A 143849-nucleotide genomic window follows, 5' to 3' on the forward strand; every position below is an offset into this window, starting at 1 on the left:
AGCCCAGCTCCCTCCTTCAGGTCCTCAGCGCTGAGCGCCAGTCCACGGGGGACGCGCTGCATCCGGAGTGTTGGCAGCCCCAGGCAGGGCGTGCCAGGGCTTTCTCCGGCTTATTGTTGAGCATTGCAAATGCATTTTCCCATAGACGAAGAGGTTAGGTTCCCAGGCCCATCCACAAAAGCCCGTGTTTGTTTCATTTGTATATAAATCGCATTACTGCAATTCTTCACGGTACTGAAATGTGGAACTCTCAGTATAGAGAGCTCTACAACACTGCGTTCATCAGAAAATGTCCCCAATTCAGCCTCGGCCTCCAGGAGGTGTGGTTCAGTGATGCAGGTCCTGGGGCACCCACCTGGTCCAGGTGGGGGTCAGTGCATGGGCACTGTGGCCAGCATTACCCAGAAGGTGGTCCAAGGCTATGGTGTCAACCCCGGGGCCAGGGAGGAGAACTGGGGAAGGAAAAGATGGGAAGAACTGAGCCCCAGACTGAGGCAACCTTTCCTACGTTAAGGATATCAGCTGGTCCAGCAATTTCTGCAGGGGGAGCCTTACATGTCCTGCTAAATTTTCTGATACCCCGCACAAGCAAGGGCGGATGAAGTGAATCCAGCCAGACCTCCCCATCAGGACAAAGGGTTTAACCTGGAGAAGGGCAGTTAGGGCTCATCCCACAGGCTGAGTTGGATCAATCAGTAAAGTTATCATTACCTTAATCCATGTCATACCATGTCCAGGCTCAGCAAGCCTGGTGTCCTGATCGATTAGTGATGTCTGCCAAGGCAAAGGGCAGGGACAGTCTGCCACGAGGGCTACCCCCACCCTGGGAAAGTCAGTACCTGCCATATTTCTAGAATTCCCCCTGGAAGGATTTGCTCTTACATACAAGCGGACACTTGGATCTTTTTCAGAAGTCCATAATAGAAGCATTACTTGTCAAAGATTATACAATTGGGCACAGAAGTCTAAAAATATTCTACACCAAATGATATCTATGCAATGTAAAGAAAGTGGTCACGTTCTGGGGGAAAGGTGTTGCTTTTGGGTACACAAAATTAAGTGTAACCTGGATAACTGATATCAGTACTGTTGAAAATTGTATGTTTCTTTCTTCAGTATCCAGAAAAACTTAGTTATGTAGGGCATTTGTGGCCACTGTGTATTGTACCTGAATTTTTACTGTAATTTTATTTTACATACTTTATGCTCCTTCAAATGTGTATATTAATATATTGGGGGAAGTAAAATACTATTTTATTGATTGTTCTGCAACATAATGTAAATGATGCTTTATCCCTAAAATGCTAAAATTCTATTATTGTGGCTTTAAAATGTTTTTCACCTGCAATCACCCCTCATACGGTAGGTTTCCGTGTAGGCTCAGGACCTTCTCCTGATGTAGTGTTTACACTATGCAGGTGATTACAGGCCTCAAGGAGAGCATGGCATCAATCCTGGGATATCAGAGGCTCCTTGGGAGATTTCAATGTTCATGATGCTCCACTGAGAGAGTTTGCTCCAGTGCAGCCCAGGGACTGTTGACCTATGGGCAATCATATGGTCCATGCCCAGGCCCTCCAGCAGAGTTGCGCATGCTGGGCCCAGAGCTTCTGGTGGGAAGCGCTGGCTAGTTCCCTGACCCTTGCAGAGGTCAGCTCTCCACTGAAATCCCCTGCAAACCTTTCATGCTTTTTAAATTAAAAAGATACCTTTTTATTAATGTAGGTGAGTGCAACCCATATGAAGCAATCACACTCAGGACACCTTTCTGAATGAATGAATGAAAGACAGATAGATAGATGATAGATATAGATATGGATGGATGATAAAGGCAGAGATGATAGATAGATAGATAGACAGACAGATACTTAGTTGCACAGAGGTAAATATATATATATATATATATATATATATATATATATATATATATATAGTTGGAAGGTAAGACAAATTTTTAAATGAGTAAACACACAGCTCAGCCCCTTTTGCCAATCTTTATTTGACTTCTGCTCTGAGGTCTGAGTTCTGGGCTGAAGACAAAGCTCTTTCTGGTCCCAGATTTGTTCTGCATATTCTGGAGCCAACTGATTAAGGACTGGCTGCCTTGTTCCTCCTCACTGCCCAGTTGTTAGGGCCTCAGCTGAGAGTGTTGATCACAGTAAATACCTCGGTTTCTCTTTTTGGCCTTGTTGCTAAGGGTCCTGCAGTGCCTCTCTACCTGGTGGAGAAGGATGCAGGCAGTCAGGCCCCCGAGCCCTCCAGCAGCCCGGTGGTGTCAGACTGCAGACGACTGGGCAGGTTGCCCTCCTGGAGCATTGTCACCGCTGCATTGATCCCCATTACAGCTGCTGCATGTAAAACAGACTTGGTGGTACTCACCCCGAAGGCGGGGGAGGAGTGTGCCCTGGTCGCCAGCTTGACACTGGCCTGCAGAGTAAAGTAAAATATAAACATAGAAACATGCACTTCTGATCAGCTGGCTTGTTTGTAATCCCTAATCTGCTTGGTACACTAGATTTTAATATTTCACACTTTCTCTCAAGTAGAAGATGTTTGCAGTTTCCATTATTATGAAAATAATAATTTCTTTTTACCAAGTGTCTTACACATGCCTGGCCCTTCTTGGGCTGGTTCCATGTTTCCTGCACTTCACTCTTTAGGACAGCCTAGAGGTGGGGTATTATTTAGGGTGAGCAGCTGTCAGGTTTTTCCAGGACTCGGAGAGGACGGCAGAGGACCTCCTGGGACGTGGGACTTTCAGTACTAAAACCAGCATGAATTGATCACCCTATATTAGCCCCATTTTATGGATGGGGCAACTAAGGCTCAGAGGAGTCCATGGCTTGTCCAGGGCACACGGTGTGTGGGGCAGCTGGATCCTCATCCTGTTGGTCCCAAGGCTACGGCCTGTACTCCTGGCTACCCACCACTGGCATGTTCTTATTTATACAGAACCATCAAAACATCTTTCCTAACGATTTAGACTCAGAGTGGGCTGAGAATGTCTGTTTCCAAGCCTTAAATTAATCCTGAAGACACAGGAGCAGAAAGTGGGATGGACTTGCATGGAGCAAAGCTGCACATGCAGCCTCCCGCCCCGAGGACACTCCCACACCTTGCTCTGACCCCCGCGCCCCACACCATGCCTCCCATCCCAGGGAATGGCCCTTGTCCTGCTCAAGCCCCAGCCCCTGCTTCTGAACCCTGGCACTGTCCCCACTCCAGGGGGCCTGCCCTGCTCAGCCCACCGGAGGACGTTAGGACAGAATTTTTCAGAAGGGGAAAGGAAGAGGAAGACCTGCTTTTAAAACTAAGACAAAGTATACATACTTATTATAACAAAATAGAGATAGATGAACAAATACTTATCCCCTCTTTACCTGCATCACACATACGAGACACCAGTGTAAAAAGGTTGGTGTATATCTGCTATGGGCTGAATTGTGTCCCCTCAACATTCGTATGTTGAAGCCCTAACCCCCATGTGATGGTTTTGGAGGTGAGGACTTTGGGAGGGAATTAGGTCATGGGGGTGGGGTGCTCATAGTGACATTAGTGCCCTTGTAAGAAAATACTCCAGAGAGCTTTCTCCTTTCTCTCTGCCTCTCAGTCTCTCTGTCTCTCTGTCTCTCTCCCTCTCCCTTGGGTGGACACAGTGAGAAGATGCCATCTGCAAACCAGAAGAGGGCTCTCATCAGAACCCGACCGTGCCAGCACCCTGGTCCTGGGCTTCCAGCCTCTAGAACTGTGAGAAATAAATTTCTATTCTTTATAAGCCACTCAGTCTATGGTATTTTGTTACAGCAGCCTGAGCAGACCAAGACAATATCCTTCCATAACTTTCTCTTTAGTCATAAAATAAGCAATTGTCTGTGTGCACCTGTGTATATGATTTATGTAAAGTATTTGTTTGCTTTTAAATAGATATGGAACTATACTAGACACATTACTTTTTTCCTCACATGAAAGTATTCCATGGCAATATATAGATATCTCCTCAAAGCTTATGTTAGAAAAAAAAGGAGAGGCTAAAATAATAATAAAATGTTTCCAACATAAGAGATTAGAAAAAGAACAAGCAAATAAACCCAAGGAACACAGAAGGAAGGAACTAATAAATGCAGAACAGACATTAATAAATCAGAAGACAAATTGCATCAGATGCCTTAGGCACAGCTCAGGTCAGCCTGGACTCTGTCTGATGCCAGCTGTGGCCTCAGCTTCCGGTTGACGGCCCTCACCTCATCGCTTCCCAGACCTACACCTCTTGTGTCTTCTCTGATGCCATCAGGATTCCGCTCAGCACTCGTCTTGGAAGTACAAGAGGCTACCGCCCCATGGAGTAATTTCCCCCGTGGGAAGCAGGAGTCCCAGTCCTTCATTTCTTGGGCAGAAAATGATGGGACTGAAAACAAGTAACAGGTTCCCTCCTCCGCTCCATCCCTAAGGGGAGGTGAGCTGGGTTGAGGGTAGGGGTGTGTCCAGGGGTCAGCCAGAGGGGTGGTTTAGGTGATTTGCCCACCCCTTTGGTGGTGTTGAGTCCAGGAGCCATGCCCAGTACCCTGTTTTTGCTCCCGGCTCTTCAGAAGTGGCAGCTGGGTTTTTTTGGTCTTTTTGTATCTTTTGGGGTTCTTTGGTGTTTTTGTATCTTTTACCCAGAATTTGCCCCCAACTGCACATTACGCAGTTATTTTTAGTCCCATAATGTCTCTTTGTATTTTGTTGCTGGAGGAGACGTTTGTCCAGGTACCAGCATTACAGCAAAGAGTCCCGGGTCCCAGCCTGTCTCAAAAAGTCTGGGAGAATTCTACACCCATCTCAATAGGTCTCAGATGGACCAAGCTCCAGTTGCCCATAGCAGTGGCCAGCAGAAAATGTTCAAGTGCACATGGAACTAGGTTAATTAACAACAAGTGAAGTGTATTTTTTTTAAGTTTCAACATGTTTTGTTTTTTTTTTTTTCTTTTTGCGGTATGCGGGCCTCTCACTGTTGTGGCCTCTCCCGTTGCGGAGCACAGGCTCCGGATGCGCAGGCCCAGCGGCTATGGCTCACGGGCCCAGCCGCTCCGCAGCATATGGGATCCTCCCAGACCGGGGCACGAACCCGTATCCCCTGCATCGGCAGGCGGACTCTTAACCAGTGCGCCACCAGGGAGGCCCTCAACATGTTTTTAAAATTGCCATCATCCAGAGCACATTCTTAGACCTCAATGCAATTAAATTACAAATCAACAATACAAACATTTCAAAAATGTTTAGAAAATTTCAGTGTTCTCCTAAATGACTCTTGAGTTAGGAAATTATAATAGAAATTGTAAGACGCTGGCTCCTCGTAATGGATGGCTAGCAAGAACACATGATTTCATTATGTTATCCAGTCCAAGCTCATACTGCTAACCAGTAAATCTAGAGATGAGGCGTTGGGGCAGGAAGAGTGACTTTATTTGGAAAGCCAGCAGACCGAGAAGATGGTGGACTTGTGTCCCAAAGAGCCATCTTACCAGAGTGGAGTTAGAATTCAGGCCTCTTTTATACTAAAATAGGAGGGAGTGTGGTTAATTGTTGCAGACTTCTTGGCTATGGAATCCTCTGTTCTTGCAGCTGTTCAAGTAGGCCTGGTTGTGATGTTTCTATAAACCTCCAACAAGACAAATGTTATTCTCTGCTCTGCAACTTTTTATCTCTATGTGAATAGAAAAGTGTTATGCTCTTAAAGGTCAGATCCTTTAGAATGGGCTACCCTGTATATGTCAGACTCTAGGCAACATTCTTAACTTGTAGCAAAAGCAATAGAATACAAAGGTTAAAGTAAAAGAAACAGATCCAGTATGGAGTCAGATTTGTTCTCGCCTATTACAATAACAGTCAAATAACCCTAGAAGCAACAACAAAAAATCAACAAACTTAAAAGTGAGTTCTTTGTAAAAACTAAGAAAACAGGGAAACCTATAGCCAGAATGCTGTAGAAGAGGAGGCGAGGGAGGGAGGGGGGAGGAGGGAGAGTAGGGGGAGGAGAACCAATTATGACTCATAAGAATTAAAAGTGGGATTTAATTGCAGTGCAAATTAAAAACACATTTAAGAGATACTATGAATAACTTTATCCAATGAATCTGAAAACAGCAATGAAATGGATACTCTTTAGAAAAGCAAAAAATCACCAAAATTGAATCAAGAAGAAAACAAAAGCCTGAATAAACCTATAAACCCTTACGTAGATTGAGGCAGGAGTTAAATTTTCCCACCTTCCCAGGTGTCCCAGACAGATTTTCAGGCGAATTTTATAAAATAGTCAAGAACTAGATCATCTTCACCTTATACAAATTGTTTCAAACAATAGAAAAAGAGGGAGTGCTATACAGTTCATTTTAAGATGCTGATACAAGTTAGATAAAATCAGACTAGGAAAATACATATGTGCAACTCAACCACACAGAGTACGTGGACTAGATAAAGAAATCCTACAAACGAATAGCAAAAATAAAATCCAAACAATCTTAACATTTAAAATGTGCAAAGTAGATGAACAAGAAATTCACAGAAGAAACTCAAGCATCAGATAAACATACGAAAAGATGCTCATATTTGTCAGCCGACATGCAACTAGAAAGTAAAACAATGAAATACCATTTCACACTCGTCAGACTGGGAAATGTTTTAAGTCTTTAGATAACAAGTGTCCCTAAGCATGTGGAGAAACAGGATTTCCAGCACATTTTCACGGGGGTATAAAATGGTACAACCACTTTGCAGGGTGAATTGGCAGCATTTGGTGAATTTGAAGATGACTGTCCTCTACAACATGGCTCTTTTAAAGCTAAAGGTCCAGGTACATGGTCAGCTCAGGGCAGGTCCAGGCTCTGTCCATCAGACCATCTGCCTCTCAAATCAGGGGGTTCATCCTGTGTGGTGATCAGTGTCTAATGGCACTAGGACATTTTAATAAGGTAAGATTTTTGCTCACTCTAACCATGTCTCATAACTTAAAAAGAAAACAAACAACAAAAAAAAACCCACTTTCAAAGTGTTTAATCCAAATAGAAGATCTAACCATCAAATGCCATAGTGCGTCAATATAAAGGATGTCAAAATTGCAACTGGAGAAAAAAAAAACAGTGGGTGTAGTTTTAGCTTTAATGCTGACAGGAAGCATCCAGTGCCATCATGTGAAAAGGTTTCCAAGAACATTTTAACCCCTTAAAAAAACGGCCTGTTTTCTAAAAGGAAACCAAGGCTGTTTTGCTGGAGGAGATCCATGTTTCTAAGAAGCCGAATTGGATTTTGGGAGAAGGGCATCCTATAAGGAACCGCTTTTGGGAATTATCTTCCCAGATCCTGCACCCACAGACTGTGTTCTTGAGAGTCAAGCTTTTTAGCTGGAAGGAACGTGGGGAGCCTCTGGCCTGGGCTCTTTATCTTACAGAGAAGGAACATCACTGAGGCATTTCTCCTGCTTCACTGTGAGTTCTTGGGGAGCCTTTGGAGCGTCTTCCCAGCTACCTGGTCATCTTCCTCTACTTTGGGGGAGCATAGTGTCCCTGGGAGGAAAGGCACCAGTAACCCTGAGCTCTTCCAGAGACGCATGGATACCTCACTGTCCTTGGGTTTTGTACGTTCAGATGTTGGACCTTAAAGTCGGCACCACATCGAGGTTCCAGAAAGAATCACGAAAGCAGTTCCATCGTTGCCCCTCTGTGTCTGTGCGGCTCTGGGGGCTGAGAGGGTGTGAGAGCAACCTGATGGATGGGGACTGTGGGCTCTGATCTGTCATGGTGACATGCAGAGTGGGGAAACAGACCACAGGAAGGAAAAGACACATTAGTAAATGCTGAAATGGGTCTTGAGTTCATTTAAAAGCACTTCTCGGGCTTCCCTGGTGGCGCAGTGGTTGAGAGTCCGCCTGCCAATGCAGGGGACACGGGTTCGTGCCCTGGTCCGGGAAGATCCCACATGCCGTGGAGCGGCTGGGCCCGTGAGCCATGGCCGCTGAGCCTGCGCGTCCGGAGCCTGTGCTCCGCAACGGGAGAGGCCACAACAGTGAGAGGCCCATGTACCGCAAAAAAAAAAAAAAAAAGCACTTCTCAAGCACCGGCTCTGATGTAAGCTGTCTTCCAAGGCCGGCACTGTGAGGATACCGAACTGGGGGATACTTGGTCCCCAGCCTGGAGTTCTACAAGCTCACTGACAGTTACACTCTCCAAACACATGACAGATATGAAAACACATGCACAGGTGCCCACATGCATCCAAAACATAACAAACCTTTAACCCGCCTTTGCTCACGCATCGATGTTTTGTAGAGGCCCAAAGAAGAAAGTACTTGCTGTGAGGTGGAGTAGCAGGATGGCTTCCAGAAAGAAGTGGGAGTGTGTCAGGTGTGTATCGGAGTTACATTCGCAGGAGTTAGACAGCCATCGTGTGCAGGGAAGCAGGCTCTTGGTGGAATCACTAAACGACACAGGGTAGGGTCCCTGGCTTTGATGATCTAGAGCAGCTCATCCCTGCTTTACAAAACCAACTTCAAAACTGCCACTGAGCTGTGCGGCTGCTTCCCACTAGCTTTCTCTTTTACACATAGCACAGGGAGATCAGCTCGGTGCTTTGTGACCACCTAGAGGAATGGGATAGGGAGGGTGGGAGGGAGGGAGACGCAAGAGGGAAGAGATATGGGAACATATGTATATGTATAGCTGATTCACTTTGTTATAAAGCAGAAACTAACACACCACCGTAAAGCAATTATACTCCAATAAAGAGACGCAAGAGGGAAGAGATATGGGAACATATGTATATGTACAGCTGATTCACTTTGTTACAAAGCAGAAACTAACACGACACTGTAAAGCAACTATACTCCAATAAAGATGTTAAAAAAATAAAAACAAAAACAAAAAACTGCCACTGAGGTCATTGCTTATAAAAACACATCAGATTAAAATATCTAAATGGCAGCTAAGAGAAGGCACAAGGAGCTAAGAAGCTCTGAGAAGTTGTGACGGGGAGGTGATCACGAGGTCTCTGCAGCACGCAGACGGCCCAGGATGAAGGCGAGTGCACGCAAGGGCTTGACAGCTTTGAGAAAAACATAGACTTTTTAAGAACATTGCCACTGATGAAATAACGTTTATATTTTAAAGCAGGACGAGAAAAATTAAACATACAATTCTCTCTCTCTGTTTGTTTGGGTCTCCCTCCCTCCCTCCCTAATGTGTAGGATTCCTCTGCATTACACATTGACAGACCTCCTCAAAGGTGGAAAGGTCTACTCAACTGTAAAGATCCACTTTTTTCCTTTCTTCTGACACCAGCAATGTAACTTCTTGAAAGAATAGAGTTCTTTCTTAACTCCATAGGGGGTCATGGTGACCTGCTTTTTTCTTGGTACGAGTTTACCTAGGCTATGGATCCTTGGTAAACTTGATGTAAAATATCAATATGTCATTTTGATGGACGATCCTTTGACTCGAAAATGTTTATGACTGTGCCTTGACTTCTAACAGACAGAATGGTCCTCAGAGATTATACGTATAATCCTCAGTCTGGCTCGAATAAAATTCCCTTTTTTTTTCTTCTTAACTTGTTGGTTAATTGAAATTTCACCAACACCGGGAAGAACAGGAATACCCCTCCCGGCAGGATGCAGGTGGTGTGTCAGGGAATTCAGGTAGCCAAGGGTAGCAGGGGGAAAAGTGTAAGTTGCGAAGGCATTCCAGAGCTAAAGCTGCCTCCTTGGAGGTGTTGCTCAATCTCCCTGAATTCTCGAAATCAAGGTTGAGAGTATGTGGCCACAACAAGTGGGCTCTACCTGCAACCAGACTGAAAGTGAAATAGGATTAAAGCACCGGCAGCAAAGACAGCAGGCAACAAGGTTCCTACCGGAAACACAATGTATATTTACACACATGTGGATGGGTTCCCAGACTTCCTCCAGAAAGTGAACGGTGCTGTTTGTGGGCCTGTTAAGGTAATTTCAGAGACAAACCAGGGGCTGAAAACCAGGCTCTAACTCTGGCAGACGCTGTGTGTTCAGCACCCTTCCTGCCTCCCTTCAGGTTACCAGTCCCTGTCCTCAAAGCAGTCCCTCCGTCTGACTTCTTGCAAGCGTGTGGTCCACCTCTGAGCAATCAGAGCCCCTACCTCTCGGCCACGGTGATTGGTTGGAACATGCTCATGTGACTCAGCCCAGCCAATCAGAGTCCCTCCTGGGCTTCTGCCACTGGAGCCAGTGGGAAAGCTGTCTGTGTGCCCGGATGATGAGCCTGGGCTCTGCCAGCCTTCGCCCCAGCCTGGCCTTGAGAGAGGACATCATTAGAGCCCTCCCGGGCCCTGCGTGCACCTGGACTTGCCACTTACGGGAGCCAGGAAGTGCCCTGTTTTGCTTAGGCTAGTGGGAGGTGGCTGCAGCTCGGAGAGAGCCCTGAGTAACACAGCCTTTTATGATAATGGCTTTTAAAATGGCATTTTAAGGAAATTACAGCTAATAATTGCCCAAAATAGAATCAGAACTGGCTATTAATTCAGACCATCGAGAGAGGAATGTTCTACATTTTAGACGTACAAATAAACCTTTGGGTTATACATTATTTCCCCAAACACTCTCTCCTTCTCTCTCTTTCTCTCCCTCTCTCTCTCTCACACGTAAAGAGTGTTATGAGATGAAATCAATTTTCCCAGGTGCTAGGATGTCATTAAGTACTAGAGCGTAGGAATTTACTAAATGGTACCGTCTCGCTTTGGAAGAGTTGATGGAACTTCTGGAACAACACCTGGCTCACTTTCTCGGAGCAGGGGGAAAGCTCTGAGAACAAGGCAAGAACGGCCCAGGAGTCACCAAACCCCACATCCAGACCAGCTGTGCCACAGGGGGCTGTGCAGCCTTGGACAAGTCGCTGAGCCTCTCTGGGCCACAACTTCCCCATGGAGAAGTGAAGGAATTGGACTAGGTCAGTGATTTTCAAACAGTCACTGCCCAAGGCTGGGGCCAGGTGGCCGGGCTGGAGGGCAGGGGGCAAGGCCGCAAGTCTCCTCCCCGCTCTGCAGCCGGGCGGCTGCTCTTCCACCAGAATCGCTGGGCAGTGGGCTCCTGGGCTAAAAGCAGTTTGGAATCCCTCACAGTACATTATTCTCAAAGGCCTTTCCAGGCTGTGATGCAGTGAGTGGGGAAACTGACGGCTTAACCGTCAGTGCACCGGAAGACAGAATCAATCCAGAGACAGTCGGTGATCAGCGGGGGGGCGTTGGCCCCTGCCTGTCTTTGGCCTAAAACACGACCGCCTGATTCCACAGTGACGTCATCCCCCCATCCATGAGTGCTTCGTACATATGTGCTAAATAAAATACGAAACAGGAAGCCTGTTTTCTCTGGGGTTTTTTGTTTTGTTTTAGGAAGCTTGTTGAACTTAATTTCACATTTGAAAGAGAATTCTTTAGCTTTATAAAAAATTTAGGTATGCATTAAAAATCCCTCTTGGGGATAAGTTTTTTTCCTATAATAGAAGGTTAAAACTAGCTGGAAGGGGGAAATATTATTTCAGGGGTTTTATTTATTTATGTGGAAATTTTCTTAAGCACAGTGTTAACATTTGTATAATTCTCCCAACATTTTAAGAATTAGAAAATTACAGAAAGGTCAGCAAACAGGGTAAAATCCATAATGCTCTGATTGTTCTAAATTCAAAATGTGAGCAGAGAAATATTTCTACACCCTCATTTTTGGAAGAACTCCCTGTAAGCCAGCTTTGTCTGTTCCTGGGTCACCCAGCCACTTCGGCAAGTGCTCAGGATACAACTTCAAATCTGCAGGCATGATTCCACATCCCAGACCACTATACAATCCGCACTGTTAAGCAGCCTCTGCTCTAGCTCAGCTACAGAGAACTCTCTGCATTGATGAAGCTGCCCTGGGCCTCAGTTTCCCCAATGAAGTTGGGAGCATTCAGGGCCACAGAGCCTTGAGCAGCAGGCATGGCCTCCAGGCCACTTCCCAGACCAACTAGAGCTCATCGCAAAGTGACCCGCTCTCCCTTCCCATACCCACACACAGGCACCTTTGCTCACAACACAAACACATCTGAGGCCTCCAGACACAATGACGTATCCAAGGGGGTCCTGGAAGGTAGCCAAAGCCTGATTCCGCCCTGAATCCTGACCTGAGACCTGTTAAGGTCATGTCTCTTTGTTTTTTGCCGTTTTTGTTTTTTGTTTTTTTTAACCAAGCCCAAATGGTTTTATTGGTGAATTCTACAAAATATTTAAGGAAGAAAGAATGCTGACTCTCCATAATCTCTTCCAAACAATAAAAGTGGAGGGAAGACTTTCTTTGTTGTTTTATTATTTTTTTTCCTGTTATACGTATGCATGTATCTATTCTTTTTAAAATTCTTTTCCCATTTAGGTTATTACAGAATATTGAGCATCGTTCCCTGTGCTATACAGTAGGTCCTTGCTGGTTACCTATCTAAAATATAGCAGTGTGTGCATGTCAATCACAAACTCCTAGATTGGGAGTTTGGAGGTCATGTCTTTTTGAAACGAGCTTCGGAAATCCATGTTTTCCTCTTCCTGCCTGTCAAATTTTGAATGGGAGGCTGATGGTGAGACTGAGGATAGCGGGGAGAAGGTATCTGTATAAGTAGTTAGAAGGTGGTGTGCACACCTGTCTGCCTGCTAACGTGTGCTCCATCTCTGTTCAGTATCTGTATGTCAGCCATCTTGTCGTTCCTTCATCCAGCAAGTCAGTTGGGAAATTAACTAGTGGTAGAACATTTGTTGAACTCCTCCGGAGCCGCAGGCACTGTGCTAAGGTTACCAGATGAATAGATACTGTTTCGGCCCTCAAGGACTTTATTGCCTAAGTTGGGAGAAGGACAAATAAATAATAACAGTGTAAAAACCCTGAAATCACAGCACAAACTGTACATTCTGGAAGCAAGAAAAGAAGCAATGCACTTGTGTTATTTTGACATTTTGCATGAATGATATTTTTATTTGAAATGCATTTTTTTTCTTTAAATTGTGACTTTAAAAGATCTGCTTTAAAAAATGATGACCACTTATTGTGGGATTCCTAATATATATACAAGTTAAAGGTATGAAACCAGTATTATTGCAGAGGAAGGGGCGTGGAAAGGAAAGCACACAGTTGTAGGTTCTCACACTCTGGGCAAAGTGGTGTAATGTTATCTGAAGGTTAGACAGTGACAGATTAGAGATACAAGAGAGTGTATCTCACTAAAAACAGTAGTGTGAACAAACAGGGGAGCACAACTAAAAAGCCAGTAGTGGAGAGCAAATGGAATTCTAAATAGTACTCTGTTTAAAATGTTATGTATAATTTACTACAAAAAATACCCAATGCTCAGCTGATCAAATAAGGTAGGAAAAAAAAAAAGAAAAAGGAAAAAGATGATAGATTGAAACCCAACCATATCCTAAACCCAACCATATCCTAAATTATCTCAGCTGTAAGTGGGCAAAACATTCCCACTTAAAAAGGCAGATATTGTCAAAGTGAATCCAAAAGCAGAACCTGAATATCTGTTTCTACAAGAAACCCCTTTTAAATATAATGACATAGATAGATTAAATGTAAAGGAATAGAAAAAGATATACCGTGCATATGCTATACATGAGATTAGCTGAACTAGCCATAATCATAGAAACAAACTAGACTTCAGAGCAAGGACTATCACCAGACATGAAGGGTAAATTTCAGAACGATAATGGAATAAGTTCATCATGAGGATATAACAATTCTAAATGTGTACATACCTCATTACAGAGCTTCAAAAATACGTAAAGGAAAAGCTGACAGACCTAAAAGGAAACACAGACAAACCAACAATTATAGCTGGACATTTAAATGTTTCTCTGTCAATAATTAATAGAACAAGTAAAGAGAAAATTAGCAACAATATCACCTTTGCTCTAGAACACAGTAACAATGCACTTCCCTAATTTACAGTTTCAGACACTCCACCCAACAATTGCAATATGCATTCTTTTCAAGTACGCATGGAACATTCACCCAGAGAGACCATGTGCCAGGCCATAAGTCATAATAAATGTAGTGGTTCAAATTAGGTAATGTCCATTCTTTGACCATAAAAGAATTAAACTAGAAATTGATAACAGAAAACTATGTAGAAACTGTCCTAATAAAAAAAGAAACTCTCCTAGATACTTGGAAATGAATAATGCATTCCTAAACAGCCCATGGGCCAAAGAAAACCTCACAGAGAAAATTAGAAAATATTTTAAGTGGAATGAAAATAAAATTATAGCATATCAAAATTTGTTGGAAGCAGCCTAATTAGTGCCTAAAAGGAAATTTATAGTTTTCAAGGCTTTTATAAGAAAAGAATAAAGATCTCAAATAATTGATCTAAGTTTGCAAGTCAAGACACTAGAAAGACAACAGTGAATTAAACCCAAATTAAGAAGAAAGGAAATAATAGGTGGAAATCAATGAAACACAAATAGAAAAAGAACAGAAAGTTCAATGAGGGAAAAAGTAAGTTTTTTGAAGACATCAGTGTAATTGATAAATATCTAGTCAGAAAAATCAGAAATAAAAAAGGAGAAAAGACATAAATCACCAATATGAGGAATTATAAAGAGAACATCAGTATAAATACTACAAACACTAAAACAATAATATAGGAATGTTATGAACAACTTATGCCAACACAACTGATAAGTTACTTTAACAGATTTCTTGAAAAATAAAAATTATCAAAGTAAATAAATAACCTGAATATTCTCATATCTACTAAAGAACTTGAATTTGTAGTGAAAAAAACTGTCCTTAAAGAAAACTCTAATTCCAGATGGCTTCATTAGTGAAATCTACTAAACATTTTAGGAAGAAATAATATTAATTATGTATAAACTCTTTCAAAAATTACTAGCGGTCTTTTTTGAAGAAATTGGCAAGCTGATTATAAAATGTCATAAGGAAATGCAAAGCACCTAGAACAGCCAAAAAAATTTTTTTAAATGAATGAAAGCAGAGGACTTAGACTACTTGATTGTAAACCTCACTAAAAAGCCACTGTGACCAGGACACTGTAGTTGTGTTGATATGAGGACAGGCGTAGACTCATGGAGCAGAATGCAGAGCCTATAATGTACCCTCACATATTCAGTCGATTAATTTTCAACAAAGATGCCAAGGAAATTCAATGGGGGATGGGATCGTCTTTCCAGCAAGTGATGATGGGACAACAAGATATCCATATGAGGGAAAAAAATGAACCTCAAACCTTACCTTGAATCATGTTTATCAGGTGTACTGTTGGCTATGTACACTATACCTCAGTAAAGTTAAGTGTTTAAAGAGCTGTTTATTTGTAACTGATGGTGTCAGGATTAAAAAATATCCACCCTATTGAATCCTTCGTCTTACAAACTAAACAAATAAATGTTGATACGCAAATATTTACCTGGCAAAAAAATCCATCTTATTTTTTTAGTTGATATAGGAAGATATACGAAGGTCTAAAATGCACATGGGGGCTTCCCGGGTGGCGCAGTGGTTGAGAGTCCGCCTGCCGATGCAGGGGACACAGGTTCGCGCCCCAGTCCAGGAGGATCCCACATGCCACGGAGCGGCTAGGACCATGAGCCATGGCCGCTGAGCCTGTGTGTCTGGCGCCTGTGCTCCACAACGGGAGAGGCCACAACAGTGACAGGCCCGCATACCGCAAACAAACAAACAAACAAATAATAAAATGCACATGAAAAGATGTCATTAGTCATTAGCATGAGTCATTGGGAAAATCCAAATAAATCACAAGAGATCACTGCACGCTCACCAGAATGGCTACAGTTTAAAAGGATGGCAACACCCGTCGTCGGTAAAGACGTGGGACCACTGGAGCTCTCATACATTGGGAGGTGAAACAGTATAACCGCTTTGGGAAGATGCTCAACAGTGTCTTATAAAATTAAAAGTACATCCACCCCGTGAGCCAAACTCCCACTCTTAGATATTTACCCATAAGAAGCAAAGGCATCAAAAGGATTATATAAGAAACAGTGGGTTTGTCCTAATGCTGGAATCAGCTTGGGAGCCCATCATCAGGCCCATGCACAAACGGTGGTACCTTCATACAATGGAATAATGCTCTTCAGGACAAAGGTCTGCATCACTAGTACATACAACAGAGTAGCTCTCAGAATATGATGTAGGAGGAAAGAACCCTTACACACAAGAGCACACACCATGCAGTTCTGTTTACATGACGGTCTAGAACTGGCAAAACTATCTATAGTGGAAAAAATCAGAACTGGGTTGCCTCGGTTGGGGGGGATGGGCCTGGGAAAGACCATGAGGAAACGTTCTCTATTTATTTTTTTAGATATAGGGATTTTTAAAAATTTTATTTTATTCAAGTATTTTATTCAAGTTGATTTACAATGTTGTGTTCATTTCTACTGTAGAGCAAAGTGATTCAGTTATACATCTATATACATTCTTTTTCATATTCTTTTCCATGATGGTTTATCACAGGATATTGAACAGAGTTCCCTGTGCTATACAGTAGGACCTGGCTGTTTATCCATCCTATATGTAATAGTTTACATCTATTAACCCCAAACTCCCAATCCATCCCTTCCCCACCCCCCTCCCCATTGGCAACCACAAGACTGGAACTTTATTTTGATAGAGGTTTGGATTAGGCTTAAATTTGATACATTTTGCTGTTTATAAATTTTATCTTAAAAAACCCATAAACTAATAATGAACTCTAATTAATGATATACATGCTGAAGCACTTAACGAGTGAAACGTACTGATATCTACCACTTTAAAATGATCCCAAAACAGTCTGGATTAATAGATGGATAGAGGGATGGACAGATATGTGATAAAGCAATTATAGAAAAATGTTAATTTTAGAATCTAGGGCAAGGGTCGGTAAACTTTTTCTGTAAAGGGCCAGATAGTAAATATTTTAGACTTTATGGGCCATACAGTATCTGATCCATCCACTCAACTCGTTCATTGGTGCAAGAAACCCACCATAGACTATAGGTAAATGAATGCATGAGCTTGTGTTTCCATACAATTTTATTGAGATGCTGAAATTTGAATTTCACATAATTTTCATGTTTCACAAGATAATTGATATTTTTCTTCTTTTGATTGCTTTTCAGGCTTTTTTTTTTTTTTTTTTGTGGTACGCGGGGCCTCTCACTGCTGTGGCCTCTCCCGTTGCGGAGCACAGGCTCCGGACGCTCAGGCTCAGTGGCCATGGCTCACAGGCCCAGCCGCTCCGCGGCACGTGGGATCTTCCCAGATCGGGGCATGAACCTGCGTCCCCTGCATCGGCAGGCGGACTCTCAACCACTGCACCACCAGGGAAGTCCCTCAGGGCACCTTTTTTAAGCCGGAAGTCTGGCGGTGCATTTCAAAAGTGTATGAGCTCTAATCACCATTTACATTTTCACTGCATTAAAAAATGTTTTTTAGCTAAGAAGAAAGACAGTGTTTCCTTATTCTGAGAAAATCTAAAACCACTTTTTCGTATTGCTGCTTGGGTTATTAAAACAGGATGGTCTGTAGATTAAATATGATAAGGTGAGTGAGTCAATCCAATTTTTGATAATGAACAAAATACGAGTAAATATACTTGCTCAGCACAAATAAGTAAAACAAACATCATAGTCTCCGAGTTACGAGTGAGATAAAATAAACCATCATAGTTTAAACAGCATTTCACAAGGAAGCTTCTTGCTCATAGTGACTCAGTTTTACGACAGCAAGACACAGAAAGTAGATTTAGTTTTAAGTACGACCTCACAGAGCTACAGTTCGTTTTGTTCACAATTTGTACATGTTTCCTGCTTGTCTACCCAACACCACATAGTGTCCATCCAGGACATTCTCGAAAACACATATGTCCACCACCTCTTCTCCCAAGGTTCTCATCAGCGTTGTGACCTGTGGCCTCTGATTTCCCCTGTAATTCTGCCCACACTAAACCAAGGTCTGGGGAGTCAAACTAGTCAGTTTCTTTCCCCTTCCTCTGCTCACAGCTCCTCGACTTTGGAGGGATGCCCTTGACCACTGACTGCTGTGGGCAGGAATAAAGGGCCATCCGCCCCTGGCCAGGGTGGGACTTGGACACAAGCTGGCCAGTGGAACTCTCAAGGCTGGGACCCTGACCAGGGTGATGGAGGGGTGGGCACAATTCCTCCCAGGGGGAGTGGTCTGGACACCTGGGGCCGCCTGGAAACTGCCCCTTCTAAAGTTCATTCTTTGGCTGTTCTGTGAGTCCCTGTGTCCTGACCAGCCCGGCTGATTGCTAGGTCCATCCTTGTTCCCAGAGGCCCACAACAAACACCAGGGCCGGACATTAGGTGTCCTCCTGGGCGAGTCTGCAGATGGTGGCTGGGTTTCCTGCTGGGTTAAAGATGGCTTAGACACCAAGGGCAGGAGGGCGGGCCGGGAAGGGGGCTGGCGGAGAGTACTAGATGCCAGCTTTAGGGGAAATGGGTGGGCGCGTGTGAGATCTTTCTGAGTTACTTCTCATAACTGCAAGTGCATCTACAGTTACCTCAAACGAAAAATTTTTTAAATGACAGAAGGTCATCGCCCTCCATCACTAACTGCCCACCATGCTGCCCAGCCCCGCTCTGAGCTGTGGCCTCACCTCTACTGCGCTGGGCAACGGGCCGGGGGCTCGGGCTGCAAGCCCAGCTTCCAGCCACACTCCCCTGAAGCCTCTTCCTCCCTCCCCCCTCCCCGCCCCCCTTCTCAGTTCACAAGCTGGCAGCGCCCCCTTGTTCTTGTTACTGCCCAGGAGTTGCCCCCACTACCCCCTCAGCACCCCTCCCCTCTCCCTCCTTCCCGCCAGGCAAGCCTGCTCCTTGCCCCACAGGCTGAAACAAAACCTTCCTTTAAACTAAGACCATCTTGGGGCTTCCCTGGTGGCGCAGTGGTTGAGAGTCCGCCTGCCGATGCAGGGGACGCGGGTTCGTGCCCCGGTCCGGGAAGATCCTACATGCCGCGGAGCGGCTGGGCCCGTGGGCCATGGCCGCTGAGCCTGCGCGTCCGTCCGGAGCCTGTGCTCCGCAACGGGAGAGGCCACAACAGTGAGAGGCCCGCGTACCGCAAAACAAAAAAAAAAAAAAAAAAAAAAAGTAAGAACATCTCTAGCAGCTGGTTTTTCCTTTGTCTTTCAAGGCCAGACTCCCTAAGAAGCAATCCCCCTGCCTCGACCCCGATCTAACGCAGCCACCTGCACCCGCCCCCTCAGCTCAAGGCCGCTTGCAGAGTCCCAGCTGCCCCTTTGTTCCACCTGCAGGGCAGCCTCCCCCCTCCCCCCTCCCCTCCCCTCCCCCCCCTCTCTCTCCCCTCCCCTCCTCTCTCCCCTCCCCTCCTCTCTCCCCTCCCCTCCTCCCCTCCCCTCCCCCTCCTCTCTGAACTCCTCCCTGCCCCTCCCTCCATCTCTTCTTCCTACCCTGTCCCCTCCCCACAGGGGTGTCCTGAGTCTTCATTTTTTCATATGAAAAACACATGGGAATAATAGAGGCTTCCTCCAGAGACCGTTGGAGTGAGGGGATTATAACCGCAAGTATTTTGAAAACTCAAAGGGGTTATGTTTGGTAGTGTTTATGCAAATAGGAGCAGCCTTGTGAGCAGGGTGGCAGTTCAACTGTCACGGCCACTGGGGGTGGTGTGTGTGCCTGTGTGTGTCTGTGTGTGTGAGAGGTGCCCTGCTGAGTAAACACACGACCCGGGTAACCTCTGCCCAGGAGTTTGTGCTATACCTCAAGCCCATCATGTCTCTGACTGGAAGCAATTCGAATTACATCTGCAGTCGTGGAAAAATCTGACGCCGTTCCCAGCCAGAGCTGCTCCAAGAATACTTCTTGCCCCTACTGACTACCCTGAATTTCTTTGGATTGTAAGAGAATGCAGCTCTTGTGGCCACAGGAATCTGGTCACACCCCGGAGACGCGTGAGGGCGTCTGGGAGAATCCTGCAGCCATGCCGAGCGCTGGTGCTGAGGCTGCTGTGCCCACGACTGGCAGGCCTGGCCCCCTGCTCTCTCCCCATCTGTGTTTCTCCCCATCTCTCCTTCCTGACTGCCCCGGGTCAGCAGGTTTTCCTGGCCTAAGGAGAACTGCTTTCCCACCGCTTCCCAAGTCCAGGAAGAAGCCGAGAGACCTGCTCCTCGTCAGTTACCTGAATTACCACCTGCCTCGCTGCTGGGCCGGCATTTCATGGGTCCGTCCTGATGGGAGGATGGACAGATGGCAGGGAGGCCCACAGCTGGGACGTGGGTCCTCAGGGACCCAGTGGTCCTGCTCCCCGCCCCCCGCCCTTTCCAGGTGGGTGTCGGGCAGGGACAGTAGAGGAGCCCCAGTGAACGCCAAGGACAGAGGAGGTCCCAGGCGTCCCTTGGGGGCTCTGCAGCCTCAAGCCAGGCCAGTGACTTGCAAACGGCACCGTGGTCAGGAAGTATTTGGTGGTGGTCTCAGAGGCTGGGTCTACGAGGCTGTCCTGGTGCTGACTTTCACCAGAGGCAAACCTCAGGCTCCCACCTGTAAAATGAGTGATCCTGAGGGTCGCCCACGCGGGCTTGTGTACAAGGAAGGGGCCCGGCCCAGCACCTGGCATGGCAGGGTGCCAGCCACTGCAGCCGAGTCACTGCCACCTGACTTGGCGTCTCTCCTGGGATCCCATCTGGTCCCTCCCTCACCTCCACCCATCACCGCGCCCACCGGGAACTACACAACCTCGTGAAGCAGGTGAGGCCCTGCTGCTTTCATCAGAGCTTCCCACCAGCTGCCCCGGTTGAGGAGGGGAGGGGAGGGGAGGTGGGGATGGGAGGGGAGGGGAGGGGGGAGGGGAAGGGGCCCACCCGGACCGGACGGATGACCTCCCCGTCTGCGCTGGGGGCTCCCAGGAGCTGTCTCCCCATTAACTGCCTCCCTTTGCTCCTGAGCACACCTGGCCCAGGATCTCAGCTCCCAGGATCCCGTGGGGAGGCCACTAATCTGCCCTAAGCCCTGGGATCCCCAACCCCTGTGGATTCGCATAAAGAAGCCCTTTGTGGGGGGGGGGGGCACGGGGCGGGCAGGCATGGAAGCAGAAGGTGGGGCTCCCTCCAGACACAAGGGGACGGACGGGGTGGGGCTCCGTTCTCTCATTCCCCCCATTGTGCCCAGGAGACCCCATCCCCTAGGGACCGGCTCCCTCCACAACTGTGTCTACATCAAGGCTTCCTCCTGTGTCCCGGGAGAAACTCAAAGGCCTTACCACGTCAAGAGCAACCCCAGCTCCTTCCATGGATGTCTGTGGAGCACCTACTACGTAGGGCTGGTGCTGGGCTCTGCACAGCCAGGGCCAGGGGCAGAGAGAGAGAAGCGAGCCCGGTTCTGGGTGGGGGCATGGGGGGCCGATAGGAGCCCACAGGACGGGCACTCCACCCAGGCCAGGGCCAGGACAGCCTCCTGGGCAAGGTGGCTCCTGCGTGGTGCCTGACGGGCCAGCAGGATCAGCCGGGCAATGGGGCGGGTGGAGCGGGCAGGGGCCATGCCACACTGTGCAAACAGCATGTGTACAGCAGGGAGGATTCTGGAAGATGTAAGAGGTTCAGAGGGCAGGGGCACAGAGCACAGGGGCTGGCGGGTGGGGCTCGGGGAGGGAGGGGTAGGTGGTGGTGTGCTGATACGTGATGAACAACCAGCTGCCTGCAAAGAGAAGCATGAGCACACATACGTGTATCAGTTTATTCTCCATTTTATTGAGATAAAGGAAGTATAGTATGCAGTTTACAGATAATAATAAAACAGACAGTACTTTTTATTGTGAAGTCCCCATGGCCAATTGATTCACACGGAATGCTTTGGTTGATCTTTGCCAAACTCTTGCAGTTGTAGCCAACCTATGGTTGCATTTCAATCCTGATGGGACAATTTTCTGTGCTATGCACAAGGTAACAGTGACAAACAGCACAGCCTCTTAGGTCAGTCTGCATTACTGATATTTTCGCCACCACTTTCTAAAGACTAAACCATCAACAAAAATATCTCAAGCTCTGATTTGTAGCATTTGCCGAATCCCGTGGTGTAAACGGCTGATTTCAAGCTGTTGCCACACAAAGTTGGGAAGGATTGTGTAGTGGAGGTGTCGGCTAGGATTTCCGTCCCTCAGATGCAATAGAGGCAAATCACTGAAAAAGCAGAGATGATGGTAGCATACAGTAATAGAATTAGGAAGTGATGACTTTTGAGCATTTGTTACCTCTGTTTTAATATATTCCATTGCACGTTTATCTACATTAGTAATAACAACTGTTTAACACTCAGTTCTCAAAAGCCAGTATAAGCCAGCCCAGCACCCCCTGCATGTAGAGATGGGACCTTGGAGGGATGGCCAGTCCAAGCACGGAGTGGAAGGTGGCCGCGGAGGGCACAGATCTGAATGTGTCACCCTCCCTCTGAAGCCTCTCCAGGTCCTGATCCTGGAACCTGTAAATGTATTATCTTACATGGCAAAAGGGATTAAAGGTAGCAGATGGAAATGAAGTCGATAATCAGCTGGCCTTAAAATAAGGAGATTATTCTGGATTATTGGGGTGGGCCCAGAGTCATCGCCAGCATCCTTAAACCTGGCAGAGGAAGGTAGCAGAGGGGCTCAGAGTGATGTGATTGATGTGAGGAAGACGTGACCTGCCCGTCTGCCCTCGCAGACAGAGTAAGAGCCACGCCAAGCCAAGAACCGACGGCGCCCCTCCAGCTGGAATAAGCAGGAGACGGGGTCCCCCCCCTGGAGCCTGCAGGAGGGACCAGCCCTGCCGACACCTTGATTTGAGCCCAGTGAGACTCATGTCAGACTTTTAATGCCCAGACATGTAAGATGATCGATTTGTGTAGTGTTAAACCGCTAAGTTTGTGCGGATGTGTTATAGCCACAGGAAACCAGCGCACAACCTTCCGTATTTCTAGCTCTTGTTCTGTGATCTCTGTGAACGGCCTGGTGGGGCAACAGGTGGGGGTCTGAGCTGACCCACCAGGACCTTGGGTGGGACTTAGCTTCTGAAAGAGGACTAAGGACAGCAGTCTTGATCTGGTTGGGCTGTTATGAGGATTAAGGAAGTTCATGCCGGGTGAAGCTCCGAGGGCCTGTGGTCCTTGATTATCTTCACGGTGGTGCGGCTGCAGAAACCGGAGGCAGGAAGGGGCTGGTCTTTATTAAGCCAGCCCCTCTGGGCAAACTGTTCTTCTTCGGCCAGAAACAGCAGCAGTTGAAAGCCAGTCCTCCGGCTGTTCATTGTTTCCCAACAGATGTGACTGCTGAATCTGCCTAATTCTGACGGCGGCTTGGCCCCAGGCCAGCAAGGCCAGTGAAATGTGTGTTTGCCTTAGTGCTTTAATGACTTGGGAGAAAGCCATCTTCAGGCAACACGTCCTTCAGACAGATCCGCAGAGCAGAAAATGCTCCTTTTCTCGACCACAGCTGGGTGACGCAGGGTGGGGTGGCGGGTATCAGGCCTTCCCCCCGGCCTCCGAGCCCACATCTTGGGTGCCCAGGGCTCATGTGGAGGTGCCCACCTCCAGCCCTGTGTGTGGCCTCACCTGAGAGCAGGCTGGGGAGGCGGGGCAGGTGTAAGGCTGGGACGTGAATGAGCACGTCACATGGCCACCAGAGCACCTGCTGAGGGAACGAGGGGTAAAGATCAGAAACCAGGAGGGCTGCCTCAGGTTTCCGAGGTTCCCGCTACACCACGCCTCAACAGACTCTAGTCCCGGCCAAGTCAGAGGCCCTCCGGGTTCAAAGATACAGGCCAAGGGGGAAGCGGGGGAGAGGGAGGGATGGAGTGGGAGTTTGGGGTTGGTAGATGCAAACGCTTAGATACAGGATGGAGACACAACGAGGTCCTACTGCAGAGCGCAGGGACCTCTATCCAGTCTCCTGGGATAAACCCTAATGGAAAAGAATATTGACAAAAGAATGGATATATGTGTATAACGGAGCCACTTGGCTTTACCGCAGAGACTGGCACACCGTTGTAAGTCGACTGCACTTCAATTAAAAAAAAAAAGATACAGGCCTCCGAGTCTGGAAAAATCCACAGAATGGACCTGCTGCTGCAGGGCCAACTTAGGGCAAAGTAGGGAGGTGGGGGAGAGAGTTCTGGGGCGCGAGGCTCCTCCTCCCGCCTGCTCGGGGGTCTCCATCTGTTGCCTCTCCCTCTCCAGGCTGAGGAGCATCGCGACGGATGGGGGAGGGGAGGCAAGACCCTCGACCCTGAGCGTGGGGGGCTGGGGCCTGGGCTGCCTCCGCCCCCTCCGCCCCCACAACCGCTTTCCTCAGGGGACGCTTGCGCCTCGGGAGAAGACGAGGCTCCGCTTGGCAAGGCATCGGGACGGTCCCTGTGCTGAGGTCAGATCCCGGCAGCCGAGGGATCCTGGCAGTCAGATCCTGGCAGCGCCGCCAGGGCTTCGGGACCGTCTGACACTTGGACAGGGTCTGAGGTGTGCTCAGGGACTCCAGGCCCAGTGTCCGTGTCACCCACAACCACAGGGACCCCCTTGGCCTCCCATTTCTTCAGCCCTGCCGAGGGCGACATGCTGGCTGCCAGGAAGAGGGGAGACCCATGCCACCCCTCGGCCATGAGGAAGGCGGCCGCGCTGCCCTGGACCCTAGTCACAGGGCAGCCCGGGGAGGGCCCTCCTGTCCAGTCCTCACGGGGCCCTGCGCGCACATGGGGGTCCAGGGAGAGAGAACGTCCAGAGGCTCGCAGGACCTCAGGTGAGACTCGGGCAGGCGCGGCCGGGCCGGGACATCGGCTCCCACCGGCTTAGGGGACGGGCCCTCGGCTGGGCAGGGAGCACACCCCCCCACCCCACCCCCGCCCGCAGGCCCACCCGCCCTCTCTGCTCCCAGCCCCGCCCCTGGCAGTTTTCTGCTTCTGACCTGAGTTCTGGCTTCTCTTGCTCAGTGAGAAGACCTCAGGGGCGGGCCTGGGTCTCCGCGGTTTTTCCCTCCCCAAACGTCTGTCTTCGCTTCTGCATAGTAGGGGCTCAGCCAGGACTCACTTGATCAGCGGCTCCACGACTGACCCTACGGTGCCCTATAAACTCTGTCTGAGGCTCAGGGCCTTGGGGAGGGGATGGATTCCAGGCCTCGGCAGCCTCTCCAGCTCCCCCTCACCGGAGCCCCCTGGAGCGCTGAGGATCCGCCTGGGGCTCAGAAATCTGCAGATTCCAGCACCTTGCAGGGAAGCGCCGAAGCTTCTGAGAAACCAGGATACAGACGTGGCCTCCTCCCATTTACCGAACCAGAAACCCTGCGGATGGGGCCCCGGGAACCTGTAATACAATCCCCATCCCGGGGAGGGGCTGGTTCCAGTGCCTGTGAAAGTTTGGGAAGACCCTTCTCAGATGGATTCGCTTGCAGAGCGCTCCCGCGTTATGGCGTGTCCCAGGTCCCAGCCCGTTTACAGGCGAATCCTGGCCAGACCCCTCCGAGAGGAGCCCCGCTCGGGTGCTGCCTGCATGCCGCCATCCCCAGACCCACCCCCAGGAAAGGCTCCCTCCACCGAGGGCTGCCCGCCCTCACCTCCAGCCCAGCCAGGCTCCCTGCCCTGCGCTCTGGTTCGAGTTCATGCTCTCCCCAGTGCCTGTGAGAGGGCTTCACGGCGGGAAGGGCTGCCAGTGCCCCCTTGGGCCCCAGGGACCACCAAGGGTCGCTGATGCTGAGCAGCCAGCAGGCTGGCCCTCCCTCAGCTTGGCCTCCGTGGCTGTGCCCTCCTGACTCCCAGCCTTTTGCTCATTTGAGGCCACAGAACTTTCTAGACTGCATTGGAAGGAGAGGGCAAAGCCAGAGGAAGGAGGCTGTGGGCCTTGCTGTCTGCATTTGCTAAGTATTCTGAGATAGTTTTCACAAAACATTTCTTCTAAGGCTGCCAGCTCCAGGTGAGCTCACGCCAACGGTGCGTGCGTGCCCGGCCCTGAACCCTCAGACCGGCCGCTGGCTGTGCCCTGGCCCCTCTCTCCTCCCTCCCCGGCCTCTGTCGTGTTCCCTGTCCCCTGGCTTCTCTGCCCCATCGTTGTTTAAGGCTCTCCTGCATCTGTCTCTCATTACAGGGTGCAGAGGACACACCACTGCATCTTAATACAGACACGGCGTCCAGACTCAGTCCCCCTGCAGGGGCATCGTCTCTCTTACCTCAGCCGGCGTGAATGTGATGAGCTGAGGGCTAGTTAGAACTTTTACAGACGGTTGTAATTAGAGCTCCACAATTTGTGGAGATGCGTGTTGTCGATGATTTGGGGGTCATTTACCAATGAAAATTCTGCATGCTCATTATATTTTTCTCTCCCTCTTGGTTCCTTGGGGTTTTGTTGTTCTTTCTCTCATTCTCTCTTTTTTCTTTCATCACAAAATCCACAGAGAGAATACTGGAGTGAGCTGGTCAACTTTGCAATACTTGGGCTTCCCGGCAACAACTTTGTGAAAAACAAACGCAAACAGATCATCGGTTTGGGCCACAGGGAAGGAAGCCTGGCTGTGCTGCGTGCAGGACTCTGGCCCCAGGTAGGCAAAGCTGGTGCCCAGAGAGCCGGGTGTGGCCTCGGGGGACCAGCGTGGGGCTTCAAAGGTTGTGAAACAGGACAGACCCCCTGCAGGAAGATGAGAAATACTGTGAAAGTTTCAATCCCATTGATTCCACCGGGAACCGGGAATCAAACCCCAGGATAAACATATTAAATCCTGGGTCCGCCTGAGGGGGTTTCTACCCTGCGCTGAAACACCCAAGTCCCCATGGTTACTGACATGTTTTATTTTGCTGAGTTGATGGCAATTTCGGCTACGCTCAAAAGTGTATTTGTAGACACTTTGTGAGATGTGTGAAATGCGATGCAGCCCCAAACGACGGAGACAACTTCCCCTGCACACTCTTGTTGCCTTCACTGGTCGGTGCTGGTTGTTACACATGGCTGGGGTCAGGGGCCGCTGAGCTGAGGCCCCTGACCCCCTTAGCCCAGAGCTGCCTGGGTCCTGCGGTGAGTTCCCTGCTCTGTAAGGAAATCAGAGCTGGAAGCAGGGAGGGGCCAGCCTCCCAGTAGCCTGGGCACCTCTTTAGGAGGACTCAGCCCTCAGAGGGGCCCACGGGTGCCCTCAGACATCTACGCCCTTTGGCACCCCTGGTCCCTGTGCAGTAGAGGTTTAGCTCAGCGGAGGTGGGGTGTTAAACCCTGCACCTTCCCCAAAAGGGCCCGTTTCTGCTGGGTCCTGGGAATGTCCAGCCTGCTAAGAGAATATCTGTGCACTTGGGGCCTGGGACCCTGCCTGGTATTTGTGCTAACGGTGCGATTGATGGAGGGGGGGAACGGGGGCTGAGCACATCAGTTTTTTTCTTTTTTTAAATAAATTTATTTATTTATTTATTTTTGGCTGCATTGGGTCTTTGTTGTTGTGCGCGGGCTTTCTCTGGTGGCGGCGAGCGGGGGCTACTCTTCGTTGCGGTGCACGGGCTTCTCATTGCAGTGGCTTCTCTTGTTGCGGAGCATGGGCTCTAGGTGTGCGGGATTCAGTAGTTGTGGCTCGGGGGCTCAGTAGTTGTGGCACACAGGCTCAGTAGTTGTGGCTCATGGGCTCTAGAGCTCAGGCTCAGTAGTTTTGGCACACGGGCTTAGTTGCTCCGCGGCATGTGGGATCTTTCCGGACCGGGGCTCGAACCCATGTCCCCTGCGTCGGCAGGTGGATTCTTAACCACTGCGCCACCAGGGAAGCCCCTGAGCACATAAGTTTGACCTGGTGGCAGGAGGAAGCTGCAGTCTGAGTAGATCAGGTCGCCCACGTGGGTGCCTCACACCTACACAACTGACCTCCAGTAAAACCCTGGACGCCAAGGCCCACGAGCCTCCCTGGTTGGCAATGCCCCACACGGGTTGTCACACGCCGTTGCCAGAGAATTAACAGTGTCCGCAAGGCTCCACCGGGAGAGACAGGGCGAGCAGCCTGCAGCCTCCTGGCCTCCTCCCCGCACTCCTCTCCCTTGTAGATTCTCATCTGCATCCTTTCACTATAATAAACCGTAACCTCTGTGTCCTGTGAGTCTTTCCAGAGGGTCATCAGACTTACAGGTGGTCTTGGGGACCCCGGCACATCCTTCTCGCCAGAAATGTCCCCCACTGGAGCCTCCATCAGAGCAAGATGAAGATGATTCCTGCCCTTTAGGGGACAAAGGGACCTTCTAATATTCTCATAACAGGAGGATGGATGGACAGCTGTGAAGGGGAGGAAAGTGACATCATCTCCTTTTGCTGCCACTAAGACTTGAGGTCCAGCAGATCCGACCCAGCCCTAGTCCCCAGTGTGAATCCCAAGGGAGGGTGTTTGGCCTCTTGTCCCGGGTTCTAGGACAGTCAGGGCAGTGCGGCGCCCGTCCTTTTAACAGCCTCGGTCTTGCTCTCAAGCTGGGTTCCTACACTGAAGCTGCCCACGGTGGTTGGCCGCGCGGAAGCCTGACATCACCACCACCCATGGGCCTCGTGCGAGGTCCTTCCTCTCTCTGGGCTCAGTTTCTCCACCTGAAGAATGAGCGGCAGGGTTCCTGCCTCAAAGGGTAGATGAAACCGTACGACCTATGCGAAGCACATGGTTCAGTGCCTGGCATGTCAGTGTTAGCATTGGAAATGGTGTCAGGGGTACAGTCTCAGCCCTGAACCCCAATCAGCAAGGCTGGCAGCTGTCACACCCTCCCAGGTTACTCAGCTTCCACCGGCTTCTGTGCCACCTTCGAGATGGGGATGGTAACAGCTCCTGCACAGCACTGCTGTTGGGGGCCATGAACCCCGACACACACCTGAGACGAAGTGCGTCTCCAATAAAAGCCAGCTGTCGTTATCCGAGTTCTAGGGGGATACTAGTCAAGTGACTTTGATCAGCCCCCTATTGTGTCTTAGCATCAGGTTCCTCACCAGGAACACGCCCACTACTTACTTGGTCTTTGTGGGGCTGGGTGAAGCTTAGCCCACGCCTGCCCAGCTCCAGGACCCTCGTCCCCACGGTGGGCCTGGGGGAGGGGTTGCCACCTGGGATGATGCTCCAGGGGTGGGGACTATGGGGCGGAGCCCCTGACAGCAATCCCAGGTCTCTCTCTGAGCGGGCCATTGGAAGCCATCCCGCTGGGATTTTGTCCAGGACAGTGAAGGTCAAGGTTATAGCTTGGCAGGCCTGGGTTGGAGGTCAAGTCCACCATGCAGTCAAGCAGTGGAGACGTCCCATCATAAAAACATCCGCGTGGCCTTGCTGAGTCAACCGTTCTCACATTTGTCTGAACACAAACCCTCTTCTCTGCGTGGTCCACACTTTGGGAAGTGGAGTAATGGCCGTGGCCGAGGACAGCCCTGGGCTGACGTCCAGTTCCTGCACTTACTGCTTAATCAGGGGCACTTAGAATGTCTCAGGGCCTCTGCTTTCTTCCTGTGGTCTGACGCTTGCCTCCCAAGACCTCAGGGTTCACGGTGAGCGTTCTGGAAGCATCGTCACCGCCAGACACACTCAGAGGTTGAGTACCAGGGCCCTGACTCTAGAGGGTAAGTGGTTTCTCGGCATCTCCCTCAGCTGCCACAGGCAGACTCAAAAGAGAACTCACTCAGGCCCACCCAGGCTCCCCCAGGGCCCCTGGGTGCACCACCCTCACCACTGTCGGGGCCCCCGCCTTCCTCCTGGGGAGGGAGTCTAAGTGGGAACCGGGCCCTTCCTGTGGGAACTATCCAGTCAGAAGCCTTTGCTTGCCCACAAAGAACATTCTGGAAGAACGATTTGACAAGGCTGGGTTATTCTTCCTTGGCTCCCAGAAAACATCCTGGGAGATGGAGTCCATGGAACCCAAGGGAGAGAGGCAGACGTCCACACAAACTGATCTCAACCATCTCCAGTCCTCTCCTCTTCACTGGTGCCAGGCCTGGGCTGCGTGAATCAGGAATGCGTGTGTTGATTTCCTGTGTTCTCGGATTGGCCGAAACCGACCAGCATGATGTCACTCCTCCACCTCTCATGGAAATGGCTCTGAGGCCCAGGCCTCAGCGGTCAGCACAGGACGTCCTTCTGGCCAGAGCGATTGGCTCAGGGTTGGGACAGGACACAGGATGTTTCAATCAAGAGATAATCCCAGCCCCTTTGGTCAATAGTTGAGGAGACACTGTCTTTCTTTTGCTGGACACAAATGAGAATTTTGTTCTGGTTACTGCTTACAGGTATTTGGGAACTAAGAAGGAACTTCTGGTTGAAGCTGGAGCTGTGGAAGAAGAGCAAAAGGAGGAACAAAGCCTGGTCCTTGATTGCTGCAGGAGAGAACCGCGCCTCAAGTCCACCCTGCCCTGAACTTTTCACTTGCAAGAGGTCGTAAATTATCGTTATCATTAAAGCCCGTTCGAGGCAATGCTTCTATTACTTGTAGCCCCAAACCCCCTGATTAATGCTAGTACCATCCCCATTTCACAGGTGAGAAAACTGAGGCTCAGAGAGATCAGGTGACAGGCCCTGCAAGGCAGAGCAGGTGCCTTCAGCCTCAACAGCACCCTGACTCCCACAGTCCCTGCTACCTTGTGAGGTGCAAATTCTATTACCTGGGCTGAGGAACCCCAAGCCAAGTCCTTACTGTCCATTTCTTTCCGCCAGAATCGCTTTGGTGTCCAGGATTTCGACAAGCAAGAACCCACAGTCCCTGATGATGGAATGACCTTTCCCTACCCACAAGGGCGCAATGTCCAGGCCAGAAGCACTTCCACTTGTGATACAAACACTTTCCTCCCACGCCGGCTGGATCCCCAGCTTTGCTGGCGGCCCGAGAACCTGCTTTCCCCACCACACCACAGTCCTGGTCCAAGGAAGCTCACTCACTCACCCCCAGATCCACGGCACAGAGACACCGTTTCCTGCTGTGGCTGCCCTTTTCATCCCAGAGACAAAGACGGATGAGAGAGAAGGCGTCCCCTCCCTCGGGAAGTCCAGGCAGGAAAGCAGAGTCCACGCGGGCTCGGCCCCTACAATTGCCCAGACCAGCACCTCTAGTGCCCCTGCTCTGAAGGCACCGGGTCTGTCCACCCTGAAAGACCAGTGATGAAATAAAAAATTCCACTTTTGAGGCAAGACAAGTAAACTTTAAATATAAACATTTTTCTCTGCTGTTTGGCCTGGTCCCTCCCTTCCCTCCAATGTGCATGGTGTGTTAACCAGACCTCCACAGAGCAGAAATACCTGCTCAACCATAAAGACCAAATTTTCTTCTCCTGACACCAGCCACGTAACTCCTTAGAAGACAGCATTCCTTTCTTAATCCTGTAAGGGGTCACGATGACTCACCACTCACCTTGTACATGTAGACATCTTCGGTGACCTTTATGTAAAATGCCAATATGTCATTTCCCTTAAAGATAGCGATTAGAATAGATGGCTCAGATGACCTGGGGAGATACTGGGCCGAACTTCATGGAAGTTCTGAGCTTAAATACTTACTCATGACCTTATTAATGTTACTAGCTGTATTACTTGTATTCTGTCTATTTTATTTATTTATTTATTTATTTATTTATTTATTTGCGGTATGCGGGCCCCCCACCGCTGCGGCCTCCCCCGCTGCGGAGCACAGGCTCCGGACGCGCAGGCTCCGGACGCGCAGGCCCAGCGGCCACGGCTCACGGGCCCAGCCGCTCCGCGGCACACGGGATCCTCCCAGACCGGGGCACGAACCCGCACCCCCCGCATCAGCAGGCGGACTCCCAACCACCCGCGCCACCAGGGAGGCCCATCTGTCTATTTTATAAGACTATTGTTTCTGGCATCACCAAATGTGTGACTGAGCCTCAGATAAAATTAATGATGACCAGGTGACCTAAAATGATTGACCAAACATATAGTCCTATAAGATCAATGATTGTAATAGTGTAGCTCTAGATGTGGGAAGAAGTGACAAGAGGGACCATTTCCTGGACCATAACAGACCAGTAAGACACGTGGTCCAGAGGCTTTCAGCCCCAGTTAACAGGGCCTAGTACAGGGAGAGCACGTTGAGGGGCCGATCAACGAAGTCCTGGCCTGACCTGGGAATGAGCGTTCCTAGTGCTGTGGGATAAATGGGTCCGGAAATGCCTCCCACACTTTGGTTGAAATTAAGACCCAAAGGGAGGGGATTGTAAAATAAAGAACATTGCCCACCCTCCAGTTCTACAAGAATCAAGCCGTCAGCCACTGCAGTCGCTGACCTACCAGGAATTCAGGGTGAAGATCAGGGTGAGGCCCTCTGGGCTCTGGGAAAACTAGCAGAACCGGCCCTCAGATGATATCTTCAGGAGAAAATTTTTATGATGCTGGATTCTTGCCTCTTTCCATACTTAGAAAAGCACCCAAACCATTAACTGACATGTTTGTTCCTGGTGACCAGCGGCAGCCTTCTACCGACGTGTGTGCTTGGTTGCACGTACCCCTTCCCCCAAATCACACATATGCTGACCCCCCTGCCACCTCCTCGAAACAGTTCCCAGAGCTCCTGAAGGGCTGTCTCCTGGCTTATAATCCTCAGGTTGGCTGGAATAAAAGTTTTCATTTCTTTCATTTATTTCTTAGAATGACTGTTGATTACTTTTTCTTGTTACCACCAGCGTGGTTATCTGAGCCTTACGCCAGCATACACATGCGCTGGGAAGCTCTGTGGAATGATTTCGGATTCCCTTCGTTTGCAGGCAAGAGGCTCAAATTGGGCGAAAAAGAACCAACCGGAGAAGCGGGGCTCTGGTTGCTGTGGAAACAACAGGACTCCCGCCCTGGTCTGCGGCGCCATCTCGTGGTGTCCCAGGGGTAGTGCAGCCTGGGCCGGAGAGTGAGAGGCGGGCGCCGGTGGGTCTCCATCGACCCTCCGTTTCCATCAGACCCTCCGCCACAGAGCAGATCACAGGGCTTTACAAGCAGGCAGGCCTGGTTTCAATTCCATCTCCTCTACTTCTAAGCTCTTTGACTTTGGGAAAGTTGCATAACGTCCCCATTTACTCCATTTTAAAGTGAGAAGGAGCGTAATTAATATCTGCAAGGTAAAGGCACAGCGCGCACACAATCCCCGCCCCTCACTGGCGGGAGAGCCCACTCAGTCCGTGAAGGGCTCTTCTGGAGGGTCTCCACGGCTCCCAGGTCTGGCCTCACAGGTTGTGCCTTGCACAGCCCTGGAGGTGACCTCTGCACTGGAGAGCAGTGAACAACCTCTACAGACGTCCAGGGCCACCCTGGATCCCTCCCTTCCTTCTTCTGTTTCAATATGCTTTCAATCTAACTCCGGAGCCATGCCAGCAGAAAGAGTCTGAGATCAGAGGCATTAAACTACAAGCAATATGCAGACTGAGTCTATTCCTACACAGCAGCCTTGACACAGAAGCATCCCAGAGCCCTCCTGTAGAAGTCTGTCTCCCTCCCTCCCTCCCTTCTTGGCCTCCCTGACTTTACTGCATGTAGTATTCACAGGGGCTTTTCTTTAGCTGGATTTTGAGTTCCCCAGGGCAAGCGCCCTACCTCATTCTTTTTGTCTTCCTAATGTCAGCCTAAGAACTGGAACTCAACAACATTCCTTGGTTGGATGGATGAATGGAAGGAAGGACAGATGGATGAATGGATGGATGGATGGATGGGTGGGTGGGTGGATGGGTAGATGGATGGATAATGGTTGGATGGGTGGATGGATGGAAGGACAGATGAGTGGATGGATGGATGGATGGGTGGGTGGGTGGATGGGTAGATGGATGGATAATGGTTGGATGGGTGGATGGATGGAAGGACAGATGAGTGGATGGATGGATGGATGGGTGGGTGGGTGGATGGAGGGATGGATGGGTGTGTGGATGGATAGATGGATGGATGGACGGATGGATGGGTGGATGGATGGGTGTGTGGGTGGATGGGTAGATGGATGGATAATGGATGGATGGGTGGATGAATGGATGGATGGATGGATGAGTGGATGGATGGATGGACAGATGAATAGATGGATGGATGGATAGAAAGACAGATGAGTGGATGGATGGATGGATGAATGGATGGAAGGACAGATGAGTGGATGGATGGATGGATGGATGGGTGGGTGGGTGGATGGATGGATGGATGGGTGTGTGGATGGGTGGATGGATGGATGGATGGATGGATGGAAGGACAGATGAGTGGATGGATGGATGGATGGATGGATGGATGGATGGGTGGGTGGGTGGATGGATGGATGGATGGATGGGTGTGTGGATGAGTGGATGGATGGATGGATGGATGGATGGAAGGACAGATGAGTGGATGGATGGATGGATGGATGGGTGGGTGGGTGGATGGATGGATGGATGGGTGTGTGGATGGGTGGATGGATGGAGGATGGATGGATGAGTAGATGGATGGATGGGCAGATGGGGGGATGGGTAGAGAGGAGAATGGTGGATGCTTAGATGAGTGGAGGGGTGGACCAGTTCAGAGTACCTCACAGCACACATGCACTTGTCCCTCTCAGCACATGACCCCCATCACCTGTTGATCTGAGTAGCTCTCTCTCCCCCACAAGACCACGTGCTCCGTGAGGGCAGAACCAAGCCTGCCTCTCTCACAGTCCTCTGTAGCACTGAGCCCAGGACCTGGTGCATGGTGTGTGCTCAGGAAATATTTGTTGAAAAAAAGACTGGGGCAGTGGAGGGAAAAGGGGGTGGGGGGGACACCAAATTTTCATAATTACAGGAAACACAAACGAATAGACACAGTAGTTACTGAGATTACATGAACACTGTAGATGGAGTTTTTAAATGCACATCAACTACTTTACCTGAGATCCAAAGAGCCACACGGTGATGAGGCTCAAGCCTGGGTTTACTGAATACTTATTGTCTCTTCCTCAAGAAAGGTAAGTGAGAGGTACCAAGCTGATGTCAGAACAAGTGGATGCAGCTCAGGAAGAGCCAGAGATGGGCTTTTGGTCTCCCTGAAACACACAGCACAGCGTCCGCCCTCTTGGATGCTGGGTGAGCACGTGATGTGGATGGAGCCAGACAGAGCAGTCAGCACGGTCACTTGTCAGTGTCACAACAATTTATTCCACTTCTTCAGAATTGGTATCCACGGTATTACATATTGTAATTCTGTACTGACTGTGAGATTATCCAGTAAATCAAAATAGTCACATTTCCCAAATGTTCTGTATTAATGGCAGTTAATTATATTTGACAAAATTAATCTCATCAATTAAAAACTAAGACCAGGTGGAGGCCGAGTCAAGAAGGCAGTGAGGAAAGATGCGGAGTTGGCGTCTCCCCACAACTAGGGCGCCTGCCAGCTGCTGGTGGTGGTATCTGATGCCCAAGGAGATGGGAGGAGCCCCCAAGTGAACCCGTAGGATGTGGGGGGACAGAAGGGGAAGGAGAAGTGGAGGCCAGACAGGATTGGTGCCCCTGAGGCCCCGAGATCAGGAGAGACAGGCGGGAGGGACCATCCAGCAGGAGCAGGAGAGGAGCGGAGGGCGATTGCCTGGCCCACTGGGGCGGGGAGACTGCTGAGCTCCCAGGTGAGGTCCCCACCCTCTGAGGCCAGGGGACACGCCAGGACCCCGTCTGTTCCTTGAGCCTAAGCCCCACCCCCCACAGCCCCCCATAACCTTTTCCAGCCCTGTGGGTCCTGAGCATTGGCCTCGCCCACCACCCAAACCTCACCCTTGCTTAGGTCCCACCCCCACAGCCAAGACCTTTCCCCCCCTTTTTTTTCTTTTCCCTCCTTCTCTTTTTTACTATTGTGGTACTGATGTACCTTCTTGTTGTTGATTCATCAATATTTTTATTTTCATATTCTTTCTAACATATCTGTTAGTTTCCTAGTCTAATTTTATTTTTTACTTTGTTATTGTTCTTTTTTTTTTTTTGGCCACCCCACGTGGCTTGCGGGATCTTGGTTCATGAGCCCAGGGTTGGGCCAAAGCTCCAGTGGTGGGAGTTCCAAGTCCAAACCACTGGACTAACAGGGAAACTCAGACCCCAGGGAATATTCATTAGAGTGAGTTCTCATGGAGTTCCTCATCTCAGCACCAAGACCTAGCTCTACCCAATAGCCTACAAACTCCAGTGTTGGAAGCCTCAGGCCAAACAACCAGTAAGACAGGAACACAATCCCACTCATAAAAAAAAAAAAAAAAAAGAGACTGCAAAAAATTATGTCACAGATGAAGCAGCAAGGTAAAAACCTCCAAGACCAAATAAATGAAGAGGAAATAGGCAATCTACCTGGAAAAAAATTCAGAGGAATGATAGTAAAGATGATCCAGAATCTCGGAAATAGAATGGAGACATGGATTGAGAATATATAAGAAATGTTTAACAAAGATCTAGAAGAACTAAAGAACAAACAAACAGAGAGGAACAACACGATAACTGAAATGAAAAATACACTAGAAGGAATCAATAACAGAATAACGGAGGCAGAAGAACAAATAAGTGAGCTGGAAGGCAAAATGGTGGAAATAACTGCTGAGGATCAGAATAAAGAAAAAAGAATGAAAAGAATTAAAGACAATCTCAGAGACCTCTGGGACAACACTAAATGTATCAGCATTCTAACTATAGGGGTCCCAGAAGAAGAAGAGAAAAAGAAAGGGTCTGAGAAAATATTTGAAGAGATTATAGTCGAAAACTTCCCTAACATGGAAAAGGAAATAGTCACCCAAGTCCAGGAAGCACAGAGAGTTCCATACAGGATAAACCCTAGGAAAAACACACCAAGACACATATTAATCAAACTAACTAAAATTAAATTCAAAGAAAAAATATTAAAAGCAGCAAGGGAAAAACAAAAAATAACATAAAAAGGAATCCCCATAAGGTTATCAACTGATTTTTCCACAGAAACTCTGCAGGCCAGAAGGGAGTGGCAGGATATACTTAAAGTGATGAAGGAGAAAAACCTACAACCAAGATTACTCTACCCAGCAAGGATCTCATTCAGATTTGATGGAGAAGTCAAAAGATTTTCAGACAAGCAAAAGCTAAGAGAATTCAGCACCACCAAACCAGCTTTACAACAAATGCTAAAGAAACTTCTCTTGGTAGGAAACACAAGAGAAGAAAGAGACCCACAAAAACAAACCCCAAACAATTAAGAAAATGGTAATAGGAACATACCTATCAATAATAACCTTGAATGTAAACGGATTAAGTGCCCCAACCGAAAGACTCAGACAGGCTGAATGGATACAAAAACAAGACCCATATATGTGCTGTCTACAAGAGACCCACTTCAGACCTAGGGACACATACAGACTGAAAGTGAAGGGATGGAAAAAGATATTCCATGCAGGTGGAAATCAAAAGAAAGCTGGAGTAGCAATACTCATATCAGATAAAAGAGACTTTAAAATAAAGGCTGTTACAAGAGATAAGGAGGGACACTACATAATGATCAAAGGATCAATGCAAGAAGAAGATGTAACAATTATAAATGTTTATGCACTCAACATAGGAGCACCTCAATACCTAAGGTAAATGCTAACAACCATGAAAGGAGAAATCGACAGTAACACAATAATAGTAGGGGACTTTAACACCCCACTTACACCAATGGACAGATCATCCAAACAGAAATTAAATGAGGAAACACAAGCTTTAAATGACACAGTAGACCAGAAAGATTTAATTGATACTTATAGAGCATTCCACTCAAAAGTGGCAGACTACACTTTCTTCTCAAGTGCACATGGAACATTCTCCAGGATAGATCACATCTTGGGTCACAAATCAAGCCTTGGAAAATTTAAGAAAATTGAAATCATATGAAGCATCTTTTCTGACCACAACGTTATGAGATTGGAAATCAGTTACAGGAACAAAACTGTAAAACACAAATACATGGAGGCTAAACAGTGTGCTACTAAATAACCAAGAGATCACTGAAGAAATCAAAGAAGAAATTTAAAAAATACATAGAAACAAATGACAACGAAAACATGACGACCCAAAATCTATGGGACACAGCAAAAGCAGTTTTAAGAGGGAAGTTTATAGCAATTCAATCTCACCTCAAGAAACAAGAAAAATCTCAAATAAACAATCTAACCCTACACTTAAAACAACTAGAGAAAGAAGAATAAAGAAAACCCAAAGCCAGTAGAAGGAAAGAAATCATAAAGATCAGATCAGAAATAAGTGAAATAGAAATCAAGGAAACAGTAGCAAGGATCAATAAAACTAAAAGCTGGTTCTTTGAGAAGATAAACAAAATTGATAAACCCTTAGCCCGACTCATCAAGAAGAAAAGGGAGAGGATGCAAATCAATAAAATTAGAAATGAAAAAGGAGAAATCACAACTGACACTGCAGAAATACAAAGGATTATAAGAGACTACTACAAACAACTATATGCCAATAAAATGGACAACCACGAAGAAATGGACAAATTCTTGGAAAGGTACAATTTTCCAAGAATGAACCAGGAAGAATTAGACAATATAAACAGACCTATCACAAGTAATGAAACTGAAACTGTAATTAAAAATCTTCCAACAGACAAAAGTCCAGGACCAGATGGCTTCACAGGCAAATTCTATCAAACATTTAGAGAAGGGCTAACACTGATCCTTCTCAGACTCATCCAAAAAATTGCAGAGGGAGATATATTCCCAAATTCATTCTATGAAGCCAAAATCACCCTGATACCAAAACCAGCAAAAAATATCACAAAAAAAGAAAATTATAGACCAATATCACTGATGAACATAGATGTAAAAATCCTGAACAAAATACTAGCAAACAGAATCCAACAGCACATTAAAAGGATCATACACCGTGATCAAGTGAGATTTATCCCAGGGATTCAAGGGTTCTTCAATATATGCAAATCAATCAACATGATACACCACATTAACAAATTAAGGAATAAAAGCCATATAGATGCAGAAAAAGCTTTTGACAAAATTCAACACCCATTTATAATAAAAACTCTCCAGAAAATGAGCATAGAGGGAAACTACCTCAACATAATAAAGGCCATATATGACAAACCCACAACAAGCATCATACTCAATGGTGAAAAACTGAAAACATTTCCACTAAGATCAGGAACAAGACAAGGATGTCCACTCTTGCCACTCTTATTCAACATAGTTTTGGAAGTCCTAGCCACAGCAGTCAGAGAAGAAAAAGAAATAAAAGGAATACAAATTGGAAAAGAATTAAAACTGTCACCATTTGCCAATGACATGATATTATACGTAGAAAATCCTAAAGATGCCACCAGAAAACTACTAGAACTAATCAATGAATTTGGTAAGGTTGCAGGATACAAAATTAATGCACAGAAATCTCTGGCATTCCTATACCCCAACAACGAAAAATCAGGAGAAATTAAGGAAACACTCCCACTTACCACTGCAATAAAAAGAATAATGTACCTAGGAATAAACCTGCCCAAGGAGGTGAAAGACTTCTACTCAGAAAACTATAAAACGCTGATGAAAGAAATCAAAGATAACATAAACAGATGGAGAAATATACCATGTTCTTGGATTGGAAGAATCAATATTGTGACAATCGCTATACTGCCCAAAGCAATCTACTGATTCAATGCAATCCCTATCAAACTACCAGTGGCATTTTTCACAGAACTAGAACAAAAAATTTCACAATTTGTATGGAAACACAAAAGACCCCGAATAGCCAAAGCAATCTTGAGAAAGGAAAACAGAGTTGGAGGAATCAGGCTCCCCAACTTCAAACTATACCACAAAGCTACAGTAATCAAGACAGTATGGTACTGGCACAAAAACAGAAATATAGATCAATGGTACAGGATAGAAAGCTCAGAGATAAACCCACGCACATATGGGCACCTAATTTAGGACAAAAGAGGCAAGAACATACAATGGAGAAAAGACAGCCTCTTCAATAAGTGGTGCTAGGAAAACTGGACAGCTACATGTAAAAGAATGAAATTAGAACATTACCTAACACCATACACAAAAATAAACTCCAAATAGATTAATGACTTATATGTAAGACAAGACACTATAAAACTCTTAGAGGAAAACATAGAAAAAACACTCTTTGACATAAACCACAGCAAGATCTTTTTTGACCCACCTCCTAGAGTAACAGAAATAAAAACAAAAATAAACAAATGGGACTTAATTAAACTTAAAAGCTTTTGCACACCAAAGGAAACCATAAACAAGCCAAAAAGACAACCCTCAGAATGGGAGAAAATATTTGCAAATGAAACAACAGACAAAGGATTAATCTCCAAAATATGCAAACAGTTTATGCAGCTCAATATCAATAAAACAACCAATCCAGTTAAAAAATGGGCAGAAGACCTAAATAGACATTTCACCAAGGAAGACATACAGATGGCCAAGAAGCACATGAAAAGATGCTCAACATCACAAATTATTAGAGAAATGTAAATCAAAACTACAATGAGGTATCACCTGACACTGGTTAGAATGGCCATTATCAAAAAACCTAGAAACAGTAAATGCTGGAAAGAGTGTGGTGAAAAGGGAACCCTCCTGCACTGTTGGTGGGAATGTAAATTGATACAACCACTATGGAAAACAGTATGGAGGGTCTTTAAAAAACTAAAAATAGAACTACCATATGACCTAGCAATCTCACTACTGGGCATATACCCTGAGAAAACCATAATTCAAAAAGAGACATGTACCACAATGTTCATTGCAGCACTACTTACAATAGCCAGGACATGGAACCAACCTAAATGTCCATTGATAGATGAATGGATAAAGAAGATGTGGCACATGTATACAATGGAATATTACTCAGACATAAAAAGAAAAGAAACTGAGTTATTTGTGGTGAGGTGGATGGACCTAGAGTCTGTCATACAGAGTGAAGTAAGTCAGAAAGAGAAAAACAAATACCGTATGCTAACACATATATATGGAAACTTAAAAAAAAAAAGTGCTGATGAACCTAGTTGCAGGGCAGGAATAAAGAGATAGACATAGAGAATGGACTTGAGGACATTGGATTGGAGGGGGAAGCTGGGGCGAAGTGAGAGTAGCATCGACATATATACACTACGGAATTTAAAATGGATAGCCAGTGAGAAGCAGCCACATAGCACAGGGAGATCAGGTCGGTGCTTTGCGACCGCCTAGAGGGGTGGGATAGGGAGGGAGGGAGGGAGGCTCAAGTGGGAGGGGATATGGGGACATGTGTATGCATATGGCTGATTCTCTTTGTTGTGCAACAGAAACTAACACAGTATTGTGAAGCAATTATACTCCAACAAAGATCTACTAAAAAAATTCTTTTTAATAAAATAAAAGCTTGAGAAATGAAAAAAATACTAAAACCCTGTTATATATAATTCTGTCTAAGTTCATCACGGAAAAACACTATCCTCTCGTTAGGTATCAAATACAATTCCTTTTGCTTTAAATAAAGTGAAAAGCATTATCAGTTAGCATGGTGTAATGAAGAAAATTCTAGACTAAAATACTTAGATTCTAGACCTATTTCCTCATGAACTCATTTTGTAAACTTAAGTAAATACCTCACCCATTACTTCTCTGGTTTCCCATTATGCAGTGGGTAAATAGTGCCTCACCCCTGGTAAAATTATTTATTTTAATATCTGCGAAAGTGCTTGGAACAATATAAAATAAGGATATATATAATGTTATTTCTACTTGCTATAAAAATTTTCATATTAATAGAGTGCCTTTTGAGTCACTGCTCTGTAAATAAAAACAACATCCTAGTAATGCAGGACAAAAGTTAAAGAGTAGGGCCTCCCTGGTGGCGCAAGTGGTTGAGAGTCCGCCTGCCGATGCAGGGGATACGGGTTCGTGCCCCGGTCTGGGGGGATCCCATATGCCGCGGAGCGGCTGGGCCCGTGAGCCATGGCCGCTGAGCCTGCGCGTCCGGAAAGTTAAAGAGTATAAATGTCTACTAAAAATCACATTGGCAGTATTTTTATGACCACCTATTTTTATTTTTTTATCTAATTGTATTTTTTTATACAGCAGGTTCTTATTAGTTATCTATTTTATACATATTAGTGTATACATGTTCAATCCCAATCTCCCAGTTCATCCCACCACCACCGGCCCACCCCCGCTTTCCCCCCTTGGTGTCCATATGTTTATTCTCTACATCTGTGTCTCTATTTCTGTCTTGCAAACCGGTTCATCTGTACCATTTTTCGAGATTCCACATATATGCGTTAATTTGCAATATTTGTTTTTCTGTTTCTGACTTACTCTGTATGACAGTCTCTAGGTCCATCCACGTCTCTACAAATGACCCAATTTCAATGACTCACCTATTTTTAAAAGAACTTCAACTGCACTATCAAATAGTTTCGAAAATGTGAAATGTTATGTATTTGACAGAGGGTCAAATGGATGGATGGATGGGTGGGTGGGTGGGTGGTTGGGTGGTAGGTGATAAATGTCAATGGTGAGCAAAGCCAGGAAGGGCCTCCTGGACCACTTAGGGTGGTAAGGGGCCTGGGAGCTCTGTGTGGTGGAGGCGATCGCGTGACAGCAGAGCTGCGTTCGAGCTTGGTTTGAAGATCCCTGTGTCTGAGGCTCTGGGCATCCAGCTCCTGGCCTGCCTCTCCACCAGCTCCGCTCGCCCATCTGGTGCTGCCTTGTCTGGGACTCAGGCAGAGGACGGGCCTCCGGGGTGCAGGCAGAGGCTGTGTTTTCACCACTTCTGGAGCTCATCCTGGCTCTGGATGAGGGACAGAGCAGGCTGCCATCAACGCTTGAGTGAAGACTGGAGCTTGATTCACGGCTACCTGTGTGGGGAAGGAGATCACCTGCGTCAGTCTGCAGCAGGAAAGGTGGGGTTGATGCTGGAAAGCCCAGAGTGGGTCGTGGAGGTTACCACCAACCCCCAGGACACGACATCTGTGCTTGCCGAATAGTGAGAGATTGAGCCCAAATAAAAGGGCAGTGAATCCCAGGAGGCACAGGAACCCCAGTCTCCGGTGAGTGCAGCTCCCGCAGGTCAGCAGTCAGGTGAGACAGGTACACACCTGAGCCAGACGGCCACACCCTCGGGGCTTTGTGCCTTTGCATTGTTTGCGGACCACCCAGCCGGACACGGGCCTCATCACCGAGTGGGGCTGTACCAACTGCCAACCTTGGGGATGTTTATTTGCTTGAGATTTTCAAAAAGCAGATTTTTTCAGGAACTTGAGAACCAGATATAGATGTTTTTCACTTTGGAAGACAGAAGTCCCAGGAGAATAAGAAAAGAAAAGGGGCCAATTTTCTCTCTAGTGTTTTGATTTCGAGGAGGGGGCCATCCAGCACGGCTGCGGCACCAACACACAAGATTTCCTTAGGAATTCTCCAGGACGAGTGTTGGCCTCCATGTTGGAATTCATTTTCTAAATATTAACTAAAAGTTGCTGAAATTCCCTTGCGATTCTATGTGGGGAGGTGATTGGCCCTGGTCCAACCTTTCCCATCCAGGCTGTAAGGGCTCCGGGGCCCTGGAATCACGTGAGCTCTTGGGTCCTCGGAGCAAAGGGGGCTGAGACAGGGTGAAGACGTCACGTTTCCAGTGTCTGCAGGACCAGCCCCTGAAGGAGGTGACATTTTCTCTGACGATGCTGAAGTCATCCCTTTCCCCAGAAAGGGACGTTGCCTTGTGGGGAAGTGCACTGTAACCCCGTCTCTGCTGTGTGATGGGGGTGATTCACTTGAGCTCTCTGAGCCCCCTTTCCTCATTTAAGGGATGAGGCCAGGAACTGCCACACTTTGAGGAGTTGTATCAAAGGTCCGTTATCTCGAGAGAATGAAGAGCTGAGCGTGGGGAAGGTGGCCCAGCTGGGGACGCTGCTGACCCAGGCAGGAAACAGGGACCTGGGCCGGCCACTGCGGGGGCATGTCCATGTGACGGGACCCCCCGACGGGGGCAGGATGGAATAGGATGGGGAAGTGGAAGGGTCTTCGTGACCAAACCTTGCAGGCCCCCAACCAGACTGGAAGGCACCCCGCCAAGGCAGCTGTTATCTTTATTATTAGAGGAACGTTGAACTGAAGTTACCTCTGTTCGTCCCCTATCTGGAGCCTCAGCAGAGCACATCTAGCCCTCTAATCACGTGGCAGTCTCTCCCAGCAACCGGCCCCCATCCTAAGGCACAGGCCAAAGGTCACCTCACTAACATAACAAAAACACCTTTACTGCCCTCAGCACTGAGGAAATTCCAAGGGCTTCAGGAGCTCTGTGCCAGGAGCAGTGGGTGAAGACCAGGTATATATTTCTGATTATAAACCACAGTATCATAGGCACAAGCCGCCGAAACCCACAAATCTACCCTTTGCCAACCCCCGCAGGACGTGCTGTGCAGGCACCCTCGGTGGCAAAGGCGGGACTGGTGCATCAGACGAGACGGGCCTTGCTCCTCACCCACCTGCGGGCAGCTGGGCTCCTTATTCGTGGAACACCTGGTAGCTGAAGTTGTCGGACTGGGTTTTGAAGTTGTATTTTCCGGTCACTCTCTGGTAGCGCGTGATGAGGAGGGCGGCTGGTCCCGCCACCAGGGCAAAGGCGGCCACCAGGATGAGGACCAGGTAACTGACTCCCAGGCCCGGCTTTGCAGCTGCAGGTTCTCCTGCAGGGATGAAACAGGCACAGGTGGGTGGTCTGCCCAAAGCAGCTCGGCCTGGTCCCAGTGGGGCCCCAGCATTGCCCCTGGATGGAGGGCTCGGCACTGGACGGACCTGCGATGGAGCAAGCTCTCACGGGTCAGACGTTCAGCGCGCCCGTGTGCCTGTCCCAAGCCCAGGGGAGCACAGCAGTCAGGACAGGTCTGCCTGCCCACGTTCTGGATGATCACTGACCAAGAGAAGGAGGCCGTGCAGGAGCCACAGGCTCTCCAGGTCGGGCAGAGCGCTCAGCGTGTCCCGCACAGAGACACACTGCGCCCACACACCACACAGCACCGGGAAGCCGGCCTTGCCCGGACTCGGGGGCAAGAAAGCACAGGAGAGCCTGGACCCCAAATTGCTGAAAACAGGGACTCAATAAATACTCATACATGCGGCTTCATAGCAGCATATCCAGGACAGCCGAAAGGGGGAAACAGCCCCCAAATCCATCAAAGGATGAATGAATAAATGACATGTGGTCCATCCACCCAGTGGAATAATATTCGGCTATAAAAGGAATGAGATTTGGCCACAGGTTACGACATGGATGACCCTTGAAAACATCCATTGTGCTGAGTGACAGGCAACAGTCTCCAAGGACCACACGTCGTCATGTGACCCTGTTTCTAGGGAAACCAGAGACAAGAAGCCAACCTAGGTAGTTTCAGGGGCAGGGGAAGGGCTGGGAGTCACTCCCTCCTGTGGGCACGGAGCTGCTTTGGGTGATGAAAATGTTTTGAAACTAGAGAAGGGTGGTGAATGTGCTAAATTCCGCCCAATTATTTATTTTAAAACAGTTAACTTTATATAAGGTGAATTTTATCTCAATTTTGCCACAGGAGCTTATCAGAAAGGTCTGGGTAGGAAAGCATTCCTGGACGATAAGGGACACTCGAGATCCCGTTTTCCATTTCTGGGGCTGTTTCCGGAAGTGGCCGCTGCTCCGGGTCTCCCAGTCATGGCTCAGACGAGTGCAGACACCAAAGTGATTCAACAATGGCCTAGAAGAGGCTCCCACCTGACTGCCTGGATGGTGGGCCAGCTGGAACCGGGAAACCCCCTCCTCCAGAGGGAGGACCACACTGGGATAGGGATACTGGGAACAGTTGCTGGAGCAGCTGCAACCTCCCAAGGAACCTGAGGCCTCCAGACTCTGGGGCACCAGCTTCCTGACAACTCCTTCATGGATGGATCTTAAATCCATCCTCCAGTGGGTGCTACAGTGGACCCTTCCCCATCCTCCTGTGCCCCATGTAGGGGACCAACTTGTGAGCACAAGGGGGGCTGTCTGCCCTGAGGATGCTGGAGAGAAAAGTAGAAGAGGCCCCCTTGTTGGCGCCGTGGAGCCCAGCCCCAGCCCCAGACTGGCAGCTACAGAGACAACCGAACCTGTTTGGTCGCTGCCTCTCTAGCTGGGTTTCTGTTCCCTGCAGCCAAGCACTCTTAACTGGCCACTGACTCAGAGCTGCTCTGAGTAAGGTCCACAGGCCGGTGCCATCCACTGGTTACCATGGTCCAGGAACGGTTACTGGTCCAGGAGAGATGCTTACAAATAGAGAGGGAGCCTGTGTCGCAACGTGACCTACGCCATCAGTGGGGGTATTTCCTTAAACATAGTAACCACCTGTCAGCCCATGATGGACAAGATGCTTAAATAAAAGACACCGGTCCTCCCCCAGGATAGCAAGTGCAGCCGGCACCACGCACAGGGCTGTTGTGATATCACGGTGGTGATGCACATGATCAATCTTTTTGCAAAGACACTAACCTATCGCTGCTTTTGTGAAGGGGACACATCTCGGTGAGGGAAAGTGATGGAGGACCTCCCGGCACGCAAAGAACCCAGGAGCAGGGTACATATAACCCCGGCCCCTTCCAGAGGGTCCAGGTCCTTCCAGAGGTCTGAGGTCCAGCTCAGCTGTTCTCTGGGGACACCCAGGCCCCTCACTTCTGAGCTGCCTCAATAATTATTCCAGACCCTTCCCACTGGGACATTTCAGGATTCCCATGGACATTAATCTCAAACATTCTCTACCTCTTCACACAAAAAACTCTAGTGAGTGAGAAATAATGTTCTCTATGAAGCAAACGGCTATGGATGATTTCCAAAAATTAAGTGCAAAAATTACAGTGCCGATATATGATCTGTTGGCAGCACAGATTCAGGAACGATTACCAGTTGGATGCTGCCTTAAAATTGCCAGCACACAGTGTTATGTGTTGAAGTGTATACCTCCAAAACACGGATGTTGGGTCCTAACCCCCAGTGCCTGAGAATGTGACCTTATCTGGAAATAGGGTCATTGCAGACACCTTTAGTTAAGTTATGCTGAAGCAGAAGAGGCCCCTAATTCAATGACTGGTGTCCTTGTAAGAAGACAGAGACCTTCAGGACAAGCCATGTGATACAGAGGCAGAGGCTGGAGGGATGCAGCCACAAGCCAAGGCTGCCAGAGCAGAACCACCAGAAGATGGGAGAGAGGCCTAGAACAGATTCTCCCTCAGGGACTTTGGAAGGAACCAGCCCTGCCTACGCCATGACCTTGGACTTGGGTCTCCAGACTGTGAGAGAGTAGTTTCTGTTATTTTAAGCCACCCAGTTTGTGGTTCTTAGCTTCCTGTGTCACTAGCCCCAGAAAACTAACACCCGTGGTGTGAAGGTTGGGGTGGACTGACTCCTGGAAAGGAAGCCAGTGCAGCCCCTGGAGACCAAGCGTGGGTGGGTTAGGAAAAGCCTGGAACTGCTGGGAGAGGCCCAGCGTGTCCAGGTGACAGCTGTGTGAGCTTGGACATGTTCCCTGAGGTCTCCCAGTGTTCTCATTCATCCCCAGAGTGGAAGTGATGTGATAGCAGGGGACGGGTCATGGGTGCCCGGTGGGAGGGGCAGAGATAAAATCCCGGAGGTACTTGTCTGCCAGCCTCTTCTCACTCTGTGTCTCCAGCAGTATTTCTGTTACTACACACTATTAAAATGTAATCACCTGCCTACCAGCTGAGAGATTCCATGTTTCTAAATGATTTTTCTGTATATTTGTATGACACAGTTATGAAGCCAAAAAGCTAATAATACAATGAGAAAGAATGATGAACAAAATGAGTAATTATAATCCTTGTTATTGAGCTTGACCATCTATACCCTTATTGTGTTTGGTGTTCTTTGCAATGGTTGTGTTAGCAAAGTGCACTACCGGTTAGGAAGGATAATAAATAACACTTACCAGTAATTTCTATGGACAAGGCACTGTATGAACTAGGAATTACCATCATCATTATTGTTGTCCCCATTTTACAGATGAGGGAAATGAGGCAAGTGCAGCATATGCCCAAAGTCAGACCCAGGTTTTGTCTCCAGGCAACCTAGCTCCAGCATCACACATTTTACAAAAAATTTGTAAAAATTTTACTGTAAAAAATTACAGTAATTTTTTTATTTACTGTAATCTTATTGGCCAGGTATGTAGGACTGTTGTAATAACTCCTATGATGTAGAGAAAAAGCACAGTGCCTGACATACAGCAGTTAGAGGAGATAATGAATAAGTGGGTAGATGAGTGGATGGATGGAGGAATGATGGGTGGATGCATGGGACTCAGAAGACTCAGGAATATTCCTAAGCCCACACAGCTCGGAAGTAAGAGAGCCTATGTTTAAACACAGCCCTCCTGACCCCAAACCCAGTGTTTTTTCCACTCTGGTTTTGACATTATCTGTAATATCTACCAATAAATAGAAGTTCTGTTTCTATAAATAAGAATGCAAGAATGCATACATTCTCTTTCATATTAGATCAATCAGTTCTCAGCCATTTAAGACAATGAAGAGGATAGGAAAAGCACATTGTCCCAGGACCCAGGCCAGCGATCGTCCGAGGGCCCGTGCAAACACCAGGGCCTGGCATCCAGCTCCAGAGACATTGAGTTGGTTGGCCTGAGGCATGGCCTGGGACCTGTGACTTATTTTTTAATTTCCAAAATCCTTTGGATGAGAACCAGCAGTTGAATATCACTGGCCAAGAAGACCTCCCTTCCCAAGCCCTGGTTAGCACACCCATCCCGGTTTACACCCTGCATCCAAAACCCATAAGTTCCCGTATGGGAAAATAGAGAGGCACGGAGGGCCATCCAAATTAGGAAGAAAAACAATAAAAAAGGAAAGTCAACTAGGATTAGCTTTAGCTGTAAGGAAGAGAAAAACCCAAAATAGCAGCGACAAAGAAAATGGAAGCTTATTTCTTTCTGGCATAAACATTGGAGGTCAGAGCCCAGGCCTGGCCCTGCAGCTTTGCTCCATGGTGTCCTGGGGCGCCCGGCTCTCGCCTCCATGGTGCTCATGGTCCCAGATAGCGGCTGGCTGCAGCCGTCTCCCCTGAATGTCAGGCAGCTGGGTGGGTACCGGATGTTTATAAGGCAGGCACACGGTGCTTTGTGACCACCTAGAGGGTGGGATAGGGAGGTGGGAGGGAGGGAGATGCAAGAGGGAAGGGATATGGGAACAGATGTATATGTATAACTGATACACTTTGTTATAAAGCAGAAACTAACACACCATTGTAAAGCAATTAGACTCCAATAAAGATGTAAAAAAAAAAAAAAGTTGTCACTTGACACTCTCTTTTCATCTCATTAGCCAGAGCTCACTCATACGGCCACTCTTGCTGTGAGGTCAGTTGGGAATTATAGTTTTTATTCCTGGCAGCCACCTGTTCCCTAAAAACTGGGGGTTCCATTACCATGGAAGGAGAAGAGGACAGATATCTGGGGACAGCTGGCAGTTTCTGAATCAAGACCCAAGTTTCGTTGTCTAAACCGAGTCACCAACGCACCTTCGGACCGAATCAGGGGTCCCCAGGACATCTGGTGCGTTGCAGAGGGTTCACCATTTCTCAGCGACCGGAAGTCATCGCAGTTCTGTAATTTTAAAAGGAGAACAAGTACAAATCAGTTGAACAATGTTTATGAGAAATGTACGCACTCTCAGGGTTGAGACTCTGACTCGTACATGTTCTTTCCTGCTGGAAACGTCAAGTCACGTGGATGAGCTCGGTCAGGGGAGAAGGAGGAAGGGGGAGGCTGGACCGCCTGGGCCTCGGGGCTGTGCAGGCGGGGTGCCCAACCGGATGGGGGAGGGCTGGGCAGCAGGAGGGTTGGAGGAAGCAAGATGTAGCCCCCTGTGCTGTCTCCAGTTTCTAGCTCTGGCCCCTTGGCCCCTGGGGGCATCGTCTCAGAGTCGCCCTTTGTTCTCCACAGCCTGCGGCAGACACCTGCTCCTTTTAACACCTGGGCCTGATGAAAAGTTTCAATGACATGATAGAATCTGTCTACCATATACCTGCTATGGGGTGCATTGTGTCCCCCAAAAGATGTTGCAGTCCTAACCTCAGCACCTGTGGACGTGACCTTATTTGGAAATAGGGTCTGCAGGTGATGATGTTATGATCAGATGGGGTCAGTAGGGTGGGCCCTGATCCAGTATGACTGTGTTCTTGCAAAAAGAGGACATTTGAACACAGACACGGATGTGCACAGAGGGAAGACATGTGAAGACATAGGGAGAAGGTGACCTCGATCAGTCAGGGAGCTGGACCTGGAACAGATTCTCCCACAGCCTCACAAGGAACGGCCCAGCCGACGACACCTTGATCTCAGACTTCCAGCCTCCAGACTGTGCAAGGATAGATTTATGTTATTTAAGCTACCCAGCCTGTGGTACGTCGTTACACAGCCCCAGGAAACCAATACAGCACCCATCCTAGAGGAGCTTGGAAAGAAATACATGAAGCTCGTAGTGTAGAGAATTTGAGAACCGGCAGCTCCTTGTCAAAGCTGTCGTGGTCGTTAACACCCTAGGGTTTCTAAGGGGCTGATACAGGCTCGGAGCCCCTCAGCGGGCAGGCACCAGGAGTCTGTGTTCCTTTCCTGCTGTTGTTCCAGAAGACCTACTGTTTGAGAAAAAGTGACAGCAAAATCAGGGCTCACTGGATTTCTTCTGCTGTGCATTCTGACTGATGTTTGGCCTTGATCACCCAGGAAAATTGCCCAAGTTTTGTAAGGAACACAGGAACAAACGTGTCCGCAAAGGAGAAAGAAATATGCAGTTGCTGAACCAAAGGCCAACAGAGCCCTCCATGCCTTCCCCAGCCACAGGTGACACATGACAGTCACTTCACATACTTGTCTGTGGATGAAGAATAACTCTCCAACCCAGAACTGCAAAGCACATTTCAAATTCAAAGTTCTGAGGAAAGGAGACTGTAAAGTTATTCATAATCCCAGCATAAGTGCTGAACGGGAAGGAACAAAAACCTGATTAAATAACCTAGTGGCTAGGATTCAGCAGTGTGCCACCGACTTGCTAAAAGTAATTTCAAATTAAAATAACATTTGTACACCTAAATATGCATTCGATCACCTGGAAGGAGAAGCATTACAGCACCATGACAAGGAAGGTCTGATGTGATGGCCAGTGGAATGGTATGGTCTAAGGAAGGACTCAAGTTAGCCACCCAGCGACACTGGTCCTCCACCAAGGACTGCCCACCATTAAAACCTCATTTCATATCTTTTAAGGGCCAAGTCTGCAGGGCCCAGCACCTCCTCCCCGAAGTCTGGCCCTAGAAATGTCCAGGCCCTGGGCTTCTGATCACAGAGCAACCCTCCTCATAACAAAGAGGAAGAGTCCAGAGGTTTAGAACAGCAAAACACCTACTATTTTGCACGTGGTTCCAGGGGATTCCATGCAGATGCGGAGTTTGCAGTGCAGATAGACTATGGAGTTGTTGATGAAGGAAAAGATTTTCAGCTTGAACTGGGCCTTGTTGGAGTTCCCATTCTCAATCACATTCGTGTGTGTATTGGGGATAGGGCAGCTGGGAAGAGAGAAAGTGACTCATTAGTTCTAAACTGGCCCTCCTGTCCTTGTTCCCAGGTGAGTTTCCTTACCGTGCACCTGAGTGCACACGGAGCATCCCCACTAGGCTCCAAGAAGGCAAGGATGGCTAGGTCTCCATTTCCCAAGGGGAGGGTCTCCTGAGGGCACCACCTAAAACCCGCGTCTGCAAGCATGCATGTCTGGAAATTCAGAGGGTCCAAAGAAGGCTACACAGAGAGGGTGGGTGCCCAGTGTCCCCTGAGCCCCTACCTGTTGTTAATGAAGCCAAACATGACCGGGTCCCTGGCATTGCTGGATGGTGTTGCCCAGCACTCTGTCAGGACCACCTTGAGGTTGCTTTTCTGTTTATAGAGCCCTACTTCAATCTTGACGTCATCACTGGCAGACACCGTATAATTTTGAGGAATAGGAGAGTCTCCAATAAATAACTGCATTTCAGTGACAAAACTTCCAGCACCATGGAGGTCCTCGATGACGGTGTAAACCCTGCAAGAGGGAGCATTTGTGTGTGGGGGGTCTGCTTCTGGGACCCTCCTGTTCCCATTTCTCCCCAAAATACTCCAAAGAAAGATGGAATTAAAAGGAGACACTCAAATGAGAACAAGAAAAGAAAGGCTATTTTCTTTTTTGAGCTGGCTAGAGCTGGGGTCAGCCCCGGTCACTAGAGTTTGGTGGAGACTCAAAAGCAGGCAGAGGAGGGCCTCCCTGGTGGCGCAGTGGTTGAGAGTCCGCCTGCCGATGCAGGGGATACGGGTTCATGCCCCGGTCTGGGAGGATCCCATATGCCGCGGAGCGGCTGGGCCCGTGAGCCATGGCCGCTGGGCCTGCGCATCCGGAGTCTGTGCTCCGCAACGGGAGAGGCCACAACAGTGAGAGGCCCACATAACGCAAAAAGGAAAAAAAAAAAAAAAAAAAAGCAGGCAGAGGAGGGGTGAACTTCACCGGGGAAAGGGGGAGAGAGGTGTGCCCTGAAGGGGGTGTCCTATGTGACTGGCTAGGGGAACAGATCTGGCTTTCCCTGGTTGGTTCTAAACTGGAAATGGGGACAAATCTAGGGAAGCTGGCAGTTATTAATCAAGTCTTGGCCACTGCCTTGTGTATGTTCAGTCTCTCAGAAGGGTCCTCAAGTGATTAAAACCCTAAAGAAACCCCCAAGTGATGGTGCTGGGAGGAACATGAGCTGCAGAGAATTGGGGAGAGACCTCTGCACTTACCCCCACTCCGGGGTGTAGCCTGATGACGTCAGGAGGTCATTCTGGAAGGCACAGTGGATGGGGCTCAGGATCTTCAGGTGATGGATGATGCCCTCTGGGGACAGGTCATTCCTCAGTGTGGTCCTCACCACCGTAGTGGTCATGTTCTGAACACAGACAGGAAACGAGTGAGCTCCCGGGCCCCAGCAGGCCCCCAACATGTCTACGGACCACAGTTCTGGGTGCAGGGGTTGTTTAAAGCTTATCCCCCCAAATATGAAAACCTTGACAACTTTTTCCCAGTATAAATTGCAAAAGAGAACATAACATCGTGACATCTGGTTTAGCCTATTTCCTGTACCCGCTTTCTTCATTAAAAGAGAACCAGAGACAAACTAGATCAGATGATACCCCAAACAATAGATTAGATTCTTCCCCAAATAATCCCCAAGTACACTTCTGAAAATTAGAGAGCAAGCCCTCACCAAAGAAATCGAGTTAAAATAAATTGGTTAAAGTCTGCGACTAATCAAACTGCATTCTTTCTAATTCTAGGGAGACTAACACAGAACCAAGGGTCCAGAGGGCAACCTAAAGAAAATGAATGTGGTCTGGAAGAGGACTCAGGGGTGTGAAATGATAACACAGCTCATGCCTGTGGACACAAGTCTCCAGGGAGAATTGGGATGCCCGTTAGTGTTAATGAGGTCAAGGCCATTAAAAACAAGTGCAGAGCTAATCAGTTTCATGCTAGAGAGATGGTGCCAAGGTCAGCTGGTATGAAGGACCGGTTACTCAGAATGTGAACGCTTATCAGGAAAAAGAGAAGATTTTCAGGAAGTTGTATACCAGTACAAGAAGATGGGCTTGCCAACATCAAAGAGAGCTCCAAAATGTCTCCAGAGCCAAAAATAGTGATGAAGACCCTGGGATGGGCAATTTCGTCATTTGATTCAGTGGAGAGCATTGTAGGAAGAGATTAAAATGTCTGTGAAAATTGCCACCATTATACTGAAGCTAAACATTTTGTTTGACAAAATGCCTGAAGTTGTAACTATCCATTTGAAGTGCTTTACTTGCTAGTGGCTTGGAGTTTGATTGTCATGGTGGTGGCCTCTCCAAGATCAACACCCCTTACTGACATCTCCAAAAGTGTCACTAGAAGAACAGGGCACAGGGCCAGTTAAGGACAGCCTAGATGACCTGTGGTTGTAATGCTTACTATGCATAATGACTGGTAGTGGGCATTGCCCTGCTTCTGCTAAAGTCGCTGGCCTTAACAGTTTAGAACTAGACAAGGGGAGTTTTGTGTGAAATAGGTAAATCAGAGCCATCGAATGAAGAGGAAACAAGAGGCATGGTTGAAAATTATGCCAGTAAAGAAGTGTGGATTCGAGTTTGTAGAAATACACAGCCAAGTGAAGTAGAAGTTACTGGACTTCTTGGAGGATGAAAGAGCAAAGCAGAGTATGAGCTATATGACAAAGGGTCTAATCCTGATAAGGTTGCCAGTAGAGCATTTGCTGAAAATAGACACTTTGACACTAACAATGCTAATGGAACCTGTGCATCTGACAGATGAGAAATCTGATGGCCAAATAAGCCTTGACATGAGTGGGTCTGAGAACAAAACGTCGTCTGTAGGGCAAAGCTTGGAGGAGCAGGAAGGGAATTGTCTGCTCTCCAATGATCTGAAAGTCCCTGAACAGAAGGACTTTCTGATTCTCTTTCCTTCTACAGCTACTGCATCTACTCCTTACTTGCTGTTTTTTAAGAAATTATAGAACAAGAGCATTTTCCTTGTGTGCATATTAAACAGACCTGGACAAACTGATAAAGTTGTTTACATCAAAGAGTCTATGGCTCTTGAACATCATACTCAATGGTGAAAAGCTAAAAGCATTTCCTCTAAGGTCAGGAATAAGACAAGGATGCTCACTGTCACCACTCTTATTCAACATAGTATTAGAAGTCCCAGCCACGGCAATCAGAAAAGAAAAAGAAATAAAAGGAATCCAAGTTGGAAAGAAAGAAGTAAAACTGTCACTGTTCGAGAGGTAGACTCTGGTAGACACAGAGATATCCCATTCAGATCCCTGTTCAAGGAAAGACTTGCTGCCCAGCTGTGAGCAATGCAGTCAGCAGATGGTCTCCAACTGTCAGCTTCTTCAGGGTCAGCCTCACCTGAGATCATGCCCTTCCCAGGGCAGCCTGCTTCAGGGCTAAAAGGATGAGGACATATAAAGGAATGGCTGTTTTGTCCTGTGAGCTTCCTGCTGGGTTGACCCAATGTTTGTGTCCCCATAAAACCTGTCTGTTGAAACCTAATCCCCAGTGTGATAGTATTTGGAGGTAGGGCCTTTGGGGGTGATTAGTGCCCTTACAAAAGAGACCCCAGAGAACTCCCTTGTCCCTTCTGCCATGTGAGGTTATAGCAAGAAGACAGCTGTGTGACCCAGGGCTCTCATTAAAACAAAAAAACAAAAAAAAACTGTCACTGTTTGAAGATGACATGATACCATACATAGAAAATCCTAAAGACACCACCAAAAAAACTCATCAATGAATTTGGTAAAGTTGCAGAAACAAAATTAATATATAGAAATCTGTTGCATTTCTGTACACTAACAACCAACTATCAGAAAGAGAAAAGAATCTCATTTACAATCATATCAAAAAAATAAAATACCTAGGAATAAATCTAACTAAAGAGGTAAAAAGACTTGTACTCAGAAAATTGTAAAACACTGATGAAAGAAACTGAAGACAACACAAATAGATGGACAGATATACTGTATTAATGGATTGGAAGAATTAATATAGTTAAAATGACCATGCTACCCAGGGCAATCTACAGATTCAGTGCAATCCTTATCAAAATACCAATGGCATTTTCCACAGAACTAGAACAAAAAAATTCTAAAATTGGTATGGAAACACAAAAGACCCCAAATAGCCAAAACAATCTTTAGAAAGAAGAACAAAGCTGGAAGTATCACACTTCCTGGCTTTGGACTATACTACAAAGCTACAGTAATCAAAATAGCATGGTACTGGCACAAAACAGACACACAGATCAATGGAACAGAACAGAGAGCCGAGGAATCAACCTACACTTATATGGACAATTAATCTACAAGAAAGGAGGCAAAAATATACAATAGGGAAAAGTCAGCTTCTCCAATTAATGGTGTTGGGAAAACTGGACAGCTACATGCAAAAGAATCAAACTGGACTTCTCTCTCACACCATGCACAAAAATAAATTCAAAATGGAAACAAACAACCCAATTAAAAAATGGGCAAAGCATCTGAAATATATACATATTTACACATATATATATATACATATTTATACATATATATATAATGGAATACTACTCAGCCATAAAAAAGAATGAAATCTTGCCATTTGTAGCAACATGGATGGACCTAGAGGGTATTATGCTAAGTGAAATAAGTCAGACAGAAAAAGACAAATACAGTATGTTACCCCTTATATGTGGAATCTAAAAAAACAAAACAAATGAACAAACATAACAAAACTGAAACAGTTATAGATACAGAGAACAGGTGGTTGCCAGAGGGAAGCGGGGGAGGATGAGAGAAATAGGTGAGGGAGATTAAGAGGTAAAAACTTCTAGTTACAAAATAAATGAGTCATGGGTATGAAATGTACAGTGTGGGGAATATAGTCAATAATTATGTAATATCTTTGTATGGTGATATATTGGAGCTAGACTTACCATGGTGATCATTTTGAAATGCATAGAAACATGAATCACTATGTTGTGTAACAGGAACTAACACAGTGTTGCAGGTCAATTATACTTCAGAAACAAACAAACAAACCCACAGAAAAAGAGGTCAGATTTGTGGTCACCAGAGGAGGGAGTGAGGGAGGGGCAATTGGATGAAGGTGGTCAAAAGGTACAAACTTCCAGTTATAAGATAAAGAAGTTCTAGGGATGTCATGTACAACATGATAAATATAATTAGCACTGCTGTACTTTATATATGAAAGTGGTGAAGAGGGTAAATCCTCAGAGGTCTTACCCCAAGGAAAAATTTTTTTCTATTTCTTTAATTTTGCGTCTATATGAGACAACAGATGTTCATTTAAACTGTAATAATCATTTCATGATGTATGTAAGTCAAATCATCATGCTGTACACCTGAAACTTACACAGTCTGTATGTCAATTACATCTCAATAAAACTGGAATAAAAACTTTTTTAAAAAGAATCTTTAGCTCTTGGATATTATTAGTCTCTCAAGTTTTTATACAAATGCTGAAATTAGAATGACTGAAAGTCATAATAATTTTTAGAATTCATTTTCCTTGGTAGAGACTCCTGATGCATTAGCTTCTGGGAACAAAGGTGTATAGGTTCTTAATTGAACGATCCAAAATGGAAACCTCTAAACACTTTTGAATTGACACTATTTTTGTTTGCTTTTTAAAATAAAGTGCTTGTGTTCGTACCTCATATTTTTAATTATCTGCATGATGTTTACAGGCCCTGTGGTTTCTTCAGCTCAGAAGCAGACCCTCATTCAGCACATTTAGTTTTACAATAGCCATGAAGCCACATCTCGGATGGGCTGCATCAGAGGCACCAAGTTTAGAACATGTGCCCTCACAGTGGTGGACATTATGTGCCTTGACTCACTTTGGAAACTGCCTCAGAAAACCTGGACAGTCCCCTGCTATCTTCACAAGAATTTTACACGTATTTATGAAGATGATTCTGTACTTCGTGAATCTCTGGGGCACGGGCTAATTTCTCTCTTCCCAGTCATACTCTAAACCATCTGAATATGGTATATCAAACTGAGAGGTGAGACCCTAAATTTAACGTAAACGTAGATAGTATGAAACATAGTTTGATGTATATAGTACATTAAACTGAGAGATGAGACCTTAAATTTAACTTCTTTTAAAAACAAGGAGGTCAATAAAATTTAACCCCCTTCCCCCCAAAAAGGAGGAAGAACCCGCTAACCGTACAGAATCTGTTGTATTTGTATAAGTAAGTCTCCAGGGGGAATCTTAGTTTTTGACAAATTTCAAAACACAGAAGAGCTCCTGTGGTTTCCAGGGCCTGGATGACTCATAAGAGTTGAATTGCCCTCTGCTCTGAAAGGACCCTGAATTTTACTGAATTTAATTGCTAAACCAGGTGTTTGTCTAGCTCGGAAAAACAAGCAAGTGGGAGAGCCGACGCCTGCAGCCTTGTGTCTGTGCCTCCGTGTAGGAGGTGCTGACTCCCCCGAGGGCAGCCTGGCCAGCCCATCGCACCTCAGCACTGCGGGCAAGAGTGTCTTATTTTCTAGCATCTTTCACTTGAGGTCTGTAGGTCCTGCACCAACGTGGACCGGAGAACCACAGCGGCAGCTCTGCTCACACCTGAGCCCGCCCCCCGCCAGCCTGTGTGCAGACTCTGGCTCAGAACTGAAGTCGCCCAGAAGCTGCGGCCCCCCCGCACTCCGCACCCCCCACCATGGCTGCTCGCCCCCTCTCCGTGGGCTCACCTCCAGGTGAGAGTCTTAGGAATCTTTAAGAAAGAGAAGTCAAACCCTGGTTATTTTTCAGCTGTGCTGGCTGGAGGGGTTGGAGGGGGACTGACGAAGGCTGTGGTCACTGGAACCGTCCCAGTTAGTCCATCAACCCAGTGGCCCTGTGTGTGGGTCTGAGGGCCACCCCACTCCCGTCAAGGGGAAGGTGGAATCACGCCTGAGAGCAGCCAGCCGGGCCCACAGGTGCGCGTGGTCTTCCAGCTGCCTGGTCAGCCCTCGCCCTGGGTCTGGCCTCCAGGCAGGCTGGTACCTTGGAGCTGCCTTTGCCCCCATGCCCTGTGTCCCCTGCCTCCCCTCCCCAGGGCCCTTCCTACTGAAGCCCACGCCAACTCTGAGCCTTTCAGCCCACGATGTCACCTCCCTGTGCCCTTGACCTGGGGTCATCAGCAAGCCTAGCCCATCCAGTGCCTGGGCTCACCTGCCCCATGAGGGAGCTCACCCAGGGCTCCAACCAGAACCTCTAAGGGTGAGGGTCCCTTGCCCACCCCGTGCCATCGAGGTCCCTGGAGAGGCAGAGTCACAGAGGCCTCAGGGCTGGTCCTCAGAGGCCAGGAGACCTTGACCTTGACCTTGACCGCCGCCCCCATAGACCTTGGTGAGCCTCCAGGTCCCACTGGTTAAACGTGGGTGACAACACCTGGCCTGGGGGTGATGAGGGGGCTAGACACCCAGCCAGCAGGTCCTTGGGGTCCTCAAGGCCCGGTTCCCTCTCCACCCCTGTGCTAGGAAGCAAAGCCGAAGACCCTCAGCCCCACCCCCGCCCAGCCCAGCAGCACAGCATCCCTCAGGACCACCTTCCCTACAGTGCCATGGCCGGGCCCCTGCTGAGACCCTCTCCCAGCCCACCTCCCACAGGAGACCGTTCCCCTTCGGGCCGCCGTCCCACCCAGGGCCCAGCCGTCCCACTGGCCAGAGCCACTGAGACACCCTCCACCTTGTAAATCCTCCCCCATGTCTGGCCTCCCTCTTCCAGCTATCTGCACTTGCCCCCTGGGGTCGTGGTGCACACCCCGTACACCCCTTGGGACCACTTCAGCCTCCTTCCAGAAGGCCCCTCCCCCCACCCCCGGGCCCAGGAAGCCCAGCCCCGCCCTGCTCCACTGGGTGATGGCACCTCCTGTGCCAGGACCCTGCGTCTCTCCAGGGATGACACCGCCCGATGCTGCTTCCTCTCCCCCCGTGCCCGGCGCTGGCTGAACCCGTGGAAGGTGCTGCCCGTCTGCCTGGCGTGGCCTTGAAAGCAGTGGCCAAGGGTGGGGAGCGGGAAGGGTGGGGGGTGAGGGGTACAGGAGCGTCACTGTGGCCTAGAGGCAGCATTTGAAGACGCAGGACCTGGAGCCATCAGCCCACCACGTGATGGACGCTGCAAACCAGAGATGCTGACATGGACCCAGGACCCCCAGCCCAGACTCACCCCAGCACTCGGGGAGGCATCCCCACCCATGCACAGACACACACAACCATTCACACCTTCTGCACAAACACACACACACACGTGCGCTCGCCGACACACATGCACACGGATACGTTCTTATACACGTGCACACGTGCATGCATGCACACACACATGCTCACTCACCTACGCACATGCACACAGACATGTTTTCATATGCGTGCACACGTGTACACAGGCACACACGTTCACGCACAGGCTCCCGGCTTTCCTGCCCTTTCTCCTCCCCCACTGGCTCTCCATCCCGCCTGGGCATCAAAATCACTGGGAGGCTTTTGTCAACCCTGACTTTCCACCAGAATCCCTGCACCAGGGTGCAGCCTGGTTCCCGGTGAGAGCTCGGTCCTATTCTAACCCTTGGCTGGGTCCTTCTGCACTTAGAGTCAGAGGCCTTGGGGTGCAGGGTCTTCCCGGCCCCCCAGGCCACACGCGGACCCTCCCCGGATCGAGATCCAGACTCCCGGAGCCCCCTCCCCGCGCCCCATGGTGGGTCTGAGCCCGGCCTCACGCTCTGCACGACGGTTCCGCACTCGCCCCACGCAGCCACCAGGATCACGTGTGTGCTGTTGTGGTCGCTGACATTGCAGGACGGGTGTCCCAGGTACAGGGAGGATTCAGGGATGGACTCCTGCTGCAGGAAGCGCTTCTGGATGGCGATGGCCACTTTCTCGATCTCACAGAGCACCCTGACGGCCCCGGTCAGGTTCAGCCGTGGGGACAGGCCCTGGGGGGCTGGGCGGGCACCCTGCACAGAAGCAGCCCCAGGTCCTGCTGGGGTAGGGGGCTTCTCTGGGCCGGGGGCCTGGGGTGTGTTGCCAGGAGAGTTGCCTGCAAGACACGAGGAGACAAAGGCATAGGGTGGGTCTGTGCTTCGGGACAGCTATGTGAGCCTGGCCAGCGACGTGGTACAGGGCAGGGGCGGGGCAGGGGGCAGACAGCAGACGGACCACTCCGCACCCTGCATCAGCGCACCCCGGGGTCGCACATGCCAGCAGAGCCCCACACACACACGTGTTGCCTGTTCCTGCCAGGCCAGGCAGCTGGGCCTACCCTGGTTCACCGTGGCCCCCGTGGCTGGGGAACTGAGGGGACCCCGGCCCTCCCAGACTCTCCCAGGCTGACACTGGGCGTGTGCTGAACCCATGGGCTTGGGATCAGCCATCCCCCTGGGGGCCCCTGAGTCTTATCTCTAATGTGGGCTAATGAAGTTTACTCTCTGGATCCTTGCATCCCTTGTTCCTACTCCAGCTTCCTGCTTCCCTAAAGCACACTGGGTTTCGACCTCTAGAAGAACACGAGGCTCTGTACGAGCATCCACCATCCTCAGAGGGCAGACCCAGGACACGCCTCAGCCCTCCCAGAGCCTCCTCTATGGCCCGGCTCTGCTGCCTACCGCCGCGGCACCTGCCCTCTCATCTCAAGGTGCTGCTCACCTGGCTCCCCGGCCCCAGGATGCAGTCCAAAGCCCTGCTCATGGCGTTCACAGCCTTCTCAGCTGGCCTCACCCGGCCTCGCTGGGCGGGGTTCTCCCCCCCCCCATTTCCTGTAGGCACCACGCTGCAGCCAGCCCACGCTGCGTGCCTGGACCACGCCCGCCTTCAACATCTCTGTTCTTACTGTTGCACCCACCCACCACACCCTGCCCCACCGCAGCCCCCTCTGCTGGTGCCGTCTGAGCCATCCTTTAAGACTAGCTTGAAGACACCTCTTCCAGGAAGCCTTCCTGACTACACTCACAGGACTGAAACAACTTAGTCTCCTCGGGGCCTCCTGCTTCTGCCTCAAGTAGAGCATATTCCATATTCCTTCAGACACTGTGTTCACTCCTATAAACATGTCTCCTCTACTTGACCGCAGATCTCTGGATGGCAGGGGCCATCTCAGGGTCAACAGTGAATCCACGAAGGCCCCATTTAATGGGAAAAGTGCTGCGTGGACAGTGGGTCTGAGTAGAAATGCTTCCATGTCATGTGTCATTTGTCACACAGGCTGTATGCTTTGCAAGATCATCTTTTAGCATCTGAGAGGACGCACCTGAGTTGATGTGTGTATTTCCTCATCAAGGGCATCAGAAGAAGCACTCGAAGATGAGGCACCACCCCGAAGGCTGGAGGGATGTGGAAGGATGGGGCGGCACAGGCATGTGCACACATACACACACACACATGTGCACACATGTGTACACACATGCACATGTGCACGCATGCATGCTTGCACGTGTGCACACACACGGAAACTTGCCCAAGACATAAAATTATGCCAATCTCGTTTAGAAAAGACGCACTTTGGAGATGAATGTCCTTCAAAGAACAGACTATCTGAGCGTATTCCAGACAAGGGATCCTGAGACTATTACCTTCGCAGGGTCTTCCAGAATATTCCACGGGGAGGTCGGGGGTGCCTCCCTCGCAGCTGCAGGTGAAGGACCCCAGGCTGTTGCGGCAGGAGGAGCCCGGGGCGCAGTCGTCCTCCCCGCTGTCACACTCATCGTAATCTGCAGCGTTTAGGAAACAAGACAGGAAACCTCACAGGAGGCTTGAGCATCGCGGCTCTGCCCACTGTTTACAGGCAGCCTGCATCTCGGGAACCAAGGTTAAAATTATCAAATGATAGCAAAGATGGCCAGTTCTGCAGGATTCGGGAGACAAGGCGGTACCCCGATTTTCTGCCGGGGATGGGGGTGGGAAGCGGGTGGCAGGAAGTCTGCAGGGGCTGTTCTGGAAGGAGGATGATGGGGGCGGATGGGGGGGAGGAGGGTGCAGGCAGCTCAGCAACCCCTCAGCTCCCTGGAGACCAGGAGACCAATGGGCCCCACCTGGACCCTGGTATCAGGCAGAGGGACCCCGGCACACACTTGCTTTCATCTCTAAGCTCAATTACTTACCTTATGAACCATAATGCGGCTTTACTGCAGAAAATGGATAAAAACCAGGACAGCTTAGCAAAGAACATAAAATCCCCCCGTGAGGCCACCTCCCAGATGTAAGTGTTTGCATGTTGGTGTATTCCTTTCCTGCCTTTTGAAAGGCAGACTGCAATGCAGCTAAGATCACGTTTTATACACAAATGTGAGTCCAGCTTCCATCCCACTTCTTTGGGTCAGGAATATTTTCTATCTCAGCAAACCTCATTTTTAATAATTGCCTGACAGTCCATGGCATGGATTACCAAAACTGACTTACTATCTTCCCTATTACGGGACTCTGGGTTATTTCCAATCTTCTGCTTTTAAAGTAACACTGAGATGAATGTCTTTGCATGTAAACAATAGGCCACACTGAGTTCTGTTTCCTTAGGATGGAGTCCTATAAGTGCTATGATACATGTGTTACATGCAATAAGCAGGATAAAACATGAAGGAAGAAAGACAAATATCATATGATATAGCTTATCGGTGGAATCTAAAAAATTGGTACAAGTGAACTTATTTACAAAACAGAAATAGAGTCACAGATATAAAAAACAAACTTATGGTTTCCCAGGGGGTGAGGAAGGGATAAATTGGGAGATTGGGATTGACATATACACACTACTAAATATAAAATAGGTAACTAATAAGGACCTGCTGTATAGCACAGGGAACTCTATTCAATACTCTGTAATGACCTATATGGGAAAAGAATCTAAAAAAGAGTGGATAGGTATATATGTATAACTGATTCACTTTGCTGTACAGCAGAAACTAACGCAACATTGTACATCAACTATACTCCACTAAAAATTAAAAAAACAAAAACAAAAACACAAAGTAAAAAAAAACCCAAAAAACAAAGTGGATGAAACATTTTTAAAGCTCTTGACAAATGCCAGGAAGTGTGAGCAAATCCTATTCTCCCAGTGCTGTGTGCAGGGGCTGCTTCACTACCAGGATTATCCTTAAAAAAAAAAAATTCCTTGTAGATGGGCAAAAAGAGTAACTCATTTTAATGGGAATTCCTTTGATTCTTCCATCTTTCTTAGTCGCGTGGGAGTCATCTTTCACATATGGTCTATTTGGGTCTTTTGTGCCTGTGTCTATTGAGTTCTTAGTATTTTATTACCAGTGTGTGTGATTGCTCTTTATTTAGGATATAATTCTTCATCAGATTGTTGAAATTACTTTTTGGTTCACTGCTTGCTTTACAATGGTGACTGTTTTGTTTGACATGAGAGCTTTAACTTTTTATAGAGTCAAATAGTCCAGGCTTTTCCTCTGCAGGCTTAACCCTTCTCATTCCAAAGATCAGAAAAATATTCATCTGTATTGTCTTTGATTTTATCCATACATATAATTATAAGCCTTTTATCGTTTATTCTCAGGCATGCTATGTGCTAGGGTCTGAACTGTGTGTCCTCAAAATCTGTGTGTTGAGGCCTTGACCCCAAGTGTGACTGCATTTGCAGGTGGGCCCTTTAGGAGATAATTAAGGTTAACTGAGGTCGTTAGGGAGGGGCCCTGATCTGACAGGACTGATGTCCTTATAAAAAAAGACAGCAGGGCTTCCCTGGTGGCGCAGTGGTTGAGAGTCTGCCTGCCAACGCAGGGGACACGGGTTCGTGCCCCGGTCTGGGAAGATCCCACGTGCCGCGGAGCAACTGGGCCCGTGAGCCACAACTACTGAGCCTGCGCGTCTGGAGCCTGTGCTCCGCAACGGGAGAGGCCGCGACAGTGAGAGGCCCGTGCACCGTGATGAAGAGTGGCCCCCGCTCGCCGCAACTAGAGAAAGCCCTCGCACAGAAATGAAGACCCAACACAGCAAAAATAAATAAATTAATTAATGAACTCCTACCCCCAACATCTTCTTAAAAAAAAAGACAGCAGAGCGCTCCTCCTCTACACACACAGAGGAAAGGCCATGTGAGGACACAGCAGGAGGGTGGCCGCCTGCACGTCAGGAGCGGGCCCTCACCACAATCAGCCGGCACCTTGACCTTTGGACTCCCAGCCTCTAGAACTGTGAGAAAATAAATGTCTGTTGTTTCCATCCGTGGTATTTTGTTATAACTCCAGCTGACTAATACAATATGAGAAGAGACTCTAAATTGCCTTTTCTCCCTGCTTTTCTTTTCAATTATTTTTCCTACGATTTTCCACAGTTTCCTTGGAAACTGTGCTTGGGAGGAAGTCTGACAGCAGAGAGGGACCTGTCTGCCCTCAGCCCATGGAAGAGCAGCAAAGGAGGGAGGGGCAGGATGCAGCCTGCAGAAAGGATGCAGCATCCCCGGGGAACTTTGCAGGTTCACCCGAAGATTTTTCAACCCTTAAACCTTTAAAAAAAAAAAAAAAAACAACATAGGAGCAATAAGAGAGATGAGGGTCCTATCTGTTTCACATTTTCATCTAATGCAGGGAAGCCCTCAAGAGGAGGCGCATCTTTCAGAAACAAAGCCAGTGGCTAGGATTTCACTGCCTCCCCTTGCAGAGCGAGCCTCCATCGGGGTCCAGCCTCTGCTTACCCACTATGAAGGGGTCACCTCCGACCACCTCCAGCAGAGAGGCATTCTGAAAGGCGGCTAGGAACGTGGCAGACACCTCCCGGACATCCACGTCTGCGATGACCAGCAAGTTGAACTCCACCACGACGCTGCCTCTGGAGATGCGGGTCACTTCCACCTGCACCCCACCTGTGTCCAGGTGCTGAAGCATGGAGGCTGGCAAGGAATTCCGCACCTTTAGAGAAACAGGTCTGGTGAGAAGAACCGTGTGCCGAGAGGGGAAACGGGGTCCTCGTCCTAAGGTGGCTCCTCTGGGGATTGCAGCCAGCAGCAGCGCTGGCCTTGGGAAAGATATCAAGGCCACAGGTCAGTTCTGCTGAGTCCCCAGGCCCAGCACGAATGCCGGTGGGGTCTGAGACATGGAGTCCTGTCCCCCAACCAGAGCCAGCCGGTCAACATGGGGCTATGTGCCAAAGCCCCACCCTACGGGGCTTGTGACTTGGTAGGGGGCTCACAGCGGCATTTAGGATCTGCTGCTCTTAGCTCAGAGCCCCGGAGGGCAGGGCTGAGCAAGTGGTCCTAGGGAGGGACACCACCTCTCCGACTCCACTTTTTCCAGGACAGTCCTCATGACCCGCATACGGCAGAACATTTCCTCTTCCTTTCTTCCTGCTGCCTTTCCGAAAACTGCTTCCCCGTGGGCATCCTAGTGAGACAGATAGCTCCTGCCTCTAAAAGCCTTGTTCTTTATTCCATCAATTTGGACAGAATCCTACATCACACACCATATTATTCCATTCTAGCCCATCATGGCCAAAATGCCCAGAAAGCTACCCAATCTTGTAATGAGCTTTAAGTGGTGCATATAATGCAAATGTGCTGTGGAAGAGCCCACCTCCACGGTTTGCCCTCACAGAGAAAACCTGGTCTGCATCTGAACTGCATGAGGTTCAAGGCACAGGCTTGTGGATTCCCAGCCTTGGGACAGCCAGTGTGAACAAGTCTGTCGTCACCCATCAGGGGGTGCAGATGCCCAGGAGACCCCAGAACCACCTGCAGTCATGTGGCTGCCACCTTTATCATTGGAAGAGTTGGTCTTCTCTCTCTCTGTCTCTCCTTCTCTCTGGGATTTCCAGAGAGGGATCTGCCAGAGTCTTGGGTTAAAATCACTTTTATCTGCATCTCAAGCCAGTCTCAAAGCGAAGTTCCAGGCCCCTTCTAGGAACTGACAAAAAGTGACACATTAACCCACAACCTCCCAAAATGTGTCCTAATGTCCTACATAGGTGTTAAGTTGCATAATTATTTGCTATCCTGAAACTCTAGACAGACAAAAACTGCCCCCCTAAATAGGCAAAAAATGAAAAGTTTTTAAAAGGAGAGATTAATCAGGAACTTGGGGTAGCAGTGAAGCTGCCTCATGGGACCACCAGAGCTATGTGACCTGATTTCAGAATCACCGAACAGCGCGGCCACCAGCATTGCTAAGGCGCCACCGTGTTATGACTCCACCAATAGGTGGCGCTGCCGAGCTCTCTCTAGCCTGTGTCTTAAACCCCCAGAACAAGGAAAAGCTAAAGTGTATGAGACGTCCTCTATGCAAACAAGATCATGACAAGTGCATTCTCTGTTCATCAGAGGGTAATCTAACCACTAGCAAACAGAATATTGAGATTGCTCCTCTAACTAAATTGTAACAATATACCATCCCAAAGAATGCCAGTGGGTTGGCGGAGGGCACTGCAAAGAATAGGAAAAAGAATTTTTTTAAGGTCGGATCATAGTGGCATTATTCACAATAGCCAAAAATGGAAGTAACCCAAATGTTCATCAATGGATCATGGATAAAGAGAACGTGGTCTGTCCATACAGTGGAATACTATCCAGCCATAAACAGGAATGAAGTTCTGATGTTGGTACAACATGGATGAACCTTGAAGACATTATACTAAGTGAAATAAGCCAGACACAAAAGTCACATATTGTATGATGCCATTTCTATGAAATACCCAGAACAGGCAAATCCACAGAGACAGAAAGCACATATCTGGTTCCAGGGGCAGCGACAAGGGCAGATGATGAGCTAATGGCTTTCTCTCTGAGAGGATGAAAACCTTCTGGAATTCGCTGGTGGTGATGGTGGCACAATTCTGCAAATACAGTCTAAACCACTGAATCATGCACTTTAAAAGCGTGAGTTTTACGGTATGTGAAATAGATCTCAATTTTTCATTTTTTTTTTCTTTTTAAGGCCGGGGGAGGCTTTCTGCTCTACGGGGTCCCGCATCAATAAAGAAGTTTCACTGAACAGGAGACAATGTGAAGTAAGGATACAGCAGAGGAAAAGGTGTGTCTCCCACCTACTGATGTGTCTGTTTAATGGCAGATCCAGGACACAGAGGCACTGCACCAGAGCTGGAAGTCCCAGCTTCCTTCAGAAACGAGAAGTCTATGGCACCTTCAGGTCTGGGTCCCGTTTGGCTGCCACTAGGATGCTACCACTTCCCTCCTTCACATCCCAAGAGGAAATAAGGACCGACTCCACCAACTTACCATCCTAAAGAATAGCTCCAGGAAGGCCTGGTACTCCTCGCTGCTTGCGTTGCGGAAGGATTCTAAATACTTGACGTTTGCTATTCTGACTTTTCCACTGAGCTTCTGGGCCGCTGCAGGATGGAGAATAAACACGTTTGCAGTGGTATCAGGTAGCACAGTATCATCTCTATCTTAATAATAGTATTTTTACGTTGGCCAGGAAGAACATCAAACTGAGGCTGATTTGCACTCTGTAAAGAAGGAACAGCGCCTGGTATGCACAGACACAGCCCCCAGCTCCAGAGGACGACGGGACAGAGACTGGGCACAGAGGGAGGCCTTTCCAGGGGCCGCAGGACCAGCTCAGCCCCTGCGTCTCTCTCCTGCCTGCCTGCAGAGAGGATGGCAACAACTGGAGAGTGTGGCCTGACCTAAAAGCCATCAGGAGCAGGAAGGTACACAGGGGAGAGCAGACGTGGACCCATCTCAGGCTGGGGTCACACAGACGCGCGGGCCACTCCTCCCTCCAAGCACGGGTGAGACCTTCAGATGGCAGATGTACATGAAAGCCCAGCACCAGCTCTCCTCCGGGGCTGCCCTGCCTGACCGTCTGGCCAGCAGCGACCTCCACTTCTCCAGCTCGCCATGAACTTGCACTTGCCTTCGTCACCCACATCTCCTCTCTAATATCCCAGTTCACAGCTAATTCGTATTTTCAAGCACATAAAAAGAAGTTCTAAACGTTTATGACTTAGGCATCCCCGAATGGGGCATCTAAGGCATCTCCCAAGGGATGTGCACCCCATCTCGAAGACCCCTGTTTTCAACTCTTAGATGGTTGCCCAAGATTTGAGGACTAATCTGCAACATCAGGTCTGCCCTTGGCTGTTCAGGTAAGCTGGACATTCAAGAAGATATGTGGATGACAAATGCTAATGAGGAGAAAAGATTTTTTTTTTTTTTTTTTTTTTTTTGTGGTACGCGGGCCTCTCACTGTTGTGGCCTCTCCCATTGCGGAGCACAGGCTCCGGACGCGCAGGCTCAGCGGCCACAGCTCACGGGCCCAGCCGCTCCGTGGCATGTGGGATCTTCCCGGACTGGGGCACGAACCCGCATCCCCTGCATCGGCAGGCAGACTCTCAACCACTGCGCCACCAGGGAAGCCCGAGAAAAGAGGAATTTTATCTGAATATATAACTATCGACAAGGACCAGCTCCACCTTATGTTTGACTTGTTCAGTTGTACTCCCCTCCCTTTTACTCTGCGGCCCCAGGTTCAGTGAGTGGGGAGGGGGGCACTCACAGATCTGTCCATCATCATCCTTCCTGAAAGCCAAGTCCAGGTCTGTTAGGAGTGAGGATGGTCACAGGAAATGGATAGACCTGCACTGCACCCATTTCCCTGCCACGTACCCACAAGGACACAGATGAGCGAGCGTCTGCAACCTCTGCAGAGTCTGGAGCACTTTGCAAAGCAGCCTCTTTGTCCTCCACCTGTCCCTGAAATGAGCCCCGACCTGTGTGGCCTTTGAACACCAGCTGAGTATGAAGTGAGCCAGACATTCCTACACTGAGAGGAAAATGGAATCCGACATCCACAAGTACATGCAGCTATTTTAAACCTTAACCCACCAAAAATCTTTTTCATGCCTTTTCTTCTCCCTTTAAGAACCAATGGCAAAAGCGTTTCTGAAGCTTCTTACCTGTCCTCACTTTCAGGTGGGCTCTGGCACTTTCTCTTCCACATGCTTTGGCCACAATCTCCACCAGGTACAAAACGCCAGGCTCTAGGCCAGACAGTGTCAGGCTTGCATTCCGGCTCTCCAGGTGCACAGTGGGGGTCCGCGCAGAAATCAGGGTGAGCTGGAAAGTGGGGCGCAGGGTGAGATCCGCCACCCATGCCACGTGAAAGCCCGTGCTGGTCACATTGGAGACGGTGACCCTTCCGATGGGCATGGGAGCTGAGAAGTGGAATATAAGTGCCCTGATTAAAATCAGTCCAACGTTCCCAGGAGACAGGAAGGGGAACCGCGCCCCCCCCCCCCTCGCCACGGGGACATGAGAGTCCTCAGGGGAGGCCAGCCCAGGGGATTCAAGTCCCCCAGCTGCCAGCTGCACATGTGGATGCAGAGTCCCTGGACAGCCCCTGAGCCCTGGGATCCCAGGGATGGCACCCCTGCCCCTTAGGTTTGCTCTGTGTCCACCCCTGAGGTCCCGGGACTTCTGGAAACAAAGTTTTCTTGAGCAGGTTCTGGGTGGCTCCTTCAGAGCAGCTGCCCCCCTCAACCCCTGGGCAGACTTCCCAAGGAATCAGCATGGTGGGCTTTGCTGGCTACAGACCATTCCTACAGGGGATTTGGGCAATTTACGTGGGCTTAAGAGTTTAGTATTGGATCTAGTCCTGTGCAGCAGAGGAAATGCATCAACGGAGCTGTATTTAACAGTTGGATGCAATCCAGGGCCAGGCGAGCTCAGTGAGCTCACACAAGGATGCCAAGGCCACCTCCCTCCGTGGGAGTCGCAGGGCCAGGCCCGTTCCCTGCACAGAGTGGCTGCCTGTCTCCTGGGGTATCACCCAGGGGTCTTGGTGATGGCTCAAGCCTCTACAAGTAATGGGTAATGTGGAGCTGCCGGGGGTCAGTACGGCTGGAAGGGTACAGAGCTGCTGGGGGAGCTGCAGCAGGCTTGGGGATGCAGAACTTCTGGGGACATACAGAAAGGTTGGGGGCCCAACCCTGCTGGGGGGATGCGCCCTGTGCTCAGGGCACTTAATGCAACACATGCCCAGCTTCCTGCTCTAGCTGTTGGCAACTGGGAGGCTTAGGAAGGGGGAGGACTGGGCTGGAGAAAAAGTAGGGAGACAAAGTTCTCACCCTTACTAGATCGGAAGCCGACCGCCAGGGGACAGAGCTGCACGGCACTGGGTTGGCCTCACCCAGTGCTGCTGGACTGCCCTGGACTGGACGACTGCGTGAGCCTTTGCCAAAGGGAGCTCACACACCAGCAGCTCCACATGGCCCCTGGGACGCACCCTTCCTGCCACTCACCGCAGGCTGGGGTCTTCAGAGATGCCGGCGTGGTGGCCGAGGACAGGTCTGGGGAGCCGGAGGGTCCAAGGTCTGAGTTTTGTGGCCACGCGGGATCCAGAGGTACTGGTGGTGTGTCCCTGGTGGGGAGGCTGGCATGCCCCTCAACGTGGTCCGTGGGGCCCTGGGTAGGAGCGGGCCGGAAGAGCAGCTCCATGGTGGAGTTCGGGGGCAACCATCCAGGGGAGTCTGGTAGGCTGTCCATGGCCCCAAGAGGGGAGCTGTGGGTTGGCCCAGGAGCCCGGGAGGAGAAGGTGGTGCCAGCTACCCAGCTGGCCGTCCACTGGCTGGTCGCCAGGCCTGGGGCCACGCTGGCCTCCTCCTCCATGGCTTGCCCAGTGCTGTTCCTGCCATGACCGAGCACGTCGCTGACCCCTCTCCTGGGTGGGAGCCCTGGGGTCCAGGCCTGGCCTGCTGCAGTGGTGCGCCACGGGTATCCAGGGCTGGGGGACAAGGCGGGGGTCTCCAGGCCGAGGGCTGTTGTTTCTGTGCTGGGACCTGGGGCTGTTTTGCCTGTCACCGGAGATGGCGTACCACTCGTGGGGCTCACCACATCACCTGCCGAGACACATCCTCTCTCAGATGGGGCATCTGGTCTACCCTGGTCAAGGGCCCCCCAGGTGACCTTAAGAGGGGACACCGGCTATCCCCACGGGTAGTTAAGAATGTTTGACACGGCCCATGTTTGTGGTCTCCCAAGGGCTCTCTCGGAAGGCCATGGAGCCTCTCCATTTGATCAGTGAGGATGCCGTGACCCCGAGATTAGGGGGTCCACCTGGGAGGCTGTAGAACCGGGACATAAATGCAAGGCTTGGTTCTTGCAGGCCTCAGGTGGATCATGGATCCACGGGCCTTTGGGAAATTGGGATAATTTCCCCCAAATGTGTGCTCAGTGTGGGGCTAGGTTCTGGTCACTCTTATCAGCTTGCTGGGAGACACAGGTATAAGAAAAAGGATGGGAGAAGAGAAGCTGTGTGCGTCTTAGGAAGCGGGACAATATACACAGTAGTTAAGGACTAGAGGCTTTCTCCCAGGGAACCATTCTCTGCTGCTTCTTCCAGCCAGAAAGCCTTTGCAGGGATGGCAAACAGGTAGCTGAGCACCTCTGCTGCCCACCCTGTGTCCAGAACAGACATTGCTAGTGAATCACAGCATCTTAAGTCTGTATATGACCTCCTCCGGCTTCTGAACTCAGCACGCCAGGTTGCCCCAACAAGCTGATCAGAACTGGCCCCCAGAAACATTGGGGCAGAGACATGCCAAGAATGGGGCTCAGAGACCCCACATCAAGGCCTTCTCCATGCTCACCGGGGCTCCTACACCATCTTGGGCTCCGGTCCACCCAGGGAGGGACCCCTGCCCCCAGGGGTTTCATCATGACTTTCTCTGACCCTTTCATTCATAAAAATAATTTAAAATCATACTTTAAAACTGCACTGGTATAAAGACAAGATTCCTAATTGATATTTACTGTTATTAGATTATTTTTTCTTTTGATTTTAAAAGCAATTAAATCATTCTCATGGTCCCTAAAAGTATGGTGGGCCCCGGGCACTGTGCCCACCCTGCTTGAGGGAAGCCAACCCTGCTCCACCCGAGGTCCTCAGGGAGGGGGCTCAGCCCAGAGCTGGGGGCTTGGGGACAGGGCGCACCGTCACAGGCCCGGCCCGGTCTGGAGGGGTGGGCATCCCTGGCCGTCCGGCACCGGCAGGTGTACGAGCCCTCGAGGTTGATGCACTGGGCGGCCGGCGAGCAGTCGTGCTGCAGGCTGTCTGCGCACTCGTCCCAGTCTGTGGGCGGGGAAGAGACAGGACATGAGCGGGTGAGAAAACAGCCAGAGGCTGCTCAAGCAGAGCGCAATGGTGGCAACTTCTTGCTGACCAGAGTCTTTGCAGCCAACGACCAGAGGGATGGAGCAGGGTGTCAGTGAAGCCCTTGGCATCCAGCACCCGGGGCTGGCGGTGGGGTTCCCTGCACAGAGCCCTTCCTGAAGCTCCTATTTGGGCCAAGGCGACGAACCAAAAGCCCGCCCTTGCCCACCTCCACTGCTGGCTGGCTGACCTGGGGGCAGAGACTAGGGAACGCTGGGAATCCTGTGGAGGTATTAGCACCCACAGGTGTGAATATATTCCCCTCTTGTTTATTCTTTGTCCATAAGGTGCTTTCTCTTCCCTCTGATGAGCCAACATCCCCTCATATTTAGTGTCTCAAGAAAGAAACAGAAAAGTAACTGAGCCAGGAGGTGTCCAGTTAGTATAACATGAACTTTCCAAGACACAGATAGGACGGCTGTAAACACCTCCTCCCCGAGTCTGGGAAATGACTGTGAGAGACCCCAAAGCCCCGTGCCCCTGGGAAACCCTGACCCTTCTGACCTGGGCAAGGAAGGCTCAGTGAGTCCCCCAACCCTATAAATCCCCCCAAATCCTCCCCTGCCACAGTCCTTTCTCGGCCTCTGAACTTGAACTTCTTTACAAAACAGAAATAGAGTCACAGATGTAGAAAACAATCTTATGATTACTGGGGGGAAAGAGGGGAGGGATAAATTGGGAGATTGGGACTGATATATACACACGACTATATATAAAATAGATAACCAATGAGGACCTACTGTATAGCACAGGGAACTCTACTCAATTCTCTGCAATGACCTGTATGGGAAAAGAATCTAATAATAGAGTGGGTATATGTATATGTATAACTGACTCACTTTGCTGTACACCTGACACGAACACAACATTGTACATCAACTGTACTCCAAAAAAAAAATAAACAAATAAAAATAAACTCTTAAGGAATCGGTACTCGAGCTGTATTTCAGGCTGGGAGGAGCCGGGGGTCGGGGAGCAGTCTTTCCACAGCTCTAGGAATCCATCCTTCAGCCCAGGTCTGGCTCTACGGGTCACTGCTTGTCCCATCCCCGCCCAGGAAAGCAGTTGGCTCTTAACAGAGTTGCACCTGCCAGCTGGGGAGGCTGGGTGCCTCGACGGGGTGAGGTTTACCCTTGAGCGGTGGCTACCAGGCTTCCCTAGAACTGCAGGCGGGGTCCCTGAGCCAGGCTCAGGGCACCAGCAAAGCCCGGACTTGGCTGGGCTTCAAGTCAAGGTAAGGCATGAGTCCAGTTTTGTGCAGAGAAAACTCTGCCACTGAGTGCTCAGAGACCCGTTTTGTGGCTTTCAGTTTTGCTTCATGTGATCTTCACTGAAGCATCTCCCCCGAGCCCAGCAGACTCATCAGCTGATGCAACAGTTACACCCCGACCCAGATCCCCCTGGACTGCAGCCTGACCTCCAGGTGGCTCGAAAGTGCTGGGGGGCTTAAGGCCGGGCCTGGAGCCAGGCCCGCCAGGCAGCAGGGCCACGAGGAGAACGGAAGCCCCCGTGGAGACCTGAGCTCAAACCGCAGAGCCCTGGAAGTTATCTTGGGGAGGTGATTCCCCACCCGCTTCGCTCTGCCAGCACGTGGCTCAGGGGTAAGTCTGAGTGAGATGCAGACAACTCTGCTTTGTCTTGTATAAAAGCCCGAGGCCTGGCAGTTCTTGGGTTCAGAGCGGGAGGCGGGTCTGCGAGCCGTGAGAGCTGCCAGGCGGCCAGACGAGGATGTGGGCAAAAGCTCCTGGTGCAGGGCCTGCCCTCTGCGCCTGCCGGCCCTGCAGCTGGGCTGAGGAGGTAGCCCACCTCCCGGAGGAGGGGGCGGCTGCTACAGAGCCGGGACTCCTGGCACAAGTAAACCCCCAGAATGAGGCAGGAAGGCCCAAGGATAAGGCGCCCCATCCCTGCAAAGGCAGGCTCCTCGGGAGGCCCCAGACTGTCTTTGGGGCCCAGGTGGCCTTCAGAAGTGAAGCCTGGCCAGAGCCCTCAGCCCTTCCTGGGGGCCAGAGTCAGATTCTCACTCAAGGAGGAAGGTGGTCACAGAGACCTGGGTTCTAACGGCGGCAGGAATAGAGCTGGACCAAAGGCGGTGCCACCGAGCCTGGAGGAAGCAAGCCCACCCCGGCAGGCCAGGTGGACAGTGACAGTCCTGGGGCCAGGCCCCTGCCTCGTCCTCCCTCTCCCACCACCCACAGAGGCCACAGGAAGGTCCACTGTGCTTAGGACGCTGTCAGGGGCGTGAGGCCGACTGGAAGCTTCGGGGAGTGTGGCTAGGCCAGTCCTGAGATCACAAGAGAGGGCGCTGCCCCCCGGTACTGCAGTGACCCCAGGGGAAGCCCTCACACAGGACAGCGCCGCCACCAGGCCTCGTTTGGCTGGTGTCTGCACAGAGCATTAAGGCACAAGGGGCCACGTAGATGCACGTGGAGGCCCAGTGGGTTGTCTGCACTTGGCGCAAATGAGCAGGACGGCCCCTCCTGAGCAGATTTTAAGGAAGGGGAGGGGCGAGGGTGGGAGATCCAAGGGGAGCGAAGGGAAGGGGGGCGGGACGGAGGACGGGTGAGGGCTCGGGGACCCTGCAGGACCTTCCGGGCCTGAGAACTCACCCGAGACACGAAAGGGCATCCTAGAGAAGAGTTAAACCGAAATGCCGGCGGCGCCGTCAGACGTGCGCCGGGCACCCCACTAACCCCACACCTGTAGGATCCCTTTATTTACCCTCCGGGGGGGATGGGTCAACCTTCCTGTCTCTCAGCTGAGCACACTGAGGCCCAGGAGGCGACATGCCTTGTACAGGGACCCACGGCAAGGGAGTGTCAGAGCTGGGATTCCAGCCTGGCCCGTGAGGCCCCCTCACGCCGGGCGGTGTGAGCAGGGCCGGGGGACCAGGTTGCAACTCAGCCCTGAGCCTCCCCGCATGGGGCACGGCCCCCCTGGAGGAAGACCAGGACACATGGCCACCCCGTCACCCGGGTGGGGTGGGTATGGGCCTCGGGGAGAAGCTGAGGTCATGACAACATGACCACCACGCTGCTGGGACGTGTTGATTCACGGAAGCGAGAGCTCCCAGAGAACCCGGGAAAGCTCAGCAGGGCCGACACCACCATTTCTGTGGGCGGTGCTGAGGAAAGGAGCTTTCTGTGCTGCAGTTTGTCGAATTTTTGCAGAATAACAGTGAATGTGCTTCTCCAGTTCCCCGGCTGTGCCTGCGGGGCTGGGGGCTCTGGGCCGGTGGGGAAGGCGGGGGACTTGGGTTCAGGCCTCCCCGGGTGAGGGTTGCAGCCTGGGGGCTGCCCCTCGGGCTCTGGATCAGGGGACTCTGTGCAGGGCAGAGCCGTCTCATCCTCCAGTAAACAGCCGAGGCCTCCTCATGGCCCTGGGAGACCCTCCCACCATGGCCCTCAGCTCCGAAATGTTAAGCAAACAGCCTACTGTTTTGCAGGGATGCTGCAAGGTGAGAGCCTGCTCGGGGCTCCCAACTTCCAAGGATACTTCCAGAACTTCGTGGGTGGGGGTGGGGGGGCTTCAGAATGATGAACCCTGGGATATTAGCAATGCAGGGCATCTCTTCTTCCTTTGTATGAGTTTGCTGAGGCTGCCATCACAAACCGTCACAAGCGTTCAAGCTGGCTTAAAACAGAATCCAGGGCCTCCCTGGTGGCGCAAGTGGTTAAGAGTCCGCCTGCCGATGCAGGGGATACGGGTTCGTGCCCCGGTCTGGGAGGATCCCACATGCCGCGGAGCGGCTGGGCCCGTGAGCCATGGCCGCTGGGCCTGCGCATCCGGAGCCTGTGCTCCGCAACGGGAGAGGCCACAACAGTGAGAGGCCCACATACCGCAAAAAGAAAAAAAAAAAAAAAAAACAGAATCCATTCTCTCACAGTTCTAGACGCCAAAGTCTAAAATCAAGGTGCTGGCAGGGCTGAGCGCCCTCTGGGGCTTTCGGGGAGGGTCCTTCTTGCCTCTTACGGCTTCTGGTGGCCCTTTGGGCTCCTCGGCCTGTGGCTGCATCACTCCCACCTCTGCCTGCATCTTCACGTGGTCTCCTCCACGGCCCCTGGGTCATCTCCTTTTCTGTCTCTTCTAAGGGCACTGTCATTGGACTTTGGGCCCACCCTGATCCAGGATGATTTCAGATCCTTCATGTCATCTGCAAAGACCCTTGTCCCCTGAACCCAGGCAGGCAGGCCCACCAGGTGTAGAGGGCCACCGTCATCTCCATCCCCGAGGGGGTGAATGACAGAGGGACCCCAGGCAGGTGTTTCCCAGGAGTGACTTCAGGTGTGACACTCCCGCGGCCCCTTTTCTGCATTCCTGCGTTGGGGGAGCTTGGGACAGCAAGCTGGCAGGCGACGGAGCTCAAAGGAGTTGATAGCGCTCGCTCTGGGACCTGCTCCACTGGGGGGGTCGTGCATTCCATAGATTGAGCCCCAAACAGGCTCTTTGATGTAGAGACTGCGGTGCCCTCACCGCACGAGGGAACTTCATCCCTGCTCTGACAGCAAACCCTTCCTGACGTAACAGCTCGCTGTCTCTGTCTCTCTCTGTCTCTCACTGCCCCCTCTGCATCCCCTGCATCTCTCCCTCTCTGTCTCTTGATGTCTCTGTCTTATCTCTGCCTCTGTCTCTCCCTCTCTCCCCATCTCTCTCTCTCTCTCTCTCACTGCCCCCTGCCCCCAACCCCCTCTCCCCGCCTCTCTCTGTTTCTCAGTCTCTCCCGACTCTTCCCTAATCTGTGACTTCCTGTATCACCAAGTAAAATTACAAGCCTTTGGGCTAATGAAATAGGTCTCCATGTTACCAAGGCGCACAGCAGCCAGGCTGTACTGGGCCCCGATGCAGACACAGTAAGCTCCCGTCCTGTGCCCTTCGTGGACCCTCCAGCCCGGTTCCACCCTGGGTTCTGGTGGCAGCTGAGAAACACCATCCAAGGGAATAAGCGTCCCTGAGCTCCGAGGGGTGCTTCTCCCATGAGGAATAGGAGGTGTGGGACACAGGTGGCCTCAGTGTTGCAGGGCGGCAGCCCTAGGCCCCAGTTCCCATGGAAGAACACAGAATAAGGACTCAGATTTCATTTGCTTTATCTTTTGGAACAAAGTGAATGTTGATCAGAACTAACGCAGCCTGGACTTTGGAGGGCATCGGGGCGGCACACCCTGGGCACGGGGAGGAGGACCCACCTTGCACAAGCGTCTCCCTCTGGTCCACCTGGAACACGGTGCTCGCCCACAGAGGCGGGAGCATGGGGGACAGCATGGACACGTCCACCGGGAACTCGGGGTCCTGCACCGTCAGCCTGAGCCTCGCCACCACGCTTCCGGCCCGGAGAGACACGACCTGCATCCTCAACTTCCCTCTTCGGTACAAGTCAGAAAGCGCCGGCGGGAAGGCGGTTGCAACCTGGCCCAGAAGAGGCAACAGATGCTCAGATGCAGCAGACTTTTCCATCAAAGTCTTCAAAACCAGTCAGCGGGGCCCCGGGCGTGACACACGGATGGTGCACGGAATCCACGTGTCCTCTTCATGACCAAGAGGAGGCGCCCAGCCACCCTCCTCTGGGGACAGCAGAGTTACCCCCCAGCTCACTGCAGCCCTGGGACAGTGGGCCGGGCCTGCTCGGTCTTGGTAAGGACTCAGAGACCATGACAGTCGGATCTCCATCCTGCAGCCCTAGATGCACGGCGCACTCTGGGTGCCCTGGAAACCAGTGCGAAGATAATGTGTGTGTGAGAGACAGCTGGATGGACGGATGGACCGAGAGCAGCGATCCTGTGGCTCTTCGGAGCTGCCCCCCTCCCACTGGGCTGTGTCCCCAGGAAACATAGGCACAGCCAGGTGATCAGGGCCACCTGTGCCCGAGCAAGGAGACCCAAGCCTCGCCCACATTCCTCCTACACCATTCCTGCACCCACAGGCGAATTACTGCTAGAAACAAGGGAGAATTCTCCAGGAAAGTTCAAAAACCAACTCCTCTCTGCAAGTGGACATTGAGAGGCGACCCTCCTTCGCTCCCTCCCATGTCCACACATCCTGCAAGAAGAAGCCTGAACTGCCCTCTTGTTCCAGAATATCTTTCCAAGACGTTTCTATGATGAACAGCCTTGAGAGAGAGAGAGAGGATGGCCCCGTCCAGAGCACAGAGCAGATCTGTTCACCGTCTGATGTGGTAAAGATAACGTCTCTCTCTGGAGCAAGGTTTAGGCAGGTTTGCATGGGGGTCCTCAGCTGTGATGCAGATGCACTGCATGTGCGTCACCCACCGGGTTCCCTCTGCATCATCCCCGTGGGACTTGGTGGCCAGCAGGAGACCTGACACCAACGTGATGCTCGTGCCGCCTGCTGTGCTGTGAGTGAGGGAGTCCTTTGCCTCTGACCCAGGCATCTCGTGTCCTCTGCCAGCATCCATGCAACACGCTAACTTACTAGCTTTCAGGAAGGGCCAAATCCTAGACCTTTCCCAGTTACTGACAGTTTGGCAAGTCGCTTTTTTCTCCAACTCGGCATCCCAGGATGGATGATAGCTGCTACTGGCCTGGTTCTCCCGAGCCTCCTGCTGGTGCCTGCCTTCAGCCCCAGGGAGGAACGGATGCTTTGATCACTGGTAAATGCTTACTCAATGAAGCTGCCCTAAAGAAGGAAGGCAGAGGTCCCAGGTCCCTCAAACAGAAGGTTCGACAAAAAACCCAGCCGAGCCATCAAGTGGTCCAGCCCATTTGAATCAAAGTTGGTTTGTCCCCAAACCTATTTTAAGTCATGCATAAAAGGGGGCATTTCGAGCAGTGACCGTGGGATTTGAGTCTGGTCCCTCCCTAGCCCTGCTGAGGGGCACTTGTCTCACACCCGCACAGGGCAGGTTTCTGGCTCCGACTCTCAGAAAGCTCCTCTGCCGGGCTTTACCTCGTGCAGCAGCTGCTGGGAGAAGTTCTGGAACTCAGGGCTCCCACGGTCCAGCAGCCCCTCTGTCACGTTGCGGTTTAGGATCCTGACTGTGACTTCGAACACCCGGGCATCTGAGACAGACGGTAACACAAATTAGCTGAAATCCGGTGAGCACGAGTCACACGCTTTTCTGTCAATGTTTTCCAATTTCCTCTACTCTTTGGAGGGGAATTTTTTAAAAAACAGATTGAGGCATGAGTCTTAGGCTTGGTAGCCAAATTGGGAGAAATCAGCATAAGGAATATATGCCTCTACGCTGGAGTGAAGGAAACTCAGACATAAACACACACTTTTAGAGCCAAAGCAGGGGAACGAGGTACAAATGTCACATGGCTCACACCAGCGGGAACTGGAGTTCCACCAGCCATGTAGGGTACGAAGGCCTCTCCAGCAATTCGTCACCCAGTGTGGCTGCTGCTTTCCTTGGCCTCAATCACAAGCACACGCCCCAGCCAGGCCCCTGACACTCAGGTGACAAGTTCATCCTGATTTCTCTGGCACTTTCCAATTTTCCCACCAGAAGTCCCACCTCTCAAGAGCCTACTCTGTCCCGGACAAAATGATAGGGTTGGTCAGCCTGTAAGGGAAGTGTCCTTTTCTTTGGACATAAGTGAAGCTGGAAGAGATTCAAGATGGGACATGGGAGCATGTCTCTTTCGTTACCAAGAATGAAACCCACATCCACGGCAGACCCTGCAGCAATGATCTAAATTCTGATGATCTAAAGGTACTCACAGTTTCCCCCAGCCAGTGAGCTTCGGGCCGGTGGGGCAGAGTTTATCACCGCTGCACGCACACAGCCCCAGAAATGACACCAACGTTGTAGAGCGTACATTTCTAGACGGGGCCTCCTCTGAACCTTTTCCCACCATAGCAAGAGGAACAAGTATCCCTTAGGGCCCGGGATTCCCAGGCGCCGGTCCTGCCCACATCACAGAGCCTCTCGGGAGGTCAGTATCCACCAGTGCTTCGGGAATCCAGACTTACCGTGAGGCCCTGGGTCTCCACTGCTACGATAATCTCTATGGCCTCCAACATAGCAAGCATTTAACAATGTCAAATTAATTAGCTAAGGCCTTTGAAGTGAATCGAGCTTAAAAAAAAAATAGGGCTCTGCAAACATCAGGCATTTTTACAATACAGAGAAGGAATGAGAATCCAGCTGGGGAAGGAATAAGCTGGTAATCAGGAGTCTTAGGGAATCTTCCAAATTATCTCTGCATTGGAATGTAGGTATTTTTTCCTGAGGGCACAGAGTCCATGGGGTTGGGGCGGAGCTGCACGTCCCAACTAAGATGAATTCGCGCTGGGATGTTGGTCCCACCAATTTCCACATCTGAGATGAGTTGGGAGGGGACACAGGGAGGAAGTGACCTGTGGGGATGGAGCCCCTCACGGTCCCGGTTTCCTCAAAGGGAAAAGAGTGTTCCCCCCACTTTCTCTGTGGAGCAACTTGAAAAGAAAACAAGAAGGTGAGATGGCAGCAGTTTGGAAATTCGAGGCTTGTGCAAAGTCAAGGGCTCGAGTTTTTGCATGGCTGGGGTTCTGGGGGCCCTCTGGGGGCCTGTTCTGTGTGTTTGCAATTTAGCATGGGTCAGCCCCCAGTCAGCGCATAAAGGGTGTAGCCCTGATCCTCCCAGCACTCACTCATCCACTGCCACCATCACCGTCACTGGCGTTATCCCTACCCGTGAGACAGACCCCCCAGAGGGTCCTTTATTTATTTATTTATTTATTATTATTTTTTAATTTATTTTTTTTTTTTTGCGGTACGTGGGCCTCTCACTGCTGTGGCCTCTCTCACTGCGGAGCACAGGGTCCGGACGTGCAGGCCCAGCGGCCATGGCTCACAGGCCCAGCCGCTCACGCGGTATGTGGGATCTTCCCGGACTGGGACACGAACCCGTGTTCCCCGCATCGGCAGGAGGACTCTCAACCACTGCGCCACCGGGGAAGCCCAGGGTCCTTTTAAGCTGTGACAAAGCGAAAGAGCGGCATGGACATATATACACTACCAAATGTAAGGTAGATAGCTAGTGGGAAGCAGCCGCATAGCACAGGGAGATCAGCCCGCCTGGAGGGGTGGGATAGGGAGGGTGGGAGGGAGACGCAAAAGGGAGGGGATATGGGAACATATGTATATGTATAACTGATTAAATTTGTTATAAAGCAAAAAATTAAAAAAAATTTTTATTTTACATTGGAGTATAGTTGACTAACAATGTTGTGTTAGTTTCAGGTGTACAGCACAGTGACTCAGTTATACATATACATATATCTATTCTTTTTCAGATTCTTTTCCCATATAGGTTATTACAGAGTAGTATTACAGAGTATTACAGAGCAGAGTTCCCTACGCTGTACAGCAGGTCCTTGTAGGTTTTCTATCTTAAATATAGTAGTGTGTTTATGTCAATCCCAGACTCCCAATCTATCCCTCCCCCCAAGCCTTCCCCCCCCACCATAGCATCTTTCATACAGTGATTTCTGTCCTCTGCCTGCTCTGAACCCCCAGGCTGGGTCTCCCCCCTGCTCTGGTCCCCAGACCAGAATGTCTCAGAGCCACACTGTCCCTGCGCACACTTCCATGTCCCGCTGCCAGAGGCCAGCCTAGGAGGGAACTCCCTGGGCCAAACCTGACCAAGGTCTATACCACCAGGGTAGCACCATGACCAGGCAGAGTGGAGGTGGCATCACAGGGCAGGGCCAGTGTCGGCCACCTGCGGGGCCATGTGGGTCACGCCAGCTGCCTCCTGCACACTGGCATCCCCAATTCATGCCTACGCTGTGTTTGTTTGGGGAAAAGTTTCTTCAGGGCTCCGACGTAGTGGGCATCGTGTTAGCTTTGCAAGGGCACGGCGTGGGAAACGAGGCATGCTTCGTGAAGACCTTACAGTGCTCGGCTCTTGGGTTTGGGGAAGTTATACAGACTCAGCCGTGTGGAATTAAGTGTGGCCAAATGTCCTTCGATGCGTGCGAATCGCTACCCTCTTCTGCTTTACTATACTTTGGGCTTCACTCTATGTGACTGCGTTATGTGTCCTTCAAACCACAGCAAGATGGGATCTTCACAGAGCCCTCATCACGCCAGGTGTCAGAAGAGCCCCCAGGGCTTCCCTGGTGGCGCAGTGGTTGAGCGTCCGCCTGCCGATGCAGGGGACACGGGTTCGTGCCCCGGTCTGGGAAGATCCCACATGCCGTGGAGCGGCTGGGCCCGTGAGCCATGGCCGCTGGGCCTGCGCATCCGGAGCCTGTGCTCCGCCACGGGAGAGGCCACAGCAGTGAGAGGCCCGCGTACCAAAAAAAAAAAAAAAAAAGAAGGGCCCCCAGTCAGGATGAGACGCAGGGGAGCGAGGGCAGCCTGTGCTGACCACGAGCACCGTGGCAGTGCTCCAGGACTCAGAGAGTGCTCACTGCCCCCCGGGAGCGTTGGGGCCAGCTCAGTGACGGCCCCTGCCCTGCTCGAAGGAAGCACATGATTGGAATCACCAGGGCCAGCAGACTAGGCTAGCGAGACAGACTCACAGGTAATGTGGATTTCAGACATGTGGCCTTACCGGTCCTGACAGTGACCGTGGTGGTGACGTTGGCCCGGCATGCCTGGTAGCTGGTCCTCACCCCATACAGCACTCCGGCCTCCAGCCCCGCCACCTCCAGGCTCGTCCCCCGGGTGCTGGCGTTCCTGAGCAGCTTCTCACCCTGGTAAACCTGCACCTGGAAAGTGCAGTTCTGGGTGGAATTTAAACTCCAAGACACTTGAAAGCTGCTGCTGGTGACGTTGAGGACCACGAGGTCTCTGATGGGAGGGCAGTCTACAAAAGGGCAAAATGAGGAAGACGCAGAGAACGTCAGAGAGAAGCAACGGAAGCAAAAGTCAACAAGTGGGCCGACATCAAAGGGAAAAGCTTCTGTCCAGCTTGAAGCCATCCACAAAATGAGAAGGCAACCTACAAACCGGGAGAAAAATCTGCGAATCATATATCTGATAAGGGGTAATATCCAAAATATATGAAAATCATACAACGCATTAGCAAAAATAATAACAGTCATCATAATCCCATTTTAAAATGGACAGTGGATCTGAATAGACATTTTTCCAGAGAAGACATACAGATGGCCAACAGGCACGTGAAAAGAGGCTCAACATCACTCATCATCTGGGAAATGCAAATCAAAACCACAATGAGATATCATCTCACACCTGCTAGAATGGCTATTATCAAAAAGACAAGAGATAAGAAATGCTGGAGAGGGTGTGGAGAAAAGGGAACCCTCGTGCAAGGCTGGTGGGAATGTAAATTGGTGCAGCCACTATGGAGAACAGTATGGAGGTTCCTCAAGAAATGAAAAATAAAACTACCATAGGATCCAGCAATTCCTTTCCTATTTATATGAAGGAAACAAAATCACTAACTCAAAGAGATTCCTGCACCCCATGTTCATTACAGCATTATTTACTATAGCCAAGCCATGAAAACCACCAAATTGTTTCTGTAGCTTTGGTCATTACGTTGTGTGATGGGCTGAACTGTGTTCCCCTAAAACTCGTGTGTGGGGTCCTAACCCCCAATGCCTCAAAATGTGGCCGTATTTGGAGACAAAGTCATTAGAGAACTTGTTACGTTAAAGTGAGGTCATCAGGGTGGCCCTAATCCTAAACCTGACTCGTGTCCTTATAGAAGAGATGAGGACACGACCAGGCAGAGGGATGACCATGTGAGGACATGGGGACGAGACGGCCGTCTGCACGCCAAGAGGCCTCTGAAGGCACCAGCCTGCCAGCACTTTGCCCTTGGACTCCAGCCTCTGGACTATGGCAGAGTAACTGCCTGTTGTTTAAGCCCCCAGTCTGTGGTGTGTGTCATGGTAGCCTGAGCAGATTAACGCGTGGTCTGATGTTTCTGGGCCACGTTTATAAATACCATCTCAACACAGATTCAAAGGGCCTGCTCTTCTGAGTCACAAGTCCTTGAACATTTGCCCGAGGTCTTCTGCTCGGCTAATGCATCACCAAAACAATGGCCCATGGGGAAGCAGGGGTCCGGAGTCAGGCTGAGGTGTCCTGTGTTTTCACATCGACATTCATGCTTTAGGGAGTAATACTCAAATATAACAACCAATATGTATTTTAATGCTCAGATGGAATTAAATGTCTTTTGGGGGGAGAAAAATTCTGGCTTCACAGCAGGCACCTGGCCAATATGAATTATACAAAGCCTAGGGTGGCCCTCAGTCTAGACACCATCATTTTTACAGCAGAATTTGATTTCTATAAGAAACAAGTGATGAGGAGATTTTTAAAAAATCTTTTGCAAAACCACAGTAAAGAAAAAAGAATTAAAATAGATGTGAAGTTTCCAAAGCCCTTTCTGTAAGGATTCATAGGATATATGCTTTCTAATATTACGAAAAAATTGTCTTTCTGACAAATGTGTATGCTTCCTTTCAGTAAAAATTAAAATTGGCACACTTCAACCCATTTCCCTTTTGGCCTTGGCTGCCAGGAGGCTCAGGATCAAGATTGGTGACCCACCCTCATCCTGCAATTCAGCCCTGCTGGGTCCTCTCCAAGCTGCTCTTTAGAAATGGCAGTGCCCTGTGGCTGTGCTCCCCTACCGTGAGCCCCTACAGGTCCCCGCAAAGCACGGGTATAAACTGGTGGATGCTGGAGAGACAGGTGAGCCCAACCCTGCCTCCATGTAAATTCTTGCAGCTTCCTGAAAACTCTCCTTCCGTGCAGAGGTAGCGTGTACTTTGAAGAAGACGCGTTTGTCCTTTTCACTGAATTGTCCAGTATTTTTCTGTGCCTTTGTCTCACAAATGGTTTTCATTCTTCACGACACTGTCCTTTGTTTCAGCTGAGGACTGGCCAGCAGCTCAGGCCCTGAGACCGTGGGTCTCATCCCCACCTCCCGGCCACTGGGACCATGAAATCAAGACGATCACCTTCTGGGGGGTCTAATAACCACATCACTTTTCGGTCTGTCCCCAGGAACGTGTCACTGAGAAAGTAAGGAAAAGCTACAGCTTTTCTAAAAATCTGCTAAAAGCACTGAATGTTCTGATTCACGCAAACCACACAACACCCAACATTCTTTCAGTCCCGCAGGTGACCACACGACGCCTGGCAAATAGGACAGTGGGGCTGAGAACGAGGCCTGAGGCCTGGGCAGCAGCATCCAGCTCACAGCGGGGCTGCACCCCCATGTCCTGGTTGACATTCGGGCATCGCTCGATGTGGAACGGCAAACGAATCCGTACTATGGGCCTGTGTGTGGCCCTTTACAAGCACATATTATAGCGAGTGCCTCCAGGCTGAGGGGAATTAAAATAGAAAGGGTCCCCTAGGTGTTGGGAAGAACCCCGGGACTGGCGTTTAGGAAGTCTGAGAGGGTGTCAGGCTGGCTGGAGACATAGTCACTGCTTAAATTAAGACGCCAGAGGGTCCCTAGAACACTGGGCTAAGGAGCCACCAACAGGGTCGTTTCGATGGCTATGAAACCCTCAGAAGCATCTGCAGAAGCTGCCGTCCGCCCAAGGTTCCTGCAGCTAAGGCACTGCGGGCGTGTGGCCCTCTCATCCATAGAAATAAATCCTCCCTAGCAGAGAATGCTACAGCCGAACATTTGTGTAGCTCTTTCTCCAAGTTATTACCTGGAGACGTTTACAGTTGTCCGGATTCAACCGTGTTTGACCAGCCACAGTGGCAATTTCATATGATTTGACATTTATTGAGCACCTACTATGATCCAGCACAGTGATGGAAACAAGTTTGGATTAAGGTCCACAGCGATGCCAGACACACACATGGGACGTCCAAGCCAGCGTGGCCAGTGTCATAGCAGCAGAGGGGACACGGGGCTGTGGGGACACCCAGGGCGCTATGGGCACCCCCTCCCACTACAGGCATCGCGCTGTCGAGCTGCCGTCGGCTGAGTGCTGTGGCAGCGGGCATGTCATTCCACACAGCCCTTCTAACAATACCAGGTAATAGGTTCTATTGTACTATGATCCCATTTTACAGAGGACGAAACTGAGGCCTAGAAAGGTCAAGTAGAGAGTCAATGGCAAAGCCGTCCAATCACTAATGACAAAGTTCCCACGCTGTACTCCTAAACTATCCCACCACCGGCAACAGACTGGGTAATAACCTCCAAAGATAGCCGCTCCTAATCCCTGGAACCTGGAAATGTGACCTTATTTGGAAAAAGGGTCTTTGCAGGTGTGATGAAGTTAAGGATCTCAAGAAGAGATTGTCCTGGATTATCCAGGTGGGCCCTAAATGCGATCACAAGAGAGAGTCGGGAGAGTGGACACACACACACACACAGAAGAGAGGACTGAAGAGGTTGGCCTTGAAGGTGGCAGCGATGTGGCCACAAGCCAAGGGATTCGTGCAGCCCTCAGAAGAAGGGTGAGGCAAAGAAGCGGTCTCCCCTAGAGCCTCCGCAGGGACCCTGGCCCTGCCGACCCCTGGACTTGAACCCAGTGATAATGATGGTGGGCTTCTGCCCTCCAGAACTGTGAGAGAAGAAACTTCTGTTGTTTTAAACCCCCAAGTCTGTGCTGTTTTGTTACACAGGCCCAGGAAATGAATCCACCTACCCACGCTTCTTTAAGTAGTTTTCAAGGCAGCTATGGGTGAGACGGTGCAACTTGTTGGAAAGTTCTTTGTGTTGCTGCAAAATCAGCCAACTGCTGACATACTAAGGCTAAGCCCTCTTCTGGAGGACAGAATTGAGATACTCTATACTGGAAATAATACTTCTTTCCTGACCCTTCCTTCTTCCCTCTGACTTGGATTTCAGTTCACTGGCCAGGACAGTTTCTGTCACTGCCCTTTGGCTTTGCAACGTCCCTCCCTCTGAAAATGTGGCCCCAGAAGGTAAACCCAATTCTTGACTGTGCGTGATCCCAGGGTACCACTGCCCTGTGACCCTCCCCGGGCTACAGTTGTGAACCTGAATTCAGGAGTCGACACTGATCTGAGAGAAGCACATGAGATTCTCTGTGCCCACGGGTCTGGGGCTTTGTTCCTTCCAGGCAGCCCTGACCTGTGTCTGGTGGGGCAGGAAGGGTGCTGCTGGGGCAGTGGCCTTTCCCGTGATCTCCTGTGTCAGTCTCTGCTCCTCTTTAAGCCCTGGACCCGTCAGCTGGACACCTGAACCTTGTAAAGGTAGAAACACTGGGCATTTGAGCCAAGATGCCGAGCGTTCAGTTGTTGAGAACCTGATTATAGATCAGGTTTGTGAACTTGAGCGGCAATCCTTGGCAGCCTAGTGGACTCTCCAGCGCAGCCCTGCCCTCACCAAGCAGCCACCTCAGAAGATGGTTCTTTATGGAGCTGAATAGCTATCAGGCTTCAGCTGGGTAGGGGACCATGTCGGAGGGAGTCAGGATGACCCTTGAAGACAATTCCACTCCATCCTAAAAGCAGAACGTGTTCCTGGAACATGAAGTGCAAACCGGGCAATATTTCTTATGGGGTTTTTCTGTGCAAGAATCCAGCTGCCCTGTGTATCATTAACTGGGTGACTAATTTCACAAGAAAAGCATCTGAAATTTGCGCTGTATTTTCCACGGGTCTGTACCTCTAACCCGTTCCAGCAGATAGCTCATTTATTATATTAGCTTCTAAATTTAAAACATGTGCGGTTTCCCTTAGCCATATGCGATTGGAATTCACTCTAACTTTCTGATCGGGAGACACCGGCTTTGTCTTTTCTGCCCTATTGGAAATGAGGTCGGGGTGGTGCGCTTTCCCTGTTTATGTTCAGCTGTCAGCGTGGCAGTTTGGCAACAGTCTTCCCTGTGAACAGAGTCTGGTGTCTTTTCAGATAACTGAGCAGGGTATTGTCAATAACTCTATTCCAAACTTCTGTTCCCATTGCGGGTCAGGATGCTCCCCCCTGAGGCCACAGCGCAGGAGATCTGGGATGGTCTGCTAGGATTCTGGGCAAAGCTTTGTGGGCACATCATGCACAGAGGAGATGCACAGTTCTAATCAGACAAAGCCCCCAAGGCACAGGACGGGCGAGTCTGGTTGCAGAGGTGGGACTGGTAGGGGCATTTTAAAAAATCCAGAGACCTTAGGAATAGCCACCACTCAATCACCCCTCTCCCCTTAAAGGGAAAAGAACATGAGGATTAAATCACTCATTTATTCAAACTCAGTTATAACAATATCTTCCCCAACCACTTCACGATGCTAGCGAAAGTTGTAGCTTTCAGAGAGGAATGTTGGAGGTGACATAAAAGTCCCCCACGAGGGAAATAGCTAAGAGCATTGCATCACTGCTATAGCATACCACTGTCACTCAAGCATTGAAAATCGTAATTATGAAGACGAGGTTGCTTCTTGGAAACCTTTACATGACATAATGGGAAGTGAAGAAAGCAAAATACAAAATTGCATATGTGGCAGGATTTAAATGAGGTTAAAAAAAAAAACAAACTAGAAGGAAACAGGAGAAAATAAAAACAATTTGCCAGGGTGCTGAGACTGGGGGCGACTTATCCTTGCACTCTTGTAACAATGTTGTTAAAGCCATAAATCAGGTTCCAGAAAGAAGAGAGAATTCTAGAGGCCAAAGGGGATAAGGTGTGTCTGCATCTCAACGGAGGCTTCCTTAAGGCCTTCCTTCCCCACCTGGAGAGCCCGGTCGCTCACCTTCACAGCTGCCATCCAGGTTCTGGGGGGACAAGGTGGGCGACTCCGGGTGACCCAGGCACTGGTACGATCCCTCCATGTTTAGACACTGTCCCCTCCCAGGGCAGGCGTTGAGTTCGTCATAGAAACATTCATCTACGTCTGTGGGAAAGGGGAACAGGTGAGGATGCTCATCAGGGCCATCATCGGTCCTTCCCACTAACCTCCAAATGTGTATCACACGAGCTGAGGAAGTGGTTTGGGCCGCAGTCCCCAGGGGCCTCTTGATGCCCTGCCTTAGAGGCCCCGTCGGTCACAGCCCTCTTCACCAGAGCAGCTGGCCCACGGCTCAAGGCACAGCTCCATGTGCTTGGGTGGGCGCTGTGGCCCGAGCAGATCACTTTGGGGCTGTGTTGAGTCTGAAATCATGAGGTCCAGACATCCTCCCCAAGCATCTATCCGATGGAGAAATAGGACAGAGCAGCCCCTGACCTGCAGAAGGGGCCTGGTCCTCTCCTGTCGACCGGGAGTACCTGCCCAGAACAGGCAGCCAGGCTTCTCTGCCGCCAGGACAGAGGAAGACAAGGCAAGGCCATATCACCATTTTATCTAAGCCAGACGGAAAAAAAAGGCCACCGTCACCCACCAAGTACCAACCCCTCTCTTGGCCGCAGTGAGGGACTATTCATTGTTTACGAATCCTAGCTCACCTTCATGCTGGTTACCCCTCCCTGTGGATGAGATTGATTGAAATACCCAGTCACAGAACTGCCTCTGCTTGCTGACAGCATCCAACCTAGAACAAGCCCCACTCCCTTACCCCTCCCTCTCCTAAGCCACCCAGTCAGAGCTGCACCCCATAACGGATTCTCTCTGGCACCCTCCCGCGGACACGCCCGCGGTCCCTGCCTCATGCCTTCTCTCTCGCTACCTCCTGAGATAACCCCTCCTTGTTCACCTGCTGGGGCGTTCCTAGGGTCTCCAGACGGAAACCTGTCAGGACAGACGACACAAGCACTTGGCTTATGGGCGCTGCTTGGTTTGGTTTTCAAGAACATTTGTAGAGTTGAAGGGAATTAAATGCCATCATCGGAGCTTTCCCTGGGCTCCAGACCCTGGCATCTTTACGTGTGACCTTCAACGTCATAGAAAGAGCTGCCTCTCCAGAGCAGCCATCCTCCTAAGGGTGCAGCGAATTTCAGCTGCCGTCTGTAGCGGGAAGGAAAGTGCTACTGGAGGCCAGCCGTCTGCTCACGGACCGTCCACGGTTACTTTCATGCCACTTGGCAAAGCTGAGCTGTTGAAACAGGCCATGTGGCCCACAGCCAAAAATATTTACTATCTGGCGTTTTTCAGAAAGTTTGCCGAACTCTGACATGGACGGAAAGAAAAAAAAGCCAGGTAATTTCTTCCAGAAACACATCTACCTGCTGTACCACACTCAGATTTGTGCAAACTCTGCTTTAAGAGCCTTCGAGATGTAAGGATGTCCTTAGCGAGGGTGGGAAAGAGGCCAGAGGGAAATTTGGGAACCCAAGAACTGAGCAAATGGGTTATTTGTGTGCTGTTCTGGGATTTGTTCTCCAGCCCCACCTGGATGCAAGGAGAAAGTGGGTGTGAGAGGCTTAGGAGGAGGCCGGGAGGAGGGAGGGGGAGGGGACGCTAGCACCGGACGAGTTCTCAAGATCTCAGCTCTGGAACTTGGAGTTTAAACTCCGGGCTGGGATGAGCTAAAGGTGGGTCTGACCGCCCCTCACCCACTGGATGATTCTCCCACTCCGGCGGCCCCCGCCCCCAAGGGGACAACAAAGGGAAGCCGCACCTTGCACCCGGATGTCAATCACTTCATAGACGCGTTTCACCATGCCGTCCAGCACCGCGGAGATGCGGGCCACAGGCTCCGGCTGCGGCAGACCCAGCAGCAGCTGGGACACCGTGATCAAGGTGTCCCCCCCGGCTGAGTGCAAGTGGTGGACAGTGGTGTCCAGTGGCTGCAGGGCACTGGTGACCTGTGAAGCCAGAGTCAGTGCATCGGGCGGTGGAAGGACGCGCCCAACGGACAGACAGGGAGACGGAGGCCTAGGGACGTTAAAATTAACTGCACACACACACACACAACACACACACACCCCATTCTCCTGTGCAGCAAAAAACCCTCTCCAATATTTTTATTTCTGTTGTCATTCCAATAAAGTCCCACAAACCAGATTATAAATACTTTGGGGTTGAATTGTGTCCCCCCCCCAAAATAAATCCCCATGTTGGAGTCCTAATCCCCCAGAACCTCAGAAGGTGACCTTATTTGGAGATAGGGCCGTTGCAGATGTAGTTAGTTAAGATGAGCTCATTAGGGTGGGCCTTGGTCCAAGATGACTGGTGTCCTTCCACAAAGAAGACGTTTGGACACAGACACTGGCAGAGGAGACAATGTGAGGACACAAGGAGAAGCTAAGGAGACGCCTGGAGCGGACCTCTGCTGTGTGGTCTGCTACCGCAGCCCCAGGAAGAGACACCGGTCAACCAGGGTCCCCCCACCGGTCCCCGCCCTTGCACCTGACAACAGAGAATCAGGTCTGGAATTAGGGAACTGGACGTCAAACCACATCCGATATTTTCTGAAGTTTAATGATCCCTTTTCTCATTTCATATGAATTCTTTTTGTTCCAGTCTAATATCTCGAAATCTCAAGGTAGCATTGATGTTTGCCTTAGGAAGCCAGGCAAACAGCGTGACTACCAGGCAGGAGGGCATCACCGAAGCAGGCTTTGCCAACAAACCCACAAGTCTCCCCTGGGAATCAGAAAGGTGTTTTGGGGGCCCTGGAGCCCGCGCCCTCCTCAGCAGACTTGAAACCCTTCACAGGGGGAGGCAGATCAGGAAGTCAACACTGGCCTCTTGCAAACCCCTTCGTTAGGGCGCCCAGCACCTGCTGCAGTCGGGAGCCCATGTGGACAGGCTCTCCTGAGGGGAGGAACAAAACCTACACACATGAAGAGGCAAAGGGTGACGGGAACAATAGCATTCAAAAACCAACAATCACAGCAGCTCAGAACCTACGTGGATCAGCATCGTTTTAAGCTTTTTAATGTCCTGTCTAAACCTCACAGCCACTGTCTCAGGTAGGATTATGATTATTCCTGTTTAACGAAATAGGTATCTAAGGCACAGAGAGGTTAAGTAACTTGCGCAAGGTCACACAGCTGATGAGTGACAGTGTTGGGATTCGAATCCATGCAGTCTGGCTCCAAAGTCATGTTCTTACTGGCCAACTGGGCATCCCTAACCCCCCAACAAGCTAAGAAAAGACAAAAATCTCTTCTAGCGGGGGCAGTTAAAGAGGCTTCTGGGTCAAGGGGACATATGGGAGTCCCTCTCAAGCCATTTTACTGGACAGCCCAGAGCAAGGTGAGGGTGTGTGCCATCTGTTTGGGGCTCACCCCGGCCCATTCTGGGTCTGATATCATATGACCCAGGGGCCACATCTACGGGATCTGACGGTCAGGAAGGACCAGACACAGTGTGAGGGGTCCAGTGCGGAAGGAAATGTGCAACCCCTTGTTCAAAACTTATTAAGCATTTCAACAGGCAACAGCAGAGCATTATACACATGCAGGGCCCTGCCCAGCGTGGGGTGACCGCAGGTCACTCACTTGGGAAGCGGGTCCTGAGGTCAGACCACCACCCTGGGCAGGCACCGTCAGGTGGTGCTGAGCAGTGCCTGCCCCCGAGCTGGGCTCCCAGGACCTGGGCGGGGCGGGGCGACTCCCAGGGCGTGAAGACGTCCTGCTGGTTGGAAGGTGCTGCCGAGGCGTCAGCAAGCGTGAGCTGTGTCTAGGCTGGGGCTCCCCCCGGGGGATGGGGTGCGGGCGTTGCCCCTCAGACGGCCTGTGGCCACATCTAGAGACAGTTTTGGTTGTCACAGATGGGCACGTTTCTGGTCTCTTTTGTGTAGAGCCAGGCCTGCTGCGAAATCCTGTGGGGACAGGCAGCCCCATGACAGAGCCATCCAGCCCCAAACATCGACAGTGCCAAGGCAGATGAGCCCAGTCTAGAGGTCCCCATCTCAGCACCTTCCAGAACTCCTGGGACTTCCCTAAAGCGGGAACCAGAGCTCGGGGATCCGTGAGGGAGGTGCTCAAGGGCACAGCTCTGGGGCCTGGGAAGGCTGCACCCGGGCTTTAAGCAACAGACCCTGAAAAGAGGAAGAGTTGCCTGCTTCACATCGTGATAGGGTAGGGCTTGCACGCCATGTACCTCAAAACACACCAAACTGCACCCTTCCGAGAGTGCATTTTATTGCACAGAAATCATATCTCTTTCAAGCTGTTTTTAAGTAAGAATCCACATTTGGCTCAGAGTCAGTCAGTTGGGGTCTCCTGTGGAACCCCGTCCGACACCCCGACACCTACCATGGAGTGCAGGAGCCTCATGTGATCCAGCAGCCTGGGGTCCACCTGCTGGAGCTCCATGAAGTCCATCTTCACCAGGACGGTCACGTTGTACCAGAAACGCGCCAGCTTCCTCTCTGGAGCTGCCCGAGCACACAGGGATGAGCCACAGACCCAGGACAGGCTGGGGCCACAGGAGGCCCCTGGGGAATGGGGTGGCACGCTCCCGACCCCCTGTCCCGCTTCTCTTATATTGCATATGATCCTATTTATACCGTAGAATGTACTATTGTACACAAGGTATACTAGATAACATGACGTATATTTCTTATAACATATATACTATAATGTATACCGTATAATAGTATCATTATATATTACATGTAACATAATATTTACATTATGTATACTATTACTTTATACTATGCTAATAAGATATATATTATACTAACATTTCACGTTTTATAATATATTGTATATTGCACGTTATATATTATATATATATATAATATATATATATATACAGTTTATATATGTTTCCCTGGCTCTGAACCTTGACCACCTCTTTTCCTGGGGGCCTGCGCTGACTTGTCAGACAGGGGCCTGGGAAGGATTTCGGGTCGCCGTGGGGCTGTACAAGCAGACAGCCCTAAACCTCCCAGCTCTGACACAGCGCAGCTCCCAGCAAGCTCACCGGGAGCTCTGAGGACCTCCCCAGGCAATCTTGGGAAACTGGGGCCCCTGCTTTTCCAGGAACGTCTAACCCCCTCAGGGCAGCTGTGAGTACACTTCTCCCCTGGGGGGGGTCAGTGGCCGGATTTTATGAGTGAAATGGGCCCGCGCACAGGCTGCAGGCTCCCCATAAAACCCGGGCTGCTCCTCCCGCCAGCTTCTCCCAGATCAGGCCTCAGCCCTACCTCGGGGAGCGGGGGCCGAGCAGCGGGGGCCCCCCGACGAGGGGCAGCACTTCTGAAGGCCAGGACAGTCCGCATCCAGGGCGCACGGCGAGGCAGGCGCTTCTGGCCTCACCGCCGGGCAGATGCCGGGTCTGGAGGCGAACTCCTCAGACCGATTCAGGGCTGGGGGACAAGCGAGCAGCGATTAGTGCTGTTGGCTGTAGAATCCCGGATGGCCTGCGTGGCGCCGTGTCTGGATGCTTCCTGGCACTGGAACCTGTCTGCGGTTCCGAGGCGCACAGAGCAGCCCACTCAAGGGCCACCGCCAGGCCTGGGCAGGGCCTCGCCCTGTCCTGCAGAGCAGCCGTCGAGGCCGTTTGCTGTGACTCTAACGTAGCCTGACCATCTTTCCTGGGAGGAGGGCAGCTTCTCCCAGGAAGCTGGGGGCCCGGGTGACCTGTTCCTCTAGGCCTCAGGAGTCCATGTACAGGGCTCTCTACCACCCCCATAGAGGCCCCCTTGCTGCTCTGTGTCCTGACAGCTCACTCACTCACTCATTCAATATTTATTGAGCACCTACTATGTGCCAGACACAAAGCAAGGTGCCCGGGACCCAGCAGTGGGCCCGAGGCAAAGTCCCTGCCTCAGGATACTTAGATGGTGGACAGAGACCAATATGCCAATAGGCCTGCAAAAGCTCAGATGGATGAGAGCTGCGGGGAAGAAGGCAGGGTCCAGGGGCAGGTAGGCAGGGAAGGCCACCCTGAACAGGGGTCTCTGCAGGGTCCGGGGCACTCGGGGGACAGCCTGTAGCTTGAGGCCCGGGAAGTGGGAATACGCTGGGGCCCCCAAAGGTAAGAAGGAGGCCCCCAGGGCTGGTGAGGGCGCAGTGGGTGAGCAGGTGGGCTGGGCCACGGAAAGACCCCCGCGGTGTTGAGTTGGGTGCCCTGGGGGTTTGGAACAGGTCCGTGGTGAAGGCGACACCGTGGTGCCCTGCCCAGACTCTCACACTGCTCTGCCAAGCTCTGCGTCCCCACCTCCTAGGACCCTCAGGTGGCCCTTGGGGGCTGGAGCTGCCGCACCCCGTATGCAAAGCCCCAGGTACCTGGGGTTTTACAAACCACCTTCCGACCCCGTGGCCAATGCCGTGAAATCGTCCCCTTCCGCTGCCTCTTCCCTTCCCTGTCCTGCGTCCACAGCTTCCCTGAGGGCGGCCTGACTTGCTCAGCCCTGCTGTGCTCTGGCAGATGGTCCAGGCGAGAGCTGGTGGAGGCTGGACCAGGGTGATGGGTAGAAACAAGCGGGAAGCCTCAGATCCTGAGTGTCTGTAGCTGGAAATGCCCGCAGGACGTGCTGACAGACAGGACAGGGTGTAAAAGGAAGAGAAGCTTCAAGATGGTTCCAAGGCTTCAGGCCTGGGCATCCACTTGGCACCATTTCCAGGAGAAGCTGCAGGAAGAACGGCCTCGGGTGGAGCCAGGATTTGGTTGTGCGGATGTGAAGTTTGGCATGCTTTCTAGAGGCGCACATGGAGATGGGGGGCAGCGAGGCCCTGTCCCCTCCCCTGGTCAGCGCCTGGGAGGCCCGCTGAGGTCAATCAGTGGGGCTGTGGGCTGCACACCTCCAGGGCCAGCCCTCACAGCGTGCTCGGTGGGACGCAGCTCCGGGCAGACGATGCAGACGTGCAGACAGGAGCCTGCAGGAGGCAAAGACGATGGAGGATGTCCAGCCAGATGTAGTGAGGGCTGGCGAAGGCATGGGCTTCTAAAGCAAAGAGCTTTCAGAGATCTGAGAAAGGCAGGAACTCTCTGAGAATCCAGGGGCTCCAAGGGGGACCAGCCGGGAGCCAGGGTGCTGACCTTCAGGGGACAGGAAAACACAGAAGAGGGAGAGAAGAACGGGAACCCGGGGGAAGCGGCTGTGCTGCTCTCTGCAGGGAGGTGGCCAGGGCGCCAGCTGATGCTGCCGGACACTCCCTCGGTGGCTGGGCATTGGGGGCGGCAGGGCTGACCCCCCTGCCGGGTCTGTGCAGGCCCAGCAGTGGATGGAGCTCAGGGCAGCATGGGATGCAGGAAGCTGGGCAGCCGTGAGCGTCCGGGGGCTGAGGGCAGCAGGGAGGGAGCACAAGGAAGGCAAGACCCCAACATCAGCATCCGAGGAAGGGCGTGAGCTCCAGCCACCCACCCGGGGAGGAGGGCTCCAGGCCCGACTGGGTGTCACGCAAACCCATCTGCCTCCTGCCCAGATCCGTGTAAAGCTCTGTGTCCTACATGACATTTAGAAGTGCCGCTCTGGGCTCCCCAGACTCCAGGAAAGTCAGCGAAGGCCTGACAGCCATGCTCTGGAAACACACCCTCAGAGCTGGGGAGGGCCAGCCCCTTGGGAGGATGCGTGGGGTCGCCAGGTGGAAAGGAAGAGCCGAGGGGCCGGTGCCCTGAGGGTGGCCCTCTGGGGCTCTCCAGACTCTCTGCAGGATGCTCCACAGCCAGAAGGAAGGTGGCGGCCCCTCCTGCTGGGAACACATCACCAAGGCAGCTGCATTGGCCAAGGAGGAGAAGAGAAAAGACAAAGCTGCTGAAATGCACGCAGGGTCCCCGTCAGCTCTCTCCCCACGGAAGCTGAGCCTGGGCTTGGCGGTCACTGTCAAGAGCGTTCTCCTCTCCATGCTGTCCTTGGCCCCCTCCTCACTTCCTAGTTGTCCCGGTGGCTATTCCAATGTCTGACGTCCTGGAGAAGCGGCCATGCAGGGACAGCTTTGGGGTCATGAAGAACAGGCACGTGGTGCAGCCCGAGAGAGGCTGCGCTGGGATGGAAATGCCGAGACCCCTGGAGGGCCACCCGCCAAGGGTCAGGAGCACGTTGCTTTCTCTCCCATCGTGAAAACCAACCGCCTCGGTGCTTAAGAAACATAAGACTAAATGTATCATGGGCTCCTGGGACTGAAAAATGACATTAGGGGATAACCAGGGAAATCCAAATAAAGTGTGGACTAGAATTAAACAGTAATGCACCCACGTTGGTCCTTATTGGGGAAAATGCTCCCTGGTAATTTAAGAGCTAAAATTAGGGACCCTGGGCGAGGGGTGAAGCGGGACTCCCTCTACTGTCTTTGCAAACCTTTGTCTGGAAATCGAAAACCATTCTAAACCAAGAGGTTTCTCTAAATGAAAGGAAAATAGCCACCAGGAGAAACGGGCTTCCAAAAACAGTGACCTGATCACAACAGAAGTGCTTTCGAGTTAAAGATCGTCTTACTGTGGAGGCAGCTGGGAGTCCCCCTCCACCCCTCAGGGCTGGCGGCTTACGGAGAGCCAGAGAGAACAGTAAACGGTTCCAACTTGGTAGAAAGTCAAATATCCTCTTCTCCTGCCCTAACTCGACACAAACAATGACCCAGGACTGCCCAGCGCCTGGCAACCCCAGGTGAGTCACGGTTCATGAGATAAGGCGGAGATTTCTGTCTGAGCCACAGCCCAGGACTCTCTAGGGCTGGGGAATCGGATCCGCTCTGGAATAATCAGATAATAATCCTTCCTCGGAATTCTCTTTCCTCAAAGGGGCCCTGGACAGCAGCCTGGGAGAAGGGAAGTTTGGGGTAGGCTCCGGGTCCAGCGGGGTCCTGGGCTTGCCATGCAGATGAGTGTGCGGAGGAGATGGGCCATGCGGGAACCGGGGCGTCGCGGCAGGTGGTGAGTGTCCACTGAGATGCTCAGTTCTGCTCTGAGGAATCCATCCTGACTAAATGTTCCAACTTTTGTGCAGCAGTGTTTGCACCAGATGATACTCATCGCAGCGTTATTTATAAGAACCAAACATTGGAAACCTGGGCTTCCCTGGTGGCACAGTGGTTGAGAGTTTGCCTGCCAATGCGGGGGACACGGGTTCGTGCCCCGGTCCGGGAAGATCCCACATGCCGTGGAGCGGCTGGGCCCGTGAGCCATGGTCGCTGAGCCTGCGCGTCCAGAGCCTGTGCTCCACAGCGGGAGAGGCCACAACAGTGAGAGGCCTGTGTACCGCAAAAAAAAATTGGAAACCACTGGATGCTAAGTGGTAGCAGATTGCTTAGAGCTGATGCATCCGTGTGAAGTAGTGCCTTGTGGGCGTTAAATCACGCTGGAGAACACGATTTATTGACTCGGAAGATGTTCCAGATCAATTGCCAAGGGGTACAAGTGTGCTACAAAACATCTCCAACAGGGTGACCACGCTTCTGTAAAAGGTCTGCCCTGAATGAAACTAGAAGAAAATGTTAACAGAGGTTATTGTTGCGGGAGGGGGGTTGTTTGGCGGGGGAGGGCGGGGGGAGGGCAGACTTATGGGCAATTTCCCTTTTCTTTGTTTCCAAATTTTCTACGTTGCTTGTGTATCCGTTGTTTTATTGTAAAAATACACTTAACTAAAATCATATATGACTTATCGTGGCCTTCCAAATGTGGGACTTAAAAAAATTGAAAAAGTCATCGAGACTGAAAAACAAAAAAATCACGTGTTCTCGTAATGCTCTTCCCTTTTTTGGGTTCTTGGCTGTTGAGTGGGAGGAGAGAGAAGAAAGGAAAGCTGAGGTTTCACTGCTGCCGGGGATGAGACCGCTGAGCTGAGGTTGCTGAGACCTAAGAAACCCCACCCCCGGGCGGCCCGGAGGCGCGTGCCTTCTGCCTGCCTCTCCTCCCCAGGCACATCCAGGCTGTGGCCCCAGGCTCCTCTGTGCCAATCAACCAGTGGGTCTCAGCGCGTCCCTTACAGGGGCCTCTCACTTCCGGTTCCAAAGAGCCAGGCCGTCACGAGGCACCTCTGCACCGGCTTTGATCCGAGGAGCCAGGCTGGTGTGGAGAAAGCTGAGCTGCCGGTGCCCGTGGTGTAAATACTTCCCACCAGGCACTTTCTAGCTGCCCACGTGGTGTCCCTGAGCTCGGAGGTGGGGGGACACCGAGGCTCACTGGGGGCCTCCCAAGCCGCAGGAACGAGCGCTGCAGCCCCCCATGCCCTCCCCTCGGTCACAGGGCAGCCCCGCAGCAACTGCAGTGCCAAGCGGGGCCCAGGCAGCAAGCCAGGACCTCCCCAAGCAGGAGTCCAGTGGGCCGTGGGCCTCGACGTTCCTCACCACTGTGCCCCTCCCATGCGTACCAGAGCCCCTTTCTCAAACGTCACTAACTGAATCCGACGGGGGTCCAGGTCTGTGCCATCCTGGTCAAGTCACCCGCCTCCCCAGGTCTGTGTCCCCGTCTGCTCCCGTCCGGTAGCGACCAGGGATCTCCCGCTGGCCTTTACAGGCCCCTTTTCCTCTCTCTTCTCCTTCCTTCTGGGATCCTGCCTGCATCCTCTCCACGCTGCTTCCAGAGTGACCCTTCCAAGGCCCGAGGTGGGGGGACTGTGGACCCCACCCCACCCCAATTCAGCCCCCTCTGCCGGGCCTGGGGGCCTTCAGGGTGAGTCCTCCTCCCCTCGCCCCCAGTGCCTCCCACCCCATCCCCCCGCCCAACAACGGCCGCCCCATGACCTGCGCTTCCCCAGAGCAGATCTGCCCACGGGACTCTAGCTAGAATGTTCTGGGCCTCTCCTGCCTGGCGAGCCCCTATTTAAAGGCGCTAACACTTTAAAAGTGGGGCCGAGTCCCACAGGAGGCTGGCTCGCTGGGAAGCAAGATGAGCTTTTGCGTCCCTGCGTCCCTGCTTCCCAGAAGGCAGGTGCCTCCCACCTTCTCTCCTGGGGGGAGGGCAGCTGGCCGCACAGAAAGGTGGCCGCTCGGGCTGGGCGGGGCTGGGGGCTCAGCCTCTCCTGGGGGCCCCTCCGGCCCTCTGGACCTGTGACCTCCCAGCCCCACGACAGACCGACAGCAGGTGGGGAGGGTGTGGCCTCCGCGGGGGAAGGCGGGTGGGCTAGGCCGGCCCCCTCCTTCTACCAGGATCTGATGCTCCAAACCAAGTGCCGTGCGCCCCGCCTGAGACCTCCCCGACCCAGGACTCCCAGCCCCAGAAGAGCGTGCTCCCAGGGCAGGGGCAGCTCCCGCTGTGCATGGGGCCCTTGGAGACAGGGACGGCAGACAGGGAGCCGTGGTCACCATGGGAAGGGACTCCTCAGACCCAGCACCGCCCCTGCAAGTATCCCTTCAGGGAACCAGCGGGAATACACAACAGGCACCCGGCCGCGGACCTGAGGCCAGCTGGCCCTTCCTGGTTTTTATTGTTGGTGGCGGCATTGGTGGCCGTGGTGTCGTTTTAACACTCCCAGAAGAGGTGTGTTCCTGTGACCTGCTCAACCCCGAGCTGTCAGGTCATCTCTGGGCCTGGCCCTCTGAGCTGCCTGAGTGCACATGTCAGCCATCCCATCCTCTGCGGGCTTTGAAGGCTGAGGGAGGGTGCGCTCAGGATAACTGCAGGCCCAGCCCGTCTGCAGGGTCTGAGGGACCCAGGACTCTACATCTGATATTCCCTAGGGCTGGGGGGCTGGCACCCCCGGTGTGCAGTGTCCACGCCCCAGCCTGTGGCTGTCCTGCTGCCCGGGACCCCGGGGATGGACGGGTCACGGGAGCCGCTCCCACACCCCGCAAGCTGGTGCTTTGCATTTCGGAGGCGGCAGCCTCATGTCTCAGGGTGCCCTATTGGCAGCCTTCCGACTTCCCCTCCACCACGGGGGTGGGTGTAGGCGGGCCTCCTGCCTGTTCAGAAACTCATCTCAGCTCTGAAACTGATTCAAACGATCACCACCGCCCCCCACGTATTCACACATGCACACGCCTGCACCCTTGCCCCCGGAAGAGGCCTTCTGGAAAGTTCCCTCCGTGTCGACAGGCTGAGCCCTGAACGCCACACAGACCCATCCGCCCAGCCTCAGACGAGTCTGGGACAGCCTCAGCGGTGCTGATCACCGCCCCAAGCGTCTTTTGAACCACACAGAGGAAGTAAGAGGCCTTGGGGGCCTCTGGACAGTTAGGGGGCCCCAGGGGACCCTTTCCATCTCTTTCACAGTTTGGGGTTCAGACTAGGGTTTCACAGCCTTTAGAATGGAAAGGCTGGCTGCCATTACAGAAGAGATCACAGTGCTGGTTCTCAAACTCAGCTGCCTGTTAGAATTGCTGGGGGAGCTTTAAGAAATATCCCAGGGCCCAAGCTATGCCCCAGACTGAATCCATCAGAGTGTCTGAAGGGGGACCCAGGCGTCATCGTTTTTAAAGCTGCCCCGGGGACTTCGGTGTGCAGCCAGGTCTGAGAGCCACCCCCCAAAACAGAGGTCCCCAGAGTGGGGCTCGGGTCGGTAGCATCACCATCACCTGGGAACTTGTACTTCACCCCTGCCCCACTGGACCTGAGATCCGGGCTGAGGCCAGTGACCGGTGCTTAGACCGGCCCTCTGGATGACCCTGGTGCACACTTGAGGCTGAGAACCAGTGTTCTAGTCAGTTCAGGGCCAGGGGGCGTGAACAGTGCCTATCCCAAGACAGGGCAGGACTCACGCAGGACGCAGTAGAGGCCCAGCTGCTCGTAGCCCTCGCAGCAGTCAGTCACGTTCCTCCACTCAGGAACCTCCACCACCAGGTACTGGGTCCGGTAGACGGTCTTGGGGCAGCGCCGCCAGGGGACCCACCAGCCGCAGGGCACGTAAGTCAGGCGGGGTGTGCGCACTGCCTCCACGCTCTGGACCTTGTGGCTCACACTGTAGTTGCACAGGTGGTAGCTCAGCAGGGAGAGGCCTTTTTCTACGAGAGAGGGAGGTGGATGGAGAAACACGAGGGGAAAATGCCAGAATCAAACCAATGTGAGGGGCTCTCTGCAAGTCCTCCGCCCGCACACGGTGGACCCCCTGGGATCCGCCCACCGGCCCGTATCCGAGAAGGCGGTACAGCAGCATAGACTCGAGGGATGCAGCGTGACACCTGCTCGCCGAGCAGTCCTCCTCCACAGAGCAGGAGAGGCTACCCCAGCCCCACCCCGGCTGCCCACACCCAGGGGTCTGACGGTACACTGAAGGGGACACAGAGAAACCAGGCTTCTGGGGCTCGTGTCCTGGGCTCTGCTGCGTGTCCTCTGACTCTGCGGGCTGGAGAGCCCCGCGCACACCTCGTATCTCCACAATAAGGGGCTGTCACGTGCGACGTGAATACACAGCGGTTCCCTCAGTGAATACACAGTGAAGGCCCACTAAGTGCTGGGCACGCTGGCAGTGACACCCCTTTTTGGAATGAGATGAAAGATAAACACACAAGTCAAATACACGTGAGAAGTGCATAGATGGTAAAGTTCACTCTGACCGTTGCTGTGGTCAGTGGGAGATGAGGGCCCAGTGCCTGAGGTGGGACATCCAGCTGGCCTGAAAAGGTGTCTCTCACCTGGAGCCCGGTTCCTGGGCACAGAGGTCCATGGCCTTTATCAGCATTATCACTTCGTTCTTGAGACCCCATATCACCTACTGCCTTCATCAGTCTCAGACCCCTATGTCGTGGACCACCTGCCATGGGGTCCTGGGTTGTCCCATCTGCCCGGCAAGCCTCTATTGCCTCATAGAGCAGGGACCATGTGAGGGCTGACATATGTCCCACCCCAAATTCATAAGTTGAAGTTCTAAACCCCAGTACCGCAGAATCTGACTGTCCTTGGGAAAAGGGTTTTTGCAGACATAATTAGCTAAGATGAGGGGATATTGGTGTAGGGTGGCCCCTGATCCAGTATGACTGGCATCCTTATAAGAGGGAAAATGTGGACACAGAGACAGGAATGCACACAGGGAGATGCAATAGGAGACGAAGGCAGAGATCAAGGTGATGCATCTACAAGCCAGGGATCACTAAAATCGGCAGCAGCCCAAACCATCAGAAGCTGGGGAGAGGTGTGTCGGGGACAGATTCTCCCTCCCAGCCTCAGGAGGAACCAACCCTACCAACACCTTGACCTTGAACCTCTGGCCTCCAGACTGTGAAGAAATGAATCTCTACCACTAAGCCCCCCAGTCTGTGGGGCTTTGCCGAGGCAGCCCCAGGGAACTGACAGGAGGGCCGTGGGGTGCCTCCCACGTCTGCGGCCAGCGTGGGACTTGCTGCGTTCCTGGGCTGTCAGTGAAAGAAGACTGAATGCTTTGAATGTAATTCACGTTTTCAGATACTCAAGCTCTGAGCTCTAAGCTTTACGAGACTGTACAGCCGCTGGGTAAGGGCTCCATGTTGCAGTGTAAACCCTTCAGTGAGAAGGTGGATTTCTGGGGCGAAACTCAGAGTGGGCAGGAGAAATCATCTTCATCCCCACCCCCAGGACAGCACCCCTGAAGATTTCCACCTTTGGCCTCAGGGTCGCCCACAAGCATGCAGAAAGCGAGACTTGGGGACCGGTGACCCCCAGGAAGAAATGGGGCCAAGCCAGCCCTCACGCCCAGGCTGCTGGGAGAGCCTGCAGCCTTACTCTGGGCAGAATAGGGTGCTGAAGCCCACTCCCAAGCCACGTGGTGGCCTCCCCTGGGGTGGCAGGGCCTCTGGGAGTAGACCCGACCTGTATTCACCAAAGGGCGGGTCCCAGGCAGCTTTGGGAGGGAAAAAGAGGCCCCTGGCTGGTTGGGGTAGGGCAGGAGAAGGCAGCTTCCGAGGCCAGAGCTTAGAGGTGACTGGGATGAGGGGCTGGAGAAGATGCCACAGTGAAACGTGGCCACTAGTTGAGCCATGGCCCCGTGCACGTGTTCACGAGAACATGCACACGTGTGCGTGCACGCACGCACACACACTCCTCCTTCCAAGTGAAACTGCACTTGGATCTCCATGTTTTGTTTTTCACATTCTATGAGAGGCCACCAAATCCTCCCCAGGCCTGGCTTCTTGGCAGAGCTCGCAATAGAAACCTCTTAGCAGATCCTTCTGTTCAACAAATCCTTTCAGGAGCACAGGAGGCAGGGGTCCTGGGTTCTAATCCCAGAGGTAGAAAATCTTAATGCTCTGCTGGGTTCTGGGGTCAGAACTGCATTCACACTAGCTTCACTAATACCAGCCGTGTGATTCTGAGCACGTTTCATGCCCTCTCGGTGCCCCAGCCTTGTCATTTGTAGAATCATAGCTGTGTCTGAGGTTGTAGGAGAATTAAATGAAATCACGCCTGTACCGGAGCATGTGGTACCTGGGAGCAAACAGACGTGCAGCCCTGACGGACCACCTAGTGCTCCTGCCGGGGTCCTCCCGCACATGAAATGCCTCCTAAGACCTCCTCTGGCTTCCAGACATTCCCATTTGTTCTGCCACTGAGCTGTATGGTTTGCATATACTCATTCCAAAGGAAATATCACGTTTTTTTAAAAAATCACAATTCATTAAAAAAAAAAAAAATCACAGAATCCTGCCCATGGGTGGAAAATGTTTAAACTAGTACAAAACTGAAGTCGATGGTAGAAACGGAATGGCTCTGTTTGAATTCCCAACGGAATAAGATGGATTTCTAGAGGAAAATGATGTAAAAGGTTTGCAATCTCAATTCTCTGAAATCTGGGGCTTCAGAAATCCAGCGTGTTTTTAGCAGCTGACATGTGTCTCTCAAGGGCCTTAGACATGTGCTTGGTCCCTCATGTCCCCAAGGGCCACTCGCATCCTCACTTGCTGAGGAAACGGGGCTGGCAGAGCCCAAGATGAGCGGGAAGCCCCACTTCGTGCTCCCCCCTCTCTGGCAGGCAAAGGAGGTCTGAGCCAGGGTCAAAGTCAGGGGTAGCCCTGGTGGAAACCTTGCCCTCGGCCGGCTGTGTGGCCCTGGCCACTCTGGGTCGCCCTCTCCTGATCTGTAAGTTGAAGACTAACGGGCCGTGGTTCCAGAGGGTTCGATTCTGACTCTCCAGGAATGTGTTACTCTCAGCGTGGCCAGCAGGCCTGTAACATCTGTACCCCCGGCAGAAATGCAGAGTTCCGGGCCCCTCCCAGACCCACTGACTCAGAATCCACACTTGAACCCCACCAAGCCCCAGGTGATTCGGAAGCATTCCCACCACCTCTTTTGTGGTTATGAAAAAGTATGGCCAAGAAGAGACAGACCCTGCCTCTCAGAGCAGGTGCATCTTTGCCTGCCCGGCTCTCGGCAGGGCTGCCGTCTTCAAGGGGGCCCACTCCCAGGGAGCCCATCGCCCCTCCGGCTTCCCCGCACAGAGCCCGGACCCCTCACCTGTGAAGCCACTGGCCTGGCTCGGGCCCACGGCGGTGACCAGAACCAGCAGCGCCTGCACGAGGGTCCTGTGCATGGTCGGGCAGTGGCAGTGGCTCTGGCCTCTCCCGAGCGGCAGCACAAAGGGGCCTGGGCCACCTGGACCCAGAGAAAGGGCCCTTCCCTTCCCTGCGCCACCGACAGTGGCAGTGGCTTCAGAGGGTGCGCTCACCGGGAGCGTTCCCTTATGCTTGCTGGTAAACAGCCTCCACTACCGCAGCCGTGTCCCTCGGGGCACCTGCGTGTCACAGCCCATTCTCCCTCCAGGCAGATGGCATCTTTCAGGAAAGGTGAGTACTCAACTGCCAGGCTGCATCTCTGGGTCCCATCTCGTTGTTACGCAGAAAACACATTTCAGACCCGAATCTGACTCCCTCCATCAAGTCCAAAGTATTCTCTTACCTTATCGTTCCAAACTGGCAGGAGAAAACAGCTGCAAATCAAAGTGGTACATCAGATTCAGAAAAGCATCCTTCACACAATTGGACGAAACAGATCAAAAGCCATAAAAATGTTCCTGTGACCCAGTGATCCCTTCCCGAGGCTTGGTCTGAGGGCCATGAAGCTTCAGTCTCAGAGATGTTCATTACTCGCCAGAATTTAAACCGGCAAAGCGTGGAAGTGAGCCTTCGGGGGAGGAGGGGAGAGTAAGTTGTTACAGAGCATCTGGATGTAGCACCACCCAGATGTGCTCCCCATGAAGACGTTCGGTGGCGTGGAAACGGCACCTCATCTTGTGAAATCAAAACAGCACCTCATACAGTTCTGTCCCCAAAAAGACACCAACTCTACGAGTCTATAAAATTGGGCCCAACCCAGAAAGGACCACAGCACTAAACCACGGTGAGGGATGGTAGCTGATGTATGTTTTATTTCCAGAACCATCGTGTGTTGTGTGAACTGCATTTTTAGATTTCGTATCAAATACGTCCTAGTTGCTGACACATCCTTATTCCTCCGTTGGGCTGTCTTTCATTGTTTGGTACAATTCTGAACATTAGACTAGGCACAATTATTAACAGTAGATGAAGGTCTCATTCGTTCTACTGAGAAAACGTTCAAGTTGGGTAACAAAGATCCGTCTTGGCTACATGTTTCAGAAGGATAATTCCCTTGTGTTCAAAATACAAAACAGTTCTGCCAGAAGGGCCCTTCTAGCCTAACTCCCAAAGGACAGCAGTACGTCTTTTATTCTCAGGAGATTAATTTCTGAGATGATTAACTGCTGCGTTTGCCTGGTTAATGACTAGATCACAGATGCCAGGACAAGAAGACAAAAAAAAGGAGCTGGAAATAATTGCGCAGCTAAGGGGCTTAGTGCAAGTCTCCTGGGAGACAGTACCCTTTATAGAAAAACAGTACTACAGGGTTGACTCATAAACTCTGCTGCTGTAAAGGAGGTTAAAAAAAAAGTGTTAATAAGAAAAGAAAGCATGTGAAATCTATAGTATAATTTTCAAAAAACTAAAATTTAACTAGCTCTCCCAGAATAAATCGGAAAAGTATTATAATTAAGGGAAATATGAACATTTAAATGTGAGATGAACCTGTATTACAGTCTGCTATCATCTCTTAGAGCTTTTGCTACTCTAACATATGAGCACTTCTATCAAATATGAAGGTGGAATCAAAGATACCGTTATATTTTAAAGCTCAAAATTCGCCCTGTGCATGCACCATTTTTTCTTATCTTCGGAAACACCCTACGAAGTAGGTCCCTTATCCCCGTTGTACAGATAAAGAAACGGAGGGTCTGAGGGGCCACACAGCCAATGAGTGGGATTCAGCCCCGAAGCCCACATTCTTCACGGTCCACTCCACTCCCTGTCTGGCCACAGCTCCAAGAGAGGGGAGCAAAGTCAAGACATTTTACCAGCTGGGCGCTTCCTGCTATTTGGAAAGTGTCCATAAAATATTGTCACATCATGCTTTCTCTTTATATCGAAACTCATATGATTAAAAAAAATAAACCCTCGAAATTGGCAGCCGATTCCTAGCTCTGTCTTCTCTCCCCCTCCCGTTCATATCCTGCGGGCATAGAAAGGGTAAGCGTGCGGGTTGTTTCTACTTTATCCACAGCGAGGTGTTTCCCTCCAGCGTATTTTTTCTGCATGACGGCCACAGGGATTTTCCACATTTGACTTTTCCATGCAAATGCTTTGAGGAGAAATAACCGTCCACTCTAACCAGTGGGGAGAAGGATGTCCCTTCAGGACGTCATGTCTGCGTGTGACTGGTCACGGGTCCATCCAGCAAAGAGCCCACGGGTCCCTCTTTCAGGGCAGAAAATCCAGCATCTTGCCTATACCGTGTCCAAGAACTGGGGGACTGGGGGAAGCCAGCAGGGTGCCGGGCTAGACCTAAAGATACACACACACTCATTCACACTCACAAACTCACGCTGATGTGTGCAGACACACTCACACTTATGTGTATACACACATACAGGCACATTCACACACTCACACACTCACCTATGCACAATCTCTCACACGCACACGTGAATGTATCTGTGAACTCACACGTGTGTGTGTAGACAGACTCACAACACTTTCAGGCTTGCACAATCAGAGGCTCACATGTGCCTGTGTACGTACAGACACACACCTTTGCACGCTCACACACACGCACAAACACGCAGGATGAGGTTGAGCTCCCTGACCCTGGAACCGGTGTCTCCGCGGACCCGACCTATGCTCTCTGCCGTTGGTGACAGAGTCTGGGCCAGTCTCTGCCCACTTCCTCCTCTGGAAGAGGACGGGATTGAATTAGGTGACCTCCAAAGGGCTTTTCTCATCTCTGGTTCTGAGTTCTGTGGTCCTATGAACAGTGGTTCAACAGACTCCACTACAAAATCACATCTGTCGTTACCCTGCAGGCCAAGATGTATACGTGCCCACCACCATCCTGGGATGTGGCATTGTGTCCCAAGGGACAGACGTGCAGGGCCATTGCGGGGCTCCAGATATTGTCTGGCCAGGGACGGCATGGGCAGCTTTGCTCACAGCCTGCTGCCTGGAATCCTGTTCCATGCGCAGCCCTGGCGACCACCATCCAAGAGGGGCGGGCCGGAGGGGTGGGGTGGGGGGCAGAGGAAGCTGCACAAAAGAGACTTGGGTGACAGAGGTGTGGGGATGGAGATGAGAACTGCCGTGGGGCACAGGGGAACTGGGGGGCTCTGGACGGGGACAGCGTGGAGTCTGGAGACTGCTCTGCTCGTTGCCAGTTGGTGAGGCCATGCTGGAGGTGGGGAGGCACCCACGTCTCTAAGGGGTTATTTCCAGGGACACTAGCCATGATGGATGGCCGTGATGAAGTTGTAAAAATGTTATATTTGGAAGACACCCTAAGCAATCGGGCCCAGCTTCTGACCCAGTCCAGGCTGCAATCTGTCACACCGATTACCTAAAGCCATGTTTCCCGGGGCGCAGTGAGGACCACCCACATCCGAATCCTGTGGACGGGCTTAATGGAAGTGCAGGCACCTGCTAACCTCGCCCCAAACTTCTCAGGCTGTTCGGGGTGGGTCCCCAGGGGCTCACAAAAGCTTGAGCACGTTCTGCTCCCGCCGGCTGCCCCTAGATGGACATCCAGCTTTAACTGCAGCACCTGGAGGCAGGTGTGCTACACCCTCTGCTTTGGGCAAAGCCACCACCGAGGCGGAGGGAAGGAGCAAGCAAGTGGCAGGTGGGGTGACGTCCCCGGTGGCTGCCTCACTGCCCCTCCTCAGAGGGGTCAATTCCGATGGCTTTCACCCCTGCCTGCCCTAGGGATGGAGTAACCAACCGTCCTGGTTTGCCGGGGTTGAGGTACTTCTCAGGATGTGGGACTTTCACTGAGAACCCCAGGAAAGTCCCATGAAAACCAGGATGAGTTTGTCAACTACTGGGAATCTCATTAAGAAATACCAGTCCCCACCCTAGCTGAGGAAAGAGCTTTGGACCTCTGGGGGAGGGGCAGGACCCTCTTTCTTTAAGGCACCTGGTGCGGGGCGGGTCGGGGGGGCATTCAAGGGGCAGCAAGGTGGACAACCTCTTGTCCAGTCCAGACCCAGCGTGGTTTGCCAGTGAGGAAACGGAAGTGAGATGCCCTTGGACAAGGTGACCACGTGTAATGGGCTGAATGGCATGTCAAAAGATATGTCCAAGTCCTACACCCCGGTCCCTCTGAATCTGACTTCAGTTGGAAATAGAGTCTTTGCAGATGTAACCAAGACAGAGACTGGAGTGATGCATCCACAGGCTGAGGGACGCCAAGCGTTGGCGGCTCCACCAGAAACTGGAAGAGACAAGGAAGGAGTCTCCGTCAGAGCCTTCAGAAGGAGCCATGCAGCTGACACCTTGGTTTCAGACTTCTGGCCTCCAGGACTGTGAGAAAATAATGTTCGGTTGTTTTAGGGTGCCCCAGTCCCCCCAGGACACTCACACGCCAGCGGCATAGCCTCACCCACCTTTCCTTTGAACCCTCAGCTGGCACTCTTCCCTCCACCCCCTGCCTTCTGCCCACCTCCCCTCTTCCTCACCCCCATGAGGCCCACCCCTCTTCCAGCAGAGTTTATTTGGGGTGAACAATGAGAGACATTTGATACACGTGGGATCTGTGAGCGACAGGTACATTCATTCTTTGAGGAACTGTAGGCATCAACCTAAACTAACACAGCCGGGTTCTGTGCCTTCCAGGCATGGGGGCTTTCTGCAGCTTCGGGAAATGTCTCCAGAGGTGACTGATAAGTCTCATTCCTGGGCATTTCCCACTGACAGCCCAGCCCACAGTCTTGCTCTGCCAGCTGTGATCAAATGGGTCTATAACGCCTTCATCCCACGAGGAAAGCACCTTTTCCATCCTCTGGTGCAAGGGAGCTGTGCACGGGCTTGGGCTGTATTGTCTCAGCCACATCTGGTGATTCCCCTGCAGGGACGACTCACTAGCGGCCCACACTTTGTTGTCCACACTCAGCCCTGGCCCTGCCTGGTTTCTTTGCAAACCTTCCCTCACTTTCACTTGGAAATTCTCTCACATCGTCTGTTTCTCGTACTGCCTACAGTGAGTGGTTTTCAGAGAGTGCTGTTTTCGTCCTGAGGCTTTTATCCTGCTGGGTAGTCCTGGGGTTCAGCACTAGGGCCTTAGCAGAGCTGTGTCAGAACACCCAGCACCCAGCATCAGGGCATCCAGGGCCCCAGCCCAGACCTAGCCCTCTCTGCCTCTCTGCCTGTTATGGCCTCAGCCAGTAGTACACGACAGCATTTCTCTTTGCGCTTCACAAGGAAAAGGGAGATTCGTCCTGAAAAAACTGGCATGCGTGTTGTGGACTGAATGTTTGTCTCCTCAAAATTCACAGGTTGAAGCCCACTGTGGTTCTACCTGAAGGAAGGAAGTATATAATTAAGATTAAATAGGTCAAAAGGATGGGGCCCTGATCTGATAGGGTTAGTGCCATTATCAGAGGAGACCCCAGAGCCCTCTCCCTCTCTCTCTCTCTGCCACGCGAGGATACAGTGAGAATGGAGCGGTCTCCAAACTAAGAAGAGCCCTCACCAAACACTTACCCTGCTGGACCCTGCTGGTGGACTTCTGGCCTCCAGAACTGTGAGAAAGTAAATGTCTGTTGTTTAAGTCATGCAGTCTGTGGTCCTAGCTGACTAAGTGCATCAAGAAGCTAGCAACAGTGTTGTTGACAGTAGCCGCCCAGCACTATGGGTCTTGCTGGTTTTCTGAGATGAGGTCAGAGATGAGCTCAGAGCCTCTTCGGGGAAGAGAAAGCCCCCAAGATCACAGCCTGAGAGGCCTCACGAGGCACCCTGGGTGGGATTTTGCCTGCAGACAAGTGGAAACAAGAGAACACGAGAAGGGGTTGCCTGGCCTCCGAGGGAGCAAGGCGGGTCCACATCACCACCAAGAGCCAGCCGTTTCCAAGGTGACACAGGAAGCTGCTGGGGACAAGTGCGGGGCCAGAGCCCAGGAGAAAGCGCCGTTGGAGATCTTGCTCCCATGGGCATGTCCAGGCCTGACGGTTTGATTCTGAAACAGCTCCAAGGAGGGGCAGGAAACAGGAAGTGAGAAAGGAGGAGGGGAGGCTTTGATACTGAGAATTCACATTTGAGAAGAATCAAACATACAAGAAAGGAGAGGAAGAGAGAGAGAGCTTGCCTGCACAAATCAGACTCCTCTGGGATGTCCGTCCTTTTCATCCGCAAGCTGTTTACAATGAGCTTTCTGCCTGGCCACCCGTTCATTCCACACACATCTCAGTGGTGCCTTCCAGGGTCACCTGGGGACTCAGCAGTGGACAGGACTGACCCGGACCCAGAAAGCCCTCAAGTCTGCTGAGGGTTAAATTGTGTCCCCATAAAAGATATGTTCAAGCCCTACCCCAAGTACGTGGGAAAAGAGGTCTTTGCAGTTGTAATTTAGTTATGATGAGGTTATCCTGGCTTAGGGTGGACCCTAAATCTAATATGCTCGGTGTCTTCCAAAGAGGGAAATTTGGATACAGACTCACAGAGCCCGTGTGATGACGGAAACCGAGGTTGGGGACAGCTGCAGGTCAAGGGACACTGGGGACCGCCAGCCACCACAGAAGGGGACGCAGCCCTGCCAACTCCTTGATTCTGGACTTCTGGCTCCTGGGCTGTGAGAGAACAAATTTCTGTTGCTTTAAGCCCCCCAGTTTGTGGTGCTTTGTTACGGTGGCCCTAGATATCACACAAAATACAATGGAGGAGTCTGACATTAAATATAGTTTCACAACTAATTATGTCCTGACAACGGGGCCCGTGGAGAAAGCTGAGACCTGGAGGCCGAGGCACTGCCCGCAGACGCTCTGGGTCCAGGAGCTCGGTTCCTCCAAGGAACTGGTGGAGGGGAGGGCCCCGGGGCTCAGAGAGGCCAGATGCGGCCCCAGCCCATCACATCATGCCATCTTTCAGGCCACAGCCCAGGACAGCGTGGCATCCAAGGGCCATGCCTCTCTTGAGGTGGGTATTGAGGCAGGGTGCCAGGGAAAGCATCCCCGTGTCACCTCCACCTGGGAGCAAGGTGCTGACCTCCACAGGGTATGTGACAGGGCCTCAGTGTCACTCTGGGCCAAGTCACAGGAGGTCGACGTCAGTTTCAGTAGGAGGTATGTGGGTCAGATAATGAGGACTGTTAAGCCCTGGAATGCCGAATCTAGAGCACTGTGACAAGGAAACGCTGGCGCTGGTGAACCTGCAGAGGCAGCTGGCGCTCCAGCACCACACCCCGTCCACCCCACTAGGGTCACACCCAGGAGCACCACCTGCACGCCTCTAGCCTCTGTGTCTGAGATTACAGCCGCAGGACAAGGCTCCCTTCACAAGGGCGTGGCTTCAGCTGGGGGTGAACAGGCACTCAGGTCTGAGGAGCTTGATACAGAGCGAGAGGGACCCACTGGCCACCAGGGAGGAAGAGGAGGAAGAGCTTGCCCTGGGCTTTCGGGCCCCATGGATCTGGCTCCATCTCTCTGTCACCACTCCTTTCTGAGCAGCCTTGGAAGGCACAGGGACAATGCACCTCCTCACGGGTGGCCCTATGAGCTAGAGACCCTAGTATGTGACCAGTGTTTCATCAAGGCTCTTGTCCCTGCTAGCCCCTCGTGAAGGTGGAGAACAAAGGTGACCTTGGGCAGGAAAGGCCAGTGCAATGTCAGCTGCAGTCACATCCATGCGTGAGACCCACTGGACACATAGACTCCTTGCCACTGGTGGTCTGGGGACAGACAGGCAGGCAGTGAAGGCCTGGCCTGGAGGTGGACCCGATGGGAGCTGGCTGTGCTGGGGAAGCTGTCCCCACTAGTGGCGCAGGTGTGGGTGCTCAGCCTGGCCACGTCAGTAGCCGGTCAGGATTAGGGCCAGCAGGTGACACTCTGGCAGCCAGGACAGCATGGATCATGGGCACACGGGTGTCACAGACAGGGAGCCAGGGCAGGGGTCAGCTGGCCGGCCTCAGGAAGGTCCACCAGTGGTAGCAGGACTGGCCCTGGGCCACAAACTCCTGATCCCCAAAGGACAATGCCCAGGGCCATCCTGGGATGGGGAGGGACCCTGAACAGACCACAGGACCAAGGCACAAACAGAGGCTGAGCCAGCAGGAACTGGGTCCAGGGTCCAAGCCAGCCTGGGGCTGGAGGTCAAGGTCAGACATCACAGTTGGGGCCCGGCCTGAGGGGCTGATGCTGGGGAAGGACACCAGGGCCATCAGGTCAGGGTTGGACCAACAAGGAAACAAAGATTGGTCCAATCAGCACCAGCTCAAATACTAATTCCTCCTTGTAACCTCCTGCCCTCCCCCTCTCCCATCTCTCTTCCTTCTGAAGTTGTTGGCCCCTTTGTCCCTTATATCCATGTGAATAAAGGTCTCCTCTCCTGATGGACGGTGGGCAAACTAACAGAAGGGATCATGGCTAAGACCACCTCCTCCTGGTACCCAGCCCAGTGCCTGGCATACAGTAGGTGCTCAGTAGTTCTTATTAAGTGAATGGCCTTGAGTTAGTCCACATGCACATTAGTGGATCACCAAGACAAGCACACGGAACAGCAGTCCCCATGGCCAGCTTACCCCACCCTCTGCCTTGAGGGCACCTTATTTTCGGGTCAACAGACTCTAACAGAACCACAGCCTTGCCCCCCAGAGTAACCCAGACCACTCTGGTGTTCAGACCTTCAGGAAAATGCTGCAGTCTGGTGATCGGGCTCGGGCTGCTTGGGTCCCCTTTCCCACGGAGATTACAAATGGGGAAAGATCATTTTGGGCAGCTTTCTTCACTTATTTCCTGGAGAAGAAGTCCAAGAGTGAGAGGAGGACCTTCCCAAATGAGAAACTGATGCCCAATCATGCGTGTGGCCTTCGAAATATATCTAAATTTAATATTATTACGTGTTTAAAATTCTCATAGCGGGGAGGCTCCCTTTAAATCAGACCACTTCACAAATCACTGACCAAGAAAAGACTCCGAGTATTGCACCATAGGACAAAGAAGACCCTCTGGAAAATCTTGGCCGGTATTTGAACCTGGAAGAGACACACAGCATAACGCAGAAATCTCTGCTGGACACTCAGCCCTGAGGCTGGATGATGCCTTCCTAAGGGCTGGACAGCCAGGCCAGCACAATTACCCTGAGGGTTTGGTAACGGTTTCTTAAACTGGAACCCATTACCAAACTGGAACTGGAATGGAAGTTCTGGAACTTCCTTCCAGATGAGTAACTTCTTTTCTATTTTCCAAAAGTTAGGAGGTTTTCTTGTTGTTGTTAAGAGATACACTGGAAGTGATGTTAAGAAAAACATACCCTTTCTGAAAACCTCAAAGTATGTGAAGAAAGTCCACCAGTGTCCCAGTGCTTTGCTGAGGCTTTTCTGGGGGAGGGAGGGCCTGGAATTCCAAGCCCAGCATTTGCAGAGTAAATGAATGAGTGTTTGCCCCACAGCGTTCGGTGGTTTGGGGCTTATATAAATAAGAGACAGACAGATGAGAAAGCCCAAATGGAAAGACCGGCCTGGAATGTCTCGCTGACTGGTGGGGCCGTGAAGAGCAGTTTTCCATCCCAGAAGGAAACAGACAACGCAGCGTTTCCAGCACGACACCCAGGGAATCTGCTGAACAAATCAGGGAGAAATGATACGTGCAATGTCTGGGGGGCAACCGTCTCTTGGATCTCAACAGTGTTGGAAGGGAAAAGAACAAGTGGGGGGCACCTGAGAAGGCAAAGATAACAACCAAGGGTGGTAGATGTAGTGGGTAGAACAGTGCCCCCCCCCCAAAAAGTTCGTGTCCACTCAGAACCTCAGAATGTGACTCTTTTGGAAATAGGGTCTTTGCAGATGGAATTAAGGTAAAGACAGAGAACGAGGTCATGCTGGGTCAGGGTGGGCCCTGAATCCAATGAGCCTGTCCTTCTAAGAGACAGAAGAGGACACCCAAAGGAGACAGAGATTGGAGCGAAACGTCTCCAGGCCCAGGAACACCAAGGACGGTAGCAACGCGGGGACTGGAAGAGGCAGGTGGATTCTCCCCGCGAGCCTGCAGAGGGAGCGCAGCCCTGCTGACACCTTGATTTCAGACTTTTGGCCTCCACGCTGCAAGACAATACATTTCTGTTGTCTTAAGCCACAAACTTTGTGCTAATTTGTTGCAGCAGCCCAGGACACTATTACAAATGAAAGGGATTAAAGGCTCCCACAGGACTTGGACAGGTCCCACCCTGCGTCTTTGCTTGCTGGCGTGTTAGTTTCTGCTTTATAACGAAGTGAATCGGCTATACATATACATATATCCCCATATCCCCTCCCTCTTGCGTCTCCCTCCCTCCCACCCTCCCTATCCCACCCCTCTAGGGGGTCACAAAACACTGAGCTGATCTCCCTGTGCTGCGCGGCTGCTTCCCACCAGCTATTGGTTTTACATTTGGTAGCGTATATATGTCCATGTAGATGCCTGTTTTAATGCTTGCTCAGAGGCAAACCACGAGGAAGGGAATGATTTTCCTGCTGAGATACCTTTGCTCACAATAGATGATGCCTCTGGACACAGAACTGGTGCAGAATTTTTAAGTGATTTGCCCTCAAGGTCTCACAAACTATTCTGAGAAAATTAGACAAAGAAACCTTTGGTCAGGCAGTGGTTGGAGCGGAGGAAGGAGGGAAGGATTCCGAAATCAAGCTCTGACTCTGCTTCCAGGCTGAGGTATCTCCTCCCCCCTGGCCTACGAGCCAAGAGAAGAACGGCATTGTGTCACTAAGCGCCCGAGAAAGGCAGAGTGGCCAGGTACGGGGTGCAGCACCCCCCGGGATAGGTCTGGCCGTGCACAGGCAAAGGGGTTTAAACCAGACCGAAAACCATGCAGGACCTCACATCCATCTGTCTCCTGAGGGGCCCTGCCACACGCCCCTGGGCCCTGCAGAGCTGAAACCCAGCAATGCACAATAATTTCGAATTCTCCTTTTCCCAATTTTTATAAACTAGAAATAAAATGGCCTTTTGATCATCCGATTTATCCTCTTGGAAATACTCTTTTTTAGAAGAATGGAAGGAAAGAAGGAAGAGTGGAAGGGAGGGAGGAGGGAGGGAGGAGGGGAAAATGTCCCAGAGGGACAGCCGCGGCGTCGGGGTCAGGGCCACCTTCCTCCACCCTCGCTCTGTTCCCCGCGTGCTGCCCCTACTGCCCTGGGTTAGTGAGTTCCAGCCCTGGCCTTGGACTTGCAGTCATGTGCTTGGAGCTCCAGCAGGGACACCTGTGACTTTGCCCTTGGGCCTTATCTCTGTCGGTGGGGAGGAACCCGAGTGAGACCTCCCCACAGTCCAGTGACCCGAAACCCCAGAGGCTAAGGAGAGGTGGTGGTGTGGAAAGAGGCCCCTTCCACACTGTGTCAGCCCCCTCGGCCCTGCTCCCTGCGTTCCCCAGACAGAAGGTCCCGAGCAGGGAGACGTCCTGCCCCAGCTGCATTCTGGGTTGTTCCATCCTGTTCCAGGACGGCTCTGGGATGCCCAGGGCAGGGCTGTGAGGCAGGCACTAAAGTCTCACTCTACCCTTTCCTGGGGGTCCTCCCCCCATGCTGAGCTCTCAGGCATCCTCCGGCCAGCCCAGGCTCACAACGCCAGCCCCCCGCCAATCATTCCACCCACGTGTTGCGGGGCAAGGGCACGGCCAGGCCGGGCCCACTTCACCCTGGACACCCAGTCCCGGCCTGTCTCCCCTCTAGCCAGCACCAGCTGGAATCCAGATCTTCCTGGATGCATAGGGCCCACCACTAATTAACTGACATCTCTGCAGGAGAAGAAAAGACTGATGGAATACGGACTCGCGAGGGAGGGGGTCAGCTGTGGGCAGAACAGGTGTGGTGCCCACGTGTGGAGATAGTTCCCCAGTAAAGGCCGAAGGCAGGCGTGATGGCTAATGTCAGATGTTTGGAACCTGTCATGGGCAAGCAGCACGTATTTGTTTGGTAGAAGGCCAAGTATTAAGACAAGGGACAATAGCTGAAGGTTATCTCCAGGTGGGTTTCGGCTCAGTTCAGGCAGAGATTTCTCATGGTTAGAGCTGGGCAGGTGGCTGCCTGGAATGGGAATGAGCTCCCTGACACTGGGAGTATTCAAGCAGACTGCAGGCCATGTGAGGTCCTCCGAGCTGGAGCATTGCAGGCAGGCCCCGTGCTGCTGGGATGGGCCGAGCCCTTGCCCCAGGGCAGCAGTGTTAGACATTGATCCACAGGAAAGTCCCTGAAAGGAGAAGTGGGTTTGTCACCGAGTAGGAGGGAGATTTGGGGAGAGAGAACAGCAACAGGATGACAATATGAACTTGGGTCCCCTAAGAACATCCAGAGGCCAAAGACGTCCTCGGGGCCACTCTGGCTTTCGGGAAGGAGAGCTCCACCCTGGGCCTGGGAAAGGGACCATGTCTGCTGGGCATCCCGGCCTGCACTGCTGCCTGGGTGAGCCCTGGGGGCTGAGATGTTCCTAGACTGTGTCCCCATAGCACCATCGCATTCACGCCAGAGCCACAAAGAATGCAACAAGGACCGCGGGTCCAGCTGGGGCCAAAGTCAACACAGCACGTGTTCTTCCCCTGAACCCAAGTCACCAGCCTACACACCAGCCACGGGGGTCTTCTGCCTGGACTTCGCTCACCAAGGTCAAGAGTAGCCCTGAGGGGCTTCCCTGGTGGCTCAGTGTGAGAGTCCGCCTGCCGATGCAGGGGACACGGGTTCGTGCCCCGGTCCGGGAAGATCCCACATGCCGCGGAGCGGCTAGGCCCGTGAGCCATGGCCGCTGAGCCTGCGCGTCCGGAGCCTGTGCTCCGCAACGGGAGAGGCCACAGCAGTGAGAGGCCCGCGTACCCACCCCCCAAAAAAAGAGTAGCCCTGGGCACCTCTCCGACATCTTCTGCAGGATGTTACAACTCTGCCTGGAGGGGTGTTGAGGGCTGAGTGATAGTGGGAGGTGGAGTTCTCTGTAAAGACCCCAACCCGGGGGGCTTCAAGGCCAGAGGACGTACAAGAATAGCTGGTGGAGGCTGCACTGTCCTGCGGGAGAAGCTGGGATCTGAAATCAGCTAAGCTGGAGCCTTTGTGGGGCTGCCCAGCAGCTCTGCCATCTGGGCCTCAGTTTCCTTCTGTGTCAAACGGAGAATTAACAAAGCACTGGCCGCTCTCCTCCTGAGAGAGGTAAGCTGATGACAAACTCATTCACGTGGCCATGTGACCCCCTGGGCCCTGCCCCTTTCCTGGACACTGTGGGAGAGGTGACAAGCCCAGTTCCCTGTGCCCAGCAGCAGAGCAGGGCCAGCCGGGGGTCTCAGAGGCAGAAAAGACAAGTTTTAGGCTCTACACAGTTTTGGAGAACTGGCTCCGGATCTAATGATCTGGATAAAATTGAACAGGCCTTCAAAGATGGATGGAAACAAAATAGAATATGATGTTGGGGGCTTTAAAAGGTCACTGAAGTTGCCCTCCAGAGCGGCCAAACGTTTAAAAACACAACACAAAATGCTGACAAGGCTCTGGAGTGACCGGGCCTCACAAACATGGTTGGTAGAAGCCCCAAATGGTGAGACCACTTAGGAAAAGGTCTGGAAGTTTCCTATAAAACTAAACACCCTTACCCTAGACCCAGCAATTTCACACTAGACATTTACCCAAGATACATGAAGAACCAAGATATCCACACAGAGGTGTGTTCTTGCATGTTCCTAGCAGCTGAATTCAAAATAGCCAAAATAGCCAACCCAAGGGTCCATTAACAAGAAGATGGATAGTGTACTTGTATAACAGGACACTACTCAGTAATAAAAAGAAATGAAATTAAAAAAAATTTTTTTGATGTGGACCATTTTTAAAGTCTTTATTGAGTTTGTTACAATATTGCTTCTGTATTATGTTTTGGTTTTTTGGCCGTGAGGCACATGGGATCTTAGCTCCCTGACCAGGGATCGAACCTGCAACCCCTGTGTTGGGAGGCAAATTCTTAATCACTGGACTGCCAGGGAAGTCCCCAGAAGTGAACTTTTGAGGTATCACAAACAACATGGAAGCATCACAAACAAACCTGATGCTGAACGGAAGGGACCAGAAACAACTGAGCACACAGTGCATGATTCCGTTTATGTGAAGTTCTCGACCAGGCTAAACAAAGCTCTGGTGGAAAATGTCAGAGCAGTGGTTGCTTCTGAAGGGTGAGCATGGGGACCACTTGGGAAGGAGTGTTAGGGAACTTTCTGGAGTTCTGGTAATGTTCTATACCTTGATGACGTTCTATACCTTGATGGAGGTTTATACATTCATCAAAATTCAGTGGCTGTACATGTAACGTTTGTACATATCAATTTATCTAAATTTTATTTCAAAAAAAATACACACTACTATATATAAAATAGATAACTAATAAGAACCCACTGTATAGCACAGGAACTCTACTCAGTACTCTGTAATGACCTCTATGGGAAAAGAATCTCAAAAAAAGAAAAAGAGTGGCTATATGTGTATGTATAACTGATTCACTTTGCTGTACACCTGAAACTAACACAACATTGTAAATCAACTATACTCCAAAAAATTAAAAAAAAAACAAATATAGATACTTTAAAAATAAATAAATAAAATACTTCAACAAAACAAAACAAAAAAGCAGTAAACAAATGTTGGACTCTAACGTGACCCATAGTGAAGTGTTTAGGGTTAAAGGCCTGCCTGAATGTCTACAAGTCACTTTGTATCAAAAACAAGACAGCACAGGCTTGGCGGTGAATAGATGGTAGAGACGTGAGAAGGTGAGTGTAGCCAATGTTAACTGTAGAATTGAGGGTGCTCACCATCACAGTTTGTTCCAACTTTTCTGTATGCCTGAAATTTTTCATAATAAAATGTTTAGGATAAAAAAAGCCAGCTCCTAGGAAGCCCTTGCCCCCGATCCCTGACAAGGTGCATAGACAGCCCTTGCAAAAGCCTGGCCAGGTCTCTTCTGCGTATTTGATCGCGTTGTTAAGATCCTGGCAACGATATTGCTGCTTTTGTGTGAGGACCTCGCGGCGCAAGTGGAGAGGAAACGTGTTCATGTACTCGTTTCCAGACAGAAAATGAGGATTCAAACTCAGATCATCTGATTCCACCCCCCTTTCCTGCTTCAACAGGGAATCGGGTGCTTTTGACAGAAAAGTAGGCGGAAGGGAGTGTTGTTTTGGAATCTGTCAGCTGTTCATCATCAAAGGGACCAGAGTAGGACTCGCCTGGAAGATCCAGGTGGAGGCAGGGCTGACGGGGTGCCGAAGGCTGTGCCCGCTCCCCGCTGCCCGAGAGCACCCGCCAGGTGACTGGCTCCTGGCCCATGCAGCACGCCCGCAGACTCTGGAACCAGGTCGTACAGTGGCCACCTCTGAGCTGGTGACCTCTGGGATGTTGATCTCTGAGGTGGTGACCTCTGAGCTGGGAACCTCAAAAGTGGTGACCTCAAAGGTAATAACCTCTGAGGCATCGACCTCTGAACTGGTGACCTCTGAAAATTTTAGCCTCTGAAACAGGCTGGCTCTGCCCCTCGCAGGCTGGGTCAGCTTGGACAAACTTCCTGTATACTGTGAGCCCCATCGTAGAAATGTCTGTTTTATTACTACCATCAAAGCACATTTGGGAAGATGAGAACACCTCAATACCCCACATGTAAATCCAACGTGTGACCCAAACCAGGTTTAGTTTCCTTCTAAGTATCTTCTCTTCACCCATAAAGCATCCTGGACATTTTGCTGTTAGGGAAAACATTTAAGAAACGTTAAAAAGATTTTTTTTTAGATAAAAGGCAGGCTAAAAACATATCTTCATTTTGTGGATGGTCCTTCACAGTCTCACCTGCTGGAGGCTGGGATGCAGGAGGTCCCAGCATGAGGTTGGCCAGAGGCTCTGGTCTAGATCCCACCCTGGCTCGGGGCCTGAAGAGTACGGCCACCATCGCCACCCTTGTCCTTTATATGCACCACACAGGCCCTTGGTGATAATGCCACCCCACAAAAGGGCTTTGAGGTTGGGGTGACCGACATCACTCTGGACAAAGAATTATTATTCGGTTATGGGAAGACGGGCTGATCCAGCCGGAACCTGGTGACTCGTGGCTTTAGTTTAGCTAGGAGGCTTTCATTCCTTTACTGATGGGGAAAATTTGTAATCAAATTCATGATCAAACAGCGTGGTCAGAAATCTGCCTTTTAACACAAGAGCAGTGGCTAAAACTATATTCAAATGCAGAGAAACAGACACTGCCGTCTAAATGACAGACTCAGGACAGGCCGGGGTCAGGACGGTGGTGCTTCATAAACTGAAACCGGAAACCAGGCTCTGGTACCCCCTGCTCCCCAATGTCCATCACGTGAGGTTTGCCCATGTCGATGTCTTTTGGATTTTGTTTGCCAATTGATGGAAAGGGTTTGTGGATTCCAAGTCTTTAAATAAAAGCAATGTTTATGTCACTGGCTCTAGTTTTATACTTTACTAAAGAAAGAGAAAATAATACTTTCCCCCAATATCATTATGATCATGACCACTAAATATAGTGTGCGATTCTGGAGAGGGTTCTGGACCCCAAAAAAGTAGTCACACAGGGCAAATATATTTTATTTTTTAAATTAATTTTCATTGGGGTACAGTTGATTTACAATGTTGTGTTAGTTTCTGTTGAACAGCAAAGTGAATCACTTATACATATACATATATCCACTCTTTTTTAGATTTTTTCCCATACAGGTCAGTACAGAGTATTGAGTAGAGTTCCCTGTGCTCTACAGTAGGTCCTTATTAGTTATCTACTTTATATGTAGGAGTGTGTGTATGTCAATCCCAATCTCCCAATTTACCCCTCCCCCTTTCCCCTTGGTAACCGTAAGTTTGTTTTCTACATCTGTGACTCTATGTCTGTGTTGTAATTTTGTATTTCATAAACTACAAAAAAGTTTAGCTCATTTGCCGGATTTCTTTATTTTTACTCATCATCAGTGGCAACATCTACCCCCCAAAAAAGTATCCCTCTGTTCCCCAAAGGAGGTAATCTCTGGACAAGTAGTTATTTGAAAGTTTTTCAAGCCCTCTAGACCTTTTCAGTGGAATAGAAACAGGCAAAGAGAGCCTCCCTTATGTGTCCTGGGGAAGGAACTTGTGAGGACGATGACAATGGTTCAACCAACCAGCAGCTTTGACCCACCGGGAAGAGGTCACAACAAAGCTGTTCCACTTCACGTCATCCTGCTCACGGGAACTATCCACCAGCATTTTAATTTGCTCTAATGTACTGCTGGTAGCAGTGGTAACTGAACAGTATCAGATATTCATGCTATTCACCAGATCTACATTTTTTAAACATAAAAAGGACATTATATTTGAGTATGGATGATGGATTAGAGACGAGGGTGTAGCGTTGTTAAGTCTCCTGATTTTAATAAATGTACTGTGGTGATGTAAGAGGGTGTATTACACACACACACACACACACACACACACACATATGCAAACATAGATAAGAGACAGAGATATATGTATATATGAAAAGACATATACATAGAGATTATAACATATATGAAAAGTACAAAAAGATATATGTGTAGACAGAGTGTCTTAGTCCATTCAGGTTGCTACAACAGAAAATCATAGACTGGGTGCATGGATTATAAACCATAGAGATGTGTTTCTCACAGTTCTGGAAACTAGGAAGTCCAGATCAAGACTCCGGCAGATTCAGTGTCTGATGAGGAACTACTTTCTGGTATGTAAAGGGCCATGCTCTCGCTGTGTCCTCACATGGTGGAGGGTGAGGAAGCTCTGTGGGGCCTCTTTTATGAGGGCACTGATCCCATCCATGAGGGCTCCATCCTCATGACCTCATGACCTCCCAAAGGCCCCACCTCCTAATACTATCACATTAGTGATTAAATTTCAACAGATGAATTTTGGGAGGACAAAAAGCATTCAGACTATAGCACAGAGGTTATAACATATATATCAATGCACATATATGCATATATATATAAAAAGATAGACAGGTTATACTATATATATATATATATATATATATATATATATATGAAAAATATATACATAAACAGACTATTCTGTATGTATCAATATATATAAAAAGAAATATATAGAGACAGATTATACTATAAATATCTAAGAAAAGATATCTAGGCATAGACGGACATTATATGATACATATGAAAAGATATAGAGAGATTATACTATATATATATAAGAAAAGATATATACATAGAAATTAAACTAGAGAGAATGGAGCAGAATTCTACCAACTGGTGAATCAGTTGAAAGTACAGGAATGTCTTGTTCTATTCTTGCAACTCTTTCCTAAGGCTGAAGTTATATATCACAATGAGAAGTTTATAAATCGTTATGATGGCAATGCACTGCCTTGATCCCTTAGGGTTGAACTGGGAAAGCAGAAAGGCGGTCTCTTGCCAGGCAGGACTTGTCTGAGCCATCTGTCTTGAGGACTCCTCTAAAACCAAGGCAGCTGCCTGACCTTCGCAGGTGTGAGGGGGTTCAAAGGGCACTTACTGAGTCAAAAGCCTAGAATGAGGCTTCATGGATTGCTGCCAGCTGGGCTTTGCAGGGACCTCGGTGACCGTGATGAGTGGGGATGTGCAGGCCACGCACCTAGGGAGTGGAGGGAGGGTCGAAGGGACGGGGACCCAACACGAGTTCCTCCTCCAGGGCCCTCTTGGGGCCCTCAGGCCTGGCCTTGCTCCCAGCCCCATGCACTTCCACCAGAGCAGACCACCCCACTCTGTGATGGGGACACCCAGCCCCCAAGTCAACAAAGGCTCCGGAAGGGGCAGTGTCCTGGACCATCCAAGTAGCAGCTCTGACCCAAGTATGAGGAGAGGGATGCCCAGCTGGGCCACTGCCTGGGTCAGAGCCCAGTACAGTCTGAGCCCCAAAGCCGTGGTAGGGCCCCTGGATCCCACAGCTGATAACCCCCAAGGGCTGCATCAAGCCCCTGATTTCTCCTCCGGAGGTGCAGACCCTGAGTGTGCATCTCCTCCCTGCCAGTCCTACAGTGACCCTGCTTGGGGACAGAGTGCCAGCAGGAGGAAAACCAGTCATGAGCCACACACTCACCCCCCAGGTGGTCTGAGCCAGCTTCCTGAGCTGATGGGACCCGCACTTTTCACAGTCCTGCCCCGTTTCCACTCCATTCGTTCAAGATGCATTGACTGAGAACCTGCCGTGTGCCACCAGCCTGTCCCAGGCCCTGGAGTCCCGTGGTGATAGTTCAAACTGAGGTTCCTCGGGACTCTGAGGAAGCAGGGTCCTCTCTGCCTGGTTCTCGAGGGCCCAGCCTTGAGTTCGGCCTGAATCCATCACCAGGCTGCACTTGGTGCTCCAACAGGCGAGTCCCTCGCCGCCCACTCCCAGGGCCCCCCAGGTCTCTTTGCAGGCGTCCAGGCCCCACTCAGTTCCCCTACGCAGTCCATCCTCTTCCTTTTCGAGGTGGACCCTGCTGTCCTCCACCCTCCGTGCAAGGGCTCCTCTGCCTTCTGAGTCTCAGGCCCCCCATGGCTTTCTCTTCTCCCGACCTCAGGGTCTCCCATCCATGCCCTCCTAGCTGATGGATAAGTCCACCTTTCCCTCACTTCTCGCCAATAGGAAGTCTCTGTCCACCCATGTTCACGTCTTGAGCTGAGCCAGGGGGGTTATGTCTATATGCTGACCTGTCAGACCTGTCAGGATCGTGGAGAAGTACCCGTGGGTTCCCAGCACCCGATATGCTATAGAGGAAACCATATCAGGAGCAGGTCTAGAAGTCTCCTGAGGTCCAGGGAGATTTCGGGCTGGGCTACTCAAAGCGTGGTCCCCAGACCAGTGGCAGTGGCATCACAGGGAGCTTATTAGTCACGCTGACCCAGGCTGACCCAGAACAGCTACATCAGAATCTACAGTTTTAGAAGCCCTCCAGGTGATTCGTGGGTGCATAAATATTTGAGAAGCAACTGGTTTAGAGGATGCTTGCTTTGGGGAAAAAAGGAAAGAAAAAAAGGTGACAGAGTTTTAATCAAGGGCGTCTGCCCAGGAGCAATGAACTCAGCTGCAGGTGTGAACGCCGAGGTTCCGGCACAGACTCCCACGGCTTCCCACTGACCTGTCCCTGGCATCGGACAAGCAGCTAACGGCAGTTACAGACGAGGTCAGTTGGATGCCCTCAAGCAAGTTGCCAGAGCAACCTGACCCCAGCCCCCTTGTTACCGTGGAGGGAAGAAAACGCTCAGGTGGTTTTCCTGAGCTCCCGCAGGATGGGAGCAGCCACCACCGCCCTGTGTGCTTGTACAGCGCCGTGCCCTGGCCCTCACCTCCTCACAGCCCAGTGCCTCGTGTGCCAGAAAGTATCAGCTGGAATCAGTAAGAGCAGTAAAGCATCGGGGATGGAGGGTCCTCCACTCAGTGGTCTGCAGCTGGGCTCTAAATCTGCAGCAGCAAGCCAGTGAGCTCACACCTGGCTTCCCTCTGGGCATGGTGCTGATGACCTAACTCTGGAGCAAGGCGGCTTCGTCTCCAAGACAGGGCACATTACTCAGAAAATAAAGTGCCGAGGTGATGACATCAGAATCTTAAATTCCTTTTGGCCACAATAAAATTCTGAAGGTCTAGAAGTTACAGCTTGCTGTTGCTTTACTTAACACCTCCTAACTTCTGACATGCACAGTGGGTACCTTCCCTTATAGATAAGAAATGGCAATCATTTCTCCCCCAGTGCACAGCCCATCCTGCTGCAAGGTCACACTGGATTCAGCACAGTGAGATCATCAGGTTCCCCAACAGACGTGGAAACCAACGGCTCCCCAGATGTTTGGACTAGAGACGCTGAAACTCAATTTTGGTTTCCCGAAATTCCTCCCCCCACTTCCCCCCAGCACAGCCTCTGTTAAACCAGACTCTTTTTTTCCACTGAGACAGGTTTTGAATAAATACTGCCATCAAAGATTCCATCCTGCTTCAACGAAACATGGAATAGTCAGTTACCAATTTCTAAATCCTGCCTTATTGTTTTAAACACAAATTTCAAAAGCCATGCTCCCCTGGCCCTGTCCTGCACCAGGGTCTGCTGAAATGGCCCGGCTTTTTCTTTTGCACTTTGGGGCACAGAGAGAGGACGAGTCACAGATGATGATCTTTGTCCTAAAATGAGGCTGAATCGAGGAAGCAGAGGTTTCTCCCTGAGTCACACGTCCCATCTCTGGAGGGCAGATAGGGCGGATGCTGAGCAGAGGCCAGCCTTGGTTCAGGGGAGCCAGCAGGAAACTCCCAAGGCTCCCAGACCTGCTGGGTGGCTGGTCTCTGAGCCGTTTAGGCAAAGGTGGAGATGGAGACCGTCGTGGTCATGTAGGAATAAAACAGTCCGCTCACCTACTAAAGTCACCTGACAGGTCTGGCGACCGCGATAACAAAGCCACCTCTGAACCCTCTGGGAAGCTAGGGCAGGGGTGGGCAGCATTACCTAAATACAATCAAGTTCTACATAGAAAGCAAACATTGCCAATTCTACTTGATGTTTTTCGGCTTATTTATCCATTACCTTCCCTCCCCACCTTGTGGAAAGGGCCGCTTCTGATCCTCATGGAAACCAGTGATTCCTGTATTCATTCACTCACAGCAGCTGGAGGTGACTCTCGCCCACCTGCTTACTCCGCCCTGCGTGTCCATGACCACACGTTGAGCAGACAACCTCCCCCGTGCGTGCCTCCCTTTGGGGGTGTTCCAGGAGAGATAGGGGCTATCTTAGCCCAGGTCACATGCAGAAATGCAGAACCACAGGGGGAAAGTCTGCATTCAAACAGATCGTTATTTCACTTGTGCTACCATCTCTGCCAGGGATTCCAGTAATAAAAGGAATTGTGTGTATTTGAATCCCATTTTCAGCAGCAACAAAGCAGATTTGAATTCTCCGTCCTTCCACCTGTTTGGGTCTGTGCTCCTACGAGGCGCCCAAGGTTCATCCTGCACCCTGACAGACACTGGCACTCGTCAGTGGACTCCAGGGACGAGGGGGACTTGGTTGTCCTGAAACAAACGGGCAGGGAAGGGGAACTTACCAAGGTAGGAGTGGGGGGTGGGCAAGGTTTGGGGAGGGGAAGGGTGGTGAAAACAAGGACACTCGGGATCCGTGGGTCTTGAAAGTCTTAAGGTGGGAAAATTCATAGCAATGCCACACTCACACACACACGCAGACACATAGCATTTAGGTGTTTATCTCCCTCATGAGATTTAGCTACAGGGTCTAAGTGCAGTTGGCATGTGACTGATTGGCCAGTCCCAGGGCCTAGAGGACTGAGGGGTCTAGGCTGAATTTCTGCCTCCAGGGCATTTCCTTCCCTCCGCCCACAGCCTCCTCCCACTGCCCCTGCCCACCCAGCCCCCAGGGGTGCCTGTGCACCCACAAGCCATGAAACAGGCATGGCCAAGACCTCAGAGGGCCCAGGGAAGCCTGGAGACTGCCCTATGTGGAAAGGAGAGGGGTCTGCGCCCTCCTGCCCCATGGTCACTGGCGGATGAGACAGAGACCAGAACTGAGCAGAACCAGAGGCGCCAGGTGGGGCTGAGGCCAGGGACAGTGGCCCACGAGGGCAATGAACTGCCAGAGGCTGAGCCAGAGAAAGGCTGGGGTCAGATGCATTTACACAAATTCCAGGCCTTGTAACCAAGAGGAGCCCCGGAGAGTCAGAAAGAGGGAAATAAGAAAATAGCACCACAAGCTGGGAGATTGTCAGCTTGTGAAATCAGTTTCTTTCCTCTTCTTCCCACCAAGAAGGGGCCCAGGTTGCAAATACAAATAGGTACTGTCTTAGTCAGCTCAGGCTACTAAAACGAAACACCAGAGACCAGGCAGTTAATAAAAAACAGACGTTCATTTCTCACAGTTCTGGAGGCTGGGAGTCCAAGATCAAGGCACCAGCAGACTCTGTGTCTGGTGAGGTCTCTCTTCCTGGTTCGTAGATGGTGGCTTCTTACTGGGGCCTCACATGGTAGAAGGAGCAGGGAGCTCTCTGGGGTCCCTTTTATAAGGGCACTAATCCCATTCATGAGGGCTCCACCCTCATGACCTCATCAACTCGAAAAGGCCCCACCTCCTAACACCATCACATCAGGCATTAAGATGTTGACACATGAATTTGGGGGGTAGGGACACCAACATTCAGACCACAGCGGGTACCCAGAATCCGTGTGATGATGGAATTTGGGAGGTCCAGCTTCTTCATGGACACCTCCAACGCAGGGGACTGTCAGATCTTGGAAAAGCCTATTCTGGGGATCAAAGCCACCGCACAGTGGGTATCTGAGGTGAGCCGAAGCTGGAATCAGATGCCCAGAAGAACCGCCCCCCAAGCTGAGGCAGGCTGGGTGGGGAGGGCAGTGGAACAGGATACGAAAGATGGGCCGGAGTACCTGCCTAGAGGAATGAGTTAAATGGGTCTTATACGTCTGAGCTTTTAACCAAATGGCAGTGGGGTCCCAAAGCTACACGTGGCCTTTGTCAGCCATCTGACAATTGATGCTCTTCGTTCTTAAGGACAGGACAAGAGATCATGGATAAAACTACGGGGCCGGCCAGGGCACCTACCCTCGCGTGCACACACAACGGTCCCAAGAAGAGCCACTGTCACCAACAGAGGCTGAGCCAGGCCTTAAGGCTCAAAGTTCTGACGGGGCCCAGCTTCATTGTTTACCACCCGGTTGGCTACAGCGATCTACTCTGAGTCTCTGCTTCCTCGTGGGTAAAATGAGGATGAGACTAATGCCTGGCCCCCAAGTCCTTGGCAGGATCAAGAGAGTACGTCCCTAACAAAAGGGTAAACAGATGCTCTGAAACATTACGTCGCTTTTTAGAACCTGTCGTTTCCTGGCCTTACTGCCACTCCACGCAGGCCACCTGGGACTCCTTGTGGGGGGAGGTCCTGCCTCATCCTCAGGCAACACAGATGGCTGTGAGGGGCTGGCAGGGACCCAGCTGCCACTGCCAGGGCCGGCCGGGCAAGGCTGCACCAGTGAACAACTACAGCAGCAGAAATATATTGAACTAGCGCACATCCAGCTGCTACGCTTCATTCTGCTTTTGGCTGCCATTACCTTACAACCGGGAGTGTTAGAAGGAAGGGTGACGAGGATTAGAGCCTCTGTCCATCCTTGGCTCTATTTTGGGTCCCAGCAAAGCATCTACCTTCTTGATTCACTGCTGCTGTCAATTAAAAAATCTCTGAGGCCCGTCACATATGGATTCCCAGCCACGGGCTCAAGAGTACAGGATGCTTGCAGACACCTGCCACCTGACATCGGAAGCTCCCGCTGTGTTTTTATCTGTTTCAGATCTCACCGTGCAGGAGAGGCCAGCTGGGTGTAATTGAGGGAAGAGTTGTGTTCGCGGCGGGAAGATCAGAGCTGACTTCCGGCTCAGACCCAGCGGACCCTCCACGGTGTGATTCCAGACTGGTTAGGAAGGTCACCTCGCCCCAAATACACCCTGCTGGGCTGAACTCCTCCTGCCCCTCATGCTTAATCAGAGTAGGATGGCAGTTGGCAGCTATGCATCGATTTTGTAGGACAAATTAATTTAGAAGCAAGTTTCTAAATATCAGAAAAACCTAGCTCCAGATGTTTTGTTATTACCCAAAGATCACGATGAATAAATTGGCCTCGTTACAACGGAATGAAATGTATCACAGAGCACTACTCCTAGAATAATATTTTCTCTTTCTAAAACATAATTGTGCCCTTATTTGTTTTTCAGTTAAATGGACATAACACACCCTTATCAATTTTCCAAGTAAATGAACATAATTGACCATAGTACGTAAGAACTTTCATTAATGCCTGAATTTCACTTCCCTCATAACAAACCCCAAGATGAGGATCGGCGTGCAAGTAGTTGGTTTGGGTGGTGGTAGGTTTGGGTGGGTGAGGGAGGTCGGGGACCTGAATGGGAGAGCTGGTCCCTCTGGGGCTGCGCGGAGAGACCAGGCAGAACACACGGCAGAACTGTCCCAATGAGGAAAGCGAGAGCCGAGGCTTTTCTCCAGTTTCCATCCCTGTTGCTTGGGGGTCACTCCCGGACCTCGCCTCCCCGTCCTTCAGCCCGTCCCACGAGCAGGACAGACTCACGCCTGAGGCCAGAGAACGCCACGATGCTGTTCCCACGGGGCAGCTGGGGCTTTCTGGGGGAGGGGACCCTGCAAAGTGGCTGGGGTGCCGACAGCTTCCTGCTGGAGGGACAATACTTGGTTCCCTCCTCTGCAAACTGTAGCACTCTCGTTTGTGCGGGAGCTTGAAGAACCTGGGCTCTGCCTCCTGCCGTCTGTCGATCGCATCCCGCCCTTCCCGCCCTCATCCCGGCTCTGCTGGCTGTACCTGTGTCCACGGCGGAGCCCCGGTCCCAGCCCCACAGCTCGTCTCTTCTCTGCACCTGCTTCCTGCTTAAAGGATCCCACAACCCACCCGTCGTTCCTGCCAGAGACGGGGTCACCGTGACCCTCCCCCCGCCCTCATCCCCCACTCTCCATCAGCCTCCGGTCCAGGGAACATTGACCCCCGAATCCTCTTCGCATCCAGCTCTGCGCCCCCTGTTGTCACTCTGACCCAGACTACTACCGTCCCTCCACTCCGGATGCGAGTGGCCACTTCCAACGTCCACTGCCCTGTGGTCCACGCCACACACGGCCGCTCCGGGCACCAAACCCTCTGTCCTCCAGCCTGGGGTCCAGGTGCTCCAGAGTAAGTCCCCAAGTGAATAAGCGAGGGAGTAAAGGACTGCTGTTCCTTTCAGACATGTTTGGAATCCAACACCTGCCCCCCACAAACACACCCACACACACACTGCCCATCGCTGCCTCGCAAGTTTCAACTCTTGACCTAAATGTCACTTACAGATGCTTCATCTGGCTCTGAGGCCAGAAGAGCTCCAGTTATAACAAGCTGGACTTTCTCATCATACCCCTTATCACAACGGAATTCAAGATTTGTAGAATTTCAGGCAATTCCCGGCAGTCCAGTGGTTAGGACTCCAGCTTTCACTGCCGAGGGCCGGTGTTCCATCCCTGGTCGGGGAACTAAGATCCCGCAAGCTGAGCGGCATGACCAAAAAAAAAAAAATTAAAAAATGGTAGCATTTCACATTTGGTAAGCATCTATCTTCTCCCCAAGACTGTAAACTCCCTGGAGGCCAAGATAACCACAGACTCCCCAGCCCTAGTGCCAAGGAGGTAGACAACGCGATATCTGGTGAATGGTACAAAAGCGTCAAACTGGATTTGAGGAGGTCGATGTGGCTAGTCCTCTGAGCCAGGGGCTGCGTCCAGCGCTCATGAGACTGGGGTGTTCAAATCAGCTGAGAACTCAGAGCCTCCATCAAGGGGAAACAAGAACTAAGATCGTCAGCTCTGAAGCAAGAACGGACAGGAGTCCGCTGGGGGAGGCGGGGGCTAGAGGGAGCCCTCAGCCAGCTGGACCCGAGAGCTTGGGTCCCGCTCTGTCATCCACGGGCCAGAGAGGGAGGCTTTGCCAAGACATCAGCTTAGGACAGAGATGGCAAAGCTGAGCCTTAGCTGAGGAAATGGCCTCCTTATCCAGCCGAAGAGCACACTCCCAGCCAGAAACACAGGTAACAAATTCCAGAGAGCCAGGCAAGTCCCCAGGGACTAGAGCCGTGATGTCCCAGCAAGGCATGGGGGAACCCAGAGTCTCAGGATGGGGCCCGGAGCGTCATGCTCAGGACAGGCGAGGACAAGTCTGAGAATCCCCTCCGAAGAGATGGTGAGGCCACCCCAATCCAAGCTGGACAGGGGTCAAGTTTGGGTCCCCTGGCCCAAGCTCCAATCTGGCCAGGGTTGGGCAAGAGTGACCCCCCTGCAAGAACTGGGAAACTCCTGGATGAGCTTTAACAGGAGAGTCAGAGAAGAAGCCGTGGAGAAACGGACCTGGGCCTGTTCCTACTGGGGAAGGCCTGCGTCCACCACAACCAGTAACTTTTAGGATCTCTGACAACTCCCTTTTTTGTTCAGCTTGCCTGTTTCCCTGCCTTGACCAGTAGTAGACCTCGTGGATCAGCTTCCTGTGGCTGCTATAACAATGACCACAAACGGTGTTGAGAACAGCACAAATGTATGACCTTCAAGATCTGGAGGTCAGAAGTTTAAAACCAAGGTATTGGTGGGGCTGCATTCCTTCCAGAACTGGAGGAGAAACTTCATGCCCTTGCCTTTTCCAGCTTCTAGGGTCCACGCGCATCTTTGGCTTGACCCCTCCTCCCATCTGTGCCAGAGGCACAGTATCTTCTCTCCTCCCTGATCTCTGCTCGGTCACATCTTCTCTGACCCCCTCCCCCTCCCTCTGTCCCTTGGTAAGGCCCTTGTGATCACACGTAGTACCCACCTGGATGATCCAGAATACTCTTCCCCTCTGAAGATCCTTAACTGAATCACACATGCCAAGTCCCCTTTTCCGTGTAAGGAAATATATTCATGGGTTCTGAGGATTGGGATGCGGGCCCCTGCGTCCTTGTCCTCAAGAGAGTAGGAGAGAGAAAGCAGCGGGAAGCTTGCACCCAGCTCCCATATTGGAGAATGAGAGGAGGCGTGGTGGACGAACCCAAGGAGAAACGAGTCATCACAGTCAGCGCAGAGCCTCCAGGAGGGGGAAGCCCAGACCCGAGCGAAGGAAGGGGAGGGTAGGAGGGAGCCGTGCAGAATTGAGACACGGCTCTGTGGGTTGGCCAGCAGGCAGCCTGGGTTTTCCACCTTGGATAGAGGCAGGATTCTGGAGGCACACTCTTCAAGGTCATCTCATCCTACTGGCCATCGTCTCTCCAAATGTTGCTGTGAAAGGAGTAGTATCTCATTTGAGGAGGACTTTAGAATCCCACCAGCTGGTCGAGCTATCACGCCCGTTTCCACCCCCTGAGATCCAGACCACGTGGCTCCAAATGGAAAGAATGAGACCCACGCCGAGAATTGCAGCGATCGACAAAGCTTCACGTCAGCTCAAGACGAGACTTGCTGGCATGTAGATTCGTGCTCCTGACCAACCTTGATGCTGAAATGTTGCATCTGCTTATGCTCCTGTCGTTCATTTATTCATTCGGTTGAGCAACGCCCAAGTCCCTGTCAGCAGCTCTGCTCACAGACCTTTGATCTGCTCCCGGTGAGTCGGGCCTCTTTTCCCACCACTTCCACTAGGGGGAGCTGTTGTAATCGGGCATCGTGGCTGAATCTCTGGAGACCAAATGACGGCACGAGAATTTAACAGGTAAGGTCAACGTACTGTTTTCTAGAATAGAACAGGGCCGTGGTGGCAGATCCAAGAAGTAGGAGGTGACACCTGGACAGTCCACAGCTGCTGACCCACTTGTGTTTCTTTTTTCCTTTCTCTTGTAACAGCTTTATTGCGATACAATTCATAGGCCATAGAATTCACCCATGTAGAGCGTAAAATTCAATCATTTTTAGTATATGCACAGGGTTGTGCAATCATCACCACAGTCCTTTTTAGAATACTTTTCATCACCCTAAGAAGAAACCCATTAGCTGTCACCTCCCCAATCCTCCCAGCCTCCCCCCTCCCCCTCCAGCCCTAGGCAACCACTCATCTAATTTCTGTGTCTGTGGATTTGCCTATTCTAGACATTTCATATAAACAGGATAATACAAAATGTGGCCTCTTATGCCTGGCTTTTTTTTACTTAACAGAATGTTTTCAAGTTTCAGCCATGCTGTTGCAGGTATTGGTTCTTTGTTCTTTTTTATGGCTGAATAATACTCCACCGTATGGATACAGCACCCTTGTTTCCCGAGTCGTCTGTTGATGGGCACGTGGGTTGTTTCCACGTCTGGCTGTTGTGAAGAACGCTGCAGCCCCAGCTTGTTGAGTTCTACTTGCTCACAGAAGAATTGTGCTTGTTTGCAGCAACAAGGGCAGCTTTGTCCCACCAGCTCTAGGCTGGTGCCTTTGGGGCCCCTTCTCTGTCTCCCTAGGCAGGAGCCATGAGGACCCCCCCAGTTCCCTGTGAAGCACCCCAAGGCTTTCAATCATCTCTTGGAATTTATGACCAGCACTGCCTTGCTTACTGTATGGCCTGAGGATGTGCAGAGCCCACTTCCTGCCGCTGATGGTCTGTACATGGGGTCAAACCCTGTGTAAGGATTTTCAGCAGGTCCCCTCTTCCTGGGGGGCCTAACCGTGAACCCTGGGGCCCCTGGGGTGAGACCATCCGGCCCACTCGCTGCCACCTCCAGCCCAGCGGCCCACAGGAAGCTCGGGAGAGGACAGTGGCCGTCTCACCTAAACCACAATTGTTGGGTTCCGGTCGCCTTGTGCCCTGGACTTTGGCTATTCATGAGCGCTAGCAACTGTAAATCAAGAATCAGTTTTCGTAACCCTGATCAAAACATCATGACGTATGCTGGTGTCCACACCCAGACACTATCATTATAATATTCTTGGAGCAAAACCTCTCCCTGCAGAGTAATGTAAACTGCTCACTGTGCTTTCTTCACCTGGATCAAATCCCACTGAAATCGACGTATTACTTCCTCTGTTCTTGCTGGGAAATTGGTGGGAATCTTACTGAAAGCTGTGCCATACTTGGCCCACTGGGAATAAAACACTGGCAGACGAAAGGGGAGAAGCAGCTCACTGTGTGCAAATTACCGACACACTCCTGTGCATTCATGCACGCACATGCACACACACGTGTGGTGTTGACTTGTCTGTCTGGGCCCCCAAAGGTCCCCTCAGGTTACGAAGAAAGGAAGGGACGGTGGGCAGTGGGTCCTGAGGACCATTTACTGAACTGACCCGACTAAGGCACGGCTACATGGAGGGTGTTTCAGCCCCACGGAGAGAACCATGCGGGGAGAACACCAAAGTCAAAGTAGCCAGAGGTTTGGAACTTGGGGAAGAGAGGTTCTGGTGACTATAGAACACCCTGGAAGGAATGAGTGGAAAAAACAGGGGTAATTGAAAGGAACCAGCAACGTCACCTAAACAGGAGGACAGACTAGGGGGACGGCCCTGAAAGTTCAGGAAATGTGAAATGTCCATGGGGAAAAAAAGGCCGTGGAAGGAGAAAGCTGAAGACACCTGCTACAGCATCTCCAGTGGGTGAGTGGCAGGTGGGGAAATTAACGTGAAATGAACAGTGACCCCGAGAGAGAAAATAGGGAGAATCCTTAGAAGAAAAAATTAAGTGCTGCCAGGAGCCTGGAGAATCTATGAAAACACTGAGACCAGGGGAGGGAGTAGGAGGCGGGCGGGGAACGTCACCCTCCAGGGCCGTCTGCTTTCCACCCAGAAGCGGCATCTTTGCTGCACTCCACATGGCCACCCAGCTGATCTCACACTTGGTCTTCACAGTAAACCAGAAGAGGGGGACTCCTGACATCCCCAGGTGGAGGTGAGGACCAGGACTTGCCCAAGCTTGCACTCAGGACCCAGATCAGCCCAGGTCTCCTGGCTGCAGACCCCGGCCCACAGACGGGGCCCTGGAGGGGAGGGCTTGGTGAACTGACAGCAGGGAGGCTGCCCCAATGCCCACCTGCCCCAGGCTGTGCCCTGTACCACCGCCCAGCCGGGTCCGCAGCCCGCAGTGAAGATCGGTCTGGGGTGCAGCCTAGCATCAGGCTTTCGGAAAGCTCCCCGGGCGAGTCTGATCACTGCCGAGATAAGCCTGGACACTGCTGCTGGGGCAAGGGAGGTTCCATCCTCTTTTTAAAGGCGGCCCAGCAGGCCAGTCACCAGCTATGCACAATTGTAAAAATGTTTAAAGTCTGCAAACCATGCCATCTGGTCATTCGCAGGACTCTACGGGGGTTTTTTGGGGGTTTTTTGTTTTGTTTTTTGCGGTACGCGGGCCTCTCACTGTTGTGGCCTCTCCCATTGCGGAGCACAGGCTCCGGACGCACAGGCTCAGCGGCCATGGCTCACGGGCCCAGCCGCTCCGCGGCATGTGGGATCCTCCCGGACCGGGGCACGAACCCGTGTCCCCTGCATCGGCAGGCGGACTCTCCACCACTGCACCACCAAGGAAGCCCTCTACGTTTTAAAATGAGCTTCAAACCAAAGGCCAAGCAGGGAGGGTCAGCAGCCAGGAGCCAGGATGGGGCTGGGTGAGGGTGGCTGCCCTCAAGCCACCCTCCTGGAGGGGCAGGTTCAAGGTGAGCCGCTCCCATGAAGGCACAGCACCTGCCTATCAGGTTAGGCCAGTCCTGCGAACCCCAGACAGCCAGAGAGCATCTCACCTGGATCAGCTTGGACATGCTGTGGGAGCTAACTTATTATGGGGTGGATGGGACAGCCAGAGATGGAGCCAGCCCCCCAGGGCTGAGCCTCAACTGGGCAGGGACCCCCGAAAGAAAGCCTGAGGCCAAGGATTACCTCCTAGGCCCTCGCCTTTTAAATCCTTGCCCCTGGGGCGTGGCTAGATGAGAGCAGCCTCTGGATTAAGTCAGCCTCCAGGCGCTCACAGCATCTGGAAGAAATCTAACCCCTTAGACACGGGGAAGGAGAGCATCTTCAAGTATGAAAAGCCCAGCTGCGCCTGGTCTGGTTGCTATTTTGAAATTAGTCATCCCGTTCAACCACAGATACCTTCCATCAATCAGCATCAGTTGCTGAGTGCCCACTGGACTCTGGCCCTGCCTTTATTTGTGGCCTAGTAGCCACTCTACTCATAGCTTGGCCAGAGTCCCATTGTTGCCCAGGGTGAGCCCCTGCACCTTGGCCACAGGGAACTTGGCCCCCTGTGCTGACCTTCTGGGATGCCTTTGGGGTCTCTTCCACACCCCACACCACCAGCCCAGCTTGCACCTGCCTGGGGGACAGGTAGTGGGCACCGAGGGCCCTGGAGCTGGGCCACTCCCAGGACTAGTCTGACCCAGGTCTCACCCTTCCTTCCCCCAACTTATTTTTCCAAACTGCAAAGCTCCAACCGACTTCCAAAGTCACTCATTTTACAGAGAAAACACATGGAAATGCTAACATGGATTCAGATCGAGTGAAAGCCAAGAAAAGAAAACAAAGGAAAGGAAAAAGCTCTTCACAGCTTCCCCAGCGGCAGCTCTGAGTACTCCCTACATCATGGCGCATCTGCCTGGGTTCCAAAGGGCTTCCTCTGGGGGGCGAGTGCGGCTTCAGAGTTGCTGATGCACCAGTTTCCTGGGGCTTCCATTTCCATTGTGGACTGAAAGAAAAGTGGTAAATGTGGGAACCAGGGGGACACCCCATTTTCTTGAGTTTACCAGCCCCGTTTAACTCAACGATTCTCAGGCCCCACAGGGCAGCAGAAAAGAAGGCGGAATTTCTAGTCACCAAATGTAAGCTCCTGTACTTTTTAAATGTCTTTGTACCCAGGAGTCTTCATTTGATCTTGGTCCATGGAAAATGTTAGGATTCAGTTCAGTTGAATATAGCAAAGACCTGATGACAGTGTCTTAAATGCACAAAGGTTTAATACTCTTCCGTAAAAGAAGTCTGAAAGCAAACATTCCAGGGCGGATACGGCAGCTTCATGAAGTCAACAGACCCCTGTGCTGCTTCTATTTTTCTGTCCTGCCACACGTGGCTTCCCTTGCCAGAGTCAACTCATGGAACAAGATGGCTGCTGGACCTCCAGCCGTGGCATCTGCATTCCAGGGAGTAGAAAGAAGCAGGGGGATGTGAGAGAAGTGCCTCTTCCCTTTGGAGGAGACTTACCAGAATTCCCATTTTTCTATGGACATCTCTTTGGCAGAATATCACATGAGGGCCAAGAGGCTGGAAAAGGCAGTCCTTTAGCTAAGCACATTGCCACCTCAAGTAAAATTACTTAGAAGGAAGGGGAGGGAGGGTGGATGTGGGGGTGGGTACCAGCAATCTCTCACAGATGCTTGTTACCTGTTGAAAAGATGTAAAGATGATGGTCACTGCCAGTCTCTCCTTTACGTCCATAGTAAACATGTAAAGAGGATCAAAGTTGCAGATGATGCTGGCATAGTTTTCCTATAGATGTATAAGGAGGTTGATAAAAGCTAGAGCAGATGGAGAGAGGCGTGGCAAGATTTAACCTACTTTTTTTTTTTTTTGCACTGATGGAGTTTCTGCATCCATGACCCCATCTGTTGACCAATCAGTAGTGACCAGGTGTTTATCAGCAATTACTTTGTGCAGGTGACCCTGGGCTTGGAGTTTGCAGCATTGGTGGGATTCTTAACTGAAGTCAGACACTGTTTCTGACTGTCCTCCCCACCCCATCCGTCAGCTGTGGCTGCTGCAGCAGAATACTGCAGACTGGATGACTTCAACAGGAGGAGTTTATTCTCTCATGCTTCTGGAGGTTGGAAATCCCAGAACAAGATACCAGCAGGGCTGGTTCCCCTGAGGCCTCTCTCCTCGGCTTGTAGATGATCATCATCTCCCCATGTCCTCACATACTTGTCCCTCAGTCCGTGTCTGTGTCCTAATCTCCTCTTCTTATAAGGACACCAGTCAGATTGGATTAGGGCCCACCCTGATGACCTCATTTAAACTTAATCACCTCTTTAAATACCTTATTTCCAGTAAGGTCACATTCTGAGATACTGGGGGTAAAGACTTTCAGCATATGAATTTTTAGGGGATGCAATTCAGCCCATAACATCCCTCAAAGCAGGACTCCGGTCACCATTCTCTATTTAAGACACTGCTAATTATTTAGTGGAACTATACTTTATTATTTCCTCAGACTATTTCTCCTACTCATCTGTGTTTCACCAGAGCAGAGACACATTAATATCTATTTCAGATGATTGGTTCCTGGAAGCTCTAATGAGCAGAGCTTCAAAGCCTCAAAAGTTGATTGTGTTCCACAACCAGGCTTTTGGCGTTTCCGGAAAAACAAATGGACTAATTTTAGGGACTCTGTCGTTTTCCTAGGTGAGTGCAGGAGCTCTCATTTTGGACCATTTATCCTGAAATAAGTATTAATCTTCAGTTTCTTGAGGCCTCTTAAGCCTCTCAGATCAGCCAGAGCCCTGGGTCTGCTGCACTTTGACCGCATCTTGACCATTTGTTCGTTTGTTTGCTTTTAATGCAAAGTCAGTCCCGTAGGTGGACTCCAAGTTTACAGGGATAGGAACACAGCTCACCTGTGCAGGCCCAGGAGACCCGAAATCGAAGGTGGGAAACAGAATCACGCCACTGTTCTATGCACTGCGAATGCTGGGAAGGAAATGGATGGCAGCCGTATTGCAGGGTAAGGGAGAACGTCCCACACTCCACGACTTTGGGGCCAGGTGGCACCACCACCAGTGTCTGCAAAGACAACCAGAGCTGGGAAAGGGAAAGCCAAGTGAAGGACCAGGTCCGCCCAGTCCTGGACCCCCAGCACTGCGGCCTCCGCCATCAAGTTCACCTTCCCATGAGAGGCCCAGCTTGAACCTGACACTGATGTTTCATCGCAGGATGGAAGAGGACTTTTCCCAGCAGGCTGCAGACAGGCAGTGGCTCTCTGCAGCCTTTCCTACCCTTGGAGACAGAGCCCTAGAGTCAAAGGTCTGAGTTCTGGTTCTGACACTGCCCCCGGGCTGGACTGCTTGACTCCCACCTAAAAGGTACACAGGTGGGGCTTCCCTGGTGGGGCAGTGGTTGAGAATCTGCCTGCCAATGCAGGGGACACGGGTTCGAGCCCTGGTCTGGGAAGATCCCACATGCCGCAGAGCAACTAGGCCCGTGAGCCACAACTACTGAGCCTGCGTGTCTGGATCCTGTGCTCCGCCACAAGAGAGGCCGTGATAGTGAGAGGCCTGCACACTGCGATGAAGAGTGGCCCCACTTGCTACAACTAGAGAAAGCCCTTGCACAGAAACAAAGACCCAACACAGCAAAAATAAATGTTAATTAATAAACTCCTACCCCCAACATCTTAAAAAAATAAATAACTAAAAGGTGAGCAGGTGGACCTAGAGACCCCCAGGCCCCTGTCCATCTCCGGAGTCCTACGACTTTTTCTTGGGAACCAAAAGGAACTGATTTGCGAACCATCCTCGCGGATGCAACTGTGTCTTTCTAATCCAGGAGTCCAAAGCCGCCATGTTCCTCAGGGCCCTGTCCCTGCCCTGCCCACAGGGAAGGCTGAGACCCGCGCTCTACATAGGTTCAGCCCGACTCGGCTTACCTTCCGTCTTCCTCAGCCATCTGCAAACCGCTCTTTATTAAGCGTGAGCTGTGATGGAAGTACAGCTGGCCCTCTGCCTCCGCAGATGCGGAACCCACGGATTCCCAGGGCCAACTGTAAGGGACTCGAGCCACCTCGGATTTGGGTATCAAAGGAAAGTTCTGGAACGAATCCCCTGAGGATACCCAGGGATGCCTGTATTAGAAGCAAACTCATTTCTTTCCTCTTCTTAAAATAGATACACATAGATATATGCTTTTTAAAAAATCTTCCTTTGTCTCAGTTAGAAAGAGACAAAGTCATATGAGTGTCCTGCACTTTCTGGTTAATTAAAGAACAGCTTGACCCGATAAATGGAAATTTTAAGGCGCTTACAGGGCCTGGAAAGAAACGCAGAAGCCAATTTGAGCACAGAATAAAAATACCATCTGGGTTCTGGTGACAATGAGTAACACTGTTGGCTCTTCTGAGCTCAGACAATTATTATATGAAAAAGAAATTTTTTAAGCCTGTACAGTTAAAATGGTAAAAGATGTTTCACGGTGAAAAAAAGAGACAAAATTAATGCCCGTAGTCGTGCATCGCGCACCCTGGTACCCAGGGCGTTCATCACGTCTGGAAGCATGTGGAGGATGGAGAACGTCGTTAGGGGCATCTTCAACCTGGACGAGTATGAGATGATGTCACCGTGTGTTTGGAGTTTATGGTTGCCCCGTACACCCAGGAACTCATGACACGAGGGTGGGGTGGAGATGGGGAGGAGGTTGATGAGCTAGGATTATGGGGGCAGTTTCTCAAAATACTTGGACTCTTGACCGAAACCCACACGAGTCCCTGGGGGATGGCCTCTTCTCCTAGTCTTGCCAGGAGACTGTTCTGTCCCTGAGTCAGGACTAGACATCACGCCCCCATTCGGCATCTCAGCCTGCCTGTCAGACATTCACCTGCCTCTGGTTCTGGGACTTTGCCCCCATCCGCAGTCCCAGTCCAGCCATGGAAGGACAAAGATTTCTCTCTTCAAGGCTAAAAGCCATATCCACGGCTGTGGGCGAAGGGGAAATATCCCTCCCGCTGTTGGGGAGCAGAGATGGGTGTTGAAGGAGGGATGCTCAGGGCTCCGAGTTCCCCGATGCAATGAGGAAGCCGCAAACGCTTCTGCCAGTGTGGTTACCACAATCACAGCTCACACTGATTGAACCTTTATATGTGCCAAGCACAGTCCTAAGTGCTTTCTCATGTATTGTTTCATTTAAAAATAATCACCCAGCAATTAGACTCTTTCCCATATGTAAAACCACAGAACCCTTGACCTTCACATGCTGTCTGGACAGTATGCTGCTTTTTCTGTTCCCCAGCCCCGCTCAACACACACACACACACACACACACACACACACACACTCTCTCTCTTGCTGTCCTGATTCCTTGCCTTGCATTTTTGAACCAACTTTAATCAGGCTGTCACCTCTACTACTCCCCCCAAGCAAATCTCAAGGTCACCAGTGATGACACTGTTGCTCAATGCAGAGCTCAATCCTCGATCGGCCTCTTTCTGTTTCTTTTTTAATTAAAAGAATTTTATATACAATTTTTAAAGGTTACTTTCCACTTAGAGTCACTACAGAACATTGGCTCTATTCCCCATGTTGGACACTACATCCTTGAGCCTGTCTTACACTCCAAATTTGTCCCTCCCTCTCCACCCCACTGGTAACCACTTGTTTGTTCTCTACCTCTGTAAGTCTGCTTCTTTTTTGTTATATTCACCAGTTTGTTGAATTTTTTAGATTCCACATGTAAGTGATAACATACAGTATTTGTCTTTCTGTGTCTGATTTATTTCACTTAGCATAATGCCCTCCAAGTCTATCCATGTTGCTCCAAATGGCAAATTTTCATCCTTTTTATGGCTGAGTAGTATTCTGTCTTCTTTATCCACTCATCTGTCCATGGACATTTAGGTTGCTTCCATATCTTGGCAATTATAAATAATGCTATGAACATCAAGGTGAATGTACTTTTTGAATTAGTGTTTTGGGTTTTTTTTTTTTTTTTCAGATATATACCCAGGGGTGGAATTGCTGGGTCATATGATAGTTCTATTTTCAGTTTTTTTTGAGAAACCTCCATACTGTTTTCCAGTTGGCCTCTTTCTTGACTCTACAAGCAGCATTGGACACTGGATCACTCCCACCTTCTAGAACGCTTCTGTTTACCTACCTCTCCTGGCCTATATGATGCCTTTGTGTGGATTTTAAAAAGCCACTGCTCAGGGCAGATGCAACTCCATGGGCATCCAGCCCATCAGCAGAGTGAAGGTGGCCCCCTTCACCTGGAGCCTTTATGCAGTACACAGACTGCACAACTGTACAGGGCAGTTCTGCAGGACTACAGGCTGAGGATGGGCCATCTGAGAGTAAGATGTCAGAGGCACAGAACAGGGCACTCGAGCAGATGCCAGAAAAGGTAGGTGGGGGTAGGACAAGGTTTCTGGAAGAAAGGCAGGATGGAGAAGGAGAGGGCATGTCTTCCAGTGGGATAAGAGCTTCCCAGCAAACTCTCACTGAGAATCTGACCCGGTGCTTACATGAGGGCATATTCTGACTATTCTGGAGTAAGGCTCGTGATGCATGTAACTTACTCTCATATGACTTGGCTCCATATCTGTGTATGTATGTAAAGGGGGAGAGCAAAGGCTCAAGCAAACAGGGTCAAAGGTAGATGGACATTCTTTGTACTCTTCCCATACTTGCAATTTTCTGTAAATTTCAAGTGATTTCCACCTAAGGTGCTCTTTTAAAAAGAGATCAGAGGGCTTCCCTGGTGACGCAGTGGTTGAGAGTCCGCCTGCCGATGCAGGGGACATGGGTTTGTGCCCCGGTCCGGGAAGATCCCACATGCCGCGGAGCGGCTGTGCCCGTGGGTCATGGCCGCTGAGCCTGCGCGTCCAGAGCCTGTGCTCCGCAACGGGAGAGGCCACAGCAGTG

General features: G+C 50.9%; 1 protein-coding gene and 1 pseudogene across 1 annotated transcript; one reads left to right on the forward strand and one right to left on the reverse strand.

Moving 5' to 3' along the window:
- Positions 1-44435: 44435 nt before the first annotated feature.
- UMODL1 (uromodulin like 1) lies at positions 44436-105736 on the reverse strand. Its single transcript, XM_060099722.1, has 22 exons — positions 105661-105736; positions 101997-102239; positions 94568-94729; positions 93672-93793; positions 91085-91271; positions 89284-89424; positions 83171-83425; positions 79572-79684; positions 77855-78074; positions 72456-72593; positions 71121-71361; positions 70765-70979; positions 69421-69678; positions 67736-67848; positions 65204-65417; positions 62124-62261; positions 60276-60595; positions 52757-52902; positions 51792-52028; positions 51360-51519; positions 49477-49561; positions 44436-44617 (listed from the first exon to the last, which is right to left on the reverse strand). Exons 1-22 carry the CDS (start codon positions 105734-105736, stop codon positions 44436-44438), a joined length of 3966 nt encoding a protein of 1321 aa, XP_059955705.1.
- On the forward strand, positions 53176-54519 carry LOC132491013 (ubiquitin carboxyl-terminal hydrolase 1-like; annotated as a pseudogene).
- Positions 105737-143849: the final 38113 nt, after the last annotated feature.

The sequence above is a fragment of the Mesoplodon densirostris genome, chromosome 5 (genome assembly GCF_025265405.1).
Source record: "Mesoplodon densirostris isolate mMesDen1 chromosome 5, mMesDen1 primary haplotype, whole genome shotgun sequence".
Classification (NCBI taxonomy): Eukaryota; Metazoa; Chordata; class Mammalia; order Artiodactyla; family Ziphiidae; genus Mesoplodon; species Mesoplodon densirostris.

What these genes read in the sequence shown, in the direction of transcription:
- UMODL1 (XM_060099722.1), bottom strand. Translation starts at nt 105,736, where the DNA reads ATGCACAGGACCCTCGTGCAGGCGCTGCTGGTTCTGGTCACCGCCGTG. An exon ending in CCAGGCCAGTGGCTTCACAG is followed by an intron (nt 102,240 to 105,660) that starts GTGAGGGGTCCG and finishes CCTCTCTCGTAG; the next exon opens with AAAAAGGCCTCTCCCTGCTG. An exon ending in ACCCCTGATTCGGTCCGAAG is followed by an intron (nt 44,618 to 49,476) that starts GTGCGTTGGTGA and finishes TCATCCCTGCAG; the next exon opens with GAGAACCTGCAGCTGCAAAG.